We start from the raw sequence: 144,179 nt of genomic DNA on the forward strand, positions 1-144,179 counted from the left end.
GAAAACCGGTTATTCTCCAGGAGCCAGACTACAGCAGGAACTGGTTAATCCTCAAGCAATACAAGTAACTATCACTGCTGTGCTGTGTTCTCTGGAGCCACTGGCAGACCTCAATGCTTTTCAGGGGCTCTCAATGCTCCATGGGATCCGCCCTGAGCTGGAAGCTAGTACAAGTCAATATGAAGCATTAATGTATTTCCTTACTAACAATATAGGAAAGTAAAATAAAAGGGATTAAATCATCTTGCAATGACATTTATTTGTGTCTGCATTCATGAATATATGCACGCTTGGGGAAATTTTGAAATTGAAGGTGTCAAACCTTTAAAATAACTCCTTGTAACAGGCACAGTAATATGAAATAGACAATCAAAAGTGAGAAACAAACTGATATTGCCAGTTTCCACAGGCATGACAGCTGGCAGATCTTCTCTGTCAGCATCACCACAGAAAGGACCATACCACAATCAATGGGAATTTCTTCTTTCTGGTTTCTTTGTCCTACTCCCTCAATTTCTCCTTTCTCCTATCTTGTCCACACTAAGGAAATGAGACATGTTTTGGTTTGTGGTAGATGACGTTTGTTCAACAGTCTTCAGTACTGTGTGATGAAGTAAACCATGCCTAGGAACAGTAGACAGAGGCCCACACAAGTACAATGCTTTCTTGCAGAAATAATGCCCTCCGCCATGGTGTCTGCTCTGTACAGACGAAGGGATGGTGTCCAGATCCAGTCAAGAGCCTAGACCACTAGGGATGTACATGAGGATAAGTTGGGTCCAAGTTCTAGTCAGAAAGTCAGTCTGCAAATTGGGGTTCAGGCCACCAGGGCCCGTGGCCAGACACAGCTGACATGGCCACAGACCATCATAACCAGCCCTGAAAATAGCTTGGGCAGGGGCTGAAGGACCATAAATGATCTTGCCTAGAGCCCCTGGGACCATGACAGGATGTGAGAGGTGCTTCAGGCGAGGCTGCTTGCACCATCAAGGTTTGTTTGTGGCCTCAGGGCTCTGGCATCCCACAGAAAGCAGATGACTGATGAAGGAAGAGCCTATTAACAAATTATGTTTGTCAGCCCTGAAGAAATTCTGTAATAACACCCAGCTGTATAGTTGTCATTTAATATTGTCAGCTGATAATTAAATTGCAACACAAATATATTAATGGACTGGCCCGACGGACAGTCTTTAGTGAAAAATGTGGATACAATACCTCCATCAAAGGATGCATATGGAAAAGTAAACAAGTAGTAGGCAGTTATTGATCATTCTTGTATTTAATCTCATAGGTAATATCAGGATTGAGAGAAAAGATGGCTGGAGGGGTACATCCATACATGTGGCACTAACTTGCATCTGGCCTGAGCCAGCGACTGTGAATCTGTCCAAAACATTTAATCACGTAACTAAAAGTGAATAAAATCTGCACAGTGACTATTAAACTGATTCTTAAAATCTAAGGATATTTTCAAGTGCCTTATTGTGTGAGGCAGTGTTAACCTGCATGCATCTATTCCTGAACTATGGAACTATGGTCTCAGGGGCAATAACAATGAGATGACAATTATATGTTCTTCCTAACACATAGCTCCCACAGCCTCACTGCCTGCTTTACACCACCAGAACACAGGTCGTCCCTCATTGTATATGTATACTATTTTTTTTTTTTCCTAAATGGAAATACAGATATATTAAAAGAGAGAGAAAAGGAAGAAATGGGCATTGTAATCTAGATGCCACAACAACTGAAATGGTAATAGCATTACTTTGATATACATAGATGTGTGTGTGTGGTATGTGCATATAAATTATGTGCGTATAAACAAAAAAAATATGTACAGATACTACCATTTAATTGCAAAGTGCCTTTAATCTCAATTATATGTATGATGGTAAAGGAATGCAAACACATCCATGAAGGTGATGATGGGAGGAAAAGAATTGAGGTTAGGACATAGAAGGCAGATCCCTACCATTGTAGGTATGTATACTGCCATGTTCCTACTGTTCTTACTGCAATAAAAGTGAGGACATCTTGGTTCTCTTGCAGCCTGGAGAAATGGACAGTCTAAAAGTGAATTTTTTTACCAAAGGAGAAGGAAAGAATGAGTTTCTCTGCAAACATGCTAAGATCTGAGCTTACCAGGGGATCACAGACATGTTCAACCTGGTCTGTAAGCCACCCCTGGCAGCTGACCAGTCATGTTTCAGCATTTCTTATTATAATACAAATAAAATAAAACTTGCAGCTGCAGCAGGGAACACTGTCAAGCTTTGTAAATCCCTGTATTGTAGCATAGCAGCACTTTGTTATAGTTACCTGAAAAAAAAGAATTTTCCATAAAAGGGAGTATCATATTGGCCAAATATTTATGCAGAATGTAGTGATTATATGTAATAATTGTTACTTATATTGTACTAAAATTCTTCATCCGACATTTTTTCTCATTAGATTTTGAATGCTTTTATTCATCCCTAGAAGACACTTCTCTGTGGTTGAACACAGTAACTAAGCGCAGTGCATACTGTATGTAATATGATGGCTCTTGGATATTCTTTACTTTCTTTTCCCAGAAAACTCAGAGGCTAAGGAGCATCATAATGCATTCCTTTATGGAATTTCAGTTAAGGGCACTAGACATCTGCACAAAACCAAATCAATATTCTTCACACAAGAATAAAAATGCCATTTTCTTAGGGGTCAGTAAACTTATCTGTATGACTGCTGAATCCAAAGCGCAGCACACTGCTGCATTAACCTCTAAAGTGTCTGAGGTGGAGGGCCTGCAAAACCAATCTGTCTTTTCCATCTGTTCTGCAATGTACATAATGAAAAACAGAGGTCCTTTTCTGAAAACCTGAGCACAGCTCTTACTGGTTCCTGGGGACTGAACACAGCATGGGATTTGTTTGCCAGAGCTACTGCCTATGAATCATGAAAGCCCAGGAGGATTAGAAATTCAGACTAAGAAATGTGCACAGCAGCAGGTTCAGGCCCTGGACGGGAGAGACTGGCAATTACTCACTCTTGCTCTATTTTCTGGACACGGCACGTGAACAAGCAAAACTGCAAGTAAAACAAAGCCAGTGGATTAATTCTAATTCTGCTGGAGTAGAGAGGTGTTTAATAAGATGTTAGACGTGGAGCAAAATAAATGTTCTGCACTGGAATGTATCTTGATCATAAATCTAACTGCTAACTCAATGGCATTGTTGTTCTGAATCAAAACAAAGTATGTTTGTCCAAAAAGCAAGGCAGACAGCTTCATATGTATTTGTGGTTGAGAAACCTATTTCTAGCCCCAATTTAAATGTAATCTGAACCCTTTCATCCATTCTTTATACTGCCATCAGCTTTGGTTTGTAGGGGTGTTTTTCTGGTGAGCATTAGTTTTTAGACAGAGACTTACAAAGGATTTATTTATGCAGAACTGAATCGGACAAATTTTACTCCAAAACTAGAAAATAAGCACTGATCTCTATGGAAATTATGCTTTCAAAAAAATTAAAAGGTTGCAGGGGTAAGTGAATTTAAATGGTTAATTTGCATTAGACAGGCTTTGTATAATATTAAGGCAATCATCTGGATGAAAGAAAAATTACTATTCATGGTACAGTATTATCAAACCATCATTTAAATTTCTAAAAAGGCATTTAACTATTTATTTCACCATTATAACTACAGAACACATCACATCTGGATGTCAGGAGGCAAATTTCTTTTAGAAGACTGCATGATTACATCAACTTTTTACATGGATAGATAGTAATAGGACAAGAGAGGATGGTTTTAAACTAAAGGAAGGGAGATTTAGGTAACATGTCAGGAGGAAGTTATTCACAGAGATGGTGGTCAGGCTCTGGCACAGGCTGCAGAGAGAAGCTGTGGATGCCCATACCTGAAAGCACCCACGGCCAGGTTGGATGGGGCCCTGGACAGCCTGAGCTGCTGGGTGGAAGCCCTGTCAAGGCGTGGGGCTGGAAATGAGTTGTTTTTTAAATCCCTCCCAACAAAAACTATTCTGTGATTCTGTGAGTCTATGATATCTTCTTAAAAGACTGTGAAAAACAATGCAGTCTCAGACTGAGGCACAAACTGGTGTTGAGGCAGGTTGGAAAGTAATTTATCTTCTTTCTCCAACTGCAGAAGACTTAGCACAGTGCTCAGTGTAGGTGAGGAGTGGTACCTTCCTTTGAGATAATGCCCATTGCAGCATGAGCTGGTGTTTGTCTCCTGGTTATGACTTGATTTGTATATCTCATGCAGACATTTCTAGGGATATGCTTGTGTGGGGACTGAGTAAACCCTCTCCTTATGTAGTCCATGTGTGGATATGACCCTAAAACATAGTATTGTTGAGGGTCTGTAACAAGATGCTCCCACTGAGAGCATCTCTCCAGAAACACAGGCCCAGATACATCTTTCCTGGCCCACTGGGCAGAAGATCCCACTGCCACAGCTGTTCTGCAAAAGGAATAACTCCTTGCTGTCTGACTTAATTGTGTCTAGATGCACCACACCTTTCCCCTGTTTACTGCTGGGAGCAGCAGAGCTCTGAGCCATGTGCAATTATGTTTATGACCTGGACAAATCAACAGAATGATACCATGCTCCTCTGTAGATTTAATTTCCCCATTATCTGATAAACCTATGTGATCTTTTCCCACCTGGCATTAAACAATGCTATTATATTTATTGTGTTTGTGATATACCACTTATTCTGCTTTTCTTTTTTTTCTTTTTTTTTTTTTTTGGTGGTGGTACTTCTCACATTTGTTAGAATGTGCTGATCTAATTTAGTGACGTGAGTGGAGATAATAGGACAGTAGAAAACAATCATTCAAAACCTCATTAAAATAATTAACTGCAAGCAAGGCTGATAGTCATTAGAAGAATAAAATAAATGAAGAAGAAAATGCTGTTAAAACAAAAGAAGACAAAAACATGCTACTTTTGGTTTCTCCAACACTTCTTAAAGATCATGCACTCTCTAGCTTAGATTTCATTCACTTAGGATAATTACTACTAGCATAGTAGTAATTAAAAATAAAAATAATAATAAAAATAAAAAATAGAGCTTGTAGAATCACAGAGTCACAGGATGGCTCTGGTTGAAAGGGATTTTAAGGTGCACTGAGATCCAACCCTGCCATGGGCAGAGCTGCCCCCCACCAGCCCAGGTTGCCCAGGGCCCCACTCAGACTGTGCTATGAACACCCCAGGAATGGGGCACACACAACTTCTCTGGGCAGTTTGTGCCAGTGCTTCACTGCCCTCTCAGTAAAGAATTTCCTTCTAAAACCTAACCTAAACCTTCCCTCTTTTAGTTTAAAACCATTCTCCCTCATCCTACCAGTATCACTTAAAAGACATTCCCCTTCCTGCTTATAAGCTCCCTTCAACGACTGGAAGGTTGCAATGAGGTCTCCCCAGAGCCTTCTCCAAATTCTCATTAGTGTCTCCTTCACTGCCTTGGGGTCATGTCTTTTTAAAATCTTCTCTGCCCCCCCACTAGGATCACAGAGGATGATGTTCGAAGAATGTGCAGGCCTGTAGCTTCTGCTGCTATGTAAGCCAGTTGTGATTTTATAAAGTACAACTTTCTGTATTCATCTCAGGAATTGATCTTCATTCATTTATTGGTAAATTGTCTCTCCTTTCTTAAAGGGTAAAATTATGTTGATCTCAGTTCTGGCTTAAAGGTGGCTCCAGAGACCAACGAGCTGAAAAGACACAAGTCTAAGCCCCATACTGCTTCCATACTGCTGGTGACGCAGACATGGATTCGGGCTTTGGCTCTGCTGCCCTCGGTGGGCACATAGAAAGAAGGACCTGTGAATGTACAGAAGAGAGGTGGAGGTAGAATAGAAGTGCATTCCCCAGGGGAATCACAGGGAATGAACTCACCCAATGGAAATGACCTGACAAGAGACACTTAGGAGAAGAGGTCTGTCTCCTAGTAACATGTTTCATAGAATCACAGAATGCGGGGTTGGAAGGGACCTCCGTAGATCACTGAATCCAACCCATTTGCCAATGCAGGCTGCCTAGAGCAGGTTGCACAGGTGAGATCTTGATCCAGGCAGATCTTAAATATCTCCATAGGAGAATCCACAACCTCCCTGGGCAGCCTGTTCTAGTGCTCTGTCACCCTCACCATGAAGTTCTTTTGAATATTGGTGTGGAACTTCCTATGCTCCAGTTTATGGCCATTTCCTCTTGTCCTGTCCCCACAGATTGCTGAAAAGAGGCTGGCCATGTCCCTTTATCTCCCACACTAAAATTTCAAAAGATTTGGCATAAAAATGTACACTGGACATGATCAGGACAGGCTTAGTTGCCTGCAGCTGAAAATTAGGCAGATCTTCACATTCACAGGGCTTTGTTTTATTTATTTTCTTTCAGTATAAATATAGTTTCAGAGGCCAAAGTTATTTTCCAGGCTAGCTTTTTGCTCAAGGTATTATGATGCCTGTATGTAGTTCTCCATTCTCATGTATGTCTTTGTGCCTGTAGCACAAATGAAGTTATAACTGTAATCTACACTTATTTCACATTGTACTTAAGACGCTTCATGACTGAATTATTTTTTACAGTTAACGTAGTACTACTGTGAGAGAATAAAAATTTTTTATTAATTTTATTAGGGGCTGATTAAATATTTACTAAAACGCAGTCCTGGAAAAGATAGCTAGAAATTCAATTTAAAAAAATAAAACAGATGATTATGAAATATTTAAATATATGTCTGGAAGAAAACATTTAAAATCTGCTTTTAAAAACTACTTTATGACAAAAACACAAAGTCTCAAAATCAAAGCAAAACCTTTTGAATTTACATAATAAAAACATTTCTCATTACTCTAGACCATTTTAAAAAATATTCTGCGGTATCTTTGGAACACTGTATTTCCATTATGTTACCATTCTCTCTTTTTTTTTTTCTTTTGTATTGCCAATGTTTTCATAACTAGTTCAAACTGTACTTTCCTAAATGAGAATTAAATCAGGATCACAAAAATCTCTCATAAAGCCGTACTACCTTATTTACTAGCACAGATGAATCTTCTAACCACAGACAAAACATTTACTGAGGCAAAATCAATTTTTTTTTTTCACATTTGACACTGTTCAAATATCTTTATGAGCATTAATATGTTCATTTTCAAAGGCAGTTTTCTTGAGAGGAGAGTGAACATAAACAGTGCTATCATTCCTTTCCTCAATCTTCCCCCTGTTCTTCCAGCAGCATCAGAGCAATGTGATTAGTAATGAAGTTTCTGCATTGCCGAATGGGAAGAGAGAATCCATTTTGAGATGGAAGCTACTTGCTGGAGTTTTATCTTATAGTCTGACTTGAGAGAGAAAATTTAACTTTCTACGTTCCCTCATGGATGGAAATACTGCTACCACTGCCAGATGGAGAAATGATCATTGCAAGGGAACAAAGTGCATGCACAGGTTTGAGGAACAGTAGGTTATTATTCCCTATCTCCCTTCCAGAGTGGTATATGTTCATTTGTACCTTTCCTAGTACTTTGCATGCTACTAAAAGAGATGAGGAAGTAATTCATCCTGCTCAGTGCGATGTGCAATTTAATATTTTCTTTTTACTCTAAACGTGGTTGCATGAAGGCAATCTCATTGTTCAGTGGTGAGGAAACACATCATGTCATGTAACCATTTGTCACCAGAATGAAAATGGGATGAGTTTCCAGTGTTCCTTTGTTAAGGGCCAAGCAATTTTTGATTTGACTTAGAGTCTCTGCTTTGTGATGTTCTTGAGCTCTTTTTGATGAATAAAGAGCAGTCAGGAAATTCCCTGGTGTCACTCCAGACAAAACTGATTACTTTGCCTTCAGGCTTTGTAGGTAGAAAGTTATTTTTTATTATGAAGAGAGCTTTATTTACAGTTGTTGAAATACAGTGCTAACTGGTCAGACTCTGTAAAGCTGTGCAGAGTTGCAGTGGTAGTCATACATCCCACCACCCCTAGATGCACCCTTTTCTGAGTTGTGGCTAACTCCAGAAAAGAAGTTGGATATTTTTGAAAAATATTTCAGGAAATAGCTTATCTACTTCAGAAAACATGAAAGAGAAGTATACTTGGTTTTCCAATTGAAATATGCCCTAACAACCATTTCATAGGGAGGCTCTTTGAAGACGGCACTTGAAATTCGGAAGGATGGCTTCCATTTTTCTTCCTCTGCTCTCTCTCCTCCATATGGCAATGATATGCATTTTACAGCTCTCAGGAAATTTCTCTCTCATTTGATTAGAGACTTTGAAAAAATCTCTGTGCACAGATACAACCAAAACTTGTTAAGAGTTCAGAGAGTCTGCCTGCGATGAAATGTTCTTACCTGGGTCTGCAGGGACAGAGCAGAACTTTCTCTTCAGTTCAGTTTCTTTTCTTTTTCTTTCACAAAGTAGAAAAGAGCTCTGTGGTGGATTTGGAGAATTCTGAACTGTGTGCCCTCACTCCTTTTCACTCACTTTCTGCCAAAAGTGCAGAAAGACAGCAGAGGTGAGCCCTGTGTTAGGGCACTAGTCTCCTACACACAGGATACGCATCTGTCTGTTTCTGTGTGTGGTTTAGCTCTGGGCTGAACATTCAGCAGAACAGAAGCTCCCTCAGAAATGCCTGGGTCATGCACAAGAGAAGTAACAAATTGGCAAGAGAGCCTGCAAGAGCACAAGAGGGCAAAGATGCCCAAAAACTAAGACAGGGTTGAGATTACAAACAGAAAAAAAAGAGATGGAAAGCAGCAGAAGGGAGCAAGAACTGAACAATGGAAATGATGAGCTGGAGGAGACACAAGCTGAAGAGCTTGCAGCCACTGGAGAACTCTGTGCTGCACAATCTGAAGCTGAGCCCTAATTGCGATGAGAAATATGAAAAGATCCAATATAATTTTGCCTGTGCATTATGCTATTATCACAACCTGACTACATTTAATTGATTGCCTTTGAAACAGAAATGTTATTTTACTTTTATATAACCAACAATAGTACTCAGGTAATCCAAGAATGGTCCCCAAAGAAAAGGAGATACACAGATGAATAGGGTGAAGATACTGGTTATGTGACATTTATCAGCTGTGACTATTATAAAACTAAAGCTGATAAAAGAAAGACAGAGGCAACTCAAGAAGAAAAGAAATAAAAAGAAGATAGAAAACAATAGACTTAATGAAGAGAACAGAAATACAATGAAGATAAGAAGACATAACGAAATTGGGAGATGAAGAGAAAGAAGATAATGCAGGAAAGTGTAGAACAGAATTTCTCAAACTTTCAGAAAGTATGAGTGTGTTTGGTCTCGTCTGTCTCTGAATGACCTTCAGAGGGCCTGGACATTTGGTAGAATATTTTAAGCGCAAGTAATTCCTAAGCTCTTACAGTGTTCAACACATCCTTGCACTCTTTTGCAATGCTTTCATGGAGAAACAATTCTCTAACTGGTTTTTATAGTGCTAGAAATTGCAAAGATCTTCGTAAGTGAATTTGTTACTTTTTAGCAATATTAATACATAAACTTACCAAAACAGTTGTGACGGGAATAAAAACAGCAAAAATAGACATAAAATCTCAGGCATGGAGGAATCAAGCTCCTTATCTGCAAGGCTGAAAAATACAGCTCATTCAGTCTCCATCTAACAAATCCAGGAGTTCACAGTGAATTAACTAGAGTAAATGTACCCCAGATAGTTTTTGTCTCTGAAGTGCAGCATCATTAGCTTATCCTGGTCTGGCAGGGTAAAGAGTTTTCTCCTTACTCACCCATATTTTTTTCTTCACATAGTTAAGATGACTTGGGGAACAGTGAACTTGGCTTTAAGGTAAACGTCCTTCAATCCTCCTTCCAACACATTTGGAAATCTGGCAGTCTTCTATAAAACATGACCTTTCTGTAGCACACAGACCACTTTATTTCTCTTCTTGCTTGGAGCCCCAAAGTTTCTGAATTAAGAAACCTCCAATTTACATATTTATGTCTTGCTGCCTTTACTCTGTACTGGGACTGCATTTTACTTAGCAATAAAAATGCAGGAGCCAGGACCTTGGAGACAAGATCAATAGGAAGATCTTGCCCTTTCCATTGCAATAAGGTACCCTCAAGGAGCTGAAAGGTTTGGACTTGAATTTGGGTCCCTGGTGAAAATTCTACATGTAAATTCTTAAACATCATAAAAACTGCAGTACAACTGCTTGATTTTTCAGCTGACAAACTCACAGAGCTGTGATTTCACAACCAATTAAAATAACAAAAGTAATGAAATAGAAAGATGCTAATTAATGTCATAAAAGTAACTGCTGTCAGATGCACTTTACATTTGAGCCTCTTCTCTCTATTTAAAAACATACATATTTAGTTCTTTTCCATCAGCAAATAAGAGTAAAATTAAAAGCAAGTTTTATTACTCATCCAAACATAAATGTAGATATCAGCTTTCTTGGAAGTTGAATACCATTTTTTTTAAATCTTGTAAGGTTCTTAAACAAAAGAGCATTAACCAAAAATCAGAAACAGCAAAATAATCATTGGTCAGCTGAGCTATAGTAAGCAAAATATTATTCTTAGTGCTCTAAGCCACAGTAGCTGGGAAAGTGTCATCCACACAGTGCCAAGAGCTCCTCAGCCAGACCTCCTCATTAGGGCAGCGAGATTTTGCTGGCTTGCAAGTACATGCATACAGCACAGTAAAGTGTGCTAGTGAGTTATTTTATTGATTGAAGTAGGAGTCATGCACACTTGCCTGCGTGTGTGCTTGTTCATCCCAGGACACATGCAGACAAGAAAGGAGCCTTGGCACCACATATCTAAGAATATGAATTCAGTCATCAGCAGGACAGGGTCCTGCCTGGCTATACTGCCTTCTTCAAAGGATAGGGGATGTGTCAGGAAGCAGCAGACATAGCCTACATCAGACTGTCAGATTTTAGCTTTCCTGCACCATGCTGGAACTGAGCAGAAGCTATTAGCCAGCCTTGCTGCAGGATTCAAGACAGTTTATCCAAAATACACTAATGGCTAAAGAGAACAAATACATATGGGGAAAGAACTGGGTGGATATAACTTCTGAAAGCAGAGCCAAGGGATGAAAGCAACAGTGCTTGGAGTCATAGAATTATTTGAGTTGGAAGGGACATTTAATGGCCATCAAATCCAACCCCACTGCAATGAACAGGAACACCCCACAGCTAGATCAAGTGCTCAGAGCCCCTCCAGCCTGCCCTTGAGAGTCTGAACGGATGGGGCATCCACCAGCAACATTCTCAGCAACATGCTCCAGTGCTTCACCATTTTTATTCCACAAGACTTTATTTTTGTAACCAATTTAAATCTCCCTTTTTTTAGTTTGAAATCATTTCCCCTTGTCCTATCACAGCACACCCTGCTAAAGAGTCTGCCCCCTTCTTTCTTATATAGTACCCCTTCAGACACTGAAAGGCCGCTCTCAGGTCTCCCTGGAGCCTTCTCTTCTCCAGGATGAACAGCCTCAGCTCTCTTGGCCTCATAGGAGAGGTGTTCCAATGCACATTTATGAGTCTTTTCATGTGCTTATCTACTGCTATGAGCCAGCTAGGAGCCAGGCCTTCTCTCCATGATGCTAAGCAGTTCTACCCAATTGAGCTGAGCAATTCTCTGCATAGAAGAAGCATTTCTCCCCACTAGGCCTGATCCTAGTATAAATACTCCTTAGGTATTTGTATATCTAGCAGCATAAGAGTTTGTCAAAATTCTAAGTTTCATTATGTTTCTATGTTAGAAGAAAAATAGAAAAATCTTTTTGTAGAGATTACTCAACATTTTTCAGCTGCTAATAAGAAACACATCATGAAAAACATATCTGTGAAATCAGAATAGCAAATGCTAAATGAAAAAGAAAAAGAAACAGTCTTTCCACCCTGTACTTTTCAGTCAATTCCGGTTACTAAAATTAAAAGCTAGACTATTGGTTTTGGCACTTTTCTTTTCCTTCTCCTCATAACTCTTTGCATTTTGGTGAGAAGAACTATTCAGTGTTTTAAGAACAAGCTCAAGGCCAAAGTCCTCAACATTCCATTCAGCTGCAGTGATCCTGGAGCTGGCTGCAGGTGACCTGACCGCAACATCCCTGGGCGTTTCCTGGGGCACTTCTGTGCATGACAGGACACTCCTCTGTGGCGCAGAGATGCCACGTGGCATGCAGTGAAACATGGATCTCTTCATTGTAGATGTAAAGCTTTTGAACAGAGCCCATTCCATGATCCATCTGCTGTTTTTGCAATGACTATAACAGACAATGATTCAGAGTGGAGGAAAAAAGAAAAAAAAAAAAACACACACAAAACAAAATACATGCCACATTTTTTAAAGGGACTGCATGAATTGTTCAGACGTATGACTCCTGGGATGAATCAGGCTTATAGCTCATATTTGATAATTAAATACTCTATTCTAAATGCTTGGGAAACTAATTGACTCACACAGAAGAGGGGAAGGCAGGTATTTGTAGCTCACCATTGTCACTGCAGAATTTAAACATAAATGTATATCCTGCTCTATCATTTAAGTCTGATTGTCTTTTGACAGTGTGATCTCCCCATTCCAAATAAACTGTGATTGACAGCCTGTGATCCCTCAGCATGGCTTCTTTACAGCATTTACCAGAAACCCACCCATCAGTTTAGGAATTCAGACTAATCAGCCAAGAAGGTGGCAATCTCCAGTACAAAGGATAACAGAAGGCTGTGACAGAAAGGTCTTCAATCTGGCCCCAGGCTGACAGAGAAATTCTTCAGGATGGAGTTTGGGAAACCAATGAGATATCTGCATACCTGCCCTCATAGATAAACAGCAAGACATTCCCATCCAATATTCTCTTCATGCAAAGTTTCCCACTCCTTCACACCTTGCTTGAGTAAGCTTGTTTGCTGGTGCACACTCCATGGAGGTCATTTTCAGAAGATCAACATTCTCTGATGAGAGAGCAGGAATTAACTGAAATGTTATCACTAATCATCACAGTCCATTTTTCCTGGATTTATATCAGAGTAGCACTGCCTGATTGCTGAAATACAAATTATCGAAAAGCTGCTCCAACTGTGGATACGCATCGTTGAATAACATTATAGAAATACAAAGCAGCTGCCATTGCCACTGCTGTATGAACTGCTCTTTTTATTTCACATAAAGCAGAAATATAAATTAAGTTCTGGACATTTAATGAATCTGTGAAGGGTTTGAAGAACAAGTCACATGGGGAGAGCCTGAGGGAACTGGGATTGTTCATCTGGGGAAGAGGAGGCTCAGGAGAGAACTCATCACTCTTTACAACTTGAAAGGAGGATGTGACGAGGTGCGGGGAGTTGGCCTCTTCTCCCAAGTAACAGTGACCGGACAAGAGGCAATGGCCTGAAATTGCACCAAGGGAGGTTTAGGTTGGATGTTAGGAAATATTTATTTGCAGAAAGAGCGGTGCTGCAGTGCCACAGGCTGCAGTGGCACAGGCTGCCCAGGGAGGTGGTGCAGTCACCATTCCTGGAGGTGCTCCAGAACTGTGTGGATGCGCCACTGAGGGATGTGGTCATTGGGCATGGTGGGAATGGGATGGTGGTTGGACTGGGTGATCTTACTGGACTTTTCCAACCTAAATGGTATTATGATTCTATGATTCTGTGACATTTTTCAGGCAAAGGACTTGTTATCAAAGCAAAAGAAGTTTCTAATTGATCTAATAATGAGAAAAGGAAAGATGATTTGTCTGAAAACCTTCAGAAGTTACTTTCTTCACATTCCTGACACTTTTTTTCCATGCTTTTGCTGATAATCTACAGTTACTTTAGGAAATCATTTTTATGTGATGAAAGTGTGACAGCCAAATGGACATCTTGAACTTCTTCTTAGGAAGAAATCTATAGAGATGGAAAGATGCAGCAACAGAGTTAGAGGGAAACGAACACAGCACTCGTTACAGAAGCAAGGAATTTTTCACATGAAAACAATATGTGTGCTAATCTAAATAACCAATAATACATTTCATATTTATAGGACAAAGGAGAGATGCATGGCTTCAACATTCCCTTGTCCTCAAAAAATAAAACAAGTAAATAGTTCCACAAATATTGCTTAAATAAAGGAACTACCAAAATTTGTTTTCCAGCCTATATTTGTACACCAAGACCAGAGTTTCCAATTCTATATAATGGTGAAAGCTTTGAGAAGTAAAAGGTTTGTGAGCCTTGAATTCTGGAAGGTATTGGAGTGATGAGGTGAAATCTATCTAATATCAGATCTTGAGTTTTGTGTTCCTTTTGTGAAAATAATATATTTAACATATATTGAAGGAGAGAAACATTTTGGCAGAGCTTCTCACATTCCCCAAGGCAGAATGTCAGCTGTTCTCTCCGTTTCTAAAATGGGGACAAAATTATTATATTGCACAAGGAATCTAAACTGCACATCTAAACTGAGTTAGCCTTTTCAAGAGCCCCTATTAGTGTAGTTCTGTTACTATATCCATGAGCAGTACCTCTCCCTGTAAGCTGCCAAATAGAAAGCTGCCACCTGACAAACAGCAGGGAAATGTCTGCACAGAAACGACTTTTGTTCTCAGATCCATGGATCCTTTTTATTCAGTAACAGAAAACACCATAGGTTGTATTTGTTACTACTGGCCAGTTGTCAGTAGAAAATAGGTCACGTAAATAATTGCTGCATTTCCACCTTTTGTGTTCTAGGAGTTCTGCAATGGGGATAGTCTGCAAGGTTTGCTTTTCTGAAATAATGGGACATAATCCATGCACTGAGAAGCATGGAAAGGAGTCACAGCAATGCCATTTACAAGAGCTCTTTAAAAGGCTTTTGTAAACTCACAGTATCAATCATCCCTGGCAGAGAAAGGTTACCAACAGAGATAATGACTTGATGTTTCAGCTCTGGATAGGAGAAACAAAATGAGGTGTTTTAGTTCTTTTCCATAATGTGGAAAGGAAAGCTGAAAGCAGGTGCTGAGTTAGAAACTCAATGCAGGAAATTACAGTTCTGCTTCTTTGAAAATCCAGCCCAGACTGCTCCTAAAGCATATGACCCTACAAGCCTCAAGAGGTGTTAGAAAATACAAATGAAAATGAAGGAAATGAGAAGATAAAAAATAAAGTCAGTTATATGGTACAGATATGTCCACTAATACTGTATAAATTGGCTATATTTCAAGAATTTACACTCAGCCAGCCTGGTTTTAAGTGCAAACATAATTCCTTTAGCATGTCGTTACCTTTCCAAAGTTTTTAGTCAACACAACTTTTCAATTTTTACAACCATTTATTAATTATAGGGTTTTAAGTAGAGCAAGCAATATAAATCTCTAATAGCACAAAGCTTTAGCTAAACATCTAATAAATCAGTTACTATATATTGCCTTATTTTTATTTCTGTGCAAAGTTCCCAGTCCTTAATTTTCCTGAATAAGTGAATTAAGACAACCTGAGGCTCTAGACACATCATAAAACTACATGTGGTCTCAGCTGCCAAATGTAGTCTTTCTCTTTTTCCTTTTGCAGTGGTCATACTTTACCCACAAAGATCCTGATGAGAGCCACGAGTTCTGTTGAATCAGTTGGTTTAACACCTCTCAATCAGGTGGACAGCAGAACCTCTTAGTTCAGGTACAGACTGACTGTAAAGTCAATCATATATATTTGTAAGATTTGGCCACATCAAATCCTATGATTATGGAGAGTCTCCATCAGTATCACACATCTCTTGCATGTGACGAGAATACACAGAGCTTAATCTCCAGCATATTCTGCTTAACTACTGCCAAAATCCTTTCCCTTTTGAGGCAGAACAGCTTTTTTTTCATGACTAACACCAATATTTTGCATCAATATTTGAGGTAAAGCAGATCATAGCCTGACTTCCCTAATTATTATCCAAACACATGCATTAAATCATTGCCTTGAAGAACTTAGAATTGAAAGAGCATCATAGATAAAAGCTAGGAGAAAAGAAATATCAGTAGTCATTTATTAATATTAATCAAAAATTGAGCCTTAACTTTGGATATTCTCTTTTTGATAGATCTCCTCCAAAAGGGGCATCTCTGTTAACTAAGAAACCAGTAGATGAACCACAAAAATGAGGAACTATGTTACAAAAGCAGGGAGGACTTTATGTTTTTTTTATCAAGGATTGCATTATATGATTGTGAAAATCAAATAAAAAATACCTATGAAATTTGCAAATCATCTTACACAAAATATTTGATTGCACTGGCAAAGCTGAGGTCAAACATTAACTTCTCAGTGATGGTTATGACCTTTAGAAATTACCTGACATTTTGGTTGCAGGTATAATGAGTTTACATAGGTAGCCCAATTGTTTCCATGCTAGATCTCTGTAGTTCGTACATCTTTCAGTTAGCCACCCAGTGTTAATGTGCTTCACTGAAATCAGTGGGAATTTTGTTTGCACGAGAACTTTAGAAATCAAACAGGAAGAAGTAGATTGCAACAGGACTTACAAAGCATATGTTCCCCTGGGACTTCAGCCAATGCTATTCAGCTTACAGATACCTTTAAGAACATTTTATCTGTCTTCCTTAGACAAATGATTTCTTTTCTTTTTTTTTACATGAAAAGCAGAGATGTTTTCCTGACTATTGGAGTCCTGAATTGAGCTCATACTCTCAATAGTCAGCTATCTGTGACACCTCACCATTAATCTACTGACTCATCCATCCTGCTGGTGTATACCTGCTCTTCTCTAGCAGTTTCCATGATAAAGTCCAGTGTGTTTCACAGGACCAGGACACCAAAAGTCTGGTCTGAGTGATCTGTTCAGCCAGAATGTTACATCCATAATTGCCCAGTTCACCTCCTCTTTTCACTAATTCACTGACAAAAAGGCAGGGAGCATCTAGGTCATCATTATGGTTTGGCACGCGTGTGAGGAGACTGCTCCTTAGTTTTAACCATTTAGCTACTGTTTTCACAGCACAGGATACATAGTCAGATGGGAATCTACAAGAAAATACAGCATGATAAGAATACATTCTAAGCAACTCAGTGTGCATATAAAGTCCATCTCACATACATTTCCCTCAAAACCTGTCACAAACTGAATTACGTATTGTTTATTCAAGTGAATAAACATTTCCAATTGAAAAGACTGTCATAATGTAGTCTGAAATTGGGTCTTGCTTTTAGGTGGGAATTGTGATTAGTCCTCAGGCTAAATTTAACTTGCTTGAATGTTTCCAATTTGAATGTCAGATTGAGGAACCTCTGAAGGTGAATCTGTGCCTACTTTTGAAGGAGCCTTTTGTTGTGACTCCTTAGCATTTATTCTAAGAAATATGTACACTTATATAAAGTTCAGAACTACATTTTTTATTTCCATGTCGTGATGTCCTATGTACAATTTTAGTCCCAGTTTTATAGGAATAATGTTTACTCAGTTCTTATTATATATACACCCATCCTTGTGTGGTTAAAACTCACTGTTTTTATGAAGATGTTAGCAATTACAAAAATAGAGAAATATTTCTGCGAAACAAAAATAAAGCAATGACAAATAAGGAAACAACCTTTGTACCCATGCTTACAAACCTGCATTTCCTGGTCAAATTTTGGGCACGGGCTCTGAGATGTCAGAGAATGTTATGCTTTTATTCTCCCCTTAAGCTGCAGTAGGTATGAAGGCTCATTTTTCCCAGTGTATTGTTTAACAGGACATGTACAAGAAAAATTTGCCGCTTCTTTTAAGCCAGGAAATGTAAATGCATTTGCAGCCCCATAAAATTAAGGAATTCTTTACACAGCAGGCCCACATCCATATATGGTTCTCTTACTTATCATCCACAGATGGCAAGTTTGTGATGACCATCATAGTGGCTCAATGTTTTTGTTATATTTATCTAAAACATGTACTTTTAGCAAGATGCTACATGTCATGTTTCTTTACAACTTTCACATTCAGAAGGGAAGTTCTCATTTATGCTTGATTAAAACAGTATGTGGCATGCATATGAAGATGTAGGAACATAGAAGCAAAAATCAACACATACTGAATACAATGTGCCAAAACTTGACAAGTATGAATATTAACAGTCCATATCTCTACTTAAATCACATTTGTGTGATAAAATCTCTACTGCTCATGAATATCAGTGGCTCAGAGTGGGGAGGTCCTCAGATTTACAATTGCGAGGGTAACACTGTAGATAAATCACAAATTAGCATTCCTGTAGGCTTCTACCTCGCTATATCCTTGTTTTCTTTCACTTAAATGGAACTGAAAATACCTGTTTTTCCAGACATCTGTAGATAAATAGTGCTAAGCTCTCCTAAACACCAGCCAAAATGCAGTCAAATACTAAATGCGGATAAGCAATATTTTGTGAACAGTGAGACTGCATTCCCAAGCACACCTTCTTTCTATAGTCTGTGCTAATCTGCTCCTGCCTGAGAACTATAAGGCTTGGCAAGTCAAAGGGTATATATATTGACTGATCAGCTGGTGCTTTCTCTCAGAACAGATAAGGAGCAGAGTTCTTGCTTTTCTACCAGTAGTACTGCTACTGCTAATATCTCTTCTCTCAGCCTGCTATCTGTACTCACATATGTACTAAGAATTTAATATCTTTGAGATATCTCAATTGCAACTGGAATCCAACGGCTTCAAAGACCAGAGGAAGTGAAAGATACATGACCAAACAGTAGAATACAAAACTATACAGAGGATACTTCCCTTGAGGAGAACAGATTTTAAATTTAGATACCAAAGACTATAGATGTAGAGAAACTCTCATCACAAAATATTTCACAAAAAAGTGACAAATATTATTTCCTGCACTTCCAAAATGCAGCCAGCAGAGAACAAGATCATAGTTTAATAAAGCATTGTCAACAACCCTAGACAGTCCTTGGACAGGGAAATAATGAGGATTTTGCAGGCTGTGCAATTACCAGTAAGGCACACACAAAAACTCTGTAGAATGTCCTTTAAAAATGTAGTTCGGTGGAGAAGTATCACAAGGTGAATCAACACCTGAGCTGGATAGATGCATAGTTTCAGAGCCTCTCTGGAAATGTCCTTACTTACATAACAAGCTGTAAGCTGAGCAGAAGTCAGGCTGATGATGTTGAGAATATCCATGTGACCACTCATTTCACTTTCTGTGTAGTAGAAAGGGAATTGGAAATGGGTCATCTTCTCCTTTGCAGCTAATCCTTGTACATATTTTATCCCTTTCTAGATTGCACTGCAGTACCTCTGTGCACTCATCCATCAAGCCTTTATCTTCTTTCATAAGGTGTTTGGCCAGGTCTGCCATCTTCCTTTGAGAAAGCCAGTTTTTCATTTGTTTTATTTAAATAAACAGACATGGGGGGTTGTATCCCAAGATGCAGAGAAATGCACAGACATGAAAGAATATCAAAGACTTCAAGGACTACTTGATTATAGATTATATGTTGTGAAATAAAGAGTGATAGAAAGAAGACAAGTTCAAAGGAAAAAAAAAGCTGGAATTAGACAGTGACTTGCTTTGAAATCTAGGAGAAGTAGAACTTTGAGGATGAAAGTTGAAAATTTATTCATGAACTTGTATCTTTAAGAATTTTTCTGAAGTGTGGGAACACTCTGGATGATCTGGCCTCAGTGTAATAGGACCATGGATCAATGCGTTCCCACAAAATAGAGTGGTGTATTGATTCACTGACCTCTGAAAGGTCAAGTCACTAAAGAGGTATTATTGGAGGTCCCATCTAAACACTGGTACAACCCAAAGCCACTTACCTTGTGCAGCTTGATTGATTCACAGCACAGAATGAGACAACTTGCAAACCATATCCGTGACTTGAATGATTCTGTATCTTTATTTATTTGTTTATTTAAGTACTTCTGGAAGGGTAAAACACAGTTTAGGTGAGAATCCAGAGCTCAAACTGACAAATTTTACTAAACAGCACATGCTCAGAAAGCTTATAGATTTCATCGTTCTGACTTGAAAATGTTAATGAGTCAAAAACACTGAAAGTCTCTTGGGTCCAGTTGATGAGTCTCACTTCCAACCTCCACAGGTCATGACGTCATAGAATCATAGATTCATTATGGTGGGAAAAGACCTTTAAGATCATCTAGTCCAATCATCATTATTAAAAGTGAATTATGTTTACTGCAAACAGAACTTCTGAGAAATCACTTTCAGCCTTCCAAAGAAATTTTTCATTCTCTGGGTTTTGGTGCAAAATCATTACATTTTTCCTCATGTGTATGCAGTAATTTGAATAGTCAGATGCAGTGCCTAAATTTCATTTTCAAACCATTAGTTGAGAGAGTTGGTTGCAAGGGTCAGTGGAACGAATAGGCCCATATAGCTGTAAGCCATTGTAACAGGAACACACTTCCAACTTTATGTACTGAAAAAAGATTCAAGTTTTCAAAATCCCAGCTTGCTACCCAATACCTACATGTTTTATTAACATAATTTTTCCCTGTGCTTTATCATTAATTTTATCACAGTGACCTGTGCAGGAAAATCTGTTATATCCTGTCTGTAGTGGATCAGTGACATAAAAAGTATTTTCTCTGCATGTAAGATTAAGAACAAAAATAGTCCAGTGCTTTATCACCTTTCTTTCTTCTTCCTTTGAAATAATGCTCTGTAATGTACAATGAATACACAAGCACCTACATATATTAGATTCTTAGGTTCACCTGCATATATTAGGTTCAACCCTTCTTAGGTTGTGGATGCCCCATCCCTGGAGGCATTCAAGGCCAGGCTGGATGTGGCTCTGGGCAGCCTGGTCTGGTGGTTGGCAACCCTGCACATAGCTGGGGGGTTGAGACTAGATGATCATTGTGGCCCTTTTCAACCCAAGCCATTCTATGATACAATTTTATGATATATGAATGAGAAAGGGAACAAGCAAATACTGGAAATAATTTTCTTTCGAGCTATAATCCAGGGACATAAACTGAAATTTCAAAAGTAGACTTGAAGATTTGACAATTTATTTTAGTACTCAAGTTGAAATAATGCTAGAAACACATACTTTGAACACTCTTTTACGGAGACTGTCATCCAACATAAATAACATATTTTTCAAAATTATTCAGTGACTTAAGGTTCTATACTGAAATCAGCATCCATAGTACAATGATATCCACTGAACTACTTAGTTAATGCTGAACACCTTAGGAAATCTTGCTAATGAGATGCACTTTAACTGATAGCAACATTCTCATTTTTAAACTAAACTTAGGATTCTACATCTGAAGCTGCATTCTGAGAAAGTTTCACTATGTTAAAGTAGTGCTAGAATATTTTCATCTACTGAACGAACTCGTTTTCCTTATAGAAACTGATTTCACATCTTCATAGACCAGGTTTTCACTCTGAAGTATTCTTTGCCTTGGTTACTTAGTATGTACATATATTATATAAATATATAAATTATATAAATATTTATATAAATTCAACTATCTATTGCATCATTGTCTTTAAAAAAAAAAAATAGTAACCCTGGATAGCCCATGCCTCTTCTCTAATAAACAGGGATGTCTTCAGATCTTAACCACCATTACATATGATTCCTATGCAAAATGATCCATCTTAGAATTTTCCCATTCTTGACCTTCCTTTTTCACTTTTTTGCTACAACAGAATCTGTGAAGATATGATACAATGCTTGCAAAATATGTGAAATATGTGAATATTCCCCTTCAAGTAGCATATATTGATCAATTTAATATCAAGTGTGTGTTTATTTCTGCTCAGCTAGAAAATAATAAATTATCATGCATATAGCACAAGTTGAAATATGCACCTAAGGCATAGCAAATTCAAAGCATGGACTTGTGAGAAGAAGTCCCTTTTCGAGCAAGAACAGGGAAATAATTTGTTTTCTTCAAACAAGGCTTAGAGAAGCTGTTGCTGTTGCTCCTATTTAGTACACTTGTCCTACAGTCACAGGAAGAACTGAGTTTTTCTTACTTTTTATTGTTGTTAAGGGTCACTGAAGTTGATACATTACTAGTAGATGTCAATATTTTTAAAATGAAAATACAGTGATTTGTTCCCTCTTAAGTGAATCCTGGATTTGTTGCTCACCGCAACCTCTAGAAAAAACAAGGTGTCTTGGTGAGCAGAATAGATCAGTCTTCATGATTCAGTTACCAAAATAAAACAGGTTAAGGCCTAAGTTCTGCTTAAAGTCCTCATAAAAGAATGGGTGGTTGGGAGGTCATTCATCCAGGGGCAAAACACAGGTGATAACAAAGATTTATTTTTATGATAGCGTTGGCTGGCAGAGATATGACTCATAAGACAATCGGGGGGGGGGGGGGGGAGGGGAAGAGAAATAAAATCATATGTCAACCTAAGCTGAATTCAACATGCGGCTTTGATTAGAAAGGTAGAGAAATATACATTAAGATATATCACCTAAAGAATGTTTCTTTTGACTTTTTGAAGAGGTCTTAATTATTTTATAGTAAAATAACTTTCATAAATAGGAATGGCAAGAGAGACTATTGGAGTTAACCAGACTGATTTTGTTTTAGTAGCTCACTCTTTGAGACCAAGCACTGCAGAATTCTTCAAGATTTTCTAATCAGGAGCTAGAGCAATCTTTAGCTATAATCATTATTCTGTCAGAGCAGCAGGCAAAGGCAAAACGGTTCTCACAGACATACCTAGATCTAACACGGTATACCAAGAACAGAAGTACAGCAGCAACAGGGAGCTCTAGCTAGGCTGCAAAAGAAAAGTGGAGCATGCAGCCCATACTGAGCTCCATGTTCCTGTTGGTACACAGCTCTTAGTACTGCGCTTCAGGTTAGCTGCAGGGCACAGGCAGGACTAGCAAGAGCCAAGAGTGCTTGCTCTCAACTTAGCAGCAGCCTAAGAGCAAGAAAGTGTTCTCCAACAGGCAGAGGTACAGAAGATTCACTCTGATGTTTTGCTTCTTCTTAGGGTCTAGCAGCTAGTCTTTTTCTTCTAACTCACTGATTACATGAGTTTTCTTTTCTGTTTTCCCTATCCTCAGCTTCTAGACTGCTCTACTTCTCTCTACTTCTCATGACTCTACTTACTACCTTCTAATAATACACTGCTTGTATGAGAGACAAAGCATTTTAAGGGAAGTTCACAACTGTTTCTCTTCAGGCACCTAAGTTCAAGTGCTTAAATCAGGGAGTCAATCATCACTGATTTCCTTTGTAGCTAGTGGAGAGAGCTGGAGTTTTCGAGCAGGAAATTCAACGCATTCAAAATCCAACAGACACAGAAGCTAGCTGTGGAAATAGTCTAGTAGTTAAGGCAGGCTGTTTCAAACCTATAGTCATCACAATTGTTTGGCCAGCTCATACAGTTTTTTATCTAGCAAAAAGAATTGCTTGCTTACAGATTAGCTGGGCCACCGCAGAATGCTTTCTTCCCTTGTAGAAAGATTCTGGAAACAAGTCTGGTACAGCTTTCTGCAACAAAAAGATGCAGTCAGATCTTGTTCTGAGAGCTGAGAGGCATTAAATAAGGCAGTCAGGCTATAGTTAAAGTCCTGTAATATTTCATCAAGTAGCACAATACATTTGAGTTAAAGGAGCATTACTTAAGGCGTATTAACCTGCAGTATGTGGTATAACACTTAACTGGGATTTGGTGAAGGATAAGCAGTATATAATAGCAATTCTTGTTTGACTATAAGGCAAAGACAAATAGCATTACTGAGGTGCTTTGAACACTGTCTGCTATAAAAATATTTATGAAAACAATCATGAAATTTCCTGAGATGGATTGCTGAACCTCTCTGACTGACTTAGTTATAATTAAACTATTTCAAAACAAGATGAGAGGGGATTATCACAGCAATTCTTCAATATAAGTGGTGACTAGAAGTTTCTAACATCAATTTTTCTTATTTGTATAGTTTCTATGCTTAGCAGGAATATGATAACATCTGTGTAACATAATGTCCAGTACAAAAATATCTATACAAATTTTACATGCTTCAAAACAAACCTTGCACACTTGCTTGTCTCTGTAAATCTTCCCACTCAATTGGAAAGTACATTCTAATTTCCAAGCATTAGTAACAGGTTGCCAAAGTCTTATCATGTTAAAAACCAGCACAGATCGTAGCGATTTACAGTGTAGCTTCCACTTGCATCTGGCAGTTATAAAAATCTGCCTTACACCCCATTTCTACTGTAAGACCACTGTCACCAGTTCCTCTGGAAGCTCTTAGAGAAGGAATTAAAATGTTTGGGTAGTAAGGGGCTGCCACAAGTACATGGGAACCAGAAGGGAAAAAAAATACTGCTGCCAACCTAAGAAATCATAGACTGCTCTAAAAAGGTATACTGCAGATGTGAGAGCTAGTCCCTGTTTTCTGTAACCTTTCCCATTCACATGCACACCCTTTTTGCACTGCGGAAAAAAACAGTGTTTTAGAAAGATTCAAACTGTTGGAGCCCTGATGATGCTGTAGAGTCATTCATAATGCAAGGCAGCTCAAGCCTCTAACTGGCAAAAAAATCTGGCCCTTCATAGATTAAAGCTACAGGTACTTTTTTTTGGTTGTTTTTACCATACAGTTGAAAGCTCTCACAGAATATAGTCTGGCTTTCCTCGTCAGTTAATTTTTACTTCTGTTAAATTGATGTGATGTTAAGAAGCACTTGGGAAATGTGATTTGCTTTGCAGATCAAGTACGTATTTTCTTTCTCATTACCAGCAATAATATTTACCCGCATAAAGTAAGTGGTACTGATGACAATTCAGAAAATGCAAAAGAAGATATTTCTAATGAGTCAATCTCTTCTTGTGCTGTTAAGTTTAATGCCAGTAATGTCAGCCTGGACCAATGCAGAACAGCATCAGTTTGAGATGAATATCGGACAGCTGACAATTCATCATTGTATCACATTGTATGCATATTTATGTCAGGAGATGTAAATGCAAAATATTTTCCAAATTGGTTGCATATGCTCCTGCTTAATACAGAAAAAATGGCACAGACTGCCTAGTCATGGTAAATGTAAATTACCGTCTTAAAGTTAACTTTTGAATTCTTCAGTTCTCCAAGTCTCATTTTTCACTTATTTTTCCCAAACCTCATATTTCTCTTTTTATCTAAATCTCCTACTTAGTTTAATGATGAATCAAATAAGAGCATTATGCCTTTCATGTACAGTATGTCTGAAAAAGGTATTCAATGCCTTAGCTTACATATTTTTGATTCTCAACTTAAATGCAGATTTTTAAGTTCCCAGTTAAACATCCATAAGGGATGTCTCTTACTTGATTTAAATAAAAGTAGCAAAAATATTTTGGTTTTAACATTTTCTTCCACGGAGTGAACAAAGCTATCAAGGAGTCCCAGAGAGAAAGTTTAATGGATTTTTTTTGCCAAGGATGTTCAAGTAATGCATTAGTTCTCGAAGCAGAGTTATTTTGATATAATAGAATTCCTGTGTATTTTCTCACAAAGAATCTAGTACATCTCAGCTAACACCAGTATAGTTTTTTTCTCTTTGTCCTCTAAATTAATACTTACTATTAATACCATCTTGTATATTAATGTTCAATCTACATGAGTTCCTGCTGGAATTTAAAAAAAAAAACAACAACAAAATTGCAGTTGTCCATGCTATATCTGTGTATATTTTACAGTCAGTCCTGGGGCTACAGAAGATGTTTGTATAGAAATATTATTTGGTTAAATATAAACACCAGTCTTCTTAGCATAAATCTATAGCTTGTTGGGAATGGTAACTTAAGATCCTATATGAGCAGGATCCCATTTTAGGAAGCTTAGGCAGGCCGGACAGTTAACTGAATAAGGTGGAATCTCTTGGCACAACATTTTCTAGGCATGTCTTTGTTCCATTACATGTATGTATGAGGACTGCTCCAAAAGTAATGCCTCCTGTTTTATTATGTTTGCCCACAATAGTGGATGCTGGTGGTGTGGCAGTAGAGGCTGAACCATCTGCCAATACCCTGTTATATTTTGTTGCCATGTGGCAGATGGCAGCAGAGGGACTGATTGCCAAAATGACATCTGACATGGAATTGTGTCACTGAAGATGTGTCACTGAATTCCTCCTTGTGGAAAAAATTGCACCCATTGACATTAATTGACATTTGCTGATTGTTTATGGAGGCCAAAGAGTGGATGTGAGTAAAATGGGATATATTCCAAATGATCACAACAAATTCTATGAAATGATTAAGTGCTTAATTATTTCTGAAAAATCCCAGAGGAAAAAAAATATTCAGAGGGAATTAAATATGCTTCATTTGGTGAAGTTGTAGAACAGTTCTGCATTACAAAGAAAACCTATGCAGCAAACAAAAGGAGACTGAAAATTTACCACTGATAATTCTTGTTTATGCAGTTATATTTCTAAAACAACCTTGAACTAAAACCTCCTTCTATGGAGCATGGACAGAAGCCAAGCTGGTGTGTTATTTGTTTCTTATATCTTTAAAACTTAGTAAAGGGCATACTGAAATCACCTTTTAGCACATGCTTCTACCCAGCAGTTATAAGTCATAATAGCTGATCAAAAGCTCTCTGCTTCATGATGATCTGGAGCATGTCAGAAACTGAAGTGTCTTGGAATGGGAATGCTTCCTTTCCTTTCCATTTGGCTATCTCCAGTCACAGTCACAGACTAACCCATTGCTGGACTGCTCTTTGGGAACTTAAGAGGAGCAGAAATGAAAGATCCAGTAAGTTGTGCAAAGCCAGTTATTAAGGCAACAGCAACTTGCTTCTGGCCTCAGAGAAATCAACTACAAATGAGAGAGAATAAATGATTGCTGACAGACATGAATGCATAGCAGCATATGAGGAAGTATCACTCAGCATGATTATCAAAAGGGATGGCTTGTCAGCATCCAGATATTCCTCTGCATTTCCTGAGGACAGGGCATTTTAGTGAGGAGGCTGAGGAATTTAGAAAGGCACTTCAAGATGTTTACAAATAGCTCCTCTGGAATTTTGGCTTGTTCTGTTAGCACTGTTAAAATACTGCATTTTCTCAGTAAAGTTGCATTGATCTTTTTTTAAAGAACAGATGTCTAAATGCTTCCAGTTTAGAAAAAATGCAAACTCTCCAGCAGTCATAAACTTCAAGCACAGTTCTAGGGAACCATGGGCTATAACAGTGAGTGTGGCATACAGCTTCATCCTATAATCCTTCAGAGAAAGTCACACAACCATCCTGAACTCACTCGCAAATGATGAGTCAACGGAAGCACTATTTGACATCAGCAGTGGGATTCTGAGAGCAACCTCCCTGTATCTATTTCCTCTCACTGTCTCTATTTCTACCATTCTGGGGCATCCATTTAATACAGTTAACTTCTTGTATCTGTGGCAGATAACATTTTTTTAACCTCACTGATGATATTGATCGTTCATGTCATAAATCTCACAGCTGAGGCCACATCCAACTATCCTATCTCAGGTCATATTTTCCTACTTCTCAGGTATTTATTAATATTTCATTCACTTCCTCCAGAAGTGCTCTGGAATTCTTTTCTCTACTTTTATATGCTGATTTATTTCTGCATACAACTGTCAGACTTATTATTCTTCATGTGTTCCCATTATTTCATTTGTAGGCTTAATAAAAGTATTTTTTCCTGTAAGTACTAGTCAGTTTTTCAAAATTGCTTTCAGGTTTCTGATGTTGTAATATTTTGTCTAAAAGCAAAAACTGCTAGCATTATCTGCCACATCAAAACATGCACAAAGCTGAGAACCAAGCTAAAAGTGCCTCTAACTTTACATAATCCCCATCCTCAAAAGTCTCACAGTTCAGCCTCAGTATCATACTTCCTGACAGTAATATACTGTTATATGGATGTCTTGTGTGGAAAGCAACATCAGCCTTGCCTAATTTGTTTTCTGTGGCATGGACTAGTTCCCAGGAGGTGCCAACCCATCCAGATTCCACTGAAGTCATCTTGCGAACACGTGTCCTGCAGTTACTCTGGTTTTAGGACCAGATTCTGGATGAACTGGAGATGCCTGGAACTGGCTGCTGGAGATGCCCAGCACAGCATATAGAACCTTGCAATATTAAGACTTCCTTTACTTGAATTGGGAAAGCATGTACCATTTCTAGTCCTAAGATTTCCTGATTTCTCCAGTGTTTGCTTATGATTTCTAATTCCTAATACTGTTATCTTTTCTTTCTGTTATCCAGTTCATCTAAAACATTTAATTGTAAATACCAGGAAGTGTGGATTTAGATGATTAGAAACATTCTTGATGTTTTGGTACCATAATCTTCCTTGAAATTATCTCTCAAGATTCCATGCAAGAATGAAACTGAAAAACAAAGGGAGGGTTTTTAAGCCCACTACAGAAATTTATCTTACAATGCAGAATGTTGCCTTTAAACTTGAATAATTCAAATGTATACTGTGGAAAGCATCTTTTTTTTTTTTTCTCTATTGTTTAACTTCTATTGGATTTTCCTTATCAATAATTATGTATTTTTACTTATTTATTTAAAGAAGGAGATATTTTTATTTTTGAGACTTACAAGAGTTTCCATCTTATTTTTGGTCCAGAACCTGCATAAGAAGCTAGATTTATGATGCTGTGTAGCTTACACTTGTGTAGACACAGAGATTCAAAACAGTACATTTGTTGAGAACATGCTCTAAACTCCATTCAGAAGTCCTTTCTGTATTGTCTTCATGGTGGAAGAATGGATAGCAGAATTAATTCTTTAGACGCTGGTATACTTGTTTCATGCCAAGAATAGGGAAGTCAGGGAGCATACTGTAATAAATGTATTAATACTGCCAACAAGTCTTTAAGCTGAGTATTACTCAGCTGAGCTCCTTTTAAGCCTTTGGAATGATCATCAGGACCAGGTAAACATCTATCATAATTTACATAAAAAGCAGAAAACTTAATTCAGGCTACCTCAACTCCTTTTTATATCCAGTCTCTATATCACTCAATACTTTTGAGTAATTTTTAAACAATTTTATCTCTGCTGTTGTTGGACTAAGGGATGATTTCATCAGGTTACTTCTGTGGGCCACACACTGGTTTAACTATAAACATTCAACATGCCTAAATGCCTAGAGGACCCATTCCAGCCAAGTCCTAACTGAAATGAGCTCTGCATGGTTTTAAGGATCAGTGAGGAATATAGCCCTTTTTCCTTTTCTCTGTTGTGGATTTCCTAATATTTTCTATTTCCTAATACTCAAGGTTTGAGGCAAAATTAGAGATGTATGTATCTTGTGTGGTTCTTGGTATACCAAAGTTTCTTTACTTGATGCCGTCACTTGAGATACTGGAGCTTGCTGCCAAAGGCAAACACAAAACATATGGCAAGGACTGTGTTCCCAGAAGCCTTCTGGATTTTCCAGATAAACTGCCAAGTACGGCAGCTTGTGTAAACTGACTTTGTGCTGAATTCTAGCTGCAATAAAATCTCTAAGTTTCAAAATTCTCTGGAAAGTGCGACTGTAACACTTCTGTGGAATTCTCCTTTCCAAGACAAACTAAAATAAAAGCCATCATCATTTTCAGTAAGTCACAAGCCCATCGTTTGTCCTCAGAAAATCCTGAAAGTGTTGATCTTTATGGTGCAATAAAGGTAATCACAAATGTAACCTCAAAAAATATTTGCCTCTTAGTTTTCCGGGTGTACGGATGCCCTAGTCATTTTAACTTTCTACAGTTCTTAATCCTTCAGGCTGTAAACACAGGATTTTTCACTTTCTGGTGTCTTTAACATCAGCCTGTATATAACTGTGCAATGATTAAGTGACTCAGTTGGGAAAACAAATATTGTTTTGTCCCTGGTACATCTACAGTCTCTGAGCAACCCAGTTAGTTCTATAACTAAAGGGCTTTAGGCATCTCAATCTGTCATATTTGCTGCTGTTGGTACTCCTGTCTAACATGATGATCCTTAAAATGCTGTTTCATCTGCCACCTAAATCAGTAATCATCTAAAATCTTACATTTTTTACCAGCTAACTTCAAAGATATCTGAACACCTTTTTATTCCTTCCTGCTTTTTCCTTGGTTTCTGAAGTGGTCCAGTGCCCAGCATTGTAGACATGTCCAAAGCTCATTTGCTGGATTAGGCCTCAACAGACCCAAAGAAAAGATGGCGGGGGGGGGGGGGGGGGGGCGGGGGGGGGGGGGGGCGGGGGGGCGGGGAAGACATGTTCTCCTCCCTTTTCAGTAGCAGGTGCAGGACAAGTGCTTTTTTTTCTGCTGCACCTTGAGAAGAGTGTGATATGATATGTCTCAGGTGAACAGACCACAGGCTCCAGGCAATCAAGTGACATAACTTCATCTTTTGAAAATGTCCGACCTGGTAGAATATTGGAATATTCACTGGCAGAAAGTGAGCCAATGACTCTGTAGCCTACTGAGACATCCTAAGGTACTCAGTGTTCCTGTCTGTATTTTACTGAAGTACTCATGCCTCACCAAGTAGCAAATTAAAATTCTAATGGTCAAAAAGGCAATCATGAATTTGAATTATTTGGGAGTTTTATTTCAGGATGGGGATGGAAATCACTGAGGAACTCTTTGGGTGGCTCAGGAATTTTCCAGGAACTCTGTGGCCTTGGTTTCTGTTCATTTTCCAGCATGTTCCTCATTAAATGAAAGCTTTTCACCTCATAAACTAAGACCCATGATTAAATGCTGGACTGTTATGGCTCCCAGTCTTCCATGCAATTGTCCTATCTATATTGTTTTCCAAACCCCCAGAAAAGAATTAAAATTTCCACCAATTTTGACAGCAGGTCTTGTATGCATCACAACACATGCTGTAACTTTGATAGTAACAGCATCTACTCAAATAACTGCTACTATACACAGAATCTTTAAGGTTGGAAGGAATCTACTGAGATCACCCAGATTAGCTCCACTCTTCCAAGAAAGTCACTTACAGCATGCTGCCCAGGACCATGCTCAATTGGCTTTTGTATATCTCTATGGATGAGATGCCCCCCTTTCTGGGCAGCCTGTTCCAGTATTTGATCTCCTTCATGGCAAAAAAACACTTTCTTGTGTTCGTATTGAATTTCCTGCCTTTTTTTTAATTTGTGCCTGTTGCCTTTTGACTTGTTACAGGTTACTGCAGTGAAGAATCTGTCTGTCTCTTCATTCCTTCCCACCAGGTATTTATATACACCAATATAATTCTTCCCTGAGCTTTCACCGCTCCAATCTACTTCTAGGTTAATATTTAGTCTGCTGAGATATTAGGGGAAAATTCTTTTTCTGATTTTGATTCATTTTTTCAATGAATATGGGCACATCCTATGGACCCCCGAAAAGATCCTGAAATGTTTGATAAGTAGGTCTTTGAGAAAACTGCTACCCTGAGAGGTTTGTTCCTTTTGAAACAGTTTGCTGACTTTTTGAATGCTGTTCTTGGCCAGCTCTTCTCTGAGACAAACAAGCAACTGAAATAATATGTGAAGTCTAATAAATTTCTGAGTATATATTATCACCTTGATATCAGAAATTCATAATTTCATTGAAAAAGTTATTTCTTTTAAGTATTATACATTAAAAAATGTTCTAAAAATATAAAAGAAAAGAAAGCGTAGTGTGGAGTTTGCTAACTTTGTGACAAAATCAATCACAGAAAGTACAGAATTTGATCCTGCAGTTAAAGCAGGAATCAGCATTGCCTACATGTACAGTAACAATGGTCAGCTGAAATGCCTATGGCTTGACTCAGAACAATGAAAATGTTCTCTCTGACTTCACTTATATTTGAGAATAAGTAACTTTGTTGAGCAGTTCAGAGTTCAAATAATATATAGCAGGTTAAACAAAACTCAGAAACCTGCTCAAAAATAAATAAAAAGGACTGTAAGAACTTTGTTGAAACTGGGCACATTTGATACTAAACAGTCAGGAAGGAAAAAAATCTTTAACTATAGTAAACTGAATTCTGCTCTTGGCTGATATAGTTTTGAAGTAATTGCATTGAAACTCTGTTTTGATTATACGTCTCATACCAGAATCCTGCCAATTCTTTTTGTAGATGGACTTAATTCCACTGTCTGTAAGAGATGTGATATGTTCTATACTATTGTTCATTGTAACAGTAAAATACGTACCTTAATAAATTTACTCTCCAAGAATCTTACATGCTGTAAATGAATACTTAGTTCAAGAAAGGGTTATATTTACTCCTCCTCAAGACTGTGATGGAAGAACATTAGAATTCTAACCTCAGTGTCAGTATAGGCATAACTCATGAAAGATGTTCACTGTATTTGACAGCGTAGTTTCCAGGAACTGACACTGGAAAGGTTAAATGACTAAAAGCAGAGTGAATAGAAGGGCAGGTAGTGGAGATAGAAGGGCTAATTGAGTGGCACTATATTGTATTTTGGAAGCAGCAAAAAAAAAAAAACAGAAATGAAGCAGCTGTGCTGTGAACTAAACACAAGCTACAGAGCAGCAGAGATGGAAAGAAAAGATAGCAGGGATCAAAATATTTTGTTTTCATTGAAGAGAAACTTTTGTTGTTTCATCCTGGTGTAAAGCCTTTTGCACAGAACATCTATCTATTTAACTTCCAAATTTTTTATTGGACCAAAAAGCCCAAAATACTCTGATAGCATCAAAACAAAATTATTACACTACTGGAGTGCATAATTTGGAAAGAGAAGAGGTTTAAATTGAAATGTCAGCAAAGATGACAGCTTTTTAAACACATTTTGAAAACACAGAACAAATTCGGTATAATCACTAGATATAGAAGATAAATAAAAACAAACAAAAAATCCTACCAATTTAAGATATACTCCAATCTTCAACTGCAAATGGTATTTATTAATGCCAAGGTAACTTAGATAAAGAAAAAAACAGCTGAAAGCATCACCTTTTCTAAATTTGGGTAAGGTAAGATAAGGGTAAATACAAGTGCTCCCAACATTTGTATTCACATTCTCAAAGTGAAATGAAGACAATTGCTGTGTGTTCTCCAGGAGACTGTAATAAGATCTGATGCTTAGTTATCTCTTCCCATCTTATGGCCTGCCTGCTCAATGCAGCTGACAAAATCTTGTAGACTTAAGAGACTTTGATCCAGATTTTTGAAGAGGAATTGGAATGAAGAGTCTAAAAGACTTTGAAGTGTGTCCCATGTCCTTTCACACATGTGTATCTCATACTGCACTATAAACCGGTGCTCTAGGATGGATGGATGATATTCAAGTTTTGTCTAAGAAGAAGCTTCAAGTATGTCAGCAGAATTTTGTAGTACTTCTCAAAAACATGAGCACTGAACTTGTGCTTGTTACATGTTAGACACATATAAGAATGATCTAGAAAAAGCGGGAGGAGGAGCCCCTCATATGTGTCAGAGCTGCAAATTATCTGCCTCTGCACAGGTTTCTCCAAGTTGAGATCCTTTCCCACCCCTCTGATGCACTGCTTCCTCTTCTCACTAGTCCTGACTGCATAAAAAAGAGACAGAAGCATGGCTTGTTTTCTGGAATCTCCGTCCTTCACGTGGGATGGTAGCTCTGGTTTTGCTCTCCAGGAGGCAGCCACCTGAGGGATGTATGAGCATTAAACCTCTGGGAAGAGCTCCGAAGGCTGATCTTCCTTCACTTGGAGCAATCTTGTCCTTTATTAATGGTAAGTAAAGGAGAAAACTTTATAGTAAGAATAATTCAAAACCTGTTCTGGAATAAGTTGATAATAATGAAATTAAATAAAATGGAAAAGCATTGCTGTTTGGCACCTTCTCAGTCCTTGCTCCCTGTCAGTACTCAGTAACGGTATCCTAATCTTTTTTGATAGTTCTTCCCTGATCCCCCTTTCTTTCCTTTTTCTTTCTTTTTTTTTTTTTTTTTTTTTCCCCTCCATAGTGAGGAAAACAGCTCTGCTGACTTATACAGGAGTGCTCCACTTACTGCTCCTCATCACAGGAGCTGTCAGAGTGTGAAGAATATACCCAAATTAAGTAGAGAGAGCAATAATGCCTCTCCTTCCTACCTAGAAAATAATTCAGTGGAGTCTGTGTTCTGGTTTTCTTTAATTATGGTAAACACAAATTATTTCTGCCCCTGTTCTTAGCAAAACCCAGGACTGCAGGAAGAGGCAGTATTGTGGGAAGAGGCAGTATTGTGGGAAAACCTATCATTAAAAAGGATGAGACATACCCATAGTCACGACTGTAGTTAAAGCTTGTGACTACTTTTCAGTGAGAAATGAAAAACTGTTAAATTCTGTAATATAGATAAAAACAAGATCACTTTTAAATCTTATACCATTTCCTTGGAGAATCAGGTATTGCAACTCTTTTTTCTTTTTTCTGGGAAGGGGGAGAGGGGAAGGGTGCAAATTGAAAGAGCGAGAAAGTCTTTTGCAGAAAGTATGTACAAGGCTCCGAAAACAGAAAAACAGAAATACCCCTTCTAGTTTTCCAAATCCTCTCAATATCAGCAGACATTTTAAACATGGTGCTACCACAACATAGAAATAGAGATAGGAGGTTGTCAGTAATAACATTTTTAATAACCAATGGTCCAGCACATTTGGTAAAGAGACTTACTCGCTCCGTTGTCCTCCATTGCTACTCCATGGGCCACAAGTTGAGAACCACTCTACAACAGCAATCATAACCTGAAAAAGCTGTGAAGGGAAAGGAGAGCATGATGCTGTTGTCTGCTTCTCATTCCTTCACATGTTCTGTACTTTGCTCTGTGGCTGCCTTGCACACTTTCAGTCTGGAGAAGTGGAGGCTCAGGGGAGACTTTATTGCTCTCTATAACTACCTGAAGGGAGGTTGTAGTGAGCTGGGACTCGGCCTCTTCTCTCGTGTAACTGAACTAGAGGGAATGGCTTCAAGCTATGCCAGGGGATATTCAGGCTGGATGTTAGGAAATACTGCTTCTCTGAAAGAGTGGTCAGGCACTGGAATGGGCTGCCCAGGGAGGTGGTGGAGTCACCAACCCTGGAGGTGTTCAAGGAATGTATGGACGTTGTACTAAGGGACATGGTTTAGTGAGAGCTATTGGTGATAGGTGGATGGTTGGACTGGATGACCTTGTAGATCTTTTCCAACCTTGGTGATTCTGTGATTCTATGAATTTGTCCCTTTGCTCAGGTGACAGAGAGGAAAGAGGAGGGAGTTCTAGGTACCCTGGGGAAGTTGTAAAGAGAAGGTGGAGAAAAGCTCCAGAAACATGCTGTGAAATTGCCAAAGCACCTTACTTGAGCCCTCTTAGATGAATTAATGACTGAGGGGTTTAATCCCTGCACTTTAGTTCCAGATGTATAAAACGTGCATAATACACCACAATTTGTGGAGATATAATATGGATAAATCCATCAGTGAAAGTGAAGACCTATGTTAATGGAGTACATCATAAATGCATAATAAAAATGCCCAAAGGAGCTTATGAATAATTCTGCTTACATTGGAGGAAGGCAGGGAAGAATTCAAAGTATTCCACCAGGCCACAAACTATAAAAAGTAAAAACTGAATTAGCATTAGATCCAGTCAATGAGTAAGGGATTATTTTTTTTCTCCTTTAGGATTTCCCATGGAAACAAATCTTATTGCAAGTACCAAAATTGATAAAGTCTGGTTTCTTCTGGATTTGTATCATTTGATTGACTTTTTAACTAAATTACAGAAACATTGACTTTTATCTCTCAGTATATAACTGGATTATGAAGCTGAGGTAACTTGCTTTCCCTTCTCTTCCCCACCTATCTGTCCTCCAGCAAAATACTTGGACAACAAAAAAAAATTATCTCTTTTGCTTGATCAAGCATCTCAAGTATTATGCTAAGGAAATCTCTTTTCTGTAATTTATCACACTACCTGAATGTATCTGAGCAGCAGCTGAATATCCGAATGTAACTAAATGTTTCCTATCACTTACTGCCCATCCTTTAGGATATCTAGCAGAACAGAACTGCTTTTTGAAACCTCTATATCTGGATACTAATTGAAATTCCCAAATGGATATGGAATTTCTTAGGAGGTGGTACCACACCCTAATGGAATGATTTTGTAAGCTTTGTTTTTATCTAAACTGGAATAAAAATAGCAACTTTTTTACATAAGAAATGAGATAATAATGCACACACAAAGAAAAAATATTACATAAGGTTTTGTCTGATTTCTGAGTCTTTGAAATCTCTGCATCCTTACCATTTAGTTCATGCAATTTTGAATATTCCCCATATCTTTGCAAATAGAACATATACAATCAAATTTTGTTTATATAGAATTACTAAATATGCATTAAGTATTTATGCAAAGTAATACAGTCATTCATATGTTCACACGTATGCTGTTATTTGCCACTGGATTATAATATTTCACTCTATTACTATTTATGCATCTAGACTAACTGCTCTTCAAAATGGTTCATTCTCAACTATAGTCTGCATTTCTCCAGGAAAAACCACAATGCAAAAAAATGAGGTGTAGGCTTTACTTCTGTTGTCTAATCTATCAAATGTTCTGCTTATTGCAAACTATGAATTCTACTACAGTGATTTCAAAAGCTGACAGATCAGTTGGGAAGCGAGTAGTAAATCTCTGTAAAAGCAGCTGGGGTGGAAGTTGTTCATCTTTATGTACATGAAAGATATCCTTATGACAAGAAGTGTTGCAGTAAAAAAGCCATCTGTACAAAACTTCTCATTTAGCCTGTGAAGAAAACACAGGTAATGATCAACATTCATAATTTAGGTAGTTGAGGTGCAAACTGCATTGCTTAGACATTTATGAAGATAAAACTGTCCTTGTCCCATACAATATGCAACAGTCAGTCTTAACTGAAATTGATGAAAAGTTTCTGATGGAAATTGGACTGGGATGCTGAGCAGGAAAGGGCAGGTTTTGTACAGATACCACAATGTACAGCAGTAATTTAAAATTGTAAATTAGATCTGGACTAACACAAGGCAGTCTTCTTTTCTGCTTATCTGGTAATTCTTCCCGTCTACTGAAGTGGTCAAACAAAACAGTGTTTCCAAGCACTTGAAATAAAAAACAAGGAAACAAAAGACTGGAATCAGAAAACTGCCATCAGAGATGCTTCTGCTAGACAATAACCTGATGAATTGAGCACTGATTTAGAATTGCAGGAACACTGGTTTAAGAATTCCCCTGAGCTCACACGGAGTTAAACCCATAATTTAAGATACTGCCTCATACAATGGGGCTAGATATGATATTCTACCTCTTTCTAGGGTCTTTGTCATTATCTTGAGACTGCTGCACACATTGCTGTTGCTTGCTCCAGGTAAAACATAACAATTTAAAAAATAACTGATATAAATAGGTTCCAAATATATGTAGTAGTCTGCTGGTTACTGGCATTGTGATGGGTTATATGGATTCATATCCTCAAAGACAGCATCAAGAGCAGAACATGCAGGTCCCACTCTCTTACAGAGTTTCATTGTCACCAATACACTGCTGATACAGCTTTGTGAAACTGGCCATTTACAACTACACGTGTTAAATAATTCAATACTAAATGAATAACAGATCTGAAACTGCCAAAGCATCACTTTAGGTCTAGATCCTGCTTTCCGAGGAGAAGCTAAAAATTAAACTTGTTCTATTTAAAGTAAAAGCCTGAGAATGAAAATCGATGAAACAGTGTAATGGAAGGAAACAGAAAGTATTGAACAGCTGCATATGGAATATCATGTGCCGCTGTAATTTCTTATAGCAATTTATTTGTTTCTAAACACTATTGCACTGCTTGGGAAGTTTATGATGCTTATTTAGGTGCAGAAGACCTCTTATGAGCTTTTTGACCCTTTAAAACTCTCTCCAACGTTGGCAGCTCCATCTCACTTCTGTTAGTTGCTTGAATATCTGACATCATCTGAAACACCCTAAGATCTCCCACCTGGACCTCTATTACATACACAGGCCATGGGGTTTCACAGGAGATATACACAATTCTGGTTCAGCAGTAGTAGGCAGGACAATACATTCTTTTACCTAAAACAGCACCAAATGCCAAGATCATGCTAACTGCATCACTTCTAGATGTTTCTTGATAATGTCAGCCTAGATACTTAGCTTACATATAGATGCCTATATTTTGCCACTTAAATAAAGAAGTGGCTAGAATCCTATACATCACTGAAGTTATTTTTAAGTCTTTTTGAAGATTTCACTGTAACTACCATGAACATGCATTTTGCTTAGTTTTTACTCTGTTCAAATTTTCTTTGTGTTGAACTTATTCATTAAGTACTGAGGAACCCCCTTCTCTCTCTCTGGAATTTCTTTGTATTCCTTTTGTGGCTCAGCAGTAGGAGAGGGAAGGAAGACAAAAACAGTAGGCCAAATTTTTACATGTAACCTACTGAATGCAGAGTAGAATTTGTCTTGAGTTGGAATTACCTCTAACATTTCCAATTAGAATTTTACTTCCAAATTTTTGACTTTATTTTAGTCTAAGTATTTCCAGTTTTGTGGAAAAATATCAAGTAAGTCAGAACAGTATTTCACTGCAGGTAAACCAAAGCTTATAAGGCTGAATGTTAAACTCATTCTTTGCATTTTAAAATTTTTTTTAAATGTTTGATTTTATAGACAATGAAAAAGTATATTTAACAAAGCAGACATATTCATTTTCCCTTACTATATGTAAGTCCATTTTTATGCAGTTACTAGGATAAAGAGTTAAGAGGTGTTTCTGGTTGCCCATTTTCATTACCTATTTATTAAAAATTACTACTTTGTGCAGTTATTTATATGTACCTAACTTTCCTGCCATAGAAATAGTACTCAAGAACATACTGTCCCCAAGAAAGAAGAAAAAGAAATGAAACATTCTACACATTAATACATGGCAGCATTTCAGATGCTGAAGCTAAAGGGATGCTATTCAGTTGATTAGGCCACAAAATTGATTTACCTTTAAAGATGTTTCATATTATAGCTCTTTGCTTCCAGACTCCCAAACGTGGTTCTTTTGAAAATCAGTCTTTATTGACAAATGTTTATGACAAAGCAATAACAAATGGGTAGGGATAAGCTCCAAGAGGTATGTTTACTGTATTTTCAGAACACCCGAAGGCAATCTTGAGATCTGTTTCGTTATCTTTGCTGACAGTAAACTTGCAAGCTCAACTCACTACCACAGTTGAAGAGTGCTTTCCAGAACACTCAGGACCCATATATTATGTCATAGTTGTTCTATTACAAGCTGTGGAAGCATAAAATCCTACCAATCATTCCTGGTGAGGCCACCCATGAGGTAACCACTTACATGGCAATATTCTGGAGGCTCTCAATACTTTTTTTTAGAAAATAGGCTAGAATTAGCTAAACTATTTATTAGGGTTAATAAGTGCAGAAAAGTTATTCAAAGGCTTGAATGACAACTGTATGTCGCACTCTCATTGACTTTCTGTAAAAACCAGACATGTAAATGACATCCAAAGCTTTGAAAAGCTCCACCTGCTAATTTAAAAGCATAGTATGTTAGCATGTTTAATGAATTAGCATGTCATTCTGAACAAAAGACATCTTGGACTACTAATCTGCTGCAGGCTCATCAAAGAACAATGTCACTGGAAATGCATTCATTAAGGTAGTGCGTTTAATTCCATTGTGTTAAAAAATTGTAGTTTCTGCTGGTTGTAAGAAAGGAAGGAAGGAAGGAAGGAAGGAAGGAAGGAAGGAAGGAAGGAAGGAAGGAAGGAAGGAAGGAAGGAAGGAAGGAAGGAAGGAAGGAAGGAAGGAAGGAAGGAAGGAAGGAAGGAAGGAAGGAAGGAAGGAAGGAAGGAAGGAAGGAAGGAAGGAAGGAAGGAAGGAAGGAAGGAAAGGAAAAGATTATTAGACAATACACTACTTGTACATTAAGGTATACATGAGCATAATTTACAACTGCTGTGTGAGACTTCTTGGCATTTTAAGGAATTACCACAGCAGGCTTTTGCATTTTGGGGTATTACAAAACTTCCCCCATGATCGAATGCATGCTTCCCTTACATATTTATCCACATACAGAAGGATATGATAACCATTGTAAAGCTATCCATGAGAGTTAACAGATAGCATCAAAATGTGTAACTTGTTGCGTGCTGGGAGTATTAAAACATAGCATGATGAATTCAGCCCACTTATTGTAAGAATTGGAATATTTGCTCTCATAGAAACCTTTAATGAATCTAAAATGTCAGTTATGATCTTCTTCATCTTAACACCTATGAAACTGTATTTGTCTTGTATTAAAGAGGAAAACAGTTGTAAAAGCTGAAGTTCTATACTGAAGTAATACTGAAGACAAAAATCAAGCTCCAAAGAATAACAGCTGAGAATACAACAAGGAACACTTTTCTTAAAAGTGTTTTGCTTACTTTTCAGGATATTCTATATCAGGGGAAGTGGTGTAACATAACATAGACATTTTATTTTCTTTGGATCATGGAAATAAGTGAGGATGAGTGTAATTGCTTTTGTGTTGAATTTTCTAGCAGCCATGTTAAATCAAGCCACTGGAACTATGTTTTTGAAGCTCTGCACAAATACAGGGTCTTGAAAAGAAATGGCATAAGTGCCTTCAACCCATTTGCTCTTGCATTTCCATGTCCAGCATGCTTGCTGGGAACACACTTTGTAGTTCTGGTAGAATGTGTTGGCGTATGAGATTTTCAAGCAGTCAGAACGTGTCAATAGCATGGAACTTCAAAAGTATGTCACAAAATAGAATAAATACAATACATACACAAAATAGAATAAATAAACAAAAATAGAATAAATACAAAATAGAAACTACATGCTTGCAATGTAGAAAAATAGTCTGGAACAAATTTAAGGCAATGAACCTAAGGAAAAAAAGTTGAACAATAGTTACAGAATACAAGATACAGAATTGGCAGACTAGATCACTGAAGAAGATCAGCTTTCTGAGACTATCAATTCAATATGCAGCAGATGTCAGCAAACACTAACTTTTTTTTAATATTTATTTTTTAAAGGATAATGTTTAGCTTCACTTGAAAGAGTACTGAAAGCAAGAAAAAGGGTGTTATTTTGTTGTTACAAGACACAGATATTATAAGGTGTTATATGAGACCTTGGTTTAATCACATCTTGAGCACTTTGTCAAGTCATAGTATCTACTCAAGAAGGATGTAGATAAGTTAGAAAAGGTACTGAGAAGGGAAAATAAGATAATGATGGTGATGGATCAACTACATTATAAGGAAAAACATGAAAAAAACTTGGAACTTTTCAACTCAGGAGGAAAAAAAGAAGAAAGGATGATGGAGGTAAGATAAAGATACAAAAGATCATCAAAGCAGTAGATAAATCATAGAATCACAGAATGGTTTGTGTTGTAATGGTTTGGGTTTTTTGAAAACCCATCCAGTTCCAACTCCCTGCCATGGGCAAGGCAGCCACCCAGCAGCTCAGGCTGCCCAGAGCCCCTGGACTTGAGTGTCTCCAGGGATGGGGCACCACAGCTTCTCTCAGCAGCTGTGTCAGTGCCTCATTGCCCTCTGAGTAACGAATTTTCTCCTAACATCTAACCTAAAGCTGAAAAGTCCTTGACTCTAGGTAAGCACTGATCAGCATTATCTAAAAGATTGACATGTTGTCAACAGTACTGTCATCCCAAAAACCAAAATACACGATGGTACCAGTTACTAGGAACAAAATTAACTGTATCTCAGCTGAAACCAGGAAACGGGACACGAAGGACTTTCTCCAGTGAGAATGTGGCAGGCAGGATGTTAACTTCAACAGTCCTAACATCGACTGATAGCAGTCAGTTCCAACAAAACCAGTAAGATGAACACCAGAACTGTAATGTTTTAAAGCACTGCTGAAGAAATGAAGGAAGGTCAATCACTAGAATTGCCTTCAGGCTGACAATCTGTAGCCTAAAAAATTTGGTCCTGTTGGAGACATACTTCTCTAGAACAGTTTATTCTAAATAAATATAATATGGCTTTTAGAAGAAAGTTAGATCATAGTTAGTGCTATTGCCCCAGAGTGATGATGCAAACCAGGATCACCGCTTGCTGAGAAAGTCACAGTGTATAGAGTGGGGTGAAGGCTAGATTTGATTAGAGATTAGGAGATAAAAACAGTCTCATGTAGAACCAGATGACAGTAAGAAGCCAGAGGCAGTAGAGCAGGGAACGCTGAGTCCTTTCTGAATTGATAATGGATAAGGGTGCTTTTCAGCTGACGCTGCTGACAGCCAGGTTTAGAATATAAGGCGTGATGCTTGGTACTAAGTAATTGACTTTACCCACAACTCTGTCTGTTATCCAGCTTTTGTTATAGTGTTTACTTATTCAGGCTGTAGACATTATAGCTGTGAAAACTAGGGGTAGGAAAAAGGGATAGACACTCATTTTACATGTGGAGAAGACGAATATGGGATGATAGAAGGCCTGTCTAAAATTGCCCAGCAGTCTCAGCTGGAACCAGGGTCTGAGTCCTAGATTTCTAAGTCCTTGTCTGAACTCTCAAGCTGAGCACCTCTTTCCTGTTAATGGTAGTACTGTTATACCAGGCAGGCACAGCTGGACAAGTTAATACATTGTGTTAGAATGACTCTATATAATCAATCAGCTGCATGAAGTGAACATCTGGCATAATAATCTTCTTGATTTTCTTTCCTTCTGCTCTTTTTCTTGTTTCCCTGGTTGGTGATTTCTTCCTTTTGTAGAAAAGCTTCATCATTCCATCTCCAAGGATTAGCTGACACAGAAAATTATAATAGAATCTTGCTATCACTGTGATGGAATATCTTTTTGGCACAAAATGCTTTTAATAAGCTAGCATCTTTCCATGTCTTCCTTAGCTGTCACAGGTATGCAGCCCTTTAATGTTGCCTCAAGAATGGAAGAAATGAACAAAAGAAAAATATCTGCTGATATTTGTATTTTCAACAAAATTTGCTGCGCTAATGTTTGTGCCTCTTCTTGTTTATGGGTTACAGAAGGATTTTAGACAGCCAGTTTACGGGCATCAGTGACTAAAAAGAGAGAGAGAGTCTTACAGACAGAACAGATATCTTCAAAACAGGATAATTAAATAAAACCTACCAGGCAGGTGGATAGAATACTTGGAAACTAAGACCAGCCTTGTCTGAACAATTTCTTTTCTTATCCCTTCAGTAATTTTCCTACATCTAGAACATCCCTTACTGTTCCCAATTTTTTAATGTGCGCACTAGTTTTCACATTTACTCTACTTAGTTTTGAAAGGCAGGGGATGGAGGAGGGATTATAGAATCTCAGAATCATAGAACGATAGACTTGCTCAGGTTGGAAAAAAACCTTAAAGATCATCAAGTCCAACCACAACCCAACCATACTACCCTCCACTAAATCATGTCCCTGAGCACCACATTCAAACAGTTTTTAAACACATCCAGGGATGGTGACTCAGCCACCTCCCTGGGGAGCCTATTCCAGTGCTTAAAAACCTTTTCTGTAAAGGTTTTCCTGATATCCAACCTAAACCTTCCCTGGCACAATTGGAGGCCATTTCCCCTCGTCCTGTCACCTGTCACCAGTGAGAAGGGACCAACTCTCTTCTCTCGCTGCAATCACCTTTCAGGTACTGGAAGAGAGCAATAAGGTCTCTCCTCAGTCTCCCCCTCCTCATACTGAACAGCCCCAGTTCCTTCAGTCTCTCCTCGTAGGGCACACTCTCCAAGCCCTTCACATGCCTTGTTGCCCTTCTTTGGACCTGCTCCAACACCTCCAAGTCCTTTCTGTATCGAGGTGCCCAAAACTGAGCACAGTACTCGAGGTGAGGACTCGAATTCAGGGGCAGGATTACTTCCCTAGTCCTACCATTCAGGTTGTGGAGAAAGAGAAGCCCCAAAACCCCAGAACCACTTTTCATCCTCATCACATTTAAAATGAGAAAACAGAGGCAAAAGAGAATCTCTAAGCGTCAGAAAACACAGAAATGTCTGTCTTGTATGACCAGTTACAATACTGTGTGTATTTAAACATTTCTGTCAATCAAATGAATGGGAGAGAAAAATTAAAAACTGAACTCATCAAAAAGGAAAAAAAAAAAAAAAAAGTGAGCAAGCTACAATTTGCTCCTGGTTATTTCATGATATAAAAAAGATGCTAAACTCATCAGATAAATTGTTTTCCTTGAATTATTCACTTGGGTCTAAATTGCTACTCTTTCAGGCAAATACAATGGAAACCTTTGATTCCTTGTCATCAAATTTGTACTTTGGCAGCTGCATCATATTCACTGTTCTTAGCAGAAGTGGCTTTGTGTGACAGTTAGCAATATAATAGTAACAAAAGAATTGTGAAATCTTTCTCTCATGGTATTTTTCTTTGTTTGTTTGTTGTTTTTTAAAATTACCTTGTTCCATATTCATTTTACAGCTCTACCTTTCACATATAGACTCTGGCTCAGCGAATTTCAGCTTACTTGCTTGTAGTCAAGCAATGCTGAAGAAAGAATACAGTGTTAGGAATGTGTTTATTTCCCTTGATGAAGTGGCACATTGACATGTTTTCTAACCCTTTAAGCTGCAGTAACTCCCCAGTCCACCCTCTGCATTCCTTTCTGCTTGCATGAAATTACTTGGCACCCTAAAGAAATGGTCTAGTAAGTAGCCTTCAAAAAGCACTGCAGGTAAGCAAAACAAAAGGCTAGAGAAAATACACTCACTAGTGGAAAGGAATCGCAGAGAAGAAGTAAAAGAATGATATGAAGTATTAATAATACATTCACTTAAAAAACTTGGGTCCAAAATTTGAACCTCCTTCTCTGCTTGACCAATCCAGAAATAAATGTAGTGTTGTTTTTAGTTTAAGAATTTCTTTTCCTGTCTATTTATATGAGTACATCCACACAAGCTGTTTTTTCCACTTTCATTAAAATTCTGTTTTGACAAATAATAAATCTATATTTCATTATCACATCTTTGCCAGTCTCCTTCAGCATTTTTAAAAGGAGATGGTGTAAGTAGCAGAGGGCTTAGAATTGTACTCGGATTTTTATTTTGTTCTGATTTAATCCTTTGCTTCTAGATAAATGATTCAAACATGAGGCAGGTGCCATCAATGACAGGCAGTGTCATCAAACACTGTACAGCTGATATACTATAAATCTACACATCTAACTGCTATTAATATAGATATTTTAGCCTGTGATTGTGCAAGGGCTGTTTGTGAATAGAGAGAAAGAAAGGGAGACTGGAGAAAACAGAGTAAAGAGTAAGCTGTGTTAATCAAAGCTGCAATATATATAGATGTTAATTATCTGCATGAGACAAATGGTGGGTCAAAGTTAGATAATGTCATTTGCTATAGTGAAAGCACAGGGCAGTTCTTTCTTAAGAGGTAGCAGGAACACTGTGCACTTTTGGCTGAAACAGAAGTACAGAAAGTGCCTGAAAGCGTTTTTTGGATTATTTCCTCAGATAAGTAACTCACTTTTCCCAGCTCTTAATCTCTTGACAGGGAGTAAGATGAAGGGAGTAACAGCACTTAGAGTGCTCTGTTACAAGTAAGTTGACAAGAACAAGTGTCTGAATATAACTGGGGTCATACCCTGCATGTGGAGCCTTCTCGTGTTGTTTAATCCTACATCGCAGGAAATACTACCACCAACACATGGGCCTGTGTGGGCCTGGTCACACAGCACTCTGATGGAGTCAATGGTAAATCCTCACCAGACACAGTGAGGAGGAGTCCCATGGAAAGGTCACTCCAGCTGGATTGCCCTTTTGCATTTTAGGACAGGCCCTGCAAGATGTTGGCATCTGTAGTGCGAGCTCTCTGGGGTGGCTGGTCCTCTAACAAGTAGTAACACAGAGATTGAAAAACCTTTACTAAACCACATTGTAATATCAGACACAACAAATTCTACTTCTGAAATAAGATCCAGTACAGAGGAAGTTTGGTTATCAAAGTAAAAAGCATTCCTACATTTTCAAACTCTGGCAGATACTAGTTAGTAAGCAGGTCTACAAGTATTTAAGCTTATCTTTTGTGTAGGAAATTCAGCTCAAGACAAAACAAAATGCAATGGATCACTTTGAATTTGAGATAAAAATGAATCAGGGTAGTTTTTAAAAGTTTGAAGCAGGGCCTTAAAATGATTGACTTTCACACACCACTGAAGAAAACAGGACCATTTTAATTATCATCTGTACAGAAGAAGGTACAATGGTCTCTCACAGATCCTCTTCCATCGATATATACAGTGAGAAGGAGAGAGTTATTATTACCCCAGAGCACTGAATACAGCTCACCAAGAAGTTTTCCTTCAGAAAGTTAAAAAACAACATTTCAGTAAAGCGTGTAATTGTAACTTAGAGAAGCCACCATGAAACTAGATAACCTTTCAAAACCATTTATCAAAGGAGTTACATTTCTCATTTTAAGGCAAGCGACGTAATAAATATAGATCAAAGAAAGCTAGTCAGTATATAAAATGCTGAATTAGATGAAAAGGTTATTTACAAAAGAGAGTTATATATTTTACAGCTTCTTCTCAGCTCTTCTTATTCAGTGACTAAGCTTTGTTTTCTATGTCGAACTTTACCAGCTGTTATGTTACATAGCTATAACTTCTAGGGAAATTTTGTAGGAAAAATAAAGGGAGACTTTATGGACATCCATAAAGAGGAGAAATGGCCACCCACACTCTTTGATAGGGGTGTAGGGTTGATACTCACAAGCCTCACAAATAAGGGAGGCATTAAGCCTTCGCCGTGGGGGGCACTAAAGAAGTAGCTGGGTGAACAGAGCTCTTGCTAAGGAGCCCAGACTTAACAGAAGTGGGAGTGTTCTCATCATTCCTGCTCTCAGGACAGTATTAATGGAAGTGTCAATTATCCTTCATGCCATCCTTAAATCTTTGGAACACACAAGACCACAGGTGTTATTTTCACCTTCCCAGCCAGTTTCAGTGAATTTGGTTCCTTCATGTGAAACAGTCCTCTTTTGAGCCTGTCAACAAATACATAATTTTCCAGAGAGTAGAAGTATCCCTTTTAACAAGAACTTTCCCATTATTGTAGGTTTCCCTATATACTTGTCACTGATGGCTCTCTGATTTCTTGCCATTCCTGTAGAAAAAAATTGAACTGTTCCCTTAATACTGGAAACCAAAGGAGTGATGTTGCATTATCTAAAGGTTTGGGGATGCCTGACTGCCAAATTTGCAAGCAGCTTATTTGATAACTCAGCATCATGTTAACAGAGTTTTGAAGTACCATGTGTTGCATTTTTACTTTTTCAGGATAAATAATTCTTCCAACATCCGTCTATTACAGAGAAAATTTTATATGTTCTACCTATTGAAAATTTCATGCTTCATGTTTTGCTAGAGATTATTTGTAATGCATAGAGTGAAGTCTAATTTGTGATCTGGGAATAACAAATACTAAATCTAGGCAGAGAACACTATATGAAAATCCTATAACTTGTCAGACCTGAAGAGCCTAATGCAAGTGCATTATTTCTATAGATCCTGGTACTGTTTACATCTTCTGAAAAGTTTGGGAAATTTTCTAGAAAACATGCTTTAGATGCAGTTTACGTAGTTAATACAACAAAACAAACAAATTATAAAAGTGGGAGGAACTGCATTTTTGTGTTAAATAAACAAAAATTTGCTTGCTGGAATGCAAGGAGAAAAACTGAAACAAACAAGAATTCTTTGAGTTTACCCTCTATGAGCAAAACCATGAATAAAATCATGCTAATTTTTCAGCTGTATCAATCACAGAAAGGAAGACATGGGCAACATTCCCCCTCTTCTGTACAGGATGAGTTTCATGTAAGTGTTGTACTATACAATGTCCATAGCTGCAGGATACACAGCCAGCTTGCTGTGCATGGGAGCTTGTAGGCAACTCCCACTCAGCGATCTTGCTGCTGGCATGGCCTTGCAGCAAGAACTCCTCATGACAAATCCTTTTTGGTTGTTGTTCTTTTCTTATACTGAAATTGTATGTTGGCTTGAATGATCCAAAGGGAGAGCTTCTCCCTATAGACAAGATTTGCTTTGTTCTGAGCAGTACTCCATGGGAAAAATCCATCTGGACTCTGTCTAATGCAGTATAAATACAAGGTGCTCAGCATCTGAATGGACATAAGGTTCATTCATCATCTACATTGTTTTCTTATTCATTCTCATTAAAGCAGTTATCTTATTAAGCCATTTATCTGCCTTTCTTACTAAGCTCCAGACAGAATCATTCCCGTCCTCTTTCCTCACTTTCCACTCACTCTAGTGCAAAACACATTCCAAGGAAAATAAATAGCAGCTAAGCTCTGTCTGATAGCTTTTCATTTTAAAAAGTAAAAAACCACCATGTCATTCACCAAATATGTCTCCATGCATTCCCCCACAGTGATGGCTCCTACAAAATTAACGCCCTAAAACTGTATCAAGGCTGGGAGTGTGAGCTGAACATCACATCCATCCACTCTGACTGGAAGGCAATACTGACTCTATCTATTTGGGCAATGTTGAGCTGTCATTTAAAAATATCATTACAGATTAAGTTCTGTTCTAAGATTCTTAGAAAATTGATCTACATTACCTTCAAACACAATATATTGGATGATCTCTGCTAGAAAGGCTGAAACTGAGCTTATTCTTTTCCCATATCTGACTTTTTTCTTAAGGAGCTTTGAATGGTTATTTTAATTAAGGCTGCCTGTCTATCATCACAATTTTTCTTAATTTTGTTCAATTTTAGCCAGTGGTAAAGTCTGGTGTATTCTATTTTAGAAATGTCTAAACTTGCAATTATAGTCTACTTCAATAACAATGATCTTGAGCAGGTAAAGCTCATGGCAGAAAACTCTGCACAGATACTACTATATTCTTGAATTACTTAAGTTCCTGATACAGAATACATTTGACTTCACTAGCCCAAGATTATACAAGCATAAAATGTTAAAATGATCAGTGATTTAAAAAAAAAATTATTATCTCCAATTTCATGACCAATCCATTAACACTGAGTATTAAAACAAGTTTCGATTCAGGTACTATTCTGTTGATATTTTATATCCATATCTGATTCCATAAGAGCCATTTATATAGCTAGTACTCTTATTTTTATGTCAGATGATCTCTTAGTAAAATTCCCCTAACAATAAGCAAATGGAACAGTTACTTGCTGATTGTGCTAAGGAATACTGCATAGAAATTTCAGTTCTGGTCCAAATCTGCAGTATATTAAGTTAATGTTTCAGATGCCATAGCTATACAAGATGCAACAGCAACAAATTCCATTTAACACTTAATCTATTAAAGCAGCACTTATAGGGGCACTATAATTCTTACAAATGAAAAGCTAAGAAAAGTTGTTCACCTTTCAGAAGTGACTTATCAGCATGATTTTTCTTTTCTATTAGTATAGTGAATGTAGCCAAAAGGATTGTAGATGGAAAGCTGCAGCAGTGTCTGGGAATTTGGTGGTGCTAATCTGCTGAGACACAAGTTACTGGAAGAGCAATGTGAATACCTGCTCCTCACTTATCAGGTAACTGTTTATTCCATATGTCTGTTCCGGGGATTATGAATTACCTTATGCTTCGTCTGTAGTTTGTTATAGCAAACTACATATATATATATATGCAAGCAGACAGTTAAGAAATGTTTAAATGCACAGAGCAGGAATATGACAAATACTGAAAGGAATATAAGGTTTTGGGACACTGTACTGATTTCACATGCGCAGCAATAGTATTACAGCATACAGAAATCTTCACACAGATTTTTGTGCATGCATGTATGTATTTATGTACATACATAATCTACATAAACACAAACAGAAATGCTTCATAACTATCTGCAAAGCAGTAAGATATATTATGAAAATGATGTCTTCATTTGATGTGGTATGTGATGTAGGTGTGCAGAGCAGAGCACTGAGAGTACTTGCACACATCCAGAAGATGTCATTACTGTTTTAAAACATCAGGTTAATATATTTTCTCCTTTGTGCTCCGCCTCTTTATTACTAGTAGAGTAAGTCTATTTAATTTCATGAAAAAAATGATTCATAGATCTCAAAGGACTTTGTCAAAGTTGTTAGATATTACTTCAGCTCACATAGGTGTAGAAGAAATGCCTAAACTCATACAGTGAACTTAAATACTTGTTAAAATATATGTGCTTCCTTAATGCAACAACACTGCCATCCTCCACACTGCAACCCTAACTTGGATCTTTGTACTGCTGCTCTTTGTACTGCATCCTCTTTACCTTCAACATGAAGTAGCCTTAAATCAGCAGCACTTCTTTTCGTGATTGCCAAAACTGATTTTAGTCTTTCTGTAGGCAGGAGGATACTCAATTCACGATCGTAACCACTAGAGGTCAGGCAAGATATAATTCATCGCTGTACAGAAATTTCTGGCGTTGTTAGCAAGATAAAAGTTACCGGAGTGACATTCACATAAGAAGATTAAAATATGACTTTATGTCAGAAAGCTAGAGAACTATGCTCTCGAAAACTAGTATATTCCAGTCAGATGACTTGCACTGGTAGGAAGATAATGGTGAGGGAATGCAATTTTATTACATATGAAACAGGTGTGCAGTTAAATATGGACAATTATATAAATAGAAATTGTTCACAGCAAACACTGCATTCATCAGGTGTTAAAATCTACCCCAAAACCATTTATTTATTGGATCTTTTGTTGTCATACGAAGAAGTTTACTGCCACTGCTTTCACTATACAAGGGAGGAGGAGGCATATGAAATAGAAAAACACTATAATCCTCTTGTCTGAATCAGACTGAGTCTTTGAATATATGTAGAATGATACTGAAATATTCAAAACAGTTCAGTAGCTACTTCCCTGAATTATCCACTTAAGTTGTCTCTGCTTTGGTGAGGACCTCTGAGATCTCCTGCTCCTCAATGGGTCTCAGTGGGTGCACAGAGGACTTTTTGCTACCAAACAAGCAACTCACCAACTTGTCTGATGTGCAGCAGCATGCAAAGCCACCTGTGATGGACCTTGTCAATATCTTGACAAGGAAGTTATTTCCTTGGATACATTTAATATAATTCTGCCAACAGCAAGGAGTAACGTAAGGCCAGATAGCAAAAAAAAAAAAAAAAAAAAAAAAAAACAAGAAAGAAAGAAAGAAAGAAAAAAGAGCCAAAGTGTTTATGGATACTTGCTGTCTACCTGTCTACATGTCTACTGGACTGTCACACTGTCACACAGTTGTATTATGTATATAAATCTTTAGTGGTATTAGGCAAAAAGGTACATAGCAAACTTAGACCTACTTATAACACTATGATAAAAACCAACAAAAATGGAAGACATACATATTTTTACTTATTAGAGCCTGCTAATCTTTAACACTTGTAGATTTCTGATAAATCTGATAGATGTTTTCTTTCTACAACAGCTGGCATCATCTGCAATCACTTTAAGGGAATAAGACTTCCATCTTCTGTGCAGTTCCTTCAATATCAGAATTGGTCACACACAAAGCAGGGAAAACTGGGAACTCTTTGCTAGATTCCCATCTGAACCGATAAAAACAAATTAATGTCCAAACACTACCTGTAATGGTACAAGCATGTTTCTCAGCTGAGGATCACATGGCTTGCATATTTAATGTAGAAATGATCTACCTGCAACCACTGAGAATACAGTGTTGACAGTTGGAGTTGCACAGCAAATACAGTATTCACAACTGGACTGCAGAAGTAGGTTGAAAGAGCACAAGTCTGTTCCAATTCTTGTGTCTCTATGCATTTTATATATGTGGTATTGCTGTTTCAGTTTAATATACACATAGTTAAATACCCTTGTAGCCTTCAGTTTCTTTATTTCCCCTACAGAAACAGAGAACTTTTAAAAAATAACTAAGGAGGTCTCTTCCAAGAAGGTAATGTGACTGATAGCCCAGCTGGAGTGCCTCTACACCAACATATGCAGCACAGGAAACAAGCAGGACGAATTGGAAACCGTGGTGCAAATAGAAAACTATGACACAATTGCTCCCACAGAAATGTATTTGACAGCTACAATGCTTGTAGAAGAGATGGGTGGGGAAGGAGAGGTGGAAGTGTTGATCTCTGTGATAAGAAATTGATAGATTTTGAAGAGCTGCCTCTGAGAAATAGCCATGACCAACTGAGTACATATGGGTTAAAATTACGTACTGGACCAATAAAAGGCATCTGAGGTTGGGACCTACTACAGGTCACCTGGTTGAAAGGAAGCTTTTTAGTGAGGCTTTCTTGCTTGAGCCACACTCTATCATATGTCTATCCGGCTGGTAAAAAGAAGCATTGCTCTCATTTTAACTAGAAGGGAAGATACAGGAAACATGCCAGTGAGCCTCACATCTCTTCCTGAGAAGATCATGGAACAGATCCTCCTGGAAGACACGTTAGAGCACATGCATGACAAGGAGGTGACTGGAGACAGCCAACATGACTTCACCAAAAGCAGATCATACCTGACCAATCTGGTAGCCTTCTACGATGGACTGATAGCATCAGTGGACAAAGGAGGAGCAAATGATGTCATCTACTTGAACTTGTGGAAGGCTTCTGGTATGAACCCATACTACATTCTTATATCTAAGTTTGAGAGATGTGAATTTGAAGAGCGGACTATTCAGAGGTTAGCCAACATTTGTTGTTAGCCAACAAATAGGTTGGCTAGTTGTAGCCAGAGGATTGTGGTCAATAACTCGATATCCAAGCAGAGGATGGTCATGAATGGTGCCCCCAGGGGTCCATATGGGACTCATGCTCTTTAAGATATTTATCAACAACCTATACAGTGGAATCGAGTGCACCCTCAGCAAGTTTGCAGATGACCTGAAAGGAGATGACAGCATAAAAAGGAATTTGGAAAACCTTGACAACTGAACACACATGAACCCAATGAGGCCAAGTGCCAGGTGCTATACCTGGGTTGTAGCAATCCCAGATACATTTACATGACCATGGAGAGGAACTCACAGAGATCAGCCCCGCGGAGAAGGACTTGGGGGTTCTGGTGGATGAAATGCTCAAAATGAGACAGTAGTGTGTGCATGCAGGCCAGAAGACCAACTGTACCCTGGGCTGCATCAGAAGAGGGGTGGTCAGCAGGGCAAGGGAGTTCCCCTCTGTTCTGACCTTGTGAGGTTACATCTGGAATACTGTATCCAGGTCTTAGGCCCCCAGAAAAAGAAGCATGTAGAGCTGTTGGAGTGGGTCCAGAAGAGGGCCACAAAAATGATCAGAGGGTTGGGGTACCTTTTCTACAAAGACAGGCTGAGGGAGCTGGGCTTGTTTGGCCTGGAGAAGGTTCTAGGGAGACCTCACTGCAGCCTGAGTATTTAATGAGAGTTTATAAAAAGGAGAGAGATGAACATTTAACACAATCTGATAATGATAGGACCAGGAGGAATGGCTATAAACTAAAAGAAGAGAGATTTATACAAGATGTTAGGTGGAAATTCTTTACTGAGAAGGTGGTGAGGCACTGGCACAGAAAAGTTGTGGATGCCCCATCCCTGGAGGCATTCAAGGCCAGGCTGGATGGGGCTCTGGGCAGCTTGATCTGCTGAGTGGGATCCCTGCCCACAGCAGGGGATTGGAACTGAATAGCCTTTAGCATCCCTTTCAACCCAAGCAATTCTATAATTATGTGAAAAACAGAAGGCCAAGAGCTCATCAGTTTCCATGGATATGCATAAGGAAATACAAAGATACAGGAAAGTGCACTAGTTTTTTATTGCCAACTCCACTGTAAAGCTCTGAACCTCATGTTGCACAGTAATTAAAAATTGGACAGTAACAACTGGTGGTTACAGACTTAAGTAAATGTCACAGCTTTGCATATAGGACAGTGTAAGCTTTATTATTAGTATGCACACAATGTAAGCCGCAATTGCATTTAAAATGTGATTTGTGAGAAAACATTGTTACTACTTAATTAGCTACTATTTTTGATTCTGTAAGTTAACAAAGACTACTTTAAAAAAAGAAAAAAAACAATAGATATGGAATGTGGCATACTCAGTGGTCAGCATCTGTCAATTTTTCCAGTTAGGCTGTATTGACATGCTTTCCCTTTATTTCATTTCTTTGAGCAGAAACAGACTATGCATCTTCACAAGAATAGTGACATAGCACCCTGGTATATTGACTGAACAGAGCAAAGCATGGGTGACAAGTGACTTTGCAAACTCATGGTGGGTGAGCACAAAGCTTTAAAAATAACCACAGCTGCAGAAATATTCTGGGCATAGGACTCTCCCTCTCTCCCTTACTGTGTTATCTGAAACTTTAGGATCTCATGAATCTTCTAAGAATTAAATGTAGATGTTAATTAAAATTGGAGCGAATTAAAAGAGCAAATAAACTGTAAGTAGCACAGACACTTTAGAAGGCACTGGTCAGCATAGTGCCAGGGTATCTGAGCTGGTTACCTTGTTCCATCAAAACAAAGCATAGTGCCACTCAAAAGAGGTGACCTTGCTTTTAAACTCAACAGAGCTTAGTCATGAGGATACAGCGAGTCTGCTTTGTTCACAGGCTTGAGCTAGCATCTTCTCCTGGACATGCAGAAGAAAGATATGTTTACTGCAGTTCATTGTACCAGTACAGAACCAATAATGGGATCTCTGAGATGAGAAAGAGCAATGCAGACATTTTTATGCTGTTACAAATCTGAGTAAAGAGTGTATGAACAATGGAAGAGTTACAGTCTGTCAGCACTACTGATGGCTGTACACTGTGCCTACCATCATAAATATTAGCAGGTATGTTTCTGGACTTTGACTTTACAGGACATGAGCAATCTGACAGAGTGCACTGAGCAATGCCTAGCAGTCCTTTCCAGACTATTGCAAGGCTCCTGCACCATTACCACATGCCATGTTGGAATAATGCACATTAGAGATTTGAGAGGGTGTTCTGCACCTTTAAAGCAAAATTTATCCTTTCAAGCTGATTAAAATTAGGAGGATGTTTATTTTTCCATCACTCTACTAGGAAGAGTATAACAAATCTGTACCTGAGGAGAATGGAAGGAGCAATAAAACACTGAATCAGTCTATAGTGTACTAGAGATCCTCAAGAAACTGAGAGCAGAGTGTTTCATAATCAATGCAATCCATGTAACAAGAAGAGATGCACACCCACTCAAGAAAACTATTATAGCCTTTTACAAAACATGGAAATCTCAGCCCAAATTGCTACATAAAGAGATCACAATTAAGAGCATTATCACACTTTTGCCTCTGTTCACATGAAGGTATAATTCATGTATTAAATAGCAAAACGGACAAGCAAAAGTGGAGAACAGAGAAAGAAATTATATAAATCAAGAATGAGAACAACTTTTTTTTTTAAAAGCTGTTTTTTAAAACTAAGGGAAAAGTTTTCGGATAAAACTGAACACCTGTCCAAAGCATACAGGTGTCTGAAAAATCAGGATATAAATATATATATTTTGGGGAAGAAATCCACCCTTCAACAGAGCATTCTATTTTTTTTTAAGTTCTTCTCCAACACCAAGTAGTAGCAATCACAATTGACTCTTCATACCTGCCTATCATGCAGTAAAACTGTCAGGAAAATAAACAACTGTGATACATTAATAATATTTTTCACTGATACAGCATCCTTCATCTAAGATTCTCAGAGCTCTTTACAACCATAGAAAACCATTAGACTAATGACGGAAAAAATGAAGGCATGGGAAATGACAGTATGGATAGCAGCGTTTTCCTGTTAAATATCATTAGTGAAAAATGCAATACCTATATGCTTTTATTATATTATGTTGAAGATCTTTGTATTATCCTCTGATGCTTATGGAACAAATGGTGTTATCTTAAAACTGTTTAAAACTTTCTTTGTTCTACTCCTGATATTACCCAACAGCTACAGTAATCATTCATTCACCAATATATAAGTCATACCAACTTACACTTTCAAACTGTAACTCACATACAGACATCTCTGAATTAGGGCAAAAAAAATGCATGGATAGATGCCTTCTTTTTTTTTTTTTTTTTTTCCTTCCCCCCCCCAACTCCCAAGTGAACGTCTTTTCTCCAAAATGCAGAATTTTCCTATCTGGAATTTTTCTATGTCTACTTGGGCAATTTCTGTTTTCTAATTTTTTTTTTTTTTTCTAAAATTCTAGAATTTTACATGCAGTATTACAATACAGAATTGTCTTAATGCAGCTGAGCAAGTTCAATAATCACTTGTTTTCATTTAACTGGAAAATCACATTGGTATCACTTTTAGTAGGCAGTTGTTTATTGCTTTAGCTGTACTGTGAAAAAAAAACAATGTTCCTAATGTTTCCTCTTTGTTAGCATCAGTCTCTAACGCGCCCAACTCTCATTTGCTTACTAGCAAAAGATTTCACCTTTGTCAGCACTGCACAGCCCATACTATTGTGAAAAAGCAAACTGCAATCTATTCAGACTCTTGCAGAATCAGCAAAGCATTGGGCTAAGTTCTCCTGCTAGTGATTCTCAGCTATCTGGCACAGTCCCTTACTTTGGAACAGGGGCTGTTTTCACCCATGCTAGCTGTTGTTTAACCCTTCATTACAGCTGTTATCCTGAAGGCAATTTCAACCTGCAAAGGAGTCAGTAATGACTGATTGTTTCCTTTTAGTCATCACTGTACTGTTCCCCGCTTTGGGCTCCCCAATATAAAGAAAGCATTGACATACTGGAATGAGTTCATTGGAAGATGACCAAGACAACAAGCCAACTAACGCACATGACAATGACAGAAAGCTGTAAGAAACTGGCTTGCTGAACAAGCTAATATGGCAAGATAAGGAGGAGAAAAGAATCTGGAACAGGGGATCTTAATGGTGTCTTCAACCACCTCATAAGCATGTAAAGAGAAACCAGATCCAGACTGTTCCTAAAGAGGTATAGAAAAAGTGATAACAAAGATAAAGTTGCTACAGGGAAATTCTAATTAGATAGAAGGAAAGTTTTTTTGTTTTGTTTTGTGTATGTGTGCGTGTGAAAGCAACTAAACACTGGAACAAGTTGCCAAGGAACAAGGAAAGATGTGGTTTCTCCATGCTTTGAGATGTTCAGAACTTGACTGGACGAAGCCTGGAACTACCTCATTTAGGTCAGCTCTTCTTTGAGAAAGGGTGGTGTTGGATACCTTCAGAGGTTCCTTTTCATACTTTTTTTTCTATAATTATCTGATTCTAATTTAAAGAAATAACTGAGATTAACAAGCGATTATTTCTTGTACTCCATTTCTTATGAATTGCCCTTGAAATGAGAAATCAAGTTACAGAAGAAAGATGTCTTATCTTGGGTGAGAGATCTTCACAAAGATGTTAGTTCTTTCCAGTCAAGGGGACAGAAATAATGACTTGCAGTCTTTCAAATACAAGATGAGAAGTTAAAGTACATAAATGTGAAATAAACAAAGAAAATTATAAAAATTTACTGGCATCTACAAATGACACTGAAAAAGAAGAGGCCTACAGCCAAAAGGATATTTTTATACCGTGTTAATAAATTAGCCCAGACTGTCTGTTTATAGGTCAAACCTCCAAACATTATTCACCTGCTAATTCTGCTGAGAGTACTTGTCAACTCCTTGTTTCAGTTTTCAGTCAGCCCCTTGCTTAGCAAAACTGAGTGCTAGATCATGTTTACTAAATAGTGTTCAAGGCAAAGGCAGTCCACTCTATGGGAATATTAATTCCCACACAAAGCTGCCCTCCTCACTATCAAAGACTGACTCTCAAGTGACTAGATTTGTTTCAAAGGTCCCGCCTTGAACAAGTGCCAAAGAACTAGAGCTATATGTCTTCATCTGCTTTTAGTGCTACTCCAAGTACCGAACAAATACACTCAAGAGTTGCTGGTTTTCCCTAGCTGAAGTCTTGTTTGATATCTTGATATCTTGAAGGAAAAAACAAAACAAAACAAAACAATTCCCTTTTGATTCTATCCCCTTTTCCTTCAGATACCTCATCTCACTTATTAGCTAAGCAAAATCTGGTCTTATATTTATGTTTCAAATATTTACACAGAATTTGAAAAGGTTAGGAATAAATTTACGTGCAGTAGCATCAGCAAACACTAAACTATTTCACTAGAGATTCATGTAGCTAAAGAGAGAATTCAGGGAGAGAGGAGCTTCTTGTCTTTCACATTCTGTATAATATGATTTAAGATACGTAGTCCAAAACCCAAAGCTGTATTGGCTAAGACGGAAGTAAAACTACTTCCAGATTCCAAAATTAAGGGGAAGATATTATCTATTCTTCTCAATTTCTAACCATGTTCATCAAATAATATAAGTATGGAGAACCAATAAGCAGAAAAAAGATCAATTCAATATTCATCTGTCATTCTTAGTTCTCGTGTCAGTTTCATAACTTTATTCAGTCTACTACTTTTTGTTAACTTTATTATTTTTTCCTCAACAGAATGATCCCTTCATGATGATATTTTATGTTACTGTTTGAGTATAGTTATTAAACTAACAGCTGTTGCTGTTAGGACTGTTTGGTATTACCGAAAAGGAATATGGCAACTGCGTCATCAAATATGGATTTTACAAAAAGCTTCCAAGAGGAGCAGCATGAATGTAAGTCTCCTGCTTGGGTTTCTGTGTTGTTCTGTTTTTCATTCGAACTGTTAAATTCACTGTCTTGTCTTACTGCATTTATGATATATGCAATCATATGCAATACATAATAACACCATTGTATAAATGAATACAATTTATAACAATTAATTACAATGTGCATGTTGAAACAGTTACATGTGAAACTACATTTATATGCAAAAGCATGTGCGAAAATATATGAAGATACATCAAAATAAATGATATCAGTACATTCAGTAAGTGAGATTCTTCTCTGGTCAGCAGAGAAGGATTAGCTTAAGACACACCCCATTAGTTATGTAGGCCTTCAAAACAGATCCTAACATGTAAGTGAAAGCAGAGATTAATTTCGTCTCACTAGGAATAACTGGGCCAGAGGAAGCATAGTTTCTGGTTCATTGACCTAGCAGTCCTCCTACATCTTAACTCATTATCACTTCTTGTCTCCTCCAGCCATCCAAATGATGAGGCATTGCATCTTGTGGTTCATGAGTTTAGGATGTAAAATACAGAATAAATAACAAGTTTCAAGTCTGTCAAAGCAGGCATTCACAGTGAACATACAAGGTTATGCTGGCTGGGAAAACATTTGTTCTTGCTTGTAATACATTTGCATTATATCTCTATGAAATTACAAATTAAGTTTATATCTAATATGTATTTACCTACATAGTATAACTCTGGAGAATGACTTCCATGTTGCATTGAAACTTCTGCTGCTAAGACTAAAAATACTATTTTGAAGTATATTGAACTTCACGTCCTTATAACATATCCAAGAAGCCAGCATAAATTCTATGGCCAATAATTATGACTGTCTCAGCAAAGAATTTATTATTCACAGTGAACTTAGTCCTCCCAGAGCTTTGGTTAGTACAGTTAAATACAGTACAAAGAGGAGATCCATTCCACAAATGAACTGATTCTACTACTGCTAGCAAGTAAGACAAAGTAAGCTGTTAGAAGTGTAAAATTCCTAGTTTAAACAATTGCCAGTTTCAGGCTTCTAATCAAGCTCAAATCTCACAAACTTTGTATATTTATCTGCATTTGTTTCCAAATATCTGTAAATTTACAGAAGAATTTCAGAATGTATTTCAGAAGAAAAATGTTTGTGTTTAAGAAATTCCTGTGCTAAATGTGCATTTCTCTCACTTTTTTGCCAATTAAGATGCATGAGAAACAAAATTCTTACATGGACACAGGCTTCCATAGTTAGAAGTAAACTTGAAAAAGATACAAGGAAATTGATGAGAGCTAATGCAACACATACAGCTTTTAAGGTACAAACCCCACAGCTAGAAAGACATTCAGAATTTGGGCTTAAAGCTCACCTATAAGTATGCCTCTAGAAAAGACACGTATCAGGTAGAAGGGGAGTAATGTCTGAGTAAACCATGTACTTTTGGTAAGAGGACCATTAGAGAAAGAGAGAAGTGTGAAAACTTTTCGCTTTCAGAGATGAAATATGAATAAGGAAAACATATATAAACTGTTGGTAAAATTGAGAGATTGGACTCAGAGTCTAGTGTGTACAAACATGGTAATCCAGAAGTCCAGCAACATTTACAAACAGTGTGGTCAGAATATGGCTCCTTGATCATATTAAAATGCCTAAATAAGTATGCAGAATGTTAAATATGTTTTTATCAGACTTATTAACTCAGGACTACCTGAACTTACTAATTAAGGAAGAAACTGAAATTCACATATTATTTAAATATTCAAAACTACTTACCATTTCTGCAGATTGAAAATTAATCACTGAACATTTTTATACATAAACTGAGAGTATTTACAAAACAATACAATTGCATTTAACAGTTCATTTTTTCAGAAGTTTAAAATCATAGAATCATTAAGGTTGGAAAAGACAACTAAGAATATCTATCCAGTCCAACCATCAACCCACCACCATCAAGCCCACTAAACTATGTCCTTCAGTGCAACATTTACCCTTTTCTTGAAAATCTCTAGGGAAGGTGATTCCATCACCTTATTGGCAGACTATTCCAATACCTCACCACCCTCTCTGATAAAAAAATTTTTTCCTAACATCCAAGCTGAATCTCCCCTGACACAACTTAAGGCCATTATCTCTCATCCTACTGCTGTTACCTGGGAAAAGAGGCCAAACTTCACATCACTTTAATGACATTAGAGGAAGGAATGCAAACAAAATCATACATGCTCCAAAACTTTTCAACTTATAAGTGAAATCACTAAGTGCTCTGACTAAAAAAGGTATCCATTTTTATCTCCTTGTGAGTAATATTATGGCTATTTCATATAAATACTGTTTAACTCCTATCAAAAGTCTGCAGATCTCTACATGTTCAACATTTCTACATTCAGAAATGCAACGAAAACACAGAAACATCATGAGCAGAGTGGCAATCTTTACTCCCCAACAGAAACACAAATTTTCTTTGGCCAGGGAGCACCCTTTCTTTGTTATTAACAATGCCATAATTACTTTTTACATCTTCTAATAATGATAGCACAAGGGGAAAGGTAAAAGATAGGCGATTCAGATATTAGGAGGAAATTGGGGATTGTTGAGTCTGGAGAAGAGGAGGCTCAGGGGAGACCTCATTCCACTCTACAACTTCCTGAAGGGAGGCTGTGGTGAAGAGGGATTTGGCCTCTTCTCCCAGCCAATGAGCAGGACAAGCGGCAATGGCCGCAAGTTGTATCAGAGGAGGTTTTGGTTAGACATAAAGAAGAACTATTTCTCTCAGAGAGTGGTCAGGCACTGGAATGGCCTGCCCAGAGAGGTGGTAGAGTCGCTGTCCCTGGCAGTGCTCAAGAGGCGTCTGGATGACGTGCTGCATGATATGAGTTAGTGCTTGTGGTGGCAATGATGATGAGGAGACGATTGGACTAGATGATCTTATATGTCATTTCCAACCTTGTGATTCTATGATTCTATGAAATTCTTTACTTAGACGGCCATGAGGCACTGGCACAGGCTGCCCAGTGAAGCTGCGGGTGCCTCATTTCTGGAAACAAGGCTAGGTTGGATGCGGGGCCCTGGGCAGCATGAGCTGCTGGGTAGCAGCCCTACCTATGGCTGGGGGATGAAACTGGGTGGCCTTTGAAGTCCCTTTCAGCCTAAGCCATTCTACGACTCTATGAATTTTTAAGCAGCGTTGTACTTTCTCAGCACGTTGCCAGACTGGGCGCAGTCACAGCAGCTCCAGGGGTGTTTGGGATGATGTTTGGTGGTTAGGAAGAGCAGCTGCCTGCTGGCAGTCAGGTATGATTCACGTAACAGGCCGTGTTCTCCATACGCAAAACATGCGGTTTGAATAAGCAGATGCAACCACCAAGTGCCAGCCTATTAATTAATGATCACATACTTCCTTTTATGTCTAGCCGCTCGTGTTTTTCAGTATTACGATCATTATTCACAACGTGCTCAGCGCCCCGGGTGTTGTACGACAGATAAACCTCTCCTCAGAGAGAACACCCAAACGTGCAGCGCCTCGGGCAGCTCTGGCACAGCGGGATGGAAGCATAGCGTCGCCCGTGTCGGGCTATCACAGGGCTCATCCCGCGGCCGACCTACTGCCCACGGGCGGCCCGGCGAGACAGCCAACGGGACCCGTCGCCATAGCAACCACCGGATGGCTGGAGGCGGGGCCTGCGGCAGGGAGAGGCCGCGGGAGCTTAGGGTGCATGCGCGGCACCTCTTCTTCCCCTCCCCCCTCCATCCCGGTCTCTCAGGGAACAGAGGGATGCTCAAATTGGGTGCATGCGCAAAGCGCAATCGGAGGCAGCCAGCCAACGGCGCATGCGCCCCGCGTCCGTTTCCCCCCCCCTCGCCGCGTGGGTGTGCCGGCGGAGCGGGTAGGGGACCGCGGGGGGCTGAATGGAAACCGGAAGCGGAAGTTCCTCGCGCCAGTAAACCGCTTTTCTCTCCAGTTAGGCGGCTTCTCCCGGGCTGCCCCGCTCCCGCTGTGCCGGGCCCCAACCGTCCCGACCGCTGCCGGCTAGCTGCCCCGCCCCGCCCCGCCCTGCCCTCTACGGGAGGGGTTCCCGTCCCGCCGCCCTCGCTCCCTGGAGGCGCTGCCGGCCCCTCGTCACCTCGCCCGCCCGCCCGCCTCTCCGCTCGGCGGCCACGATGTCCGACAAGGAATTCATGTGGGCCCTCAAAAACGGGGACTTGGATGAGGTGAAGGACTACGTGGCCAAGGTTAGGAGGCCGGGGCCGGGCGAGGCGGCGCTGAGGAGGGAGGGATGTGCTGGGGGGGCCCGGGGCCAGCGGAGGGTGGCTCCCTGGGCGAAGGGCGACCGGGAGCCGCCGCCCGTCTGGGCACGGCTGATGCGGGAGCTCTGCGCTGTGCCGAAGCCCAGGCAGCGGGACGTTCTTCCCCTCCCCCCCGGCGGCCCGCTGCTTTCTGGCCTTCCTCCTTGTCGCTCCGCCGCCTTGTTGCCCTCCGGCCCCGCCAGCCCGCTGCGTGTGGCTGCCTGGCTCCTCAGCCCGTGTCCCGATCCTGCCTTGCTGGTTTCATGTGTATGCATATGTGCGGCCTCGGTTTGGTTACCCTCTCTGTGCCTCAGGGCTCATCCCTAATAGGGTGATGCTAAGCTACCAGGTGTGCTTAGGCTTAGTTTATTAACCTTCTGTCAAGTGGCTTGAGATCCAGTTAGAGCAAGTGCTACAGGAACAGTTGACACATATGTAATGACTGAAAAAAAGATCTATCGACATGTTATTTAGATGCTGGATCCTGTCCTTGTTTGTCTTCAGTTGTCAGTGAGTTTTGTGGGAAAAGTCTGTGTATAAAAAGGCAATACAGTGTTTTGGAGAGCCTTTAGCACTCAGGAAATACTGTTGAGAAGCTGTTACATCATAGCAGATATTCACAAAGCTCTTTGGAATAATTTCATTTACGTAATTTACATAAATTACGTAATTTAACTGTAATTATTTAGATCTCTGAAAAACTTAATGACTGTCTTTGGCAACTTGATGCATGCTGACATACCTTCTGATGACTTAAGTTCTTCCTGCTCCACTTGTCAAGTTTCGTCCTGAGTTACCCAAACTTGTAGCACTCTTGGCAGAAAGAAATGTGTACAAGTACTTCCAGCTGCTTTAGTACAAAGTCCAGCAGCTTAGCTTGAATAGTCCTCTCTGACAATTTCAGCTAAGCTATTGGACTTTGCGTCAAAGTAGCTGTATGCTCACATGCTCTGCTTTATCTACGAAGTCCTAGAGGTGATAACAAAGAATAATGTTATTCCACTTCAGCTATTTGTTAATGGTCTTGAATGTAACTATGTCAATGCAAATAGTGACACTTCCTTGTTTTCCTTTCTTCTTTGATGGCCTCCACAGGGTTTCAGCTGGAGCCTTCTGTTCCTGCTACAGAATTTTACAAGAATTACATATATAGATCTACAGAAATTGCTGCACTGTAGTGTTTAATGGATTCCTGTGTGTCTATTATTGAGACAGAAAGTTTCCCAGTAGCCATCTGGAGTCAGGTTATATCATCAAGACCACTGCATTACTAGTTAAAAAGATTTTTATTTTTAATATTCTCACCCTTCCTGAAAGATAGGATATAGCTGGTATAGCAGATGGATTTCTTTCATCTCTTTTCATCTGCTTCAGTGCAAAGTCAAATACTTTGTTTATTCTGCTACTGCTTGAGCCATCCTGGTGGATGCTGTATTGAAGAGGCTGAAGGTCATCTTCGACATGCTCAAATGGGGTAGAAACCTTAAAAAGAGAGATACTGTTTAAGGTTACTTTACTATAATAAAAGAAGCCTACAATTCTTGAATGATTTTATGTTTTAGAATGGTTTCAAATGTAGAACATGAATAAACCTTGGAAATTCGTGATCTAATCTTGTTCAACCCCACTTACAAATAGGGTTTCTTTTATTGTTAGCTGCTAACCATCTTATTTGCCAATTAAGCAAGACGTAAAATGTTTTCTTTCAGACTGTTATGTTTGTCTGACAGATGGGCTAGTAAACTTTTAGTCTGGTTTCCTGAGGAAACAAAGCTTTATAAGAGCAAGTTTTGGCTGACCTCTTCCTTAGTAGTTTGTTAATCTCTTTGGTCAGTTTCTGATAAGTTTTACAGGAACAAGGGTTTCCAAAGGTATTAGTGGTTTTGCGAAACTAAATGAAAGAGGAGGAGGCAAAGTGTGCAAGGGTGAGCTTACATTTTACTAGACAAAAGGAAACATACGTTGAGGAAGGGCAAGAAGACTCCAGAGTCCTCTGAGTGTAGGAAAAGCCTCGGTTAGTATTTCAGCTTCTCGATTCCTAAATTGATGAATTATGTGAGGGTGAATATGACTTGATACCAGTTCTCAAAAGAATACTTTCTTCATTTTCCATGTTCTCTTTTCACTGCCTTATGCATGACTGTCTTAAGTATGATTTAATGTTCTGGAATTTTATTGAGTTACAAAGCTTTTACTGGTAGGAATTTCCTCTCCATGTGATGTGAAAAGTGATCATGCATATCTTAGTTAGCATCTTCCTGAAATTCTAACTTTCTTATCCTTTTTTGGGAATTTTTTATTTCCAATTTCTTTCTTTTTCTTTCCTTTAGTCCTTGTTCTAGTTTTATTTTCTCATTACTTGAATTGACAGAACAGCTTGTGATCTTTTGGCTTTGTTGCCAGTTACATCATAAAGTTCTTCATCTTTGGCTTTGTGTAATATAAGTGTTAGATCCTGAAATATTAACCAAATGACCTGAGTTTTAAAAATAAAAGCATGAATGGATGTAGTCAATGAGACTGCAAGAGTTCAACCCTTGGCAATGAATTAAGCCCTTTCTTTCACTTGTGTGCTGTAAGTTACAAATAATATTGTCTTTGGAATCATTAGCATCTTCTATTTCACCTAAAATTTGTTTAGAACATACAAAGAAGATAGCCTAATGACTGTCAGACTGTGATTCAAACATTAGGGGAAACGTGATGTATAATGTGAAAACCTTTCTTTTCAATGGCTGTGTTTTCTCTTCTTTACATGGAGAAAGTTTCTGCCAGTTTAGCAGATGAGTGAAGGGTACAGAGGCAGAAGGAAGAGTCTCAATGTGTGTTTTATTCTGTGTAAGGAAATCTTGTATTCTTCTAAAGATTCTGTCATCAGAAACAGCATCTTCCTTAAAAACAGAAGTTCTGAGAGGTGGCAATGAAACAGACAGTTGCCACGTAATATTGCTTTGTTGCTTTGCAAGAGAGTTTTTAGTGCTGCCAATCTGTGCTTTTGGAAGACACAGCTGGCTTCTACTTGATACAAATGTGAAAAACTATTTGTATCGTTTGAATAATCCTGAAAGGCTTCTTTCTTTTCAGTAAGAAACATTTCATTAGTCTCTACATTTCTAAACTTGTATCCTTGTAAATTCTTTATGGTAAATGTTAATTTCTACAGATATACTGCAATTAGTGTGTTATGCTAGCTGTTAAGTATGGTGTCATCTATTTTTACTATGACTAGATTAAAAAGTAACTTTTACTGTTTGCTTTCTTTGATATCTTTTTTAATATAGCCAGCATATGTTGCCTTCAGAGGTATCTTTGCAGGGTTGGGATTGAAGGAATTCTGCACTCTTCCCACATACATCCACTCAAATGTTTAAAATTCCACAAGAAAGCAGAAGCTTTCATAGGAACAGATGAATCAAACGTGCACTCAAATGGGTGAGGAGTACCCACGCAGATTAGAGAAATTTGCTTCCCTCAAGGGAGGAAGTGGGGTGCTTAAAAAGCACTAGTTAGAAGAAGGGCAGGCTATATTAAGCCCACAGAACTTCTTAACATGTGTGGCATTTGTGCTTTTCCCTTTCTTTATCCTCCTTTCCTCTGTGGAATGACAAGTTACATAACTGTTTAACACGACTTCTCTATCAACGTGCAAGTCTTCCACTTAGCAGCTAAGCACAATTTCTTCTGTTCAGTCACTAGGGAACAAAGATTTTGGCAAGATAAACCTGACTTTGTAAGAAAGAGGCTACAATAAGTGTTTTCCTGGAGTAATTTAGTCTTCAGTGGCTTAACTGAGAATTCCTCACTTCATGAGCTGTTGTAATCCCCTACATTGTTGCTTCTTAATAGTAGCACTGCTTACAGATGTATCTGGCATATCAGCTAACCTAATACTATAAGAAGATAGAGCAGTCTACCAAACTGAAAGTACTGTATTCTTACTGCTCAGTGGACTGGAAAGTTGAAGTAGGCCAGAAGTGTTATGTGTTTAGAAAAACATACATGCTGTGGTTGCTTACTGGGCATTCCTGTTGGGGTGGGGGGAGTCTTCATTTTAACTTTCTGAAGAAAAGAAAATCAAAAAGCTAGAAGGACTTTCAGTAATTCAGGTGGAAAATGGAGCAATGTCCTTCACAAAACTGTGATACTATATAAAGTCTTGCAATTAAGGATATAATGATATTTGAATGGATGTGACTTGAGAAATGAAGTTTGCTACTGCAAAACTGATTGGAGAGACTAAAGCAATAAGCATGATTTAGAAATAGGTTTTTGTGGAAATGACAGCGGTGAGATTAGTGAGTGTTCAAATCTGTTGTGGAAGGGCAAGAAAGAAGAGACTTATATACACCTGGGAGGGGCAAGGAGAAATAAAAAGCTTTAACTTTTTTGAGAGTAGCTTCTTTTCTTTTGAGTATCCATTGAAATAATTTCTTACTTCTAAAGCAACAGACTAAATGAAAGGCTATTGTATGCAGGTGGAATATATGAGTTGGAAGTTAACCACGTTCTGAATACACTGAAATCTACCTTAGCTCAGCGTGGTGAACGCTGAAGTTCGCTTTGTTATTATGCCTGTATTGATACCTGGTTTGCCTCCTGTATGGAAGTGGTTACTATGCTTTAAAGTGATGGGATCTTGAAAGACTGCTGGATTACAGCGTGATGTAAAGGAACCAGGCAGCTTTGCTGGGACTCGTTTGGAATAGCACTGGAGCTGCTGGTCTGAGGGTGTCTCTAGTGGAGCTGCTCTGTGTTGTTGTTGTTCCCCAGTATTCTTGCACTACATGGGGTTTTGCTGTATTCTAGACCTGTTATTTTTCTCAATAGCAGTTACTCAAGTGTGTTGGAATGTGGTTGCTTAAGATAGTGTAATTAAGCAGTAAACTAACCTGAAAATTGATATTCAGTTTGTTCTGTCAATCTAAGTGTGTTAATCTAAATATTTCTTTTGTGGAACCGTGCAGTTGCTTGCTAGTGAATGCCTGTGAAGGGCTGAAAGAGAGGCTGTTAACAAGTTCTGTATTCGTGAGAATTGTTCTTAACTAAAACACTGAGAATGTACAAGAATATTTTTCTAAAGTACACAGCACATCTGGTGCAGTAAGACGTACAGGGTCAATGAAAAACACCCTTTCAGTGTGGCTGATTAGTTTCCCCAGTGTGACTTGAAAGAGTCCGAAGACATGAGCTCTTTGCCTGTGTATTATTGGTTTGTGGGGTAACTAACTTATGAGGTGCAAAGAGGGCCTGTTTGCAACTGTGTAGTGGCCTTGAGTTGCAAACTGTGATCGAACTAGTCAATTCTAAATTGTCTAGTTCTTAATTGTTTAGGGATGTGTTGACTTTACTGTTTGTACGTAATAAATGGAGTTCTGAAGAACTTGCAGTGATTTATGTGAAGCATAACATTAATTGATTTATTTTTTTCTAAAGCTGTATGTGCTGCCTCCACTGAATCTTATCAATTAAGACAGCACTAAAAGGGGAAAAAGATAGGATAAATGTCAGCAAAGTCACCCCGACTTAACATAGAGTGTATCAGCCTGGGACAAATAAGAGTCTGTTAAACTGTAAACCTGACATTGCGGTGGAATTCATGGCTCGCTGACTGGATGGGCATCCTAGAATCGTTGGATGTGTCAATTTCCTGCCCTAATTAAAAGATTAAATCCTCCCTTATTTGTTTCTCTTTAGGCTGTCGTTATACTGATGTACCTAATTGCTGTTTGAATGCATATAATTGCTGTTTGAAAAAAAAAAAAAAGTGTGATCAAAACTAGTTTTGAATAACAGTGAATTAATTTGAATTTTTGTTGCTGAAAGCTTTGCTACTATATTCAGTTCCCTAAGTGAGAAGAAAAAAAAACTATTTCTGCTGTGGGTAAATCCTGTTTTGTCTGAGTCTTTATTTTATATGCCACTAGCTATAAATTAGGAACATATTATGAATAACCATTAGAAAACTCTAGGTGTGGGAAAAATACTTTTAGAACCTCCTTTTCTTCTCAGCCTTCTTCATTCTATACCCAGTTTTCGTTCTTGTATCTTTTTTCTTTGTTAAATCTGTCTGTTTTTTTTTTATATAAGCTCTTATGTTTTGATTCAGATAGTTACTGTTGATTTCAACAGGAGTGCAAGTGGAAGATGAGCTAAGCTTCTTTGAAATGCAAAGTTCTGCAGTGGTCTGCATCTGGAGTCATTGGTGGCAAGTTGTGTTAGATGTGAAGATTGTCTGGATATTGTGGAATTGGTGAGTTAGGCAGTCTACATAAGTAAAAATACTGAATGAGTAGGTCTTGTAGCACTATAAAAATGCACGAGTACGGAATTACAACATGAAGGTCAAATAATTTACTCATGCTTGAGGAGAATGTAATGGACTCGGAAATACGGGCTTCACAAGTCCTGTAATGTTTATGAGAATAAAAGGAGTTGTAAAGATGCATCTGAAAGGTCGGAAGAGGAGACAGAGAGAAGGAAAAGAAAGGCTGGGGATGTATCATATTTTATTACTTCAGTCACATATTCATTTTCTTGTATGTCCCTGTGTTCTTAATATTTTTTCTGGTTTTATGTTTATGCTAATATGAGCTTCTGGGGAAGCATCCAGATGAGAATGTGAACCAAGCTACTGCTTTTACCTACTTTGCACACTTTCAAGACTCAAGGTTTTTATAAGTTGTTCTTAATTTTTCTTCTGTGTGATGGGATATTGCTGGGATATTGCTTTTTTACATACCCATACTTCTCTATGAGAAGAATTAGTTGTTGTTTGAGTCGGAAGATCTACTCAAACAACACTGTTACAAAGACAAATGCATTAACTGGAATTAAGTGCCAATAATCACAGAATGGCCTTGATTGAAAAGGACCACAATGATCATCTAGTTTCAACGCTCCTGCTATGTGCAGGGTCACCAACCACTAGGATAATTGAGCAGTCTGTTGCATAACAGTTGTTTTTCTTAGAAGTTGCAGTTTTGGCAGTTTTAAACTGGTGGATGTTTTTCTGCTTTAGCTTGTTGTTAGGAGGGGCAGGTATAGGTTATCGTGACTGATATTTTACTGGATGCTGGAATGCTCTTTTATTTTTATTGCAAGTTAATGCTGAAGCCTGTGTTGATTGTGACCACCAATGGTGAATTCCTCAGTCATATGCCAGAGGGGGAGGGGAGGTATTGGTTTCCTTACAGTGTTTAAGACCAGCATGTGCAGTGCTCTCTCATTCAGTGAAGGTCTGTAGCTCTGTCTAGAGAAGTAATCAATATAAACGAGTCCTGTTGACTAAGATACAGTACTAGTTGTAATTTTGACTGGAAGCAAATTGTGTGATTTTGGATTTTTTTGTTGTTGTTCTTTGTAAAAAAAGAAATTGTATGATAAGTTGGTGTTGTCCTGAAAACAGTTGAAATCCTGATAAGGTAAAGAGAGAAAGAGAAATGTGATCTTGTGAATTCAGTATCATAATACATGTACGCATGAACATAGCTTTAAAGCATATCAGGGACTTGAATTCTAGAGCTATTTGGCACTTGAGCTGCTTTTATGCTTTTAATGTTTTCTTATTAGTGTTTCGTGTGCAGCGTAGTTCTGAAGTTCAGTGAAGGTACGTAGCACACCAGAAGTCATTGCATTTCTCTGAAGAAAAGATTTTTGTATCTTTCTGCAACAAGAATTACAGTATCGTCTAGGCTTTTCTCTTTGCTTATATACATTTGCTGCCTTCTTCAGTGGTTACAGGCCAAAATGGAAATGGCGATATCATTTTATTTAGCCTTCAGCTACACTTTGAGAGTCAAATAGAGTAATTGCACGCAGTGGCTAATAAGCTGAACAGAGCAGAACATCAGTTGAAAGGTATTCTGGAGGTTTGCCTGTCATACTCCCAGCCAAAGCTCAAAGAATATTCTAATATGTATCTAATAATGGAGACAGTTTATGAAATAGAATCGTGTGCTTGAAGTTTCTAATGAACTAAAATAGTCTTGATACTTACTGTTGAATGACTTTGCTCAAAAATCAGTCATTTATGAACTTGCTTTTTAACATGCTTATGGTCTATAAATTACTAATCAGTGTAAAAGAGGAAAGATGAGCTGGAAGGCCATTTAAGACAAAAGATAGAGATGTCCATGGAACAGTTCACAGAATCACCAAGGTTGGAAAAGACCTAAAAGATCATCCAGTCCAACCATTCACTTATTACCAATAGCTCCCACTAAACCACATCTCTCAACACAACAGTTATCATCAACACAACAGTTATCATCAGCATATCTATTCTAAACAGATTTGCTAATGATTCTATGAATATAAATCCTGTAGGCAGTATCTTTTTTTTTTTTTTTTTTTTTAAAGTTATTCTGTACTTACAGTTCTTAATTCAGGAAGGAGGGAGTTTCAAGTCCTTATATTTACAAAAAAAAAAAAAAAAAAGAGGGGGAACAGGCAAAGAAAGTTATTTCCTGTGAAATGAGATCTGTATTTCTCTTTGAGCATACCCTGTTAAAGAACTTTGCAGGATCCTTCTTAGTCATGTAAGATGTTTGGGAGTTTCCTTATTTCTTAGGTTCCTAACTTCTTAAAACCTTCAGTAATAATATTTCTTTTGCTTGGCTGAAGTGTAGCTTAAGTTTTGTAGGTGGTTCATCTAAATATCTAAATTAGAAGAGTTCAATATAAATATTGGTATGTTTTAATGGGAATGTTGCTATAAAACTAAGTGCTGCAGATAAGTGGTTTGGAAGGCCATTGTATGAATCTCAATGCATTTCTTGGATTTTTGTAATCAAGTGTTTTATTTCCAGGGTATCTGTTTTTTTTTTTTTTTCTGATTTTTATTTTTTCAGTTGCTTCAGAATGTCAACAAAAGTCTACATAAGGCTTGGAGCTTTTGGAAGTCATTAATGGAAAGGTATATTTGTTTTTATACCTTTCTGTGTGATCAAAATGTAAACTCATGGTACAGAGCACAACACAACTGATTAGAGCCTTCTAATCTGAAAATTTATTTAGAAGTCAAACTTGATTGTTTTAAGGATTGATAGAACATTGCACTTTGCCTTGAATGCGTTCCTTGTTTAGATGCTGGAGAAGGAAGTCATGCTTTTAATGCCTGATCCCAGTTATAAAGCCTGAATTCAGTATCTTTTTTAAATTGTAGCAGTCAATTCTGGAAGGCTTGCTCATTTTCCCATTTATCCTGCCATCTTTATGGTGGAGTGCAACTTCAATTTTCAGAACTTGCATAAATCATCATGGTTTTTTTTGGTTATAGTAGTAGTTTTTAGACCACATAATACAAATATCAGGGTGACATTGGTGGAAACTGAAACTCAGTAGCTGGCCTCTACTGTTCTCCTAGAAGGAAGACAGTAATTTCCTGTGCATTCTTTGGACAGTATGCACTGAGAATTTTAATACAGATATTGACATTGGTACTCTTACAATAACTGAAAATATTTTCATTCAGAGCTAGCAAGTAAATGGAGATTGGGTACTTAGTCTTTGTTCATCTGCTTTACTTACGAAGCAATGGTCTAGCAATAGAAACTGCCCAAATCCTCCAATTAAACCCCTAGATGCTTTTATCCCTGACTTATTATTTTACCATAATACAAATGTGGAAGGAAGAAGATGCAGCACGTAACAATGTATTTTTTCTATCAAAATCTACTTTCAGAATTCCATGGTGAATTGATCTCATGTATTAAGTGTGAGTTTGTGTTAAAGTACATAAATGGGTGTTTTGTAGGAGGCTGGTCTGATTTGGTGTTATTCTTTGTCAATCTGCTGATAGTACAGTAGTGAATAACTTTCTGCTTCATGTGTTGTTCTTGTCTGCTGTTCAGCAGTCATCTGGCACCCCCTGAGGCCTAGAGTATTTTTCTGCTTGATACACCCTTGAAGTGGTAAATCCTCTAAATCAGATCAAAATGTAGCAATGTTTAAAGCATAGACTCTGACCAATCACTTCTGGAGGAAAAAAAAATCCTTTTAAGGCCATCTCAGTGCTGTCTGTGAAAGTGGATGCTGTACTGTGCTCAGAGGACATGGTAATTAACATACCTTTTAGAGTGAATATTTGTTTTTTTGTCAGATTAAGAGATATAGTCTTACATTCTGGTTATGATTCCTTAAGAATTAATTAAACAGTTTAATTTTTGATTGCGCTCCTGTGTTCAAAATCAAGCCTGACAGACAAACCCTGATTCTGTAACTAAAGCATTTTAATTTTATTTCCAAGTTCTAAACTTTTTTTCAGGTCAGAAAGACTTAAAAGGAGTATCTGATTGCTGACAGTTCAAATTCATGTTCTTGAATGTTTAGCACACCAACAGTCTTTGATTTTGATTTTAAGTAGTTCTTGTAGCCAGCAGGGAGAGGGAGATGATTGTCCCCCTCTACTCGGCTCTTGTGAGGCCCCATCTGGAGTACTGCATCCAGGCCTGGGACCCCCAGCACAAGAAAGATGCATAGGTCTTGGAGCTTGTCCAGAGGAGGTCCAATGAGATGATCAGAGAGCTGGAGCTCTTTTGTTAGGAGTAATAATACCTCTGGCTGAAACAGCTTATTCTGTCAAAACTAGTTGCTGCCATTAGTCAGAACTGTTGCCTAAGTAAAAGGTGAGTACTTTTTGGGTGAAGCTTTTTAAAAGTGATTCATGAGAACTAAGAGAAGATGCAAAACTGGCCACTGCATTGCTATATCATTACTTACTAATGCAAAGTGAGTGGTTTCCACTGTTTCTCGCTGAAATCTTAAATAGTTAAGAGTTTGGGGGGGAGTAACTACTTTCAGTAATGCAAATAATTCATACATATTTAAAGCTAGGATTGTAGCACAAGTTTCTAGAAAGTCTTGCTAGAAAACATTAGGTTCATTTTTGCTTTACGAAACTACTAATCAGGTTTTTGTCTCTTAAAAACGCTGATAACTGAAACACAGATGGCTCTGTAAGTCAGTTTGTTTCTGGAATCGTATTCTTTTGACTGAGACAAAGGACTTCAGACTGCATTTGAGTACAGTGGATAAGCTAGAAACTTGTTAACCACTAACAAATCCTAAAAATAAGGCTATTTAAATACCTTTTTGTTGGCTTTATCAAAAATAAGTGTAAGGATCCTTATAAAAGCTTTTCAGTATATTTAAAATACCATATCAAAATAAGCAAGATCAACATCAGGTTCATAATTCATTTTCTTAACTTGTGTTACCATTGATTGAGGCTTCTGTAAGGCAGAGGATTATATACATCAATGAGAAAATAGATACAATTTTTAAACATATTTGGTTCTTCATCTGTCTGCTCTGGTTGTACTTGCAGGAAAGTGTCTACTGGAGAAGACTTGTGGTATGATCAGAACAGGTATCTCTCACACCAGTGAGTCTTCTAGAGGAAATGTTGTGCTGAAATTCTTTGCCTGCTTTCAGCTCTTTAAATAGTGAATCTCAGATGGATGTTGCAGGCAAAGCTAATTGGAAAGACTAGATGTGAATTCAGAGCAAAGTGGAAGCTTGGCTGGCTATACTGATGTCTGCAGCATCTTCCACAGAGACTTAACTTTGTGTATTCAAGAAGTTCCATTGTCAGCATCTGTTAACTTGAACAGATAAGAATTTCTAGATCTTAAATTCTCCAAGTGGAAGCTACTATCCCACAAAGTAAATGTAGGTCACTTGCCTCTGTTCAGTTGTCCACAGACAACTGTGGTCTGTTCAGGCCACAGCTGGAAAACTTTTAGAACAAACAGCATTTGCTTCACCACTGAGCAGCAGCAGCAGTCTTTCTACTGCAGATTAAATGATTATTATAAATGAAAATTATTATAAATGCAGATTAAATATTCATTTATTTAGTGGACTGAAAATAAGTAATTTTTGAAAATACAGAACATCTTAATGAAAACCAGGATCTTGCACAAAATTTTTCAGTTGCCATGGGAAACTAACTACTTGTAGTTACCATGAGTTGATTTCTTAGCCTTGGCAGAAATTTACTGCTGTTTTTTTATCTGAAGAAATCTGCTCCAAAATCATAAACAATTTGCAAGTTACAAACTTATTCTTTTTTCCTTCCATTTGTCTCTTTTAACTTGACCCAACCTTTGAGTTATCAGTTACTTAAATGTTCTCCATATTTGCATTTCCACTTCCGCTCTTAAGGTGAATATTGACCAGGGACAAGAGGGTTTCTTTTTTAATAAAAATAAAGCGAGAGAACATGATACTTAATATTCTTGTTGAGTAGAATATATAGAGGACACTAATACTTCTTTAGGTCTCCTCTGTTGTTTGCTGGATGGTTTTTGAATGCATCAAGTTGAGGATGTGTCAACTTGATCTTTTTGTCTCATCGAACTAGCTCTTAGTTTTGCAGTCCCTGAGTTGTTGTGTGTGGTTTTTTCTTCCTTTTACAGGAAAAATACATAAAAGTTTAATGCTCCTTTTTGGCTTGTGTAATGTGGTGGTTATTTGATCTCTTCTCTTGTTCCTAATAAATAAAAATTTCCAGATCTGTGAAAATAGTGGCTTGTTTGTACTAAACTGTTGTTCCAGTTAGCTTCAGGCTTGTATGAGGAAGATTGATGTGAATACATAGCACCTGTAGCAATTTAAAACAAAGTCTGTTTCAGTAGTGGAGGCAGATGTGTAACTTCTCTGGCCAGCAGAAACTGCTTCAGGCAAATACTCCATTTTGGTTACCATGACAAAAATCTCCAGATAAGGTTGTATAATGAGCTCCAGGTAAGAGACTAATTCGTTGTCACTACTAATTGAAGGTGTTTTGAGGCAGGAAGTCATTTTAATTCTTGAAAACTAGGAGCAAGTTTTTTCTGGGGGGGGGGGGGGGGGGGTTCAATAGTTCTGGATTAGTGAATTAATTTTAAGAGTGTGTCTATCGGCATCTCAAAGCACCTGTGAAAGTCCTCGTAGATCTTAGTTGAATGGGCTTATATCACAGGTCCCTTTCAGCCTCAATTCATGCATGACCCTGTATATCACAGAAGGAATGAAAGCTTCTTCTACCAAGTCAGTGCTGTTATTTAGACTCCAGAGCTGTTCTCTAAGAGGAAGAAACTGTTAAACCGCAGTACCATCTTGAAAGGCTGGAATATTGTGAATGCTGTACTGAAGACTTAAAGTGCAGACTAGGTGAATAGTGTTACATAGTGAGCTCTAGTTAAGATCTTGTGTTTTATAACAATGTCAATGAACACATTTTACAGCAATATGTATTTTGGAACAAAATTGGCAGTCATTAGGTGAGACCTAGAGTTAGAGAATGGAAAATATAGACCACCTCTAGTGGCTGATTAAAGAAGATAAAAGCTTTCTCCAAGAGGTCACATGAGGAATCTAATCTTTCTGTGTATAAACCCCAGCAGTGTTTCAGTAGTGAGAAAACTGAGATAGTAGCACTTTGAGCTTTCAGCAGTAAACCTAAGCTTACTTTTTTATGTTGCTGAAAATTAAAAAATACAAGAGTTTTTGTTTGAACTCATTCTTTCACTTTAGTTCTGCTTTAGTTCAAAGGAAGTTACTTACGAACAAGGGTAGGTAGAGCTTGAGTTTTGTCCTCAAGCAACTGATTAATGGAAGAGCAATTAAGGAGAGGCAAGCAGTAAAATTTTCTTTCTATGATAGAAGATCCGACTCCCTTTTTTGGTGTCTTTGAATATAGATGAAACAATACCACAACCTTTCTAAAGTAAAGAAAGTTAAGAAACTTCAGGGGGCTTTCTTTGTATTCCAAGATGCACCCATGACTGTATGAAAAACACCGAGTGAATTCCATAGCTGGTACTTGGAAATGCGAAATGTCTCTGGTCACTTATTTTGAAGAATCTGTAACGGTTAAACAAAAGGTGAGAAGAAAATGGTCTACTGGAAGGAATGCAAAAACACTGCACAAATGTTCAGGGGTGGGGAGAAAATGTGAAAATAAAAGTTCAGCTGACAGTGAAATCAGAATTAGGATTCTGAAGGGTATTAGAAGAGGCTAGAAGAGGCAAAGGAAGATGTGGACCAACTGGGGCTGAAGGCCTGGTGATATATACGTAGAAGCCTTTTTTACTGCTCTTCTTATTTGCAAGGCCTCAAGACTCACAGCCTATGTAGAGAGTCTGTGGCAGTGGGGTACTTTTGATATCATAGGAGGATGGAGTTAGGGAATGCCTTAGAAACAAGCTGGAAATACATCTGTCCATGGGATCAAATGTGCGATGGATCTGAGGATGCTGAGGCATCTATCTGTTGTCTTTGTGAGGCTGTTTGTTGTCATCGTTGATAGATTCTGGTGGCTGGGGGGGGGGGGGAATGTTGTTGGTGATTCTCAGAAAGTAAACATAACGCTTGAAGAGTGGTGAGAAGGAAGATGTGGGAAACTGAGGACTAGTCTGCTTAACTTCAGTCTCTGTGAAGGCTATGGAGCAAGTCTTCCTTCTTGTTTAGCAAGATCTTTGTTACAAGGATACAGGGAGAGACTGTCAAGACAGGTAAGTGAGCTGTAAGCTTGGTGGAAAACTGGCTGAGCTGTTGATCTCAAAAGGGTTGTGATCAGCAGCATTACTTTTAAGTGGCACTTGCCTACCACAGGCATCCACTAGAAGTTAGTTTTAGTAGTACTGCTTAATATCTTTGTTATGTCCTAGGCAATGGAATGCCTTTAACAGTCAAAACAATAGTTTAGAAAGCAATAAACCCATATAGCCGTACAAGCTGGGGGCTAATTAGTTAGGTAGGAGCTTTTCAGAAAAGAACTTCAGGGTCCTGGTGGATATCAAGCTGCAGACGAGTTTGCACTATTTTCTTTTGTTGAAGGTGAGCAGCATGCTAGCCTTCATTAGAAGGCAAGCAGCCAGCATATGAGGGAAGTTGTTCTCTTCTCCCAAGCATTTCTAAGTCTGCATCTGAGTACTTTGTCTGGTTCTTACTAGTTCAGCTAAGGTGTTGACGTACTGGAATGTGTCCAGAGGCAAGACTGTGTGAGAAGGTCTAATTGTCTTCTGTAGTAAGAACAGGATACAAAGGAAGTTGCTTACAGGTGCACAATAAAAATGCAAGAAACAACCATTCCAACTGGAATATGAAAAATTTAATTACTTTTCCCCTTTTACGTCTGAACTGTGATTTAGGACTGAGAAAGACTGCTTAGAGTTTGTGGAATCCTCAGTCCTCATAGAAGCCTGAGTCTCAGCTGCTCTGTATCCTGAGGAACCTGATCTAATGGGACTGATCTTGAGATGTTGGACTAGATAACCTCCAGAGTAGCCTTTCAGCCTTAAATAGTCTGTGATTCAATGAGTCTGTGATTCAGTGAGTCAGTAAACTCACAGGCGTGTAGTATTGAACTGTTGTTATATTTTTAGATTATTAGTCACATCTCAGGAAGTGTAGTGTTTGTATTTCCTCTCGTTAGTTCAAGTATTTCTGACCTGTGGATTGGTATAGCATCTTATGTTTTTCCTGTTTGAGCAAGTAGAAAAAGGGCAGAAGTTTTTACTTATAATTATTGTTAAACTCACAGTGACTTCAGAAATTGTAGGATGACTGAAGAATAAAAGTATGTAGGAAGCAGGTTTTTTCCTTCAGTTGTTTTTTCATTATTGTCCTTAAAGTTGTTTTCAATCAAGGGGCAGTGCTAGAAAGAGAACTTCTGTGTTAAATGAGCCACAACTGAGAAGTGACACCAGTAAACAGTTGGAAAGGCTATGAGCATGCAACTGAAACATGAGCTAAACTGAATTTTGACAAATTCTTGAAATACAGCTATTTTCAGAATATAAATAGAATTATGATGATAACTTAGGTATTTTTATTTTTGGAGTATACTTGGGAGGGGGATTTTTTTATTACTTTTTTTTTAAAGTAGCATTTACCTATGTGAATGAATCTCGAAGAAATTGTACTGGGAAATCAATGAAGGGATGTGGACTGACTGAAACTTTCATGGGGAAAAAAGGGAGAATTGACAAACGATTAATACAGAGCAATTCTCCCACACCTCTCATTGCAAGAAAGCAAGGTTGTCAGCTAAACCCTGTTTGAGTATATATTGGTTTTATTGTTTTGCTTTTTTTCTTCTCCAGCTCAGTTTTGTACAGATTTGCTTTCCCTTCAAGGAACTGTCACTCTCACATGCTTTCAAAGCTCATGTTATCTGTATTCCACTTAAAAACACAAAGCTTACTCTTCAGCCAATGGTTTAGATGTGGCTTGGGTTGTAAGGAAAGAATTTTCATTCAGTGGATACCAGTGTAGGTTATTTTATGGCAAAATCAGTCTTCAGATTTTATTCAGTAGCGTAAGTTACAGCTTAGTTGTACTGGTTTCATTTTATGAGGTTAAAATGAAATTGGCACACCTGACCATGGTATTATTAATTAGAAGACTTCTCAGATCAAAATATAAGAAATATTTTTACATTCCAGGTGGAGAAGATCACCTCCATCATTATTGGGTGTGTCAGAGTTTACATAGCTATCTACAAGAAATTCTATTTAAAAGGCATCACATGGAAAACACAAAAAGCAGATGCTGTTTGGAAATTCACCTGTTTGTTTTCAAATGTGGTTGGTTTTTGTTTGTTTGTTTTTTTTTTTAGCATAGGATTTCTGGAGAAATTTTTTGTCAACACCACACACTTGTAAAGTGCAGAATGTTGCTGACATTGCATAAAGGAATGTTCCAAGCTGTCCTTCAGATATGAAGGCCATACACCATCATGTGGCAAAGAAACAAAGTATGGAATACCCAACTTTTTCTCTTTTGTCCTCAACTATTTGCCTACTGTTCTTACACCCAGGGAATGTGAACGTTGAGAACCTGAGATGCTGCCATTTTTACATGAGTATTATTCTCTTTTGCTACAGATCCGTTCAGTGAAATTGATTTGAAATGTTTCTGGTAAACCGTATCTCAGTTCATCTTTTTGTTGAACATTAAAAACAAATTTAGCTAGTGTGGACAAAGGCCTGTGGGAAAGACAGTAAACTGTCAACTGATTGGAAACAGTATTCTGGAGATGCAATAAGATCTTCCCAAATATTTCATCCTTAGGATTTAAACTTTTCTTTACAGAAAGATGATTTCTCACTCTTTATTGTTCAAATGACACCAATGAAGTTACTGCTTTATCTAAATGTAATTATCTGATTATCTAAATGTAATTATCTGATATTCTTGTTATCTTATAACCCTTTTTATGCTAAGATATTGGGGTAATGAAACAGACTGGACAGAGAGTCCGTTTTTTCCCAAGGTAATGGAGACTTCATTACTCTGTAATGAAGCTCTTAGAGAATGCTTTCCTGCATTATAAGGACATCTGAGTGTATGGAAACTGGTTTTCTTAATTAAAATTGTAGGGAAAAAATGTGTGAAATAGGGAGACAGTTATTTCTGCATGATAGGATAAGTACAGATGGGGATATAGATTTGTTTCTAAATCTGAAAGAGCATTTTAATGCCATCAGCATTACAGATATTGCTCTACTAAAACAGTTAACCTATGCAATAGGATTTAATGAGGTCACCAGTTTCAGTTTCTATTCCTGTGGTAGAACTGTAGTGTAAATCCCGGCTACTTATTTCTGGTGTGTTTGAGTGCCAAGCGGTGAATCAGATGAAGGAACATTCGTTTGGAAGGGTGAAGTGATCAAGTGAATTCTCTGACTTGTTAGCTGCTTCCCTGAATTCATTCAGCCCTGTCATTCATGTAAGGATAGGAAGGATCAAACTGTGGCTAGGAGTAGTGGTATTGTAACTATTAGTATTGTAACTATTACACAGGGAAAACCAATACAAAGTTAACTGAGCTTAGATGGAAAGAATGTAGAAGCTTTCCCTGACACAGATGAACTGGGAAAGCCAAGGCTTTGCTTTAGTTAAACTGGAAAAGGGTATGAGACAGCGGGGGCTTTTGTGTAGTTTTATTGACAAGAAAAGATAGAGCAAGGAATATGTTGGCCTGCAAATGACCTAGTGATGAAAGGTATAAAAAATAAAAATAAAAAACAATGAAAAACCTGGAGAATCCATGCAGTGTTGACCTCATTTCTTGTAAGTTCTGCTGTTAGGTCTTGCAGGTTCATGTGCCCAGCTCAGAGTCTGTGCTAGAAGTGATCTTCGTTGTGGTTAGTGAGTTAGGAATCTCTTAAACTAGGGTTGCACAAATCTGTGTAACTGGTGGTGTGCAACCAGGAGTGCTGGTTATAAAGCTGCTTTTTATCATCTTTCTACTTTGAACTGTTTCAAGTAGTAACAGTTTCCAGTGGCTGAAAAAAAAATGAAATAAACAACAAAACAACCATGTCATACTCATTTTCCAGTAGGGCAAGAAGAGAAGTTCAAAGCAGTAGGCTGCTCAGCCTCAAGGCAGTCCTCAGAATGACTGTGCAACAATCCTAGAAGATTTTTCCAGATCCATAAGAGTGATTAGTAACAGCCAGCGCAGATTAACAAGAGCAAAACATACCTGATAACCCAATTGCTTTCTGTGATTCTGTTTTCTGTTTTGTTTTTGTTTTTAATTGTAAAGGAAATGCAGGAAAGGGAGGGAAGAAATCATTTGGATACAATAAAATTCCATTATATATAATTTAGTACTGGGATAGGGATTCTGAACAACAGTGTTAGAAGTTTCAGGGAAGGTAGAACTGCTGCTCAGTGGGACTTCAAAAATATGTTGACAGAACCTCAAATTGTAGCAAAGATAAATGCAGTGTTTTCTTGGGGGTGAAATACCTTCCAGCTGCTAATACAAGCTGGGGGCTAATTCTCTAGAAAACTGCTTCCTGAAGAGGACAGGGTGGACACAAATAGCATGACTTTGCAGGATGTGCAGCTGGCCTTCAACAACCAAAGAAGTCCAGTGGTTTGAGAGAAGAGTCCAGTAAGTTTGAGAGAAGTGACTATTTGTCAGCACCTCTGAGCCCGTACCAGGAGTGGTGTATACAGCTTGGTGTTCTGTGCTGTGTTGGTGTAAACTGGAGTGAGGTCAGAGGGGGGCCACATTGATGTTGAAAGGAGGATCAGATCGTATAATACATAAGGACAATGTTTCTTCAATTTGAAGTAGAAGCATTAGAAAGGAGATTAACAGCAGCTTTCTGGTATTAAATACAGACATATGGAGAAAACGGAACTGGACTTATTCAGAGACGCTCAGCTGCGAGACAAGTTGCAGAGATCACTAGTTTCAACAAAGGAAACTGAATGGACACAAGTGTGAAAATAACCACTGCCATAGTGAGGTAAAAGGTGTTGTACAGAGGGCTCTGTGAGGTTTTCTTCAGTACTGAAATGGACAAAGCCTTGATTGAACTTCAAGGATAGCTCTGTTTTGGGCAGGAGGTTGTACTAGATGATATCTCATGATTCCTTCTGACCTTACTTTTTCTAAGATTGCTCTGTTTTCTTCTAACTATCTATTTGATGTTATTCAAAACATTGGACAAAGCTGAGGTATCAAATTAAGCTTATTTCACTGCAAGCTCTTGTACGGAGGTTAGTGGAAGAATAAAGAGTTGGTAATTTTGACAGTACTTGCTTAAGAAATTAGTTGGGACAGGTCTCTTTATGGATTTAATTGCTTCCACTGTGGGAAATGAATGTGGTAATTGCTTTCAGAGGCCTTTATGATGAACCGTACTATTAGTTATTTAAAAAGCATGGAGAACTTATGAAGTGTTTAGAGTCGAGCTTCAAGTTTTTGTTTTCCTTTTTCATTGAGTGTTGATAGCCAGTTTTCAACTAAAGCTGTTACTTAAAGTCCTTCTAAATGAATCATCTACTATTCTTCATGCATGTGAGTTTTCTAAGTAGAACATGAGATGACTGTGATGTAAACATCTTACATCCTTTCTTGTTTAGTAATTGGAGATTCAGAGAGAGGCTTTTCTTTACCTGTAATCAAATGTTAATAGAGAGGATTAAAACAGATACCTGCTAACTGCTGGTTCTCATGTTTCATGCATTGAACTGGTTTTTAATATTACTAAGTAGATTGTGACCTAGGTCTCTGATCAACAGAGGACGTTAGTTTATGCCAGAGTTAGCCTCAATTCTAACTAAGTGAACTCAGTGCATTCTAGAAAGTCATTAAAATAGGTGATGGTTTCTGTTTGCAAAGGCAGATTCATTTCCCAGCTTTGTACTAGCATTTGCACAAATGTGAGTTTGCAACTCGATTCTAGAAAGTTGACTTCTCTGGTGCGTATTTACTACTTATTGGATAATGCTATATACACAAAATGCTTGATATGCAAAATATGATCTGTCATTTCTGACCAGTCTTTCAAAACTGAGAACCCACTTGCCCATGTAACTCAGCATCTCTACCTGATAGCTGAACAGTTGCTTCAAATGGAAAAACGAGAAAATCCAACTTTGAGTGTGTATTCATTGAAGACAGAAATCAACACCCACGGTCTTACGTTTAATGGAGAATGGCATCTTGTTTAGATGGTCTTTGACAACCTCATCTAGAATGTTTGATGTGTTCTACAACACTGTGTAAACCAAGGAAGAAGCCTCTTGCAGCTGTCTTTGATACCAATGAACTACCAATTTGCATCATATATATATATTATTAGAATGTATCTTGGTTCTGTTGATTCCAGCTAAAATATTTTAGTGCTACAGTTCGGGTTTGAGTGCTGCTGATAAACTTCTTCAGTGCTATTATTGAAATCTATGTGGTTGCATTTTGGGACATCTTTACAGTGTCTGTTAGGTACTCACCTCTGTAAACAAGCTTTAATCATCTGTAAGGACAACTTAGGAAACTTGCTGCTTGGATGACATTGAAGTTTGTTGTCCAGCAGAATTTTTTTCATGTAACTAGTGTAGGAGAAATCAGAAGGATCTATTGTATATTATTTCAGAAGAAAAATATACTTTAGTCTAAGTCAAGAAGCCAAATATTCATCAGCTTAAAGATGAGCTTTGAACTGTCATAATTCAAACATGACTCTATAGTACAAAGAATTCTCTTGGGCTTGAACTTTGTTGCTTTACTTTGTATTGTCTCCAGAGTTAGCGCTTGTTTGTGCTTCTCCCTTATCCCCGTATTTACTGTCTTTGTATGTGACAGATGTTACAGGTGTGTTAGGAGTATCTGCAAACATCCTGTGCTATTCAAATGCCAGTTGTTTTAAAATTGACAGGAAGTGGTGAGATGCAAATAAGAGTGAGTGAAGTTTAATTTACTAGCTAAGGAAGCAGCACACTTAGCTTATGTGCCTTTCAGACTGATGTGACTCTTTGTGTATTGTTAGTGTATTGTGTTCTGAATGATTTCTTTTTTTATTTATTGGAACACAGTTGTTAACATTCCCTTGCCAGTAATTTGTCCTGCAGTTTAGCAAAGCAAGGGAGGAGTTGCGTCACAAGACTTGTGGAGCTGATAACACTATTTAGCAAGTAATTTGTCACAGAGTTGGAATTGGTCTTACTGGGATTTCACATAGTACTGTACAATGTTGCGTATCCATAGCTGAAGCTCTGGTGGACTGTTTAGAGGTACAACACATTGCTGTTCTGAAGAGCATACATAATAGTAAAACTTTTTTTCTGATGTCCAACATTCTTTAGAATCTGTTGGTTGGTAAAAACCTGTAGGTCTTTTCATCTAACTGCTTTGAAGCTGGAACATTCAGTAGTGTAAGAACAAAGTCCTGATTTCTGAGACCAGAAAACGTGCAGTATTCTAGTTAAACGCTGGAAGTTAAACATTTGCTTTGACTTTTAGGGGAGCTTATTATGGAAAGAGTCAAATATACTATCAGAAAGGAGAAGGGAATTGCCTAGCCTCCAATATAGAACTGTGACAATATAGCGTATCAAATACAGAAGAAGATTTCTTTCTGACAGCCTGCCCTTCTACTTTCAGAAGAGAGCTGCTGTCTGGAAGATGCAGTTCACTCTATTCTTTGAACTTGAAGAAATTTGGAACAATAGTGAGAGTATTTCAGAGGTTCTACAGAGAACTGCTAGTTTGTGCTGCAGCTGAAATTCTTTGATTGTTTTTCTGTGGAGGCAGAAAACTTGAGGTAAGGTGCTAAATTTAGCTGCAACCTAAAATACTAAGCTCACTTGCACAGATGACCAAGAAGTTACTTACCGTGTAGCCTGCCAGTATTTGGTATTTAGTAACTCCTTGTCACTGGAGTGCAGCAAATCAGTTTATCCTTAGTTGCACAACTCAAGGTGAAGAAACAAAGCTGATTAGGCACTCAGTAAATTAAATTTCTCTTAGGCCTTAAGAGATGTCTCACGCCACAAGTATGAGTGGCATTAGAATGTAACTTCCTTTGTCCCGAGTTGGCTGGCTGTCTTCAGACCTCTGTTTAATATTATGGAATTGGAAGATGCAATGCTACTTATAAAATAGGATGGAAAGTTTCTTAATTGGTGTAGTGGAAATGCTAAGTCGTGGCCTGAACCAGTGATTGAGCACCTGGTGGAAGGCAGGGCCAGCTCAGGGGAGCTGAGGTGCATGCAGTGCTCAGAGACCAGGAGGGGTGGAGCCAGAATCTGCCCCTTCACAGACCTTATTTAAGTGTTGGCAGTGGAGGCAAGGGTATCTTGCTGGAGATTCCTGCTTACCTGAGGCCTTTTCCTTCATTCCTGTGTCTACAGCTGCTGCATTTGGGCTCGTTCTTATTTGCTGTAGCCAAAGACTTTGCCACCCCACTATTATTGTGGTTCTTTCCATCCCATTGCAGCATTACAATTGGGTTTTGGATTATGGATGGTCTGTACTCACTTGCTAGTAGATGTGATGCTTAGTTCTATGTGTGTGACTTCTCTGTGTGCAGAACCTCAATGGGTGAAAAGCAGGGAAAGTAAGTTAGTAACTTAAGTAGCCAGACAATTAAGATCCCAATTAGGGGTAGGAGAAGCAAAGCAAATAAACATGAGCATTTCTTCCATACTCTGATTTTGGTTTTGTTTTTTTTTTTTTTGTCAAATTGCATAGTGCATTTGGGCACTCACTAACCTGTAATGCAGTGTGGAAGAAGGAGCTGAAGCTGTCAGTCTTACATGTGCAAATGAAGAAGGAAAGGAAATCAAGCAACTTAATTTTTGCTTTTGCTAGGCAATGGCCTTAAATTTTTGGATGGAACACTCTTGTATTGTTGGATTTCTTTTTCTAGCCCTTTTTTGGTGTAATAACTCTTAATTTCACTTACAAATTGTTGTTTACATTCAAGGGTGAAGATGTCAACCGGACACTTGAAGGTGGGAGAAAGCCTCTTCACTATGCAGCAGACTGTGGGCAGCTTGAGATACTGGAATTTCTGCTATTGAAAGGAGCTGATATTAATGTATGTACATCAAAATTTATAATCATCTATGTTGGTTTTTTTCCCTCATGTAAGAGATAAATGCTTAATTGATTACTGGAAGTAATGGATTACTGGAATTGATGAAACAAGCAACTTGGTACATGGAAGAGTGTTTGAGAAGTGGTCTCCTAAAGTTTAGAAGCTTAAAATTGCATTTAATAAATGTTCTAACACTTTTGGACATTCATAGGGAAAACTGTCTATAAAAATTAATTTTAATTTGACAGTTATTAGAAAGATAGAACAATTGCATCTAAATGAAGATATTGAATACTTAATGAATTTGTCTTCTGGAGTCTCTTCCAACATTATAATACATCCTTGACCAGGACAGAACCAACTCTGTTTAAATTGGTGTACTTCTCTCTTCATATTTTCTTGATCTGTTTTTGTGACATTCTTTGGGGAGCTTTGCTGTGGCTTCACCTGCACAGTTTTGTGTCATTAAAAGATTTGTGTGAGCTGTACGGCTCTTCAAAATGATATAGTCCTCCATTACATGAAATTTCCAAATATTTTAACCATACTTTTCAAATCCTATGCTTTAGAACACCTATATGAAAATTAATGTACATCTATCTAATGTATATCATATGAAAATAATGTACATTTGAAAAATCTACAGAACGTCTCAAACTTTTTTTGGTTGCCTGGGAAGACAAGAATTTTCTTGGGAGTACTCCTAGTTCAGCATAAAATGGAGGAAAAAATAAGGATGTTTCATTTGATCCTTTTCTTATCCTTTCCAGGACCATAGTTTAGAGAGCTGAGTGCCTGGAGAACATTTCAGGCCAAAGCAGCTTTCTGAAACTAGATTGAGAAATGGGAGAATTAAGGGTGCTGTTTTTAAACTGACAAAACTTCTCATATGAAATATTGTAGTTTCTGTCATTTGGGGGGGGAAAAAAAAAAAAAAAAAAAAAAAAAAACACCACCAAATATGAATGTGAACTCTTTGATACTAAGCAGACTTAAGGAGGAAAAATCTGTTCCTTAACTGCTTTTATGCCATGACTTTGCCATGACTTCTGTTTTTAAAAAAGGAGTAAAAATTTCTTAAGGAATGTATTTCTGGAAAATAATTTTAAATCTTCATTTTACTGTTGGCAAGATAAAACTACAAAATTAAGCAAAACCTTTTAATGCTGTGTGAAATAGTTCTTCAAATAACTGTGTCTCAATTTACAGGCTCCAGACAAACACAATATTACACCACTCCTATCAGCAGTCTATGAGGGCCATGTTTCCTGTGTGAAATTGCTTCTGTCAAAGGTGAGATACAAATGTTTAGAAAAAGTTACCAACTAGCAAGTATGTTACTGTGATTTCTTTTCAGTAAGATTACACTGCTTCGGCTAGGTTCAGAGCATCAAACAGATGCTGTTTATGTTACTGAGACTTCTGCAGTGCAGCAAGAGGGATAGCATCCACTAAAAATACTGTGAGCTCTAGCTGAGAAGTTAAGAGAGAGAGAGCTGAGAGCACATCAGGCAAGAATACAAGTGTATTTGTTGAGAAGATGGGTGGGATTTAGCTCTGGCAGCTGCTTAGGTGTCTCATGACGGAGTCTCCAAGTAAGTTGTGCAGGGGAGTGTTTTCCCTCTGTTTCTGCAAGGTGGATGAAAACCTATCTGGGTTGGAAAAGTGAAAGTAGGAAAGCAGCAAATTCTTTCTGCTTTAGAGCTTGTAAATTTAATCCAGAACAGAGTAGTCTTAATCTATTTCTAGTCTCCTTTTGATTCATGTTAGAAAGGTGATCTACTTTACAAAGCAGTAGTTAATTGTAGAAATGTTTTGTCTCTGTTCATACATTTTCCTTCTTGTTATGCCTCACTTCCTTTGAAAACAAGAGGTTTAAATTGTGTTTTCAGTATGTGAACATACCTGAGTCAATCAACCAAAGGATTATAGATTCTTTCTTATGCATAACGTCATCTTCTGTGGTAAAACGGTTCCTCTTAACTGCCCTGATGCTATGTGCAGGTCATCTTTTTTTATCTCTAATTCTGTCTAATGTTAATTTATCTTTCTGTAAATAAATGCTGTGAGTTTTATTTTAGAAGTCAAATTTGTTGTGAGGAGTGATCTATGAATTCAGATTAAAGAAACTTAAAAACCTTTTTTTCTGTATATGCATTATAACTTGATTGCAGTTCTAACACTTTTGAATATTTTCAGTATTTTTCAGTATTATGGCATTTGTGAAACTGTGTTTAATTTGCTGAACAAGGTATATCATCTAAACATTTAAGGGAACAGACTTTTTTTTTTTTTTTTTCCCTTCTGAGCAACTGCTGTATTCAGAGCTGAGGCATGTAAGTACAGACTCTTGTCCTCATGTCTTCTTGTCTGATTCAACAGCATTTTTGATACAAGCCTCAGTTCTGGAAACTTAGTTTGCAGAAGCAGACTAGTAAATTTTCATATTGTTTTGTTACCTTGTTTCATGATGTTAGTCTTACTGCTTAGCTTAGATGTTCATATTCTCATATTCTCTTCTGTAGTGAAGGCTTCCTTCCCAAGTAGCCCTTTGCAATAAAGTCCCCACATGATCCATAACCAGAAGGATCTTAATATCTTAAAGGACAGTGCATGTTCTGTGTAAATACCTTGTTCTTCAAACCGGAAAGAATGCAATTCAAAGCTACTAAATATTCTCTGTCTCGGATTCCAGTGGTCAGATGTTTTATTTCTACCTATTTCTTTTACATGATTTCCATCATACAGCTTGTTGTATGATGGAAACATTTAGTACAGTTACTCCAAGCAGTGAACTGCTAATGAATGGAATTACTAGAAGTTGCTTTTCTGCCTAACACTCAGAATGCTGTTCAAATGTACTGAATGCTATTCGAGGGAATATATTATGAGAGAACTTCCAGAGGTGCGGGTTTTCAACTCATAAAATTTAAATTATTTGTATGGAGTTAGCAGATACAGTATATTACTGACCTCTTCTTTTTAAACGTTAATCAATTAATAGCTAATGTTCAAACATGGCTGCTTTTTAGAATCATGGAATCATAGAATCACAAGGTTGGAAACGACCTGCAAGATCATCCAGTCCAACCACCCTCCCATTCCTATCAGTACCACAAGCTACTAAACCATCTCTCGTAGCTCCTCATCCAGGTGCCTCTTGAACACTACCAGGGACGGCGACTCCACCACCTCCCTGGGCAGCCATTCCAGTGCCTGACCACCCTCTGAGAGAAAAAGTTTCTCCTAATATCCAACCTAAACATCCTCTGGTATAACTTCTGGCCATGTCCTTGGGTCCTACTATTAGCCTGGGAGAAGAGGCCGGACCCTTTTTCATCACAACCTCCCTTCAGGAAGTTGTAGAGTGCAATGAGGTCTCCCCTGAGCCTCCTCTTCTCCAGACTCAACAATTCCAGCTCCCTCAGCCACTCCTCATAAGACTTGTGCTCCAGACCCCTCACCAGTTTTGTTGTCCTTCTCTGGACACGTTCCAGGGCCTCAATGTCTTTCTTGTAGTGAGGGGCCCATTTTTCCTGTTGATTAACAGTACTGTGGCTGTAATGCTTAGACTGTCAGTGAGTTAATTTCAGGATTTCTACATTATTTTAGTGTTTGATTTTGTACTAAATTGAATTTGCATCAATGTTCATCTGGCTGTTTGATTGTATCTTGTACTGGAATGGGAAATACAGGCCTTGAGGGTAAGTTTTGGGTTAATTTAAAGAACAAGTGTGATATAAATCTTTACTAGTGCATCAATGTCAATAATATGAAGGGATGCCTTTATCATTCATATTTCTTAGCGTTTCTTTGTTGATGTGCTTTGTTACTCTTAATACTGGTATCCACGATGCAGTCCCACGTTACAGCGAAGCCAATGCCAGGAAAACAGGGGATTCTGTTCAGTCATTTAATGCTGTTCCCTGCATGTTTTAGATGCTTCCTTGCAACAGCCCTGGCATTGTATGGCATATGTATATCACTGACAATGACAGTACCTGTCACTCGTCCCTACTGCAAGTTATTTTTCTGTAGCCAGAGTCCTGCCAATTGAGGTCTTCAAATTTAAGTTGTATTGTAAATTTAGTTCCTTGTGTTAGTTACTGGAATTGGAGAAACACTGATGCCGACTCAACACAGAACAGAACTAATTTTACTTTCATTTCTGTTGTTACCTTAGGACATTTTTCAGTGCTCTTGCACTGTGACATACCTGTTCCAGAGAGCTGTCTCTTGGGTTTATTCGCAGTTTTTGTAGGTGTACAACTAGAACTCAGTTTGTCTGTTTTACAGCTCACCTAGTGTCTGTGTTGCTCTCTTATAAAGGGCAGATGCTTGTTGCTATGTACTGCTTGCTTACTTTGTTGCCTCTGTTGTGGAAATGTTTGGTTTTTTTTGTAGACGATGGATAAGTTTCAGATGAAACTTGAGAATAAGCAAAAAGGAACAGATGTGACAATTAAGCTGTAATCTCTCTAGCTGGCTCTTCAGTATGTTTTATGTCCTCGTTTGCCTTTTACCTTCACTTCCAAAAGCACAAGTGGTTTCATTTTCTCCCTTGCCACACTTCATGATTATTCTTGAATATCTATTGGGAAAATATTTTCACTAAATACTGAAAATCTTTATGAAGAAATAGGGGGCAGTAACAATCCAAATGCGCAATGATTTTGTTTAATAACAAGGTTTTGACCTTTGTATAGAAAATAATATTCAGCTATAATTACAGGCAGAATGAGACTTTGAGGAGGTGAGAAATGAAATAAGTTATTAAAAAAAGTAGCTATTGCTACACACTCAGTGAGAAGGAATTTCACTGATAGGGATAATGAAGTCTAGAATATTATGCTTGCTAGAACAGTGTATACCATGTTATGCTACCTCTCTTCTAATGCATTTTCAGGGAAATGGAACTGATTACTTTCATATGAATTTAAATTTCCTAGGCCTTACTTCCTTCCTCTTCCTTCCTTCTTCTTCTGAATGCATTAAATCATGTTTTGTGTCAACCACAACTTCAAATAATGACATAGCTAACATTTTCCAAACTACCTGCAGGTCCTGTGGCATTGAGCTACATACTAAAATTTGAACACTGTGAAAACTCCAAGGTAGAGTTCCTTCCTTAATCTTGTGCATATTATAATACCTTGTGATAGTTTCACACCAGTACGTAGCCAAGCTCCACTGTGCCACTTCACTCTGCTTCCTCAGAAGACAGGGGGTGAAAATAAGATGGGGAAAGAAAAAGTAATTGGTTCATATTAGAAGTGGGAGATTGCTCACAAATGATTGTCGTGGGCAAAAAAGACTTGGCAGGAGGAAGATGAATGCTTTTTATTGTGTATTGGTAACAGACAAGAGCAGTGAGAACAGAAAGCAAACTAAGAACATCTTGACCCACCATCCACCCTTTTCTACCCTCTTCCTCACAAGGGCACAGACGATGAAGGCTACAGTCAATCCATAAGACTGTCTCTACAGCTCTTTCATGATAACTCTCTGCCCCCGCTCCACATGAGGTCCCTCCCACAGGATTCTGTCCTTCTCAAACTGATCCTACATGGGCTTTCCACAGGTTGCAGCTTTCCAAGCACTGTACCAGTGCTGCTCTGTGCTGCTGGACCTATCCTTCAGGAAGTGTTCCAGCATAGGTCCCCGTGGGTGGAAGCTCCTCTAGATCTTTTGTTTCACTGTGGGGGCTCTCCATGACCTGTGGTTCCTTCAGGCCATGTCCTCTGCTGCACTGTGGACCCTGTCCATGGCTGCATGTGGTGCCTGTACGCTGCAAAGGATATCCTGTTCCTTTATGGGCCTCTCCTGGGCTGCAGGAACTTCTGCTGTGCACCTGGAACACTTCCTATCCTACTTCTGTACTGACCTTGCTGTTTCTCTCACTCCTCTCTCCCAGTCACTGTCATGCAGCAGTTTCTTTCTTCCATCTGCTCTCCCAGAGGCACACCCAGCATTGCTTGTGGCTCAACTCTGGCAGCAATGGGTCTCTTTTGGAGCCATCGGTTGCTGCCTATGATCTGACATGGGTCAGTTGTTCAGCACTGTACCTCTGCAACTCTCCCATTAACAGGACATTGCAATGTAAGCCCTATAGATACGGTGACTTCAGAAATTGCAGGATTACTGAAGAATAAAAATTCAAATTTCTGTCTTTGGAAGGATAATAACAGTTAAATACACATTTGTGTAAATCAAAGCATTTAGCTCAAAATTACTTAGATTCTCTGCAAGCATTTAAATAGTGGTGTTCTGTGAAAGGCAGATTAACCCTGTAACATTTAATTTGACCATGGAAGGTAAGTATATTCATCGAAAACAGTGAAGTGCTTTGAAGAAGAATCATTCGATGGAATTTCCTACTAGGTTGTATAGAAAGTACTTGAAATATTATTTAATATTAGTGATTACAAGTGAGTACTCAAAGTTGAAGCAATATTTATTACAGCTGTTTGTTTTTTCTTCAAGTTTTCACTTACTGTGTTGGTTGCATGTATTTAACTCCCCGTGTTTTATTTGTGCAGTATTTTCTTCTATTCGTGAAACACTGCAAAAGCAAGTTATGGTTTTATGATTGAGTTACTTTGAACTGTGGCTTCATATGTTGCCATAGTTGATGGTGATAATCAAGTTCAGACATTTTTTTTGTGTATGAAATCAGATATAATCTAGATGTAGTTATTTTTTGTAAACAGTTTGACTTGCATTGTTTAAAACAAAATGCTGGTTGCGGTTTGCTGCAAATGTATTACGGTATATTAGAAGAAAACAGTGTAAATGTAGTTAGCTTTAGTCTAAAAAGCACTTTCCATTTGAAGTTCAAAGATAGGGCCTCCTGTCTTACTACTGCCTTAACAGTAATTATTTTTATCAATTTTACAGTATTTCTTCCAGGACTGAGAGACTTTAAAATATCTGTAGTCATTTTAAACAATGAAGTGGTTTGCAGCATACGGTGCTTTTTAAAACAGGGCAGAACTGTCATATCTCATGTTGGGTTCTTTCACTTCTGCCTTTTCACTATTATTAATGTTAAGTAACATACTGTTTGAAGATATTCTACTCTTAGGGAGGAAATGAATTCAGTAGCTTTTGACAAATATGGAAATGAATTGTCTCGAATACCAGATGTGTGTTGAGCTCACATTACAAGGGAAAGGTAAAAGCCTTCTACAAAACAAAATAACAATGAGTACTGTTAGCTAGGGAAGTAACTTCAGTCACTTCAGTTTGCTTTTAATTTTTGCAGGGATAGCAGAAATACTTAAGTTTTTCTGCATTACAAATAAAATTCAAATTGTTCTGTGTTCTTCATGCACATTTTGCACTTGAGTTTTCCATGTGAAAAGATTTTTTTTCTTCAGTGTACTGCAGAAGAAGCCAGCATCATTACAATGGACAATATCAGTTTGAATGCTTCTAAAGAAGGTCTCTAATGTTTTTGTCTCATATCTAGCAACTCGATCTCTGCTTACTGCTAAAAACATTACCTAATTTAGTGGGTTTTTTTATTTATCACCTTTTTCCTCTGAGAATGGCAGAATGGATGTCTTTGGAGAAAAACTGTAGATTTTACTACTTTGACTCATTCCTCTGCTGTATGAGGGATTTTAGAGGCTTACATCTATATAGAAGTTTGCAAGTCTACTCACATTAGAATGTGTTCAGAAATTTATTGTCTTGGAATTTATCCATATCCCTTTTCAACCAGCTGCCAATTGCCTCTGTAACATCATCTGGAACCTGATTCTGGAAGTTCACTCCTTGCTGTGTAAATCAGCCTTCTACTGGCTTGCTTCATCAGAGTTTTCTCAGTTCCAGAGTGTTTTCAGTTTAGTAACAGCTCTGTGTTGACTGTCTTTTTTTTTTTTTTTTTTTTCCTGAACTGCAGATATACCTTAGTAACTACTGTGCTCCCTGCAACATGTTTTGATACTTGGTATTATAAGAGTGCAAACATTCTTGTTTGTTGTTATTGTCCTGCCAAACAGTTTTGTGTGTGTGTGTGTGTGTATATACACACACACACGCGTGCAGGAAAAGAACATAATGTAAGAGATTAATACCTTTTTTACTTCAGAGAAGTAAAGAATACTGTGGAATCTTTTGCTTTTATGAACTTGTAATTAAAATTTGCTTCCTGGCAGTGCTGTGCTTTTGAAAATCAAAGTTCTCATGACCTGAACTTTATTATTTTTCTCCTATTGAATGCAGGCAGGAATCTTTCTGCTTAGCTTTGGGGCCATTCTCCTAACTTAAGAACACTGACTTTATTAAACAATATCCTACATTCAGTAAAAATGTTTTAAAAACTTCAAGTTTTGTGTTTCTGTAACTTCTCTGAAGGACAAATACATGATGATCAGTCTGAAACTAATGTCTCCTATTTAATTATGTTAGCCCATGTTGTCAAAGATGGATGTTGGTGGTATGGCAGTAGAGGTTGCACCTTTAAGTTGTATTTTAATCCTAAATATTGTATGCTGACAGAGAGTGAAAGTTTTTTTTTAAGCTAAAATTCAAGGTGAAGGTTGCGTCACTTACTGCATAGATGACATAGAGATGTCATCTAGAGGGATCTAGAATGCCTTGAGGAGTGAACCTAATGAGGTCCAACAAGGCCAAATGTTCAATGTAGGTCAAGGTAATTTCAGATATGTCTACAGACTGGGGGAAAAACTTGCTGAAAGCAACCCTGTGCAGAAGTACTTTGCAGTGCTGATGAATGAAAAGCTGGACATGAAACAGCTGTGTGTGCTTGCAGCCTGAGGGACTGACCAACTTTATGTTGGACTGCATCAAAAGAAGAAAGGGTAGCAGGGTGTGAGAGGTGATTATCTCCCTGTACTCTGTCCTTGTGGGGAGTACTGCATCCGGGCCTTCAGTAGAAGAAGAGTGTGGAGCTGTTGAGCAGGTCCAAAGAAGGGCCACAAAGATTATCAGAGCACTGGAGTACTTCTCTTATGAAAGAAGCTTGAGGGAGTTGGGCTTGTTTAGCTTGGACAAGATAAGGCTCTGGGAAGATCTCATTGCAGCGTTCTAGTACTTGAAGGGAGCTTTTAATCAAGAGGGAAACTGTTAATGCAGTACAGTGGTGATAAGAGAAGGGGGAATAGCCTTAAACTAAGAGAGAGAAAATTAAGTATAGATGTTAAGTGGAAATTTTTTGCTCAGAGGATGGTGAGGCACTGGCACAGACTGCCCAGAGAAACTGTGAATGCCCCATCTGTAGAGGAGCTCAAGGCCAGATTGGATAGGGCCTTTGGCAGCCTGATCTGGTGGGTAGCAGCCTTGCCCACAGAATGAGAGTTAACACCAGATGTTTCTTCCATGTGAGGCACAGGAGGTTAGATTTGTACTTATTCCCTGAACAGGTAATAAGTGAAACTGAGAACAGAACTCTGCAACACACGTTCTTGCCAAAGTGTGCCTATATGCAGTGTTCTTACTGTCAATTGACTGAACTAATGCAAGGATGCGTATCTTTCATGAAGAAATGTTTTGGAATCTTCACTTATTTTGGGGAAACATCTCTTTCAGGGAAACGTCTCTTGTAGTTCTTTATTCTCTAGTAATTTTAATCATTAATATAACTATTCTTTTACAGTTTAGTTTGGGTTTCCATTTTTATGTACGTGACTAAGTGCTCAAAACAAACATGACTCTTTCCTTTTGGTTGTTTTTTTTTTTTTGTTCGCCTTCTGTATTTTTGTTACTGTCTGCTTCTGTGCTTACTGTTCTCCTATTGCCCACTTGGCAGATTTCTGTTATCCTCTATGAAGTATTGACAGATCTGTAAGTAAATTGTTGTACCCTTCTATGTTATCCTAGATTAATTGGTAACTTCTTGATCTTGTAGCTTGCTGTTCAACAAAAGTTACTTGACTTTTTTTTTCTAGTTATCAGGTTTGAGTGTTAGCTGTGTGGTATATAGTTAAATGTGGCCCATTTAATTTCTATGTGAAAACTGGACTAAAAAACTGTGATGTAATCAGTATATTCAAGGTAAGTGGTGTGACGCACTTGATACTAATACAGCCTGTCTTTTTGAATTCACCTTACTTCTCAATGTCTTTACAGGGTGCTGATAAGACTGTGAAAGGACCAGATGGACTAACTGCCTTTGAAGCCACTGACAACCAGGCAATCAAAACTCTTCTTCAGTGACGGATGGACTGTTATCTTATATGTCTCTCCTGTGGCCTCACACTGCTGCCTGTCTGTCACTCTTTGCATCTTCCAGCTTCTTCAGCTAAATACTTTGGGGGGAGGGAAATTCTTGATGAATCAGACTAGTTAGGGGCCTGTATCAAAGGTTGTTTTGGAGAGGGTTGAAAACTATTATGAACAGTGTTGCTCTAGGACTTCTTTTCAGTGCACAATCTCTTCCCGTCTCTAGTGAAAACAGAAGAAGACCATGATGTTGAATTTTTGGCTTGTAAACTGCCTATGTTAGTACTGAGGTTTCTGTGGAAAGATTCCCTTAGATGGAAGTACTGTTCTATGTACTTGAAGCTAATTGTGAAGAGGACAGTAGTCCCATGCTATTAGTGTCTGCCATAATCTGAAGTGTAGTAATGTAGGTGACTGGGTTGCTTTTCTCTTTTCTCTCTGTGGGTAGCTTTCTTCTTCTGACTAAAGCTTGTGTTGCAGTTTTGAGGACTTTTGATACTAGTTATTGGAGCAGGTTTTTTTTATTGACTAATTGGATGTCACACTAATGCTTTTCTGACTCTTGAGTAATCCAGGAAAGATGACTTGAGGTATGGTGTTATTACACTCGAGAATATCTGCTAATGTACTTCTGGAGGCAGGAATTTGAGGTTTTTCTTCCCTTTGTGTGTTCTACTCCAGGATAGAGACTTAAAACAGCTGTGTGAGAGAGTTAAAAATATCATTGTACTTACTTTTAGAAGGACTGTATGATGGAATTTCCTTACCATGTCAGCATAAAATCTACAGATGTTTCTGAAAGTAGCAAGCTGTTTGGTACACAAAGATAATCAAGTTGTGCAAAATGAACAGTAATTACTTAGACATTCATGTCAGGTGCATACTGTTGCTGAACTTCTCTGGTAACCATTTGAGTTACTTGTAAACTCTCTAAGTTGAGATGTTAGAAAGACTTACAAGTCAAAGACTTAACTTGCTCTTTTTACTGGAGAAGGCAAAACTATTAATTGTGGATATCTTTGAATTAGTATTTCATAGTTTGCTGAAGAAATGTTAAATATCATTATTAAAGAATGGGCCTTTTTCTGAAAGTTCCCACTGGAACCACACCACATGAACTATTGTCTTTTAGTTATTTTACCACTGAATATGACAGTACTGGGACAGCTGTGATGGAAGATATTTAGAAATTGTGGTAGAGATTCCTGTCACATCTTACAGTCTTCAGGAATGTCAGATTGTGGCTTTTATTTTGAGAATTTTCTCTGGTGATTCACCCAAGTCTGAATAACAGATTTTATTAAACAAAAGCGTATGCCACGAACTCAAGCAGCTTCCTCTATTTGGAATACAGATTTCAAACTTTCTGATAACGTACAGAATACAGAAGACAATGTATATAATATCTCATGCTGAGTTCTTAAAAGTAGCAGATATTACTTTGGTATCACTGTTGAAATTGAAAGGGTATGTAGAAATAAATAGGCTGGTGACTACCACTCGTAAATATTTAATGGAGACTTAGTTTTACTTGAATCATGTTGCATATTATTATTGAATGTCTCAGATATAAAAAGCCTTGCATTTAGATTGTAAAATGAGAGCAGAAACTGATTTGCATGTACACATCCCATAAGAAAAGCAATGGAGAAAACAATCAACTCTGGCCATAAACTGTACAGTGCAATTACTCTTGGCTTCTTGGATATGGATGGCAGGAAAAGCAGAAGGACTGGAAGTCAGTGATAAAATAAATTGGTGAGCTGCTGATAAAAGATAAAGCATGTTTGGTGAACAGTGCTTTCAGTGACTATTTAAAGAACTCTTTAATCTCATCTCTGATCAGTGCTTAATTGTCATGTCATTGTGATAGTGTGGACACAAAATATAGGTTTAACTTTTTATTCAGCTATGAAAGAAACCAATTTTGGATTAAATTTGCCTCCGTGTTATGCTATCCAATACTTAGCTATTAAAGTACTAGTCTAGAAAACTGCAATCTATTTTTACATGGAAAAACTTGATTATTCAAGTTCTTTTGTGTTACTTAGTGTCAAATTCTCTGGCTATACTGTTTTTGGTATTTTTTTCCCCTGTATTCTTTACTGCCCTTCCCTTCAACTCACTTGAGTATTATCATAGTAAAGAAATACCATCTTTGTACTAACTCTAGTGGTGATTGACTGAGGTAATTTTGCCTCTCTTTTTCTATAGCTATGTGAACACCTTATTTTTTCTTAATTCGTTTGAGGGAAAAAATGCAAACAAACTTCAGTGAAACAAATGTTAATCTGGCTGTAGTATACACCCAAGCTGCCTTTCCAGATAGTTAAAAGATGGCTTTTACTGTTTGACTGTAAAGAAGAAATACTTTTTTTCCTTTTCTTTTTGCATTACATGAAAAGTGATTGACAGTTTTGTCCAGGACTTTAAAAAGTAAAATAAAATAAAAAAACATTTATAATTCTCTAGAAGCTGAGCTTGTTCATTCATTCCCTTTTTATTAGCTACATTCTGTGGGAAAAAATTGATAGGTGGCTGCCTGTATCTTTGTATAGGTCCTAACTAGATGGAAATACCAAACTAAATTATTTTACTTTCTTTAAACAGCATTTAAATACATTCTCAGACTGGATTCACATGTGTTTGGAAGATTGCTGTTCTTAAATACTTACCTTTGAAATTTGTGCTAAGTTATAACCTAAAATGTAGTTTGGATTTTGTGCCCTTTGCTCCTTGTTGTTAAGGGGAGCAAATGGGGAAAAATGATGTGGTAGCTGAATAAAATTTTATCTTCAAATATAATATTGAAATATTAGCAGAAGAGGCTGATAAGAGTGGAGTGTCCTAGGTCAAGCAATTGCAGTGTTGCATGCAAAATTTCAAGATGAACTTGTCTTAATTATATTTTGTAAATGGATAAACATCTTTCTACGCAGTGATGGAAGAAAAGTAGTGCTTTGTGCATTTTGATATTTGACTTCCTCTTTTCACCATTGTTACCTGTTTTGACACAATTGGGTTCATTATCATGGTTCATAGACATCAGAATGCAAAACAATACTGTATTTTTAAGTTTGTGTTGCAAGAATGAATGGAATAAACTTGAATTGTGCGGTATGAATGTCTGGAGTTTTATTTCCCTTTTTGCTCCTGTGTTTTATTAATCTCTTTGGCTACAACTCTAATTGCCTGGAGGGCATCTAACCTTTCACTTGCATTCAGAGTGATTGAAATATTGAGATACTTAGAATTCAAATGAGATCTAAGTATGTAAAGCTTTTAATTCTGTAGCCTGGTAGTCTACAGTTTTCATTTTTAAACGATGACGCATAATATGGAAGAATTTATCATGATTAACAGATCCAAGAGCCATTCTGTGGGTAGGAGGATGTCACTCCCGATGCATGTTAGGAAGACTATAAACTACCTCAGTTTTTATCAAATAAATGAGTTGTTTACAGAAAGCACAGCTCAAATCTAAATAAAATTGTCTTAAAATGTGTGTTCATTATTCATGTGCACTTTGAGCTTCCAGTTAGAACTTTGTCACTAGTGATTTAAAACCCATTGCTTGAATAGTTTGATACTGTTTGTTTTAAAATATGGATTTCTGAAGAAAAACATAGGAAGGTACTGTATTAAAGTTGGGAAATGGTATAAATTTGGAGAAGAGTATCTTTAAGGAAATCTGCTAAATTTTGGAAACAGGACCTTAATGCCATATGCACAACTTTTCAGTCGGCATTGAAAGCAAAGAGAGATCGGTTCCCGTGTCCATCTTTTTTTGTTTGTTTTTAATGGAGAGCTTTTCTGTAGAATGAAATACCTGCTAATGTTCTTGCTAACCAACTTTGTCTGTTCATGTCAACATAGCCTCATGTTTATCTAAGGGGGCTGGAACAAGTTAATCCTTAAAGTCCCTTCCTATCCAAGCCATTCTGTGTTTCTTTGATTCTATGATTTTTCAGCTTCCATCCTTCTGAAGTTGACCTGAAAAAGCAATTTTTTTTTTTTTTCTAACTGAATAATTTCACTGCTTCTGTTTTGAGAGAAGTATATTCTCCTCAAAATAGTTTTGTTATGATTGGGCATCTTGGAACAGCTTTCCACTAAGTAATACCATAAACTGTAAGACATAAAGGACCTTCGTTATTTGAAAAGCACTTAAAAGACTTCAAAGCCAAATAGCATTAACCCACTTGTTAAGTGAATGGCCGCTTTTCCCAGGAGTCATGCTTCTCTCTCCTTGGTGTTAGCAGTCAAAACAATGTTTCTATTAATTTTAAACTAGAAAAAGTTCCACTTAACTACTGTAATTTGCTTTTGTGATCTAATGTTAATTGGAAAATCTGGAAAGCCTTTTTTCAAAAAGGGTAAGTCCTGAACTTTTTTGATTCTTCACTCTTTAAATTGGTTCTGGAAAGCACCTGTGCACGCATGTCCATTCTCTTGTGTCCTAAATGTTTGGTTCTCTCGTTGCAGGCATTTTTCCACAAATACCTTCCTTCTGTACACACCTACAGAAAGCCTGCTGCTAAAATTACCTGAATTCTAATGCAGGCACACAAGTCATTTAAGAGTCTTCTCTTGCACTTGGTGATGTTGCTGTGGAGACCTCCAAAGTAGTCTGTCTCTTCCTGACCTAATAGATACAGGATAGCTCAGGTATCTACAGAGTTGTAGAGAAGAGTCCCAGTATGAACTTCTTGAATCATTAAGGAAAGAGAATGGCTTATTAGCATCTGAAATATGTTAGTGTTTTAGGTATATTTACTGGAAGGTGTTGCTACTGACATGTACACTTGCAGGTATTGACTGTTACTAGAAAGATGTTTTAAACTTTCAAGTATCTTGTGTCTATGTCTTAAAGCTGCTCCTACTAAGAGTGTTTGCTATATTTTAGTATGTAGATTGCACCTGAAATTATGCCTTCTATTTTTTTTCTTATCAAAACTACAACAGATACAAAAAGGACAGTAACATTTAGAGCAAGCAAGTTCTCAGCTACAAAACACAATAGTTCATTGTAGACACCACCATTAACTATGCATTTTGGCCAGCAATGAATAAGAGCCTGCATGCTGCACCAGCAAAAATGCGTGGCTGTCAAGAAAAGGGCTTGTCTTCTGCATTGCTGTTGCCCTGCTGAAGTGCACCACCCGCACCTTACTGTGCTGACGCCATTGTTTGGTCTCTGTAAACATTCAGCAAGCATACATGAGGGAAAACTTTTTCTCTCAGAGAGTGGTCAGGCACTGGAGTGGCTGCCCAGGAAGGTGGTGGAGTCACCATCCCTGGCAGTGTTCAAGAGGCGTCTGGATGAGGAGCTGCAAGATATGGTTTAGTAGCTTGTGGTAGCAGTGGTAATGAGAAGACAGTTGGGCTAGATGATCTTACAGATCGTTTCCAACTTTGTGATTCTATGATTCATTCATGAATATGAGTGGGTGCCATTTTCTCCGCATGGAGGAATTCAATGAAATACTTTTGCACTTCTGTAATAATTGGACAGATCAGTATGATGAGAAAGGCATTAGAACAGAGGTGTGATGACAAAAGGACTGGCACAATAGGAAGATGCTATAAAAGAAGGGTGGAAGTTTATTCACCTGTATCAGAAGATTCCAGGTTTGCAGGGGGAATCCTCAACAAGGAGGGATCTCCAGGAGATCCTTCCCCAGTGGCACCCCTTCTGGTCACGCAAGTGCTCCCAGGGCTCACCCAGTCTTTTCCCCAGGTGCTCAAGCAGTGGTTCAGGCTGTGATTTCAACAGTTACCATATATTCTATCCCTTCACAGCACAAACCAGCTGGAGTTGGCAATGCCATAAACCTTTGTATGTTCTTTTGGGACCAAAAAATTGTCAGATCAACACAGCGCCTCCAGTCCTGTCTGGGGGCCCTAGTTACAGGGGGGCCAGCATCCCCTGTCACCCAAGTGACTGCACAATTGCTAACTCTTTTTCCTCTGGTGGCTCAGGCATAGTGAGCCCGGGTCACTCGAGGAGGCTTTTTCCTTTTACTGGGTACTAGGAAATCTCTCAGTTTCCATGCTGTTGTTGGTGTTATTTTTTCAATAGTTCTCACCCGAGGTTTTTTGGGGGTGATTCTTAAATTTCTAATTGTCCTCCAACTGACTCCATAGCTGGAGGAGGACATGATTGGGCTGGCGATCAATTTTTGCAAATTGAACCCCAGTCTGGATTATGTCATTAAACATTTGTTTTTGGGATACCTGTATGGGTCCCAACTGAGGAGTCCGTGAGGAAGGTCTCCTGGTTTTAAATACAGGGAGGGCCTCAGCCCCTTCCAGTGTTCGGATATTGCACCTGGTCTGAAGGCACTCTGTTTCTCCTAGACCGGACACCAATTGCGCAGCCTGTTGGATGATGGCCTCAGAGGCCACTGAGGGGTTTAGTATGGGCACCAGAGTGCCATGCTGATGAAGAGGAGCTTCATGTAATACGAGGTTCCTCATCCCTGCTGAAAACTTAATCAAGTCTGGACTCTCAAAGGAAGAGTCATATATTGCCTCTTTCATTCCTAGTTCTCTAACGTAATTTTGAAGTTCCTCCGTTGAGGTCCGTAGACCAGTATTTATCAGAACATCACTTTGTTTGTCCATGTGACTCTATATGACAACATTATCCATTGTATTAGAGAATGTTTTTTGTCATGCACCACAGAGGCGTACAGCCTTTGTCTGAGAGCTGGCTGCTTGGTAATGAATGCCAGTTTAGAAATCTCAGGCCCATTAATTACCACACTTCTGGCTCCCGCGTCCCATAATCTCAACAGTAAAGCCACTATGCTCTCTCATGATCTTTGCTTAAATCACTGTAACAGATCCATGAGCTCAGCAGCTGTGTACTGGCACACCATTACGTGTAATGCATGTGCAGGGGGCCACTCCTCGGGTGCCAACCCTGCTGGTTGCTCTTGGATTTTCTTTGTCTTCTGAGTTATTACTGGCCTTATTTCTAGAGGATGTTCCCAGATTCTCTAGTTGGTTCTTAGTTTGCTTAGCCTTCTTCAGTTCAACTAGGATCCAAGGATCCTGCTGATCTTTTTCCCTTTCTAATGATGCGGATCCTCATTTCAAAGGCAAAGTTCCATTTAAAGATGGGGTAGTTTGCCCTGTCAAAGATGTAATTTTATTTTCCAGTTGTCTAATATGAACTTTCAAAAGCTCATTTTCATCTTTTAAGTCTTCTGCTGAGCGATATGCATTAATAGTAAGAAGCAGCTGCCATGCCATGGCAGATGCTGCTACTATTCTTTCTCAACTGTCAAAAAGTTTTGTCCTAATTTATTCAGGAAGTCAGACATTTTTGAAGAGGATTTAATAATGGAACCATTGTCCCTTATTGGTCCCCATTCTTTAATAATCCGTGCAGCATTAAGCCATAGAAAACCTAGGAGATCCAGGGTTTCCCCTGTAGTCCCTCTGTTGGTTTATTTGGTTGTCCTTCATTCAACACATAATTTTTTTAAGGTAATCATCATAAATAAGTACCTGCCTGGATTGCCAAATGTAGCAACATTGGATGGATCAATATGATGGGAAAGGAGTTACAACAGAGGTGCAGTGACAGAAGGACTAGCATGATAGAAAGGTGCTATAAAGAAAGGGAAAAGGATTGCTCCTCCATTAGAGGATTGCTGTTCATATCAGAAGATTCTAGATTCACAGGAGAAAGCTTCACCAAGGAGGGATCTCCCCGGGGCAGTCAGCCCTTAAATGAGGTCTAAGAGAAGTGCAGCCATGGTAATGAGTGCTGGTGGCTATACAAATGTGCAGTATGTAATGGATTCTTTGAATTAACTTAATAAAACTGATCTTTATGACAAAACTTTTCAGTAAGGGCCAACACTTCTGAAAAACAGATGTATGTCAAATCTTAAGTGTAAGAGAAGATGCTTTGCTAGATCTAATTGAAAATGCATTGCTTCATTCCTGTTAACAGCAGTTTATAGGAACCCTTTTAACACAGATGCAAATAACTCTTGCAGAAGTTTTCTGAATTCATCTGTATCATGAATTTTAATCCTTTGTTGAGTAACGTTAAGCCAAATGCTGTCCCAACAGGCAGTTTCATTAAATAAATCAATCAATCAAACTGCTTTATCAGCTACTTTTAATGTTTTGCTAGTACTGCAAAATCAAATTAAAAATATGGAAATAGAATGCTAATTTTAAACTACGTTAGTGAAAATGCAGGAAGTGACTGGAGAGGAACTGATGGTTACCGAAGGGTTTGCATTTTCCCAAGAGTGAAGAGGTAGAGGCCAAACTTCTGTCAATGTAGGTACAGAAGTGGGATGGGCCTTCATAATTATCCCTATTTAGTAAAGAAATGTACTGAGATTTTCACTGTGAATTGATTGTCTTCACCAAAGATAGCATCTTTTTAGGCACCGTGGAGCATAGAGGGAATTATTAGGTTTCTATGACGTTGATGAAAGAAAGTTTCAGGAATATTTCAGATCAGTTCGGACAGTGGACATGATGCTGACTTCAGCTTCCACAGAGTCTCTGATGACCAAACTGCTGAGTGATTGCATTATTTCATACTGCTTTCAAGGCGGCTTTTTGCATCTGTTTGCTCTTGCACACAAGATGTTCCCAAGTTTATAAAGGAACATCTTGGGTTCACTTGCAAGGCAAGTCTTGCTTCCTTCAGTATAGTGAAAAAATTTCAGGGGGCTGAGGGATACAACAACAGCAACAAAACCTTTTAGAGGCACGTTTTTAAGTTGTCTTTTTAATCTGTTTTTACATCAGCTAGTAATAATAAAAAAATAAGAAAATGGGGTTGAGGGGAAGGTGGAGGCAGTTATTTTTGCTTTTTTCTCTCAGAATAAAGTTAATTTTACGGCCTAGCTTGATAAAATAATGCAGTATTTACAAATAAACAAGAATATAAAGGAAAACATCTCACTATTAGCAAAATGCTAGCTGTGAGTTGAGAAGTAAACTTAAAAAAATGCCCCAAGGTGGTAAGAAAAGATCTTCAGTTCTTTAAACTGTAATTAAATATGTAGCTCTCATTAAAGCTATTCAGTTAGGGAATATGATTGTTCTTAATTGATAAATTTCTCATTTCAAGTTGCAGGGGACTCCATATTAGCCTAGGTTAATAACTGCAGTCTTAGGACTTGTAGTATTGTGTGCTGTTCTGGTTGATGAGTGATACAGAGTAGTAATGGCAGTGGATGCATATCTGCATATAATTTTTATGACCATAATTCCTTCAAAACACTGAAGGTGAGAACATAAGAAGTTCATTTAATATGAAGTAAGGCCACTTCCCTCTTTGTGGTTTGTTATCTGTTCTTCTGATGAAAGTGAAAGATGAAGAAGCTCTGCTCTTCTCAACCTTGGCATATTCATCAGCGTTTTGCCACCTTGATTTGCTGTTTATAAGTAACACACACACACACACACACACACAAAAGGAATTTGCAAAGCCTTTTTGGTGCTCTGCAAGAGGGAGGTTCATTATTCCATTTTGGAGATAAATTTTGGAGAGGGAAAGGAGAATCAGAGTTGATTATGTAAACAGGAGGTAAAACTGAATTCAAAAGCCACGAATGCCACAGCAGTGGAATCCACTCACCAACAAGGAACTTCCATATACAGTGGGAAATGTAGCATGTTCTTTTTGCATATTAACATACAAAATACAGGATCAGTGTAGGAAGTTTGTGAATTGACTTGATTTAGCAATAACAGATTAAGTCATTGTAACTGTGATTGTGGAACGAGTGGTGATACTGATCCAGTCCTAATTTAAGGAGCCTAAAAACTTCATTGGTTAATTGATGAGACAGTTTGTATGAGACAGCTCTTTAATACCAAGCAGACTTTGACTAGCTGCATTGTTTCCAGTGATGCATAGTACTTCTCTAGCCTTCTCTAGAATTGCTCATTCCCTTTGTAAGAAATAGTGCATTGATAATATAGCCTGCTTTGGACCTATCAGAATGGGAAGTGTATGTATTAGAGGGTTGGGGTTTTTTTTCAAGGTATTTCTTGATAGTATGAAGCTGGGAGTCAGCCAAAATCACTAGCATAAATCAATATTTCTACCAAACTTACTATTCATTAAAAGAGAGCTCATTTTGTTTTTCTCAAGCTGAACATAAATGTGAAGGATCCAGAACCATTACTTAGTCTACAAAATAATTTATTGGCCTATGATAAATTCAAGTTTGGTGCATGTATGTAATTACTTTTGACTGATTCCTCCGTATATTCTTCTCGTAAACTTACTCTAACTGAAAATAATTTCTCAATACATTCAGAACAAACTTCAGTTTGTTCACCAAAGCTTTTGTTTCAGAACAAACCATTTTCTAGTTTGTACATAGTGCTGATCTATTTTAAGGCAGAAGTTTATTCAGGAAAAAAGACAAGAATCCAAATGATGCTATTACCTGATTTAATTTCTGCAATGCAGAAGACTTCCAAGTCTACACCTACATTCGTCTACATTCACACAGGGCAGTGAATGCAGGAATGTACCAAGCAGCAATTTCTCATTAAACCAGAAGAGCTATGACCATCGTTATGTGGTTGTCTTTTAGAAGGAGCAAATGATTTCTAATATAAGGTTATAGAAGTCTTTCCCAGAGTTAATTCTTGTTGCTTGTATGTGCATATATTTCCTTTTTTTTTTTTTTGTCTTGCATATTCCGAAAAAAAAAATTATTTTTAGCTTTCATTGCACCTTTTCATAAAGCAAAGTAGTAACTTTGTCTTTTACAGAAGAAATATGTCTTTTATTTTTGAAAGATGTCTCATAGGTATATGCTTGAGCTTTCTTATTTATAGCACAACGACAGATATACCAAAGAATACTTCTCAACTGTAGTTTAGGCAAATTATTATCAAAACCTATTTCTACACCCACATAATCTAAAACAAAAGAGTATTCTAGGTGTAGAAAGCACGTTTCTACACCTAGACGAATCCTGAACAGCAGCAGTAAATAAAATACACGAAGAGATGTATGAGGCACAGGGTGAGATATCATTACAGCTGGGATTAATACAACAACAATAGACTTGTGACCGTGCCCAAACCTTTCTGTATTTCACTTCTCAATTTGAGAGCATCTCTTCTTTTCTTCTTCACGTTTTGTTTGTGCACTTAGCCTGCAAGCTGGCTGAAGGATTATCTCACAGAACCTGATGCACCTTAAAGGCTTTTTGTATGTTTTGCAGTCGGTGTCAATAACCTTCTCAACTGCACAAAAGAGCTTGGCTTAAAAAGGGAAATGAAACAGATGGGAAGCACACCAACCTCTAATGTCAGAGGTATAAAATGGAAGAACAAAACGCAACCTTATAAATTAATGAAATTTCTGAAGATAAATTTAAATTAAATATTTACAAAGCAATATTAAATGACTTGAGGGAAAAGGCAAAAAAGAAAAGAAGTAAAAAACACCCTATAGCAATAAGGCTATACAACTGTATGTTTAATAAGGAGGTGCTTCTAAGACTGTGTTGTCATTATGAACAGCTGCATATAAATTGACCACTCTTGTCCGTTTCAAGTAAAATGAAATTGACACCTCGTTAGAAGGTGGCTGTTTGGGGGGGAGGCAGTTCCCTTGATTCCAATTTGCAAAACTCAGACGTTAAGTTTGAGGATGTTTTTTAGGGTTTTGGATTTTTTTATTAATTAGTGTCAGAAGTGAGATTTACAGAGAGCGTAATATGTTGAAAATTAATGTCAGTCTCCCTGAGTAATGTCTAAATCCCACATTCAGTCAGGTGCGTTCATTCCCCACATGCCAGAGCTGACCTGAACTGACACTTGCTCTCACACGCTCAACTTTATCTGCCCTTCATTAATGGACAGCTTTCAAAAGCATACATGATTGCTTATGACACATTCGAACTACCTTGATTTCCTGGGACTCTCTTCCAATGCTTTCAGCTGGTTTTATGAAAGATACTGCCCCTTCTTTACAAATCATGCTTCATTTGTATCCTTAAGTCTTTATGGCTTCAACATTACGTGGTGCAAATTAAGGTCATTTCTTCTCAACTTGCCCTCCTGAAGTTTAATAAGCACTATTAATAGTGATGTGACTCCTGCTACTGTAGATTATTATTTAAAATCTAACATTTATAATAAAACTATAAGACATTTCCCATGGTACTAAGTTTTTTTTATCCTGAGATTTACCATAGTTTGAACACTCTGTCAATGTCCTATTCATCCACCACATCTGTGCGAAAGAGATTAGAGGGTAGACTCAGACTAGGCATTAGGAATAAGTTCTTTACTGTGAGAGTGGTGAGACATTGGAGCAGGTTGCCCAGCAAGGTTGCCCCCACCCTGAAAGGATCCATGGCCAGGTGAGATGGAGCTTTGAGCAATAGCAGGGGGTTGGAACTAGATGACATTAAGTCCAACCCAAACCATTCTACGATTCTATGATTGGTCTGAGTATTTTAACTCAATGAACTTTGAGTAAAAATTGTTAACCAAGTACAACAGATGCATATTTTATAGAATTATCTGCCTTGGAAAAGACCTTCAAGATTATCAGGTCCAACCTTCAACCTGAGCTACCAAATCTCATCATGAAGTCCCATGTCCCCAAAGCATCGCATCCACTCATCTCTTAAATACCTGCAGGGACAGAACCACTTCCATGAACCACATGTCCAATGCCTAACCACCCTCTTGGTGAATAAATTCTTCCTGATATCCAATCCAAACCTCTCCTAGTGCAACTTGAGATCATTAAGGAATTTTCTACCTACTATCCCCCTTAATGTGAGAATTACATTCCTAAATCCCGTTTTCTACAATTTACATGGTAATCACATCCACGTTTGATTTGTTGTGTTGATTTTGAAGCAGTTCTTCGGCCACCAGTGTTCAGTCTTGTGTTTCTCCAAGAAAACATATCCTACCTTTAAAATTCTGGAATTTACCTGGAGTTTACTGGAATTAATGTTTGTACAGAAACTGCTTTCGTAGGAACTTAACTTAGCTACTTGTAGGGCAAGAGCTGAATTGAGAACTGTGGGCAGCAATCTTCTTAGCATCTATCCTAACCTTCCCAGTGCAAGTTATCCACAAATGGGAATCACAGTTGTCAGAACATTTGATATTGAATGAGGGCTGTAATTATTATTTTTTTAACCTCTGTAGCAGATTAATTTTCTTAAATCAGCACAGTCTTTAATTTACATTTTAAGCTGTTGGCAGTTAATTTATCGTAGGAATAGCAGAAATAGAAGACTTCTTGAATGCTGTTCCTTTTTACAGTATGTTTGTCCTGGCAATTCCAATGTTGTTAGTTTTAATACAGCATAACTGAAAATATACCTGGACAGATGCACCCCTTGAAGACCAGGCAACTTAATGAGCAAGACAACTTAGCAACAGGCATTTTTAATTAACTGGGCATAACAGCACTGTAAAGAAGAGTAGGAAAAAGTGTTTAGAAGAGCATTCATGAATAAGGTTAAAATGATAAACCTGAAAGCCGGATCAAAGATGGAGCAAACTTTGCAATATTCTAGCACTTTGCACTAGGAGACTAGACATGCAAATGAAGGATATAAAAATGAAACAAAGTTTGAGTAGTTTTCTCAGACCATTTTCTATTTAGAGTTCAATTATTCACAATTAGAATTAGAAAAAAAGCACTTTTCAGTAACAATTGGAAGCCAAGTTCATAGACATCTGAGCTTCAGACTGTATGGGGGAAAAAAAACTAGTTGTTGAAGGGACAAGGCAGAGTTAAGAATTACATACAGTTTTTGTGTTTAACAAGACATCTTATTTTCCAGAACATCCAGTATTTTAATGATCAAAATCTGTGTGTGCATTTGTGAGATACAGTCCATAATCCCAATGGCTGAAACATTTTGGCTTTTCTTATCATTATTATTTTGACTTCTAGTGTTCCAGTGTTCTATAGTACTTTTGTATTTTGTTCATGCTGAAGGCGGTTTTTATTGTTTTCCTGCTCTGATGATAGATGAAACATGTTCTATGAATTTATTCATTCAGAAAATCTTAGGTGTCCTTTGTTCCTCAAACATTTGGACTGAGAAATGCTGCTCTGTTGAGCTGCAGTTTTGCTGCAAGGCAGAGGCCCATGTCAGTGCAGAGCTGTCTGCTGCATATATAAGCATTTTTGCTGCAGAGAGCAGCTGCGATGGACTGTGGAATTCAAAACGTATTTTTCCCCACTGGTGGCTGTGAAAATCAATCAGTAGTTGTGTTGGGAGAGGAAAGGGAAGAGGAGTACTCACTGGATATGTATAAGGATGCTGGAGTAGCAGGTTTGTTCAGAATCTAGAGCAACAGTGATAAAGGCTAACAGCTAGTAGTCAACCTACCAAGGTATTTGATCAAATAAAAATTAAAACTTTTCTCACAGAAGATGTGAAATTTCACTAAACTTATTTTCAGAACAAGTTAATGGTAGGGAGTATTGGTATCCCTTTTTAATGTGTTATCAGAACTTGCTTTTTTCTAGACTCTAATTTGTCATAATATGACAAATATGAGAAGTCAACCTTCTCCTTATATCCACATTTCACCTGTGTATAATGGTAGGTTGTTGGTTACTCTGTCATTCAGTTCTCTGTTTTAAAACTGGGATGTATACTTTGTATACTATTGAGACTCAAAAACCAAAAGAAAACAGAAAAAAACTTTGTAGCCAGGGGAAACTTTTAAATATGTAAACAGGCAGAGTGATGGCCAGCATACTTGATCTATTTAAGTTACTTTGCTTTTGTTTCAGAAAGGGAAAGAAAGACAGAGCAATTTATCTTATTCATGGACCATCGATCACAAGGAAATAAGGAGTAGGAATTTCCCCAATTCCTGGGCTTTGATACAGTTTTCTCATCAAAAACTGATGCTTTCTTTATCAGGATATCTTCAGCAAAGTTAGCGTAACAACAAGACATGATGAATCTTTTTAGATTGAGTTCCATATAAATGGATCGTGTCATGGATCAGTTTCTTGTCACAGCTGGTACCTAGTATATAAGAATTTCTTTTTGAGAGTTGAAGAATTTGGGGCAATTTGTTCCAACCACTTTCTCTATAATGAGGAAATAAATTTATGCACTTGGTTTTGAATGGCAGCTAATAAGCAAGGATGGAAACACCCATGGGAATCTTCAACTTCCTTTGCAAATATCTGACTGGATGTGCTGCTGGAAAACTTAAAAAGCAGAATATATGATCAATAAAGAATACATAGCTCTGTGTTCCTGCCTGAGAGAGCTGACAGATTCTGTCTACCAACATTGTAGGTTTTGTCATCGTACCAATGTCAACAGCGGTAGCATCTTAAAATTGGTTTCCCCAGTGCTATGTGACATGAAAAGAGGTACAGGAGATATCAGGCCTTACTGTTTGTGTTTTAGCAAACTGCTCTTCATTTCTACACTGTCTTCAGATAAACATTTTCACATGGCACTGTTTCAGTCGTTAGGCAGGCCAAGTCTACAGGGATGCCAGATCTCCTAATCTGCTTCTATGAGATGCGGATCTCTTTCATCAGAAATATTGGGGAAAAAATATTACAGGTAGGGCTGATTATTTTATCTAATTTGATCTGTGGTGTTTAGCTTTGGCAAAGCTGAAGTCAAGCTTCAAATGTTGTTCTTATAATAACTAATTTTTTGCAATAAGAGAACATAGGCTGATATGAAAGACTGCTCCGAAAGTAATGCCTCCTGTTTTATTATGTTGGCCCACAACATCAGAGGTGAATGTTGGTGGTATGGCAGTAGAGGTTGAACATTCCACCAGTATTTCTTTATGTCTTATGTTACCACCTAACAGATGGAAGCGGAGGGGCAGTCTGACAGAATGGTGTCCAACATGGAAGTGTGTATGAAGAAAAGGTATGTCACTGAATTCCACTGTACAGAAAAAAAAATGGCACCCAGTGACATTCATCAGTGCTTGCTGAATGCCTGTGGAGCCCCAGCATTTGATGCGAGCACAGTGAGGTGGTGGGAGGTGAGTCTGAACAGTGGCGACATCAAGTTTGTCACATCCACTGGTGCAGAATTGTATGAGCACAACAATGCATGGCTAATGGTGGTGACTGTGTTGAAAAACAGTGTTTTATAGTTGAGAATTTTCTCTATCAGACAGTGCTACTATGCTCTTTGTTGTAGTTTCCATGGACATAGAAGCACTCCTTCAAGCATTGTATGTAAAATGGCAAAGAAGCACAAAGCAGACATTATTTTTTTTTCTTTTTTGTTTGTTTGTTTTCCAGCATATAAGTAAACTTAGGCCTTAGAAAATCTTCTTGATCATAGTTATGTAGCAAGACACTCCTTTAAAACATTGTTTTGATCTTGCCAACCTCTGGAAAGAGATGACTGAATGTAGTTAAAGCACAGTAGTATAGCTGCACAAAGTACCTCTACCAAGGTGATGAAGTCTGAATTTTTCCTGCTTGCGTGCTAAGAAAAGGTATTTGGTTGGGGGAAAGAAAAAAGTGTGGTTGAACAGTGGAGATAGTGGTGTGGAAGATTTTGAAATGATGAGTCTCAATTCTTGACTTTGAATTGGTGATTTTGGGGGAAAATTATGATGGAAAATGACAGATCTCCAATGGCAACATCTAAGCAGAGCAAAGCACAATTTTTTAGTTTTTTTTAGTGAAAAAAAGATCATCATCGGGTAACATAAAAAAGAGCAAAAAGAATGCAAAGTATGTATCACAAGAGCAGCTGAAAAAAAAATACAGAATGGCAAAATACAGCCAGCATTTCTGCCTGTGATTACATACCTAGGTTCTGATAGGAAAGCTGTCTTTATGACCAGGGCAGTGGAAAGAGTTTTTACTCCCTAGGGAGGAAAGCAATGAGTAGCAATCCTGTCTATTAGGATGCATTCACTGATAGATTTCAGGTTTACACAATCCAATGGATTCTCCTCCAGAGGATGTTAGCTTGGTTTGGGGAGAAAAGAGCTGAAAACATTTTTAATGCTATGATTTGGGGAAGAGAGAAAAAAAGGAGTCTAAACTTGAGGAGAGCAATTAGAATCTTATTTTCATGTGGATGAATTATGCCATTTCATTTAGTTTACTTTTTTTTACTCTTAGTTGTAATTTCAAGTATGTGAAAGCTAAGTGCATGAAAGTTGCAGCTTTGAAGTCCTTAGGCTCAGTGTTTACTTTCTAAATGGTGTTATTATTTAATCTTGAACTGTAAAACCACTGTATTCTTCAGGGCTGATATTGTGAAACACACTGTTGCAAGAAACACAGGAAAGCATTTGTAATGCTTATTGCTGAAACAGGCAAAGCCAGCAAACTCTTTAAAACACAAAAGTATGTTTAAAATTTGCAGTGAGTGAATAACCCTTTGCAAGCTATGCTTCCCATAGACTTTCTACACTTTCAGTCTCTCTTCTCATTGGGAATGACCAATCTCCAGTTACTCATTTGTAGCTGGTCAGAAGTTGAGAAACTTCTGTTTTGACACAGACTCTTTATATAGAGACTTTTAAGAACCAGTCACCAAGTTCAATAATGCTTGATAGAGAAATAATGAAGACAGATGTATATTTCAACACAATAAGCCTGCGCTAAACTCTTTCCTTTTGTAACAGTCAGTCCCAGTAGAGGTTAGAAAGTCTGAATCTATTTGGCTGAAGGTTAACTGGTGTGGAGTGACAGAGCTTTTGTTCTCCTGCTAGTGTCCTGTCCTTGCTGCAGCTCCCTCTCACAGTTAGCAGTGGCAGCAGTGTCTGTGTAGGCTGGCTGCAAATGACTTCATTTTTCACAGCCATCACCTCCAGGTTTTCTGTAAGCGGTGTTAAATTCCTTGTTAGTATATAATATTGCAGGCCTTGGATGGTGGGTTTTTGTGAACCACAACAGAAGAGGAAGAAAATTGCTATTCAAAGGCTAATGTACTGGGAACTGCCGTGAAAGATCCTTATGCAACCGATAAGAGATAGAGTGGTATGAGCTGCCAAAGCTTTTACAGGTCCGTTGCCATCATTGCAGCTGTGGTGGGAGAATTACAGATACCCAGAGAATGGAAGAACAAGAGGGATAGCCCATGGATATTGCTACCTCCACTGAGAAACAATGTTCTACATGGCCTAGTGGCTCTCCCCAGCTTCACGAGAGCCAGTTTCCTCAAAAGACAGATTTTGCTTGATATTCAGACAAATAATTTACAGTGCAGCTGGATGGAAGGGTTGAAGTAGGGAATGCTGCTGAACAGACGGGTTCCTCTCCTTACTCCAAGCCAAACCCCAGTCTCTTTTCTTGCGTTAGCACTAATGCTCTCCTGGTCCTGAAGAGAGCTGAAGCAGCAGAAAATACTGCATATATATAGTAACAGAAATATAATAATCCTAAAACAATATTTTAGCTCTTGTTAAGGAGCAGAAGCAAAATCCTTAATTTACAGCAATGACAAAAATCATATCTATCTGCAGATTCATTGCACCTGGCACTTTCCCCAGGCTTGCCAGGTCTTTCCAAATCACTGGCCTCAATAAACTAGAATAATAAAGGAGAAATAGTCACCTCGCTTTTCACCTCTTCCAGTTCTTTAATGTGTAGGTGGAATATCCTCAGTCCAGACCTAACCCTGGTGCCTAGATCACCTCAGTATTAACCTCTGTCAACAGTGAGAAATAGCTACTTATGTCTATTTCTCTGTCACACAGGCTTTATAACACATCATGACTTTGCCTTGTGATGGTTGACAAGTTTCTTCAATAACTTCTTGTGAAGTTATTGAAAACCTTCTTGAGGTTTTAAAAAGTCTTTGGGAAGTTTAAACATTTTCTATCTGTAGGTTGCTCTATTTAAAATCAATTGGGTGTTGTGTGCGGAGGGTCAATAAGGAAGAAACAACAGGAGGATTTTATTTAATATGGTTCCGTAACAATCAATAATTACCTTGCAGCTTTAGCCCTTTAGGTCCCTCAACAATAACTTCAAAGGAAATAGGTATGCATGTATCCCTAAGATGCAGATAGAGAATCAATTAAAATCCAGCAAGAAGTTCTATTTTTCCTCAAACTCCTATTTTAATTTAAAGAAAGGATCTTACTTTTTAAGCTGCTCCCTACAAGGGTAAACATATGCTTCGGGCATTAATCGATTCTTCTTCTAAATGAATAAATTAACTCCCCGCCCCTCACCTCTTGTAACACAAAACAAATTACCACCTACTCTTAAGGCAGCTTCAACACATCTTCATCTCCACCTAAACTAAATTTGGACAGATCACTGATAATGCAGATCCAGGAAAGGAGTGAACTTGCATCTCTGCAGTATTTTGAAGTCCATTTTTCCAGTGGAAAATCCTGGGTTTCTCAGCAGTCTGACAGTCCAAACAGCATGGGATGAACCATTGGCCTGTCCTACATAGCAATTATTTATTGTTATGCTGTGGATATTCTAAACTGCCACTTAGAAGTTAAGCATGCACTTTGAATGATGTGTAATCAGTTCATCACTACATCATGGTCCAGTAGCTGAAAACTATAATTGGTAATGCAAGGTTCTTGTGCATCATTCTGCATGTGGGAAGTCTCACAGAGGGTGTAGGCAACCTCCTGATCAAAGACAGAAATAGAAGAGTTCACATCCACAGATTTGGTGCTATTAAATCCAACTAATGATTTATGGTCAAATGCAGACGCCCAATCCAAAGACTGACCTCTCTTTTCTTCTGTGATATAGTGCAACAAATTAAAAAAAAAAAAGAAAAAAGAAAAAAAAGAAAAATTATAACAAGCTCAAGTCTTACACCTGCTGCTATTCCAGGTAATTCTGACAGGTCAAAAAATCCTAAAGAGCCACAAAGATGGTGAAGTGCCTGGAGCATCTCTCCTATGAAGAAAGGCTGAGTGAACTGGGTCTGTTCAGCCTCGAGAAAAGAAGGCTGAAAGGAGACCTGATCCAGGTCTGTACATATCTAAGGTGTGGGGGGCAGAACGGTGTGGCCGGACCCTTTTCAGTGGTGAGTGGAGACAGGACAAGGGGAAACGGCCGGAAACTGCAGCATAGGAAGTTCTGCACAAATGTGCACAAGAACTTCTTTACAGTGAGGTGACGGAGCACTGGAACAGGCTGCCCAGGGAGGTGGTGGAGTCTCCTTCTCTGGAGATGTTCAAGACCTGCCTGGATGCCGACCTGTGCGACCTGCTGTAGGGAACCTGCTTTGGCAGGGGGGTTGGACTCGATGATCTCTGGAGGTCCCTTCCAACCCCTACCAAAAAAAAAAAAAAAAAAAAAAAAAAAATTCATTAAGAACTCTGAATGTGCCTTGATAGATGCATAAGGAGAGCAGTGGGAATGAACAGAGGTCAAGAAAATATAACAGACATAGTAACAGACTTCCGGATATGTAAAATAGTTATTTAAACACCTAACAGCACCATTACCATAAATATTTCTTCCTAGAATAGTCATCTTCTGTGCTGCACATGCCTGTGACGTCTGCAGTCTCCCCACGTGATACAATGCAGCTTCTCAACATGCATGTGCACACACATAATTACAACTGAATGACCTGAATCATCTCAATGCCAGCTCTCAGTGCCATTTTTATTACAGATTTCACCTTCTTCTGAGGCTGACAAAGGAGATGAGAGATCAATGTAGATACAGGGGAAATGAAGTGGAAAGGAGACTTAGAAGAATGTGGTTTTGAGAACCTGGATGTATGTGTAATCTTCAATGCTATGCTATTTCGGTCTTTAACAGAAAACTCAAAGCCAATGGTTGATTTGTGTAAGAGAAAGGACAGTTAGTTTTGTTTGTTTGTTTCTTGTTTCCCCCTCTCTGTCCTCCCCTTAGTTTTCTTGCGTGAGTATCTTGAGAATTTGTGTCACCATTTATTGAACTGTTCCATATATCCTCATCATAAATAGTTAATGCTGTGATATTAAGTGTCTGATATCTCTGATGCGAAAAGTCTCAGTTGCAGTTCTAATGAGATGTGCACTTCACTTTTCATTTTTAGAGCGTCCTCTTAAAGATGCACATAGAAATTCTCAAAAGTACTTTCAGTATCTTTTTATCCTAGGCTAGTCCTCTTTTTTTTCATTTTTTTTTTCCTTCCTATTATTTTGGACATGTTTAATTTGTTTTCAGTCAGACTGTGAGTTGTGGGGGCACTAAAATACATCATATAAGAATGAAACTGAAGGAATAAATGCCTATACCTCAAGGACAAAAAAAAAAAAACCAAACTCGGTTAACAGTTTTCTATTGAGTTATTTTGTAGTTTTGTCTCAAATTATCAGTCTGGAGCACTAGAAGGAACTGGCAGTTTTCTAACAGAAGGTGCTGTATGTCATGGAATCACAGTCACATCATCTAGTTTAGGGGATCTTTTTTTTTCATGTTATCATTTTGTTCATGTGTGGTTGTTGTTGTTTTATTTTTAATTTATTTTATTTGATTTTACATTAAGCACTTGTTTACAAAGGACCTAGTGTTGGGAAGGGCTTTCCCTTGGGCACCTGTCATTTCTTGATAAATATTTCAGGCAAGGGGAGCACATTCCCCTTGAAAAGGAGCATCACAACTCTTCAGCAGCCCTCTCTGGTCACAGGTTGTGTGCTTTTCTCATGGTTACGTGGCTCATGACACTGGCCTTCTCCCCAGTGATGATGAGGATGAGGAAGAGGGAGCTTTGCTGTGTACTTTTCATCTGATGTTTGGAAGGACCATGGCTGGGGAGTAATGCAGAACTGCTGGAGTGCTCCAGTCACATCGTTGTGACTTATAGACAGAGAAAGTGAATCACACTGAAGACCTGATCTATAGACGAATACGGATTTTGTCTCTTATTAGAAATGACTGGTTTGAAACACAGCTTTTCTTCCTTGCAGGAGAGGGAGCAACCTAACTCAGTGCTCATGTAGCAGCCCCATCCTGTCCTGTGACACGTGATCCATTGCTTACTCTTTTGATGTGGATTTAATGCAACTTCAAGCAGGGAAATGCTTTAGTTCAATGTGTGGATTTAATTTTTTTATCATTTCCTCTGCTCTGTAGAATATATTTCTGACCTATGGCAAAGGATTTATTTATTTATTTATTTATTTATGGGAAGGAATGATGGATAAGTGGATAGCTATAATGAACTCATAGTATTAATTGCTCCCTGTCCTGCTCAAGATGTTCTCTCTGATTGCTAGTGACATGTAAGATTTATTTCAGTGTTATGAAGTCAGGGGCTGAGTAAACTCTTCGTTCTCCCCTTTTCCTGAAGGATTGTTGGCTTCTCCCTAACACTGGAGAATTGGGTGAATTTTTTTTTGTGGTAGGTCTTCTGTGGAAGTAAAAAAGTCAGAGATTTGGCAAGTTAGTACCATTTGAAGGAAAGCCTGTTCATGTTTGTTAAAAAGCACAGTACAACATAGTTCTACCAGTTGTCAATTACAAAGACCAGCAAAAACTTTTAAGCTTCTAAAGTTTCAGTATTACTCAGTAGAGAATTTGCAGAGGCTTGCAAAGGTCAGCTTGACTTTCTGAAAGCTTGTCTAAATTATCTTACATAGGGGAGTGGTGCCTTTTAAGAGAAAAGTAGTGTCCTCAGCCTTAGAAGTGAAGCGTGCAGGTGGAGTTTCCTTTGTGGTCACATATCTTGTTCCTTTGATCTAAAAATAAGAAATCTAACAGCAGATTTTGTTGTAGTTTTCAACTTATTTTCAAGTTCAGGCAATGTTCTTGTGCTTCAAATGTAATGGGACTCTTCAAACTGGATTAACTGGCATCCGTCTTGCAAGTGCATTCTGCCTTAGGGCTGGAAAAGTGGGCAAAAGCTGAACACAAGGGTTAATTAGGAACAAAATGATAATTATCTGGATTTGGGGTTTTCTTCTTTGTTTTCCTACTGCAACCTTCACAGTCCTATAGCTATGGTTAGTTAATTTTCCATTCTGAACTGATATCGCTATGCATTTCAAATGGCTTTGCCCATTGCCTTTCTGTTTAAATAAAACCTTGGGGAATATTCAGCTATTAAAGAAAATTGCAATAACCTTTGCGTGTTGTGCAATTACCTTTTCCTTTGTTTTCCTGAAGAAATGTATTTGACACCTCCCTGGCAGGGCACCATCATTAACACATCTGTATCACAGCATCACTCCTTGGGAGAGATCTCAGTATATAACACCCCAGTCCAAGGTTACATGCAGATAAGCAAAACAACATTAAAGTGAGTTGTTTGCATAAATACCTTTGGGGAAGTGAACAAGGAGGAGGTTGTTCATTCCTGTCATGTCTGCAGAATCTGTTATAGACAGAACAATAATTGTGATTTAAGTCAAGAGGTTTTGGAAGAGGCAAGCAACTTAATTTCCTCTTCAGTACCCAACACACCCCTTCTGCTACTCCTAGTCCTTTCACATAAGAGATACTTGAACTTGCACCATTGGCACTGCCTAAGAACTGACATCCCTCTTGTATCTTGGCTTTAAGCACTGGGGTCCTGGCAGTGGCATTCTCCATTCATTTTGCATCCTTTTCCTGGCATACCATGGGTGCAGAGAAACAAAAATAATAATAATTTAAAAATGCATATATGTGTATGTATGTAATACATATATGTAACTTCAAAAGTACATTTCATTCTGGGAAATGATAGCTCATTGATGTCATGGTGCTTATGAAGGTTAAATTAAAGCCTGATTCCAGTTCTGGGACAACTGATTTGCTCTAGAAGTCAGAAATATATCTGTATGTTTCAGCTTGCATATTAGAAAAATCATAAAAATAAATAAAATTGAGGACACTTTTTGAAAGCTCTGATTCTGTTTATACACCAATATCTACTGTCAGAACAGATGGCAGATAAGAGACAGGTGAAACCAAACAATCAGTGCAACAAGAGTCTGGTGACAGAAATTTTCATGAAGCACCCCCACCTCCATCCTCCCCACTGTGACTCTGCAGGGAGATCGCAGCAAGCCTGGAAAATCCTACTTTTATAATGCTGCTGCAGATTGAATTCTTGGCTCTTAGCAGGGTTGTGCTCTGCCCCTTCGCAGCTGATATAAAAGCCATGACTGTGTCTGCTTTTGACCTGGTCTATCTATCACAGAATTCTTTGAGTTGGAAGGGACCTTTAAAGGCCATCTCATCCAGCTCTCCTGCAATGGACAGGGACAACCACAGGTAGATCAGGTTGCTCAGAGCCCCTCCAGCCTGGCCTGATGTTGAGTGTCTGCAGGGATGGGGCATCCACCACTTCTCTCAGAAACATATTCCAGTGCTTCACCACCCTTACTGTGAAAAGATTTTTTTTTTTCTTTCTTTTCCCCAATTTAAATCTCCCCTCTTTTACTTTGAAACCATTTCCTCTTCTTCTGTCCCAGATTTTACTCATTCTCCTTTTTCAATGCATTCAATTCATTGTATAAGGAATTTTACCTATCTCTTCAAACCTTATCTCTCCAGAAAGATTAGCAACACTGATGACATTGAGGTTTTTGTTGCTGATGAGTCAGTTAAAGGGAATTTGGGTTGTTTGTGCCCAATCCTGAGCAGCAGGAGTCTTTCTTTGTGTGACAGAGCAGATGCAGGATGGGCACTCCTGCAGCTGGATGAGCCTGCATCTTCCTTATGTTCCCTCAGTTCCATGATGCACATTCAAAACTGAATACAAATTTCAGTGGAACACAGACTAAACTGTCAGAGCAGATAAATGTGTCAGGCTGGAAACCCAGGTGCCATATTCCCACCATTGCAAGTAATACAGTTTTGGCCCAGACATTTCTCCTCCTTGTGCTTCAGATTCCTCATCTGTAAATTGTGAATAATATTAATAATCTCCACTCCATAATACCATAATTAAAAGAACTACAGGCATCTATTGAGATACTGTGAAGAAGTCTGGGCAACAGGATCAGAGGTCTGTTCTGAGAGCATTATGTTTCTGCAGGTCCTAGGGTGCTCTCAGCATCACATCCACCTCAGCTACTGTTGATCTGCTTATTCATTCCTTTTCCTTCTTTCCCTGCTATATTCTTGTGAAGACAAAAGCCCATTAATCCCCAGATATGTTTTCCTCTCCTTCAGTACTAGACAGTACTAAACAGCTCCAGAGGAACAACAGAGGAACAACAACATTTCAGAGCCACAGCTGCTGGGTTTCCCTCTGCTGCTACTGAAGCGAACCAGAATACTCAAGTAAACGTGCACTTTGGGCAGAAAACAGAGGGCCTCCAGCTGTTGCTAGGCATGATGCATGTGCAAAATGAGAACTTGGATTGTCCCTGCTCATAGACATTCGTTCATAGACTGGACAAATCAAATCACTTGAGGAAAGTGTGCTGGTGGCCACCTTCAGACAGCAGACTGAGCCACAGAAAGATAGAGATCTCCCAAGGATGGAGCTGGGACCCAGCAGAAGAGCCTGGAATGTGGTTTGGTTTCCCAAGGAAACCAGCTCATTCTGGCTTTCTGCCCTGCTCTGCTTTGCAGTGTTGTTTGGGCGTGTCCAGCCATAGCATTGTACATCCTGGTGAGGGCTGCAGGCAGAAAAACCATGTAATTTGTTTCTGGATGAACAGTTACTTTAGATTCCAAAGTATATAAAGGTTTTTATATTTTATTTTTATTTAATTTTATCTATTTTATTGTTTTATGTTATATTTTATTTTATTCTCTTTTGATTTCCCTATCTCTTTCATCCTGCCTCTCTGTTTTTTTCAGGCCTGCCCTTCATTGGATTATGTTCCCCAGGGATAACCATTTCTTTCTTGCATAGCACCTGCTGCTTTTTTGGGAATGAGCAGAGGACAGAAATGTGTCAATGCAAGCACACAGAGCCACAAAGCCCCAGGGAACATCAACCCAGCACCCAGGCAGGGCTCAGGCATGTGCATACCTCACAGCCTGGCTTTGCTCTGCTGTTTTGCACTCCCTATCTCCAGTCAAGTTATCAGCTGAAATCTGTCACCGTCTCACCTTTGGTTACCTCACACAAGTGCTTGCAGGGTGTTGGTGCCAATTCTTTTTTATCCAGTGATAACTGAGCTGTAAATTCGGTCTCGCCAGAATAACTTGACACTGCAAGCAGCTGGGAACAAAAGCTACATGTTTGCATCCACGTGCCGGCTTTCCATGTCTGCTGCTGTTTTCTGCTCCACCTGCCCTCCCCCATCTTGCAGTGCTCTGACCACTTGGTCACCTTCCTGAGCTGTGCCTGAGATGCTGTGCGCTGACTGCAGAGATAAGATGTGGGAGCTGGGACAGCGGCGCTGAGCAATCCATCACCAGTGCTATCCTTGCTGGAAACTAGTCATCAGCAATAAGAAAGGGGCATGACCGTCTGCTCTCCAGAGCATTGGCACAGCTCAGCACTGAATGCTAATGGCTTTGTGTAGGTCTCATTGTCCTCAGTGTTTGTTCTGAAACGCGAGAAATCTGCTTCCACAGGATAGCATTTGCAGCAAGACCTACAAACACAGAGTTTACTTAAGAAGTTGTTCCTGCAGAGGGTGTGCAGGGAGAAGAGCCCACCTCTTGCTAAAAGTGTATTCCTGCACCCACTGCTGGTGATATACAGCCACTACTGGTCTGTTACCTCTCACAATTCCTCTTTCATCAGTCCCATACAGATATGTCAGTCCCCATCACCAGTGCAGCATGAGGTCCAGAGACCTTTCCCATAACGACTGAGCCCTGATGGATACATTAGTTTTCCATTACATACCACTTGCTGTGAGTCTTTCCCTTGATTCCTTTAAACTCTTATCAGCAGAACATCAGCTGTCTCAAAGGTATGTACTTCTTCAATTACCAAAAACTGCTCTATTGACTAGAAGACAGAACAGCAATATTTTTTCATTTTTCAGAGGGAGAGGCCTTGGGATTGCAAGTCTTCAAACACTATGGTCTGTGGTTCAAGAGCTAAAAAATGTCACAAACTTCTCAACCATCTTGATGAAAAACTTTTTCTTCTCCAGCAGTAAGAGAAACAGCCACTTTTAATGGGTCTTATCTATATAAATTTTTCTCTGCTCATAACTGGGAAGAAGCAAATTCTTCCCAGTGGATTCACAGATTTAGGCTAGCTACCAGCTTTACAGACCTGAGAAATTTTTACATAACTAAGTGATGTATCACTCAAATATGCAAAACAGTCCTCTGTGAGGAACTTTCAGTCTGCCTCAGAGGAAGAGTTCCGCTTAGAAAAGAGCAGAACAGCTCTGTTGGTGCAACTTTATGAAGCTTGTTCCTTCAGGCTGTCCATCCCTGAAGCCGTGCAGGCCCTGGCCAGGCTTTCTGGCAATGTAGCAGAAGTGCTCACCTGCAGACATTACTTTTCTAGCTCTGCCAGTGCTCTTCTCCTAAATCTGTTAGAGGCTGATGCTGTTGTCCTTTACAAGTAACTTAAAGTGGTTGTTTGTTTGTCTCAGAGAAAGGACATAGGAGATCTGGTCTGAGCCTCAAAGGAAGTTTCCATGAAACTAAATTATAATAATTCAGCCTTTGGCTAACTTTGAAGTTGTGTAGTCACACTAAAGCAGTTGTAGCTTGTTTTCTTACTAAATACACAATGTGAGTTGTCCCTTAAAGTGGCAATTCCTGCTTCCTGAAATAGATCAGTGGCATTGCTTTCCCATTATTTTTTATAACTTTCCCACCTCTCCTTAGTCTTTAAAACACGGGGATTTGGAGATATTCTGTGCCAGCACAGAAAACTATATTCAAAAGTACAACTCAACACTTCATATCAATTATCTTCAGGAATTTTTAGAGGCATATTTAGCTCAAGACATGCAGAGAAAGCTGCAAAGATAAACTAGTCTTGTACGGAGGAAAAAGGAGAAGGAGGCATGTAAGGACAGCATATGAGATAGAAGCAGAATATGATAATTTATTGACAATTATCACATTATGAAGAATCTTGTCCTTTGGGGGCAAAAACCACAAATATGCCAATTGGCATAACTCCAACCTTAGGTACTCAAGATAACTTTTCTTCCAGTCCAGTTTCAAGCAGGTGCTATAAAAAGCCACTCGTAGGCACACACAAAGTAACTAAGAAAATAGAAGCAGGCATTATTTCAGCCCATGAAAACAGAACAAGCGTCACATGCAGATGGCCTTCTTTGAAATCTGGCTTTCTTTCAAAGCATGTGCGCACAACTATATATCTTTCTGAGCTACTGTGACAAGAGCTGAGAATGGATGGATGACTGTTTTACTGCAGGTTTTTGATAGCAATTTCAATAGTTTAAGGCTGTTTTGGAAAGACAAGTTTTAGAGTCTGCTTTCTAAATATGCTTGAGATTAGCAAGTAACTTTAGCAACTCTGATATCTCCTTCAGAGATTGTCAAGGCTGAAGGAGAATAAATCATAAAGGAGAATTCAACTCAGTTTATCATCTCACATTTGTTTAGGGCAGGCATTTTAAGACAGTTTTCAAAGCTGACTTCATAGCATGCATTTCAGTGATAAAAAGCTGTGATCAAAGAGAATGAATATACTCTGGAGTGTGAAACATCTACACTGACACAGCAAATATCTTCTCACATTTGTTGGAAAGAAATAGGATCAGCAGGCAATAAACCTGGCAAAATGTCTTTGATTTTCCTTGTACTAATTATTCAGTTTTTATTTTTTTTCTCCCATCTAATCTTCTGTTCCTCTTGCTAGGTTCCTGGTGTCCTAGGCTTACCTTCTCCTCTCAGTTATTAATCTCCCTGCCTTGATGGGAAGTTGTTACATTCTGCCAATGTGGTACATTTTGTGTGGGTGATTCCACAGAAGAATTATGATGAATGCTGTTAGTATTAATCATTATATTCTTGAATTATGGCACTTGAAGTAAGGCACTGTCTGGAGAAAAGAGTAGAAGAAGAATCATATCTATGTGATGAGCTGATACTGCTCTTCCAACACTCTACCTGCTATATCAACACAATGAGGCTCCAGGAAGACCTCACTGTGGCCTTCTAGTACTTGAAGGAAGCATATAAACAGGAGGGAGGAATGGCTGTTTACATGGGTGGATAGCGATATGACAATGGGGAATGGTTTTAAACTAAGACAGGGGAGGTTTAGGTTAGATATTAGGAGGAAGTTTTTCACACAGAGGGTGGTGACACACTGGAACAGGTTGCCCAGGGAGATTGTGGATGCCCCATCCCTGGAGGCATTCAAGGCCAGGCTGGATGTGGCTCTGGGCAGCCTGGTCTGGTGGTTGGTGACCCTGCACATGGCAGGGGGTTGAAACTCAATGATCGTTGTGGTCCTTTTCAACCCAGGCCATTCTGTGATTCTATGAACACCCAGAAAGAGAAACTGTGGAGCTAGAATGACTAGGGTCTCTTATTTCTCTTAAGATTAGTTTAGATTAGGAAGATTAGGAAGATTTTTCTTCTTTCCAACATTTATGTCTGCTTATTCAATTAGTATACTGAGTAAAATTATGCCTTTTGCCAAACTTGTATCACTTCTACTGAATCCAGTGGTAAATGAAGTTTTCAAACTGTAAAATATGTGTTCCTTATACATTGCAAAGAAGGGAAGTGTAACATATCCGTCAGCAGTTCTTCATCTTGTGCTGTGCACGAGAGGTAAAGAAACTTCCCCCAGTCTCACTCTTTAGATAATTGAATTGTGCTGTATCTCCTTATGGTTGGTGACAGCAGGACTGTACTTCTGGGAAAACAAGACTGGTAGGGAGAGCAATAACTCTTACCAGCCTTCCTGATATATCTGGAAAAATCAGGTGAGCTATCAGCTTTCTGTAGTTGACTCTGTGCTTGAAGCTGTTTTATATTCAGTTTGGTGAAGGATGTGAACTCTGCTCTAAGTCTTACTTTATCTGGCTGTCACACCTACAACAACAACACCATTATAAAGCAAACTGAGAATTTTACCTTCTTTCCCAGAGGCCTGAAGAAAGACTATTGTATGTCCCATAAGATGCTGGGAGGGAGGAAGCAATGATTTTAGTATCAATAGGCTATGATATATCTCCAACCTGATTATTCCAATCCCTCCAGCTCTGCATCAGAGCTGAAGCTGTTCACTGAATCCCCCTATTTGCTTCTGGGTACCCACTCTCAGGCCAACAGCTTCTACTCTGTTTAGGTCAACAACTCAGACACATATTTCATAGCCATCTGCTTTTGGTTTTGGTTTTATAAAACATGCAAAATAGTTTCACTTCCTCTGACATCCATATGCCGAACTGCCATATTATACAGATGCTTTTCTTTAAACTTTTAATTTGCAAAGTCTGATTAAATTGGGAGTTAATTGTGAATTGATAATTAAATCATTTAACTGTCTTAATGCCACATTTCTAATTGAATTGTTTGCTAGGACTTCAACAAGTCATTTTTGTACTTGGTTTATACAATTTGGGAAGCTGTCGAGCCTTGATCCGACATTTTCTCTTCTGGAACATGGAATTAAATGCCCAAATGGACTTTCAGAGGAACCACTGAGCTTAACATCTGAACCTCTGTAGTACACCTTACATACTGAAAAGAAACAGAAGACGGGAGAGAAATGCTGGAGAAAAAGAACATGTTGTCTGAGATAAACAGACAGCAGATCAACAGTTAAAATCAGTTTTGATATTTTATACAGCAGTGGGTGTGAGCACAGTGAGGCAGTGGGTGGTGCATTTTAGGTGTGGCAACAACACTGTGAAAGACATGCCATGTTCTAGAGGGCCACACAGATTTTTATGAGCACAGCATGCAGGCTCTTGTTCATCACTGATGAAAATGCATAGCTAATGGTGGTGACTACAGTGATAATAGTGTTCACAGTGAATAGTAGCTGAGAATTTGTTCTATCAAATAATGTTGTTGTGGTTTTTATATCTGTTGTGGTTTCCATGGGAAAAAACAGGAGGCATTACTTTCAGAGCAACCCACATACTTTCGGGCAGCAATTCACTGTTACTTCACAAGCAGGGTTTCTATTGGGTAAGGATATTTGAAAACAAGAAGACTGAACCATTGTGATTGTTGTAATTATTGTGATTTTTCTCACAATGAACTGGAGGTTTACAGTAGAGTTTTTGCTTGCTCTTATATTCATTAATGACAGTTTTGCCAATATGATGTAACCCATTAAATGTAAGTATTTATACTAGGGCATTTTCATAGCCCCACTTACATCATGAAGATGAAGAAACAAATTAACATATTTGCTTAACAAATCTGTTAGCTGGATACGGCTGTTATTTCTCTCTAAGGGTTACCCCAGTGATTTGTAATGTTCATTTAGATATCAGCAGCTTACTGTCTAAGACAGGCTGGTACCCCAACCTCCCTGAAAGATCAAGAAATCAAGAAAATCAGCTGATGTTTATTGGTCTTGCTATATTTGCACTTAACATAAGTACACTTATGATATTGAAATACAGTTGTGACAAAGCTTAAAATGGCTTTGGCCAATGCTATGCAATCTATTTCAGCAAACATACACATATGCCTTCCTGGTGTTTTAATCAGTATAGTTAAAGCTATTCCAAAGCTTTTTCTAGAAAAGAAATACAAAAATCACTCTTCGAAGCACAAAATTACCTAAGCTGATAAATGAAACAGGCTTCATATTTAATTTATGCATTTTTTTTTCTGTCGGGATTTTTAGAACTAAGAAAGTTCTACAAACAACGTGTTGATCTTGTATTAGTTTCAAATTGAGGAGCTTCTTGATGAGTTGTACACTATGCTTGCACACTTGGATGTGACAGATCAGGTTATGGCAAAGACATAACTTTAATCGAGAGTCTCCTGGTAGAATCATTTGCAGGCTGTAAGATTTCCAAAGTCAGAATGTATTCATCTCTGAGTTCTCTTTGGATGCCAGTGTGCGGTAGCTTTATAAAAGTATGACTCAGAGCACATAATAAATCCCTAGAGCATATCAGACTTTTACAAGTTATCTAGCAAATGGGACTTTGCCATAATGGTGAAATCATTTCATTTCCAAAAACACAGGAATGAGTTCAGCTGTAACAGTTCTTATAGGGGTATAGTAAAGTACTAATTTCTGTGCTTAGGAAGGAACACAGTAAAGGCTGATGTATTTCTCTTCAAAGTAAGGAAAGAACTGTGAGATTCTAGAATATGTACATACGTAGATTATTACAGACTTCTATAGTTAATTTTCTTCTTGATCTGTTAAACAGGGAGAAGATCTATTACCTGAATCATTAGATAATGAGTGAAGACTGCTGAAATTCTGGGACAGTGTTCACAGAATTACCCGTGCTGCTTGAAGGTAACTATCCATATTGCTTTCAAAGTCTGGTTCAGTGAATGTAAGAATGGCAGTGCAGTTATCAGAATAAAAATTAATCTAGGTGATTTGGTGCCCAGAACTGATAGCTTAGAAGTTTAGCAATGAGCACTAGCTCATGGATTCATAGTAACATATCTTGGGCCAAGATAATAGCTAGCTACTGGCAAGAGATAAAGTTCCTGCTCTTTCTCTGAGATTCAGTACCTCCAGCTCCTGGATTCACAAACTCTTGCCTGTACATTTCTGGTGCTCACCCAGTCATGCAGCACGCAAACTCACCAAAATAGCAGAAAACACACTTAAAAACAGAAATGAAAAATAAAAATAAAAATGAGAAAGTGATATTGTATTTGGTGAGTTGATCCGGCTTGCCCTATGATCAGTCAGGTACCAAGACAAACTGAGGGTTCAGGCACTTGGAGTCAATGAAGGTGGGAGGGAAAAGCAGGGAAATCTAGATAGGAGAAGGAAATGAAAATGGAAATACCTAATTCAGAACTTATCATCTGTGCAAGTTTTTTGTGGTTTTTTTTTTTCTTTTCTTTACATAAGTGCATTACTGTCTACATATTTTCCTCGAGTTTCATTGGCTATTTTTTATTATTTGGTCAATCACCATCATGCAGTTCTGTGGCAATTCAGTGTATCCAGCACTGTAGGCAGCATTAGATCTTAGTATTCAGAGCCTAGGAGGACAGTGACAGCTACTGCCTTCCATTGTGAAAACAGATCACATAGCTCAATGCACTCTTTCCTACTTTTTAAGTACTTACCTTGAGAGAGCCCTTCCTTCCAACTTGAGAGATCTGAAAGGCTTTTCGTATGGAGGGTTGTTGCCACCTTTTCAGGTGACAGATGGACCACTAGGGCATTGATTTTGTCCACATGATGGATAACTTTCCTGAGAAAAAGTCATGTTGATACATATATCATATTTAGTATTCATTCCTTTCTTTTTTTCTATCACTGCATCTTTATGTGAGTTGGGAATTTTTCTGTGATTTTCATGCAGGAACAGAGAGTCATTGTTAAATATTGGGGCCATACTGCCACCTTCCATTGCTCCAGCACTTTACTGATGCCGTGCTATACAATCACACAACATGGCAGTTCCTCAGACAATAATCTTAAAGCTCCTGAATAAATATCATCTATTACAGGTAATTTTCATAGTTCTTTTTTTATTATTATTATTTGTTTCAAGTTATCCAGTATTGATTCTTTGAGTCAGTCCTTTCTGATGAAGAATGTCTCTACTGTATAAAATTCAGAGGCAGTCATGGCCATTAGATACTTCTGAAAATCTCTGCGGTTAGCAATATTTCCAGTCAAAAGCATTAAACAAATAGTCTCTGTGGTAGGCAAAAACTCCTCTGAACAGGCAGTGCATATTTGTGTGCATGTACGTAAAGGCTGAATGTCCAAACATCCCGGCTGGAGAAAGACCTTGGGAATTGGGGAGATCTGCTGAGACAAATGCTAAGGGGTGCCCAGGACCTTGGCTGATAACACTAGAGACTGACAGTGGCAAGCAGCTGCACAGCAGAAACTTGACTTGCTGCCTAAACTTCCCAGACCAGAAAGGACTTCCCATCTAGGAAGGGAAATGCAGACCTAAGGAAGACAGTGCTTCTGGGACAGCAGGCAAGCATGTGAAATAGCTAGGTAGGATCAGAGCTCTAACCTTGAATGTTCTTGAATAGACTCCAATATCCAAATTCATATGAGTTCTGATTTAGTCTGTGTCTCATGAGTCAAGCCCACTACATCTTTCCTTATTTATTTATTGTATAACAGATAATGGTAAATTGAGGTTTAATTTCCCTCTTTATGCTAAGAATCTTTAAGTGCACTTTCGATGTTTGGAAATATTGCTTCTCAATTACAAATATATATGTTATTATTTTGAGAAAGGTTGTATATTTCCCTATTCACCTAATTCTCATAACTGAATAATAAATGAAAAAAGTCATTAATGTGCATCTTGCCCTAGAAGTTAAAGAACCATTAATACTGGGCAATGAATACAATTATAAATGCAATCAGAACTGGTATTGCAATTATTTAAGCTGAAAGTGATTTCCTGGGGTGAGAGTACATCTAATTGAGCCCTGTTTTAAATCCAGTATGTTTTATTCTATGTCATTAACTCTCAGTTTGTAAATCAAACTTACATTTATTCTACAGCAAAACTAGTCTTTAGAAACCAGTACTTCTTTTTCCTGATCAGAATTATATATAAGACTACAGGGTCTGAACAACTCCAGCTCACTCAGTATGTCCTTGTAGTATAGATGTTCTATCCCTTGGATCATTTCTGTAGCCCTGTGGTCATGCTCCAGCTGGTCCCATGCCTCTCATGTCCCTGAATTCCTGAACTTCTAAGCAGGAGTCAGAGGAGCAAAAGCCCTCCCAGAGTAAAAGTGGATCGAGTCTGATGCCACCTCATGAAGCCGAATATGTAGACAAGTCTCTGGGGCCTGATGACATGCATACCATGATTCTAAAGGAAATGACTGATGTGATTGCCAAGCCATCCTGTCATATTTGAAAAATCTTGACTGTCAGGTGAAGACCTCAGTGACTGGAAAAAGGGAAACATCAGTCCCATTTTCAAGGGAGAAAGGAAGGTCTGGGGAGCTACAGGCTGTTAAGCTTCACATCTGGACCGGGGAAGGCCATGGAGCAGATCCTCCTAGAAGAGATGTTAAGGCACATGGGATGAGGAGGTGATCCGAGACAGCGAGCACGGCTTCAGCAAAAGCAGATCACACCTGACCAATCTAGTGGCCTTCTATGATGGAGTGATGGCATAGGTGGACAAAGGAAGGGCTACTGATGTCATCTACCTGGACTTGTGCAAGGCCTTTGACATGGTCCGGCACCACATCCTTGTCTCTAAATTGGACAGATATGGATTTGAAGGCTGGACTATTTGGTGGGTAAATAATAGGTTGGATTGTCATAGCCAGAGGGTTGTTTTCAATGGATGTATGTTTAGGTGAAGGCCAGTCACAAGTGTTTCCATGGGTCCGACTTGGGACCAGCATTCTTCAACATCTTTATCAATGACAAGGATAATGGGATTGAGTGCACCCTCAGCAAGCTTTCTGATGACACCAAGCTGAGTGGTGTAGCTGACACAGTAGAAGGGAGGGATGCCACCCAGAGAGACCTGGACAGACTCAAAAAGTAGGCCCATAAGAACCTAGAGAGGTTCAACAAGACCAAGTGCAAGGTGTTGGTTGCACTTGTGTCAAGGTAATCATAGCATCATAGAATGGCTTGGTTTGGAAGAGATCTTTAAGTTCCAACACCCCTGCCATAGGTTTGTGATTCCCAGGGTCCTCTTTTCTCCCTTTCTTGTAAATGAAAGGGATGTTTCCTCTTTTTCATTCTCTAGGGACTTCACCTGACTGCCACAATCACAGATATGAGTACAAACTGGGAGAAGAACTCATTGAAAGCAGCCTTGTGGAGAAGAACTTAGAGTTCTGGTGAATAAAAAGCTGGACATGAGCCAGCAGTGTACACTTGCAGCCTAGAAGGCCAGCAGCATCCTTGACTGCCTCAAAAGAGGGATGGTCAGCAGAGGCTCACGTGCAACTTACCATCCACCAGTACACCCACGCCCTTTTTGGCATATCCCAGCTCGTCATGATTCAGGTGCAAGATCTTGCAATTGAATTTGTTGTTGTTTCAGAACAAGAGGTTCTGAAAGCAGGACAGGAGCTATTTCATTACTACCTCTTACTTGAGTTGGGTTCTGGCAGAGCTCAGTCCTTAACCCTGCTATCCAGCATGTTGATGAATTTAGGTTCTGTTTCCTATCCTGCCTGCTTCAGAAAAGGAGTTTTGTACCCCAGAAGCTGTTCCTAAGTCTGACTCATAGGCACCTGACGTTCCTGTGGGTACCCAGAGGTATAGACAACTTCAGAGAATCAGCTATTTTGTTCTGATAAAGCTAAACTGGAATGACAGTTTGATTTGTTAGTTAATTACCAGCATTTTGCTTTTTTCTTGGAACATTGTTAGAATTTGGTTCATACTGACCTGCAGAAACTGCCTACTCACTTATTTATCTCTTCTAGTCAGCAACATAATGAATAGCAGCCAACATCATTGTAATGGCTTTGCAGATACCTTCAAACCTGATGCCAAGCCATATATTAAGATTTCTCAGTGGAAATCAGAATTTGATAATAATAGCTATCTTCAGCTTTATGGTTTGAGGTGTAATAATAATCAATACCTGGAATCCAGGCAGGTTCAGGGTGATGATAACATACTGATTTTAACTGTGAGAATGATTGATCATTGACACAAATTATTGTCTGATTGGAGTGGATTCCCTGTAAAGTAGGAATGTTCAAATCAAGGTTGCTTTCAGAAGTATGTAGTTGGCTTCTGTCTCAACAGAAATTGTTACAGGAAAGAGTGATAGTAGGGATCAGATTGTATTATTGCAGTTTTCACTTTTGGTCTTAAAACTTCATACATTTTATTTCTTAGAATGGAAATGTTTGCATTTTGAATTATTTACCAGTTTGCATTTTTATTGTCTTTCTCCATATCTTCATTGCATAGTAAAAGGAAAAGTAAAAAAAGAAAAAAAGTTTTATACCTTTATATCTGAAGGGCAAAAAAGATTCCCATCTTTTCAAGTCATCTTTCATCTCTTATGAATTACTGATAAGGACAGATTATCTTCTCCCTAAGCGTATGCTGGGCTCAGATAGTCCACATCTCATTGTTATCTCTGTAGGTAACTGTTATACACCTGAGTGCACAGAGAAAAGGACTGAATTTGTACTGGATTAGGTTTTGTGCTTTTTTTTTTCTTTCTTTTTTTTTTTTTTCCTGTCTAGCAGGATTGGTAGAAAGTATAGATCTAACAAAATTAGTATGGACCCCAAGGTGAAAATATACTTAACAACCAATGTGAACACACTAAGACACAGCGTGCTATAACTAAGAGATTTCTTCAGTTTCAAGTCCCTTTCGGTTACAGGCAGGCATGCCAAAGTCCAAATAGCAACTCTGGGATTTTCAATACACTCAGATAGTTTTTCCTCTTTCTCATTTCTCTGAGCTTGTGGCTAGCTCAGCAATTCTAAAGGAAATGCTAATTTCTGTTTTGTTTTGTGTGGCAGGTATCCACCCCGCACAGCTGTCACAGCAAGTCAGTACCCTCACCATTAATCTTTACAAAACCACTCAACTCCTGCACTTCCATGGAAAACTCATACAGGATTTTACAGGAGGAAGTGTGCATGTATGCAGATTTTCATGCAGGTAGTTTCCAATAGCCTGGGTGTCCAACTAGCTGTTTTCTCAGTTCCTCTCATGGCTTTTGCAGAAAATATGTTTTTCTGAAGATTAAGATTTTGGTGAGGGAAAATGGGAAGTCCCTAAATCATTGTTTTCCTGCAGTCAGCGCTGCTGGCTGGGGAGCATGAAATACGCTTACTTGACAATTTGTTGTAAAGGGATAGAATCAACAAATTTATTTTCCATCAATGACTGCAAACCTCCAGTTTCTCTTTTTTTCCTGCCTTCCCTACCTTAGCTTCTGATGGCTGTGGTCACTACAAATCAACTTCAACTGACTGTTAATAGCTTTTTAATTACTTGTTAATTACTTTACTGGCCGTACCAGTAGAAGGAGATTTTTGCTTGATTTCAAAACTCTTTACATTTCCCATTGTCCCTGGTATAGGAATCAACAACTTTCAAATTAAAAAATTACTTGTATACAAAGGAAGATTTGAAGAGAGAAAAAAATGCACTGATCTTAGACGTGCTTTGGTACTTCCTCTTTTTGAAATACAGCCTAAAGGAAATCATTTCTTCACCTATTGCGTCTAGGAAGCATTGTAGTCAGAAGGTGGATGGGATCATGGTGTCTCCTGGGATTGCCTGTTAGTGATTTGTTACTGTCTTCCATGTCTTACAAAAACAAATTTTACAGGGCTATACTGTTATAAATTCAAATACTAGAGGCTTGTTATAGCGAGTTATGGAAGATGTATGGTATAAAAGCAGATACAAAGCAAGACGATAACTTAAAAGCATTCATTCATTCAAATGGATCAGATACAGTAAGTAATTTCAGGGCCTGCACTAAATGTGCCTTCACTGGGCATTTAGACCAGGCACCTCCATGGTTTTCTCCCCAGTTCTACTATTTGCATAGATAATCTCATGCAAGTGAGCCAATTAATCCCCCTCCAGGAAGTCCAGGGGCTGAAGAGGCCACATTCCAAGAGGTTGCTCTCTACAAAGTGATTACGAAGCAACAAGAATACAATTCTCCAATGCTCTTCCTAAAAGTCTCTCAGAAAGATAGATATCATTTGACCCAATTAATAAGCACAATATCTGCACCTAGAGTTATAGAAGCTGCCTTCAAAGGCAGAAAGGACAGCTATTTAGCTAAAGCTTTGCAAAGAGTATGTGCTTTGCCTATATTCTAGTTTGAGGGTGCTGAACATCTAAGATAACATAGGTAGTAGGTTTCTGCTTGAAATAGCAGTTCCTTTTCAAAGCTTCCATTCTCTCCTCTAGAAGCCCATAACTTCATTTATCAACTTAGTTGCCATATTTTGCAAAGGAAGCCTTAGAAATAAAAGAACTACATTTACAAATAAATAACTGAAGCCAGTAACTCAGAGGGGCAGCCACCCTCTTCTGGTAAAATTCCTTCCCCAAAAAGAAAAAAAACATCACTGAGGAACCCAGCTGAGCTTCCTGGCATTTCCATGCCCTTCTGAAGTTTAGTTCAAGTTTTCTTGATAAAGGGAAACTGAAATTATATTTTAAATTTAATTGCAGCAAGAAGAATGATGATAAAGCTTCAAGCTTCTTTATTGCTGAAAAATTGTTGTGAAACATTTAATAAAACATAGGATTCATTTGCCTGGGGAAGCTGTTGTGTCCCTGTTATCAACTTAATAATATATCAGAGTCAAATAGCTGTCGGTCAGTGTTGCTGCAGTACAGTATAATCTGCCTTGGGGCAGATGAATAAAATAGTTGATTTACTGAGGTCCCTCCCAGTCATAATTTTCTAAGACTGCATGCCATCCCAAGAAAAAAGCTTTCCATGCTGCTCAAGCACTTGGTGCTCTTCTACACATCTTAAGCCTTGTTATGTGCATGCATCTGATGAGATGGTGGAAAGGTGAACACTGTTTCTGCTCTGCCACTTGCAGTGGCTGACATAACCAATGCAATCCTCATCCAAGCAATTGACTGAGCCTGGGCTTCAGTGTGGAGGGGGAATTCTTCACAGCTTCTTGATAATTAGGGAAGCGGGGAAGGCAGATGTTTATGGAACAAGCCATTGTAGCAATTTAATGGTAAGTTTGCTCTGTGGAGATGAACCACCCACTTGGGGGAATGTATCTGCAGGCATTGTATCCTGCTTCAGTAGCTATTTACCTGGCTGATACCACAGAACTGCTCGGAGATTTAATTCATGTTTCTAGAATCATAGAAATGTCATAGAATGGCCTGAGCTGAAAAGCACTTCAAAGATCATCTATTTTCAATGCCCCTGCTATGTTCAGCATCACCAGCCACTAGACCAGGCTGCCCAGAGCCACATCCAGCCTGGCCTTGAATGCCTCCAGGGATGGGGCATCCACCTCTCTGGGCAACCTGTTCCAGCATGTCACCACTCCCTGTCTTAGTTTAAAACCATTTCCCCTTGTCCTATCACTATCCATCCTCGTAAACAGTCATTCTGCCTCCTGTTTATATGCTTCTTTCAAGTACTGGAGTCACAATGAGGTCTCCCCAGAGCCTTCTCTTCTCCAAGCTAAACAAGCCCAGTTCCCCCAACCTTTCCTCAGAGGGCTCCAGCCCCCTGATCATCTTAGTGGGCCTCCTCTGGACTCATTCCAAGAACTCTGCATCTTTCTTGTGCTAGGTGTCCTAGGCCATATAATTCACTTGTGGTAGTTGCTATAAGGTCCCATTCATTTCTTGTTTAAAAATTCCATAGTCTGTAGAGTATAAAACTGTTCAAAAGAAAAAATAAATCCTATATAGAGTAAAAAGAGTAAGTAAGTCAGATTTTCAAAGGGTATTACATTTTTCTTCTATTTTAATTTAGAATGACTATTCTATTCCCTATATATGTTGCATATGTATACTAAAAGCTTCTTAACCGTGTGAAATGCTTTACTTACATCACTTCTGAGATGAAGAATGAACAGATGCTGTTAGCAACTGATAAAGAACACTTCATTTAAGGTTAATTTGTATTGTTTGTGTCATTACAACAAATTGCTTAGCATTCACCTTAAAATTTCTACTGGAATACAAACTAAGTACAAGTGTAGCAGTAATGAAATATTAGGCTTTCTTGTGCTATAAAATTTTGTGCGTAAAATACCTATAACTGTGTGGACTGAAAAATAATTTCTTCATGCAGTTCTTTTAAAATTAACATCTTACTGAAAGAAGCAGAGTAGAATGAACTTCTATTTAACACAAATTTTTGTTATGGGCTGTAACATAACATGCAGTTTTCCCAGGTGATTTCCCACATAAGTAATCTGAGCTAACAAACATTATTGTAATTCCTTGCATTTACATAGGGGTGTTCTGGAGCAATTGATCCCATAGTGGTATGCATTATTGTATCCCACACTGCTTTAGAAATGTGCATATGTATCAAAATGCTAATGTAAGTAGCAGATAAAATGCTTTAAGAGTAAAATTTCTACCACTGCAGAAAGAAAGTAGGAAGCTAAAGAGCTGCCTGGAAAAATAATTACAGGTACAAAAATTATATCAATACTGTTTTGTCATCACTTTAGGATCTCCTTGAGTCCATTAGTACAAGATTAATCTCCCTTTCCTTTATCTCAAACAGCTCATCTAGTCCGTCAGGGGCTCTCAGTACTGTACAGAGGGCCAGGGATATGTCTGGGAACTGAGGTACCTCAGCTGCTACCACAGGATAAAGTATGGTCCAGGAGAACCTCTCTACCCTTTCCACTATGGGTTGTTGTAGTTAGCTTAGAACGTGCCTCCTCAGTTTTTGGAAGGCTATGAGGTAGTAACCTATCTTCTAACTGGTTCACAGATAAAGAAATCTTGTCCATTTCCACAGTTTTAAGTACAAATCTTCATATACTGCAAAGACTTAATCAGAGTAAGCACAAATCAGAGTGTGTGGAATTTGAATTGCTCAAAGGGTCTCCTAGACACTCATTCCAGGGGAAAACATCATTCACTAAAAGTGCAAGTACAGCTTCTAAGGCCCATTAAGCCTATTTTCTAGAACAGGAGAACTTAAGAGACAAGACTTACCTCTCTATTTTTCTTCATTTTTCTCTATATATCAGAAAAGGAGAGGGGAGGGGAGGGGAGGGGAGGGGAGGGGAGGGGAGGGGAGGGGAGGGGGGAGGAGAGGAGAGGAGAGGAGAGGAGAGGAGAGGAGAGGAGAGGAGAGGAGAGGAGAGGAGAGGAGAGGAGAGGAGAGGAGAGGAGAGGAGAGGAGAGGAGAGGAGAGGAGAGGAGAGGAGAGGAGAAAAAATAATGATTGAGCTTTGAAGCCTCAGTCTGATCTGCTTCCTTCTCATTTTGCTCTTCTATGAAGTGCACGTAGATCTCTGTGTTGCAGAGTCCATACCATCCACAAAAGAAAACAGGGAAGTGTATTGATAGCATTGCTGAGATAGCATCTCTAAAGGCAGGAGGGTCAGTGGAGGAGTCAACAATACAATTATTTTACAAGACAAACAAATATCAAGCTTTAAATGTGAAATGTCCTCTTCAACCAGTGTAGAAACAGGACCTTTGTCAACAAAGCTGTTCATATTAAAAAGCTTTCCAGAGAGTGCAGTAAAACAGATGAGCTGGTAGCTTTTGGCTTCTGGAGGCGAATGACTTACAATCACTGTATGAGTCACAGAGACAGGCAGATACAAATATGCTTGTTAGCTCCAAGGAAAAAAAAATATTCTGCACTGGAGATCAGCATTCTCATCAGGTCACCACTCTGCCACATCTTGTATACATTCCTAGCTCAGGGCAGATAAATAGGTCATTTGAGAGAAATGGACTTCAAAGAATTACAAAACCAGAGTAAAGGACATGCACTGCCTCACTGCTGATTTTTCTCATTACTTTCAAAGGTACTGTTCAAGAGCTTGGGTTTGTGCTTAGATATACTATATACAGTTCAAAATCAAAATTCTAAAATAATGTAGTTGCAGCTTAGTGAAGGTTTCTGCTTCTTTTCGCAGACAATGGAGCATAGAGAACCTTTCAGGACAAGAGTTGGTTGCTTATCTTCTGTTCTCTAAAAGGAGGTGTTTTGTCTTCTCAGAGTGAAGACTTATATTTCCACCAGGGAGTAGAGCAGAGAAAATGAACAAGAAAAGACTGATGGACTGTTCTTCCATGAATTTATCTCCTTGCTTTTGTAATCCACATATACCTTTGACCTCCTGAGCTTCCAAAGGCAGAGATTTTTAGAGTGCAGTATATGTAAATGTTCTTCCTTTAGTGATTCTTCCTTTTATGAAAAGAAAAAAGAGAAAAGAAAAAAAAAGGTTTATGAAGTCTAGGGAGATGTATTGTTTACAGTAACATTCATGCAGTTCTCCTGTTACATAGATATTGTTTAAAAATGGATAGACTCAGCTATTTGGACACAGCAAATAGTAAGTACTAAACCACTCTCACTGGTTACCTGAGCTATATATCTGTGAAAATCTGTAATATAATACACACAGAGAAGAGAAACTGATACAAAGCACAACAGTACAGCCACATGCCTTCAAACAGAAGAAAGCAGTGGGAAAAATGAAAGGAGTTCTTTTTCCAGAATTTTATTTCTTGGAACATTTTGCGAGGATATGATCTCAAAACTGTTAAGAGGTTGTCCTGTGATTCCACTTTGGATGGCATCACCTCTCCCTACAGCTAATCAAATAGAACTCTTCTGCCTGGCAGAAGTAACCATATACTCCAACCTCTGTTCTTTTTGCAGGTTACAAGGATCATAAGGAAATCTCAGGAGGCTAAAACCAGAGACAAGTCAGCAATAACTGTAGGCCCCAAATAGACCTTCCAAGGTGGCTCTTACAGGCACCAGTATTTCACGAATGTGAGTGGCACACTTCTTTCCTTCACTACTGCCTCTTCTGCTCTAGAGAACCAGACTTTCCTTCTCTTATAATGAGAGCTAAAGGAATCAACAGCTCTTCTAAGATAAAAGTTACAGTGGATACACTGGATAACCACTATGGTGTGACCAGGGCTATAGAACTATTTCAAAGAGTCTAGACTGGATACTCGTGATCTACATTGTATACACATGCACATAAGTCACATGCACATAAGTCAGAAAGCTTGTGTGATATTGTGACACCATTCGTATGCCAGGTTAAGAGGTTCATAAGAAAGGAATTATTCTCTGAGGATTAGTGTGACTACCTTGCAGTTGCCTTAAGTGAAAACATAGAAATAACAAGCTACAATAGTAGCTTATGTGAAGAGGTTGTCTTATTCTTTTCAAATGTCTTTCTTTCTGAAATGTACAGACATAAAATCAGATCACTTTCCAGAATCAGAATATTGCTTCTTTCTTCCAAATCCTTTGTTCTTCAGGGACAGTGAACTAACACTGCAATCAGTCAGTGTCTAACAAAAGCAAGGTACAGTAACATAACAGAAACAGTCTCTTTTACTGTGCAATTTATATAATCCCTTGAGCACTATATAGAAGATCTCAAATAGGCTGACTTGCATTCTCACCCTTCCAATATGCCATACATGCCCTAGAAATGTTGTGAGATTTACTGTTATGCCACTGATGATGAGAAATGTACTGTAAGCTTGAATCTTGCTGAACTGATTTTTTCTCTTTATAACACTTCCTATCTTTTTAAAGGGATCTCCTTGACATTTCACACACCTTAAAAAAATGTGCACCTGACTGAAATAACCAGGGCTTCTGTCACTGGTAATGGCAAAATGAAACAAAAATGAAACAAAAATGAAACAAAACCTCAGCTTCTGTCCACTCTGAGTAAAAATTTTATTTGCACCATTTTCATGTGCTTTTCATGGACTACAGTGAGGAAGTGGTTGTCAAAAAACATCTTCATACTAAATTCCAGGAAATATTTCCTCATGGTCTTATCCTAATCAATAAATTTTGAATCTCATCAATGCTCATTTATCTTTGCTGAACTGGCAAAGGAGAAGTGGATTTCGGAGATGAACACTTATCTCAGTCTCAGCCAGACAGAGGTTACTGTCTCTTTGAAATATCTTCTGGCAGACATGAATTCTAAGCAGCCACAAATGATGATTTTCATTCAGTGTAGACTCAATCAAAATTCAATCAATTTTGAAATCAAAAACAAGAGGTGATGGAGCTCAATCTTGTTAATTTCCTGCGTCTTCAACCTGCTAAACTTAATCATATGTTACTGATATTGACCTTTCTTTCCTTGACATCAGGAAAAGGGTGGACCTACTGAATTCTTTTCCTCCAACCTGATGGGGTTGTCTACAATTCCAGCAGACTGTAAGATGTAGATAATGATATGAATTCCCTCTCTAATGATCAAACACAGACGATCCCATTGACACTCATTGACAAAAGCCCACAATGAAAATGCTGGACTAGAAACAATGTGATTTCTATGCTATATATTCCTCCCTGTGCCTGAGGGAAAATGGAAAAACTTCGCACATGGATAAAGAATGATATTACTTTCTGGCTATTATGGAGTTCTATATTCTAAGGTATTTTTTAAAGATGAATTAGAATGCATGCATTTTTGAACATGGAATTATATAGAATTTGACCAGATCTGCTGAACTATAACCAGAAATTGCTGTTACAACACATCAAAAAGACATTTAAACAAATTGGGGCCATTTGATCATTAAAAATACAAGTTCAGCAGATATAAAGAGTCTTGAGTGAATACCTGACAGACATCAAGAGCTGAGCAAAATTAATCCACCTTTCAGTAGAAGGTACATTAATTAACAGATTACAGACATAGTTCTAAACAGATTATGTGCCCCATATACCCCCAAAAAATTCTTGTGTATCAGAGCAGTGAAAATATTCAGTCGTTCAAGTTTCTCTCCACATTTATGCTAAAAAAGCCCACTTCTGCTGGTATAGCTACAAAATGGCTTACTAGTTCTCCTGAGGAGGAAGTCAGTGTTTGTTGGACGTTAGCTGGCTGCTGTATTCTTTGCTTGTGACAGCTAACCAAAGGGGAAAACATAAACACGAGTCCTTTTGGTTTGGGGTCAGACTACAAGATGGCCCGATAAATATATATCTAACTTTTCTTACATCAGGACGAAGAAATCAGTCTGTCAATTTGTTTTGTGTCTCAACTATTCTCACCCTCACCCTCTCAGAACATGACACTGCTCTGCTTGTGGCTTCTTTGTTTTTTTGTTCGTGTGCTTTTTTTTCATATATATGTATGCCCTTTCTCAGCCATAGCATTCTGAGTATTATGAGCATAGAAACAACAGTGAAAGTATATGAAAAATTTATTTCCTTTACTCTCTCCTTGCAATTATGTTTTCACTGCTTCAATAAATAGTAAAATCATTCCTTTCACACATCATTACCATTGAAAAGATTAAAATAGACTGGATATAAGAAAAATAAAAGTTCCTCAAACCAAGGAGAAGGTTCTGCATGTACCCATCTGCCCCAAATTCCAGCATGTGGTCTCTCCTTGCTCAGAAATGTCTGTATCTTTCCAGAAGACAGGAGGTAGTCTCCCTCATACAGCCCAAGCAGCCATGAATGTGTTGAAATATGAGCAGTGAAAACAAAAATGGATCATTAAAACCAAGATAAAGCAAAACAGAATACAAAATAAAACAAAACTAACAGCACACAGAGAAAAAAAAAAAGAAAAATAAACAATGTGAAGGCTCTTTGCCTGTAATCTGTCAACAGCTCCAGAAAATCAAGCAGTCTCTAATCTGATATCCAGAACAAGGCAAGAGGCTGGAAAGGGCCAATATTTCAGTGCCTGAGCCATTTTTTAGTTCAGTTGTGCCTGTGCTATTACACAGAAGAATGTGTTATGATTTGTACCGGGAGTGATAGTTCATTATCCCAAAGAATATGTTGAACAGCTTCATTACACACACAATGGATTCATATAGCTGCTGCCTACCTTTTGTGAGACAAGCTTTAAGAGCAATCTATTGCTTCCTGGACATTTGATGAAAATATATTTAGACTCTTTTCTCTAAACACAGGTTTATTTGATAGGTTCCATGTCCTAATTATAACATTTCACTGCAAGATAAATTGAACTCAAGAAAGAGCTATTATCCATGGTCTGCTCAGCACTTGGTACAGTGGGGTCATTTTCCTGATTGAGGCCTTGCTGCTCCATTATGATGTAAATTATTTTAGAATAATAATAGGAAAACTATTTCTTGTTGATTGTGATGTCTAAGCTATTTTGTAAGCAATATACGATAGCTCACGTTGTGTCTTATTCAGAGCAAAATTGCTGTGGTTTCTTTCTTATGCACAATGCTATACATGAGACACACGGTTTTTCTCGAGTCTGTGGTGTCTTTGTGTGTACATCTACATTGCATTACAAATACTCATTTGCTAAAATAACCTTAGGTATGTCATCCAGAGCTATGTCCTTGGCAATCTCACATTACTGTTGAAAGCTCCAATTCTATTCTGGCAATCTTTGCTTTTGCTCAGTAAGTTCCTCAGCTTTCAGTGCTGTTGCTAGTTAGCCAGCAAATGATCTCCAGCAGTATTAACCAGAAAAGTCAGGCTGCACACAAGAGACTCTTCAGCAGTGTGCGTCTGACCTTCACTGGTCCAAGTCAAAACCACACAGGCACAAGATGTTGGGTAATCTCTGCTGTGTCTCACATTCTGTCTCTTTTACTTTACTCCCTTTAAAGTCAGGTAGGTAACATTAAGAGATGGAAATTTTCCCCTGACTCCATCTGAATATTAAGGACAGCCCTTAAACCCTCAGGGAACAGACAAGTATGTGAGCTAGATCATGCTGCTTAACACAATTTGTCTTCATGAAAACTCTTGTCAAAAGTAAACACCTGCTAAAAGCTGTTTAGGTCTGCTGTAATTCCACTGCTTGACTTGCCATATTAAAAACATAATTAAGGAGCTTATGTTGTGTGTCATAACTGCTTGCTACTTTGTTTTTGTAGGTCATATCTTACTTATGCTATTGTCCCAGTGTACTCACTGGACCTGCAATATTCAGAAACTCAACAATTACTGTGCTACTCTAGGCTAACCTAGAATAGGCTAAAGTTGGAGAGGAGAGGAGAGGAGAGGAGAGGAGAGGAGAGGAGAGGAGAGGAGAGGAGAGGAGAGGAGAGGAGAGGAGAGGAGAGGAGAGGAGAGGAGAGGAGAGGAGAGGAGAGGAGAGGAGAGGAGAGGAGAGG

At 38.4% G+C, this 144,179-nt stretch overlaps 1 protein-coding gene across 1 annotated transcript; it reads left to right on the forward strand.

The window, feature by feature from the left end:
- The first annotated feature begins 62,537 nt into the window (after positions 1–62,537).
- Positions 62,538–99,543, forward strand: MTPN (myotrophin). The gene is made up of 4 exons (XM_048949633.1): positions 62,538–62,848; positions 86,122–86,235; positions 87,445–87,528; positions 96,331–99,543. Exons 1-4 carry the CDS (start codon positions 62,777–62,779, stop codon positions 96,415–96,417), a joined length of 357 nt encoding a protein of 118 aa, XP_048805590.1. The 5' UTR covers positions 62,538–62,776; the 3' UTR covers positions 96,418–99,543.
- The last annotated feature ends 44,636 nt before the right edge of the window (positions 99,544–144,179 follow it).

This window comes from Lagopus muta, chromosome 1 (assembly GCF_023343835.1).
Source record: "Lagopus muta isolate bLagMut1 chromosome 1, bLagMut1 primary, whole genome shotgun sequence".
NCBI classification, from domain to species: domain Eukaryota; kingdom Metazoa; phylum Chordata; class Aves; order Galliformes; family Phasianidae; genus Lagopus; species Lagopus muta.

Excerpts from the sequence above, each read along its gene's own strand:
- MTPN (XM_048949633.1), top strand. The coding sequence starts at position 62,777 with ATGTCCGACAAGGAATTCATGTGGGCCCTCAAAAACGGGGACTTGGAT. Across the intron at positions 62,849-86,121 it reads TGAAGGACTACGTGGCCAAG|GGTGAAGATGTCAACCGGAC; the intron begins GTTAGGAGGCCG and ends TTTACATTCAAG. Across the intron at positions 86,236-87,444 it reads TGAAAGGAGCTGATATTAAT|GCTCCAGACAAACACAATAT; the intron begins GTATGTACATCA and ends CTCAATTTACAG.